Source organism: Oncorhynchus nerka, linkage group LG8, assembly GCF_034236695.1.
Source record: "Oncorhynchus nerka isolate Pitt River linkage group LG8, Oner_Uvic_2.0, whole genome shotgun sequence".
Lineage (NCBI taxonomy): Eukaryota > Metazoa > Chordata > Actinopteri > Salmoniformes > Salmonidae > Oncorhynchus > Oncorhynchus nerka.
In genome coordinates, this window is record NC_088403.1 from 49,295,887 (window position 1) to 49,436,198 (window position 140,312).

At 44.5% G+C, this 140,312-nt stretch overlaps 6 protein-coding genes and 1 non-coding gene across 14 annotated transcripts; 6 read left to right on the forward strand and 1 right to left on the reverse strand.

The window, feature by feature from the left end:
- The first annotated feature begins 2,828 nt into the window (after positions 1-2,828).
- trnar-ucu (transfer RNA arginine (anticodon UCU)) lies at positions 2,829-2,902 on the forward strand. The gene has a single exon. It is a non-coding gene; the product is annotated as a tRNA-Arg (tRNA).
- Positions 2,903-4,109: 1,207 nt separating this feature from the next.
- Positions 4,110-41,237, forward strand: LOC115133506 (kin of IRRE-like protein 1). The gene is given in 16 exon segments (XM_065021881.1): positions 4,110-4,411; positions 18,988-19,137; positions 24,517-24,666; positions 24,801-24,958; positions 25,118-25,268; positions 25,600-25,705; positions 25,931-26,079; positions 26,982-27,109; positions 31,914-32,040; positions 32,481-32,581; positions 34,529-34,745; positions 35,301-35,408; positions 35,957-36,084; positions 36,489-36,566; positions 38,507-39,045; positions 39,047-41,237. Coding segments are annotated over 16 exon segments (2,460 nt in total). The 5' UTR covers positions 4,110-4,365; the 3' UTR covers positions 39,171-41,237.
- A 9,846-nt stretch (positions 41,238-51,083) lies between these two features.
- On the forward strand, positions 51,084-63,327 carry ndufs2 (NADH:ubiquinone oxidoreductase core subunit S2). The gene is made up of 13 exons (XM_029666775.2): positions 51,084-51,229; positions 52,538-52,641; positions 53,535-53,725; positions 53,946-54,066; positions 56,080-56,192; positions 56,570-56,644; positions 56,866-57,029; positions 57,120-57,239; positions 57,482-57,611; positions 57,913-58,008; positions 61,848-61,931; positions 62,340-62,397; positions 63,112-63,327. The coding sequence occupies exons 1-13, from the start codon at positions 51,123-51,125 to the stop codon at positions 63,147-63,149; spliced, it is 1,401 nt and encodes a 466-aa protein (XP_029522635.1). The 5' UTR covers positions 51,084-51,122; the 3' UTR covers positions 63,150-63,327.
- A 288-nt stretch (positions 63,328-63,615) lies between these two features.
- On the forward strand, positions 63,616-68,085 carry LOC115133509 (high affinity immunoglobulin epsilon receptor subunit gamma-like). Of its 2 annotated transcripts, none has more exons than XM_029666777.2 (5): positions 63,616-63,840; positions 65,395-65,486; positions 66,263-66,295; positions 66,681-66,704; positions 66,808-68,085. In XM_029666777.2, the coding sequence occupies exons 1-5, from the start codon at positions 63,780-63,782 to the stop codon at positions 66,868-66,870; spliced, it is 273 nt and encodes a 90-aa protein (XP_029522637.1). In that variant the 5' UTR covers positions 63,616-63,779; the 3' UTR covers positions 66,871-68,085. The 2 variants fall into 2 exon arrangements, with proteins under 2 accessions (XP_029522637.1, XP_029522636.1); XM_029666776.2 differs by having other exon boundaries at positions 63,626-63,840; positions 66,251-66,295.
- A 1,635-nt stretch (positions 68,086-69,720) lies between these two features.
- LOC115133510 (nectin-4-like) lies at positions 69,721-96,430 on the forward strand. 3 transcript variants are annotated; one of them, XR_003864211.2, is made up of 13 exons: positions 73,049-73,792; positions 80,083-80,195; positions 80,306-80,381; positions 80,782-80,949; positions 81,600-81,878; positions 88,525-88,642; positions 91,959-92,110; positions 92,355-92,514; positions 92,662-92,737; positions 92,927-92,989; positions 93,378-93,557; positions 93,747-94,312; positions 94,591-96,430. XR_003864211.2 is itself a non-coding variant. In XM_029666780.2 (12 exons), exons 1-12 carry the CDS (start codon positions 69,996-69,998, stop codon positions 94,137-94,139), a joined length of 1,788 nt encoding a protein of 595 aa, XP_029522640.1. In that variant the 5' UTR covers positions 69,721-69,995; the 3' UTR covers positions 94,140-96,430. The 3 variants fall into 3 exon arrangements, 2 of the variants coding, with proteins under 2 accessions (XP_029522640.1, XP_029522639.1); XM_029666780.2 differs by lacking the exon at positions 73,049-73,792 and adding an exon at positions 69,721-70,005 and having other exon boundaries at positions 93,747-96,430; XM_029666779.2 differs by having other exon boundaries at positions 93,747-96,430.
- A 396-nt stretch (positions 96,431-96,826) lies between these two features.
- On the reverse strand, positions 96,827-101,855 carry LOC115133511 (oocyte zinc finger protein XlCOF6-like). Its single transcript, XM_029666781.2, has 3 exons — positions 101,574-101,855; positions 99,497-99,757; positions 96,827-98,594 (listed from the first exon to the last, which is right to left on the reverse strand). The coding sequence occupies exons 1-3, from the start codon at positions 101,742-101,744 to the stop codon at positions 97,035-97,037; spliced, it is 1,992 nt and encodes a 663-aa protein (XP_029522641.2). The 5' UTR covers positions 101,745-101,855; the 3' UTR covers positions 96,827-97,034.
- A 4,348-nt stretch (positions 101,856-106,203) lies between these two features.
- LOC115133512 (neuralized-like protein 4) lies at positions 106,204-134,382 on the forward strand. Of its 5 annotated transcripts, none has more exons than XM_029666782.2 (30): positions 106,204-106,387; positions 112,443-112,646; positions 112,933-113,218; positions 113,354-113,419; positions 113,553-113,977; positions 114,507-114,618; positions 114,750-114,838; positions 114,966-115,038; positions 115,406-115,679; positions 116,168-116,367; positions 117,780-117,865; positions 118,057-118,219; positions 118,371-118,581; positions 118,690-118,781; positions 118,879-118,957; positions 119,125-119,300; positions 121,140-121,268; positions 121,410-121,555; positions 122,874-123,092; positions 123,440-123,538; positions 123,735-123,878; positions 124,508-124,678; positions 124,816-124,974; positions 125,129-125,308; positions 125,905-125,998; positions 126,241-126,348; positions 129,472-129,616; positions 129,933-130,045; positions 130,663-130,840; positions 131,805-134,382. In XM_029666782.2, exons 1-30 carry the CDS (start codon positions 106,223-106,225, stop codon positions 132,007-132,009), a joined length of 4,791 nt encoding a protein of 1,596 aa, XP_029522642.1. In that variant the 5' UTR covers positions 106,204-106,222; the 3' UTR covers positions 132,010-134,382. The 5 variants fall into 5 exon arrangements, 4 of the variants coding, with proteins under 4 accessions (XP_029522642.1, XP_029522643.1, XP_029522644.1 ...); XM_029666783.2 differs by having other exon boundaries at positions 118,690-118,766; XM_029666784.2 differs by having other exon boundaries at positions 116,168-116,349.
- The last annotated feature ends 5,930 nt before the right edge of the window (positions 134,383-140,312 follow it).

A 140,312-nucleotide genomic window follows, 5' to 3' on the forward strand; every position in this document is an offset into this window, starting at 1 on the left:
TCTGGTGCAAAACACAGAGACAGGAACAATCACCCACAAACACACAGTGAAACCCAGGCTACCTAAGTATGATTCTCAATCAGAGACAACTAATGACACCTGCCTCTGATTGAGAACCATACTAGGCCGAAACATAGAAATACCCCAAAACATAGAAAAACAAACACCCAATTCACGCCCTGACCATACTAAATAATGACAAAACAAAGGAAATAAAGGTCAGAACGTGACAGCTATACAATGTCAGTCCTCTCATTTCTGATGTTTCAGGTACAATGGTGAATCATTTGAGTACTGTGAGTAAGGTATCAATATGCAGTGAGCACCTGTATAGCGCCAGTCAAAGGACAGGATTCCACCTGAAAAAAATACTTCTGAAAACCACCTTAGTGGTGGGTCCTAAAGACCATAGTAGGAATTGAACTCTGACCAGGAGGAGAGTTATGTTTGAACCCTTGGCCTACAATGGTCGCGCCCTGAGGAAATCTAATTAACATAATACAAACGTTTCATGGGCTGCTTCTCAATTCACCGCCTCCACCGATCTCGCCCTTCCACATCTGCAGTGAAAGGTGGCAGATCTAGAGCGGTGTTTGTCAGACAATGAGACATCCCGAAATCCGGTCTTCTCTCAAAAATGTACGTAGAGTCCAAACAGTTTGGCCTAGCAACTATTACCACTCTATCTTACTACATTTGCACACACTGTATATAGATTTTTCAATTGTGTTATTGACTGTACGTTTGTTTATCCCATGTGTAACTCTGTGTTGTTGTTTGTGTCGCACTGCTTTGCTTTATCTTGGCCAGGTCGCAGTTGTAAATGAGAACTTGTTCTCAACTGGCCTACCTGGTTAAATAAAGGTGAAATAAAAAAATAAAAAATATTGAAAGCTGAGATTCTCACATAAACGATGAGACTCTCATGAACACAAGCCTCACAAGACTCTTCTAAAGGTCCCCAGTACCAGTTGTAAAAAATGATGGAAGTATATATAGAGATAGTTTAGTGCCTGAAAGGGGTGCGTCACTTGAGTGGGTTGAGTCTCTGACGTGATCTTCCTGTCTGGGATGGCGCCCCCCTCGGGTTTGTGCCGTGGGGGAAATCTTTGTGGGCTATACTCTGCCTTGTCTCAGGGTAGTAAGTTGGTGGTTGAAGATATCCCTCTAGTGGTGTGGGGCTGTGCTTTGGCAAAGTGGGTGGGGTTATATCCTGCCTGGTTGGCCCTGTCCGGGGGTATAGTCGGACAGGGCCACAGTGTCTCCCGACCCCTCCTGTCTCAGCCTCCAGTAATTATGCTGCAATAGTTTGTGTCGGGGGGCTAGGGTCAGTCTGTTATATCTGGAGTATTTCTCCTGTCTTATCCGGTGTCCTGTGTGAATTTAAGTATGCCTCTAATTCTCTCTCTCTCTTTCTCTCGTTCTCTTTTTAATGATCTTCTCTCGGAGGACCTGAGCCCTAGGGTCAGTCTGTAATATCTAGAGTATTTCTCCCGTCTTATCTGGTGTCCTGTGTGAATATGCTCCCTCTAATTCTCTCTTTCTCTTTCTCTTCTCTTGGAGGACTTGATCTCTAGGACCATGCCTCAGGACTACCTGGCCTGATGACTCCTTCCTGTCCCCAGTCCACCTGGTTGTGCAGCTGCTCCAGTTTCAACTGTTCTGCCTGTGACTATGGAACCCTGACCTGTTCACCGGACCTGCTGTTTTCGACTCTCTCTCTCTACCGCACCTGCGGTCTCTAACTCTGAATGATTGTCTATGAAAAGCCAATTTACATTTACTCCTAAGGTGCTGACCTGTTGCACCCTCTACAACCACTATGATTATTATTATTTGACTCTGCTCGTCATCTATGAACATTTGAACATCTTGTCCATGTACTGTTATAATCTCCACCTGGTACAGCCAGAAGAGGACTGGCCACCCCTCATAGCCTGGTTCCTCTCTAGGTTTCTTCCTAGGTTCCTGGCTTTCTAGGGAGTTTTTCCTAGCCACCATGCTTCTACATCTGCATTGCTTGCTGTTTGGGGTTTTAGGCTGGGTTTCTGTATGGAACTTTGTGACATCAGCTGATGTAAAAAGGGCTTTGTAAATACATTTGATTGATTAAAATAAAGGGATAACTACATGTAAAAAAATAAAATAAAAAAGATCTTCAGAAGAAACTTCCTTTAATTTTTTTGGTTTTACTATCTGTTGTTCCATGTAGTGTAGTGAATCTGTTTTTCAATGCATGGGGATGTTATGATGCAACCGCGGTGCAATGTAGCTGGGGCTACTTAAGATTCTGGTACAGACGCTGAGTGCTGTCGATGCTGTCTGTCCACTTGTGCATTCATTTCCACCCATCCGTGCATGGTGTGATGGTTGATAAAAATTTGAACAAATTACGCTAAAATAATGAGAAAGTAACAGTAGCTTAAAGACAGTTTACTTGATTGAGCGTGTTTTATTCTGTGCGGATTCACCAAAATAATAAAATCCCTCAGTTAGTATACAGAAAAGGATGATGATGTAACGACGCAAGCTATATCTACTATTCCACACAATTATTTGGCTATTGTCTTTCAAGCTCCTTATTGCACAACGCTTTGTATTAAAGCCTAAATTAAATACATGTTCACCACATCGCCATTTTGGCTCTGGAGAGAGGCTCGAGCGTGCGAATTGCATTGAAGAGACGGCGTACAGCGCCCTCTACCGGCCTTTTTCTTAGAGCCAAAATGTCCAAGAAGAGTGGTCCTGATGCTGCAGGAATGCTGAAAGCGTCGACATTAGAAGGATGTGAGTATCTAAACCGTGCCGGAATCATGTTTATTGGCGCAGTCTCTGTGGCGCAATGGAATAGCGCGCTGGACTTCTAATCCAGAGGCTCCGGGTTCGAGTCCCGGCAGAGATGGGTCACCTCTGGGTGCCACATGGCAGACCTGCGGATTTTTTATTACAGAAAATGTATGATGTCCGATAATAAACTGCAGGCACCTTTTCATTCAATGTATCCTTCTAAATGTTCTAAATATAATACTGCTCTTCACTACATCTCTACACCCCAATATGTAGGCTATACTTGTATTTATCACATAGCCTAACCATAATAATAATTGATATCAAATAAACAATGATACATTTAAAAATATATATATTTACCTGATAGAATAGCATATTCGACCACTTATTGAGCATTGCAATATCAAGGTATTTATAAAACAGAAATTCTTGCTAGACCTTAATTATAACAACAATTCAGGCTAGGCTACTATAGACAGATTTATTTCACCGCACAAACAATCCATTCCAATATAGTTTTTCTCAAGTAGATCCTCTGAGTAATGGTAGAAAATGAATCACTTATTTAGTCAAAAATACATCAATGCCAGTCCAGTGAATTAGCTATACATGCAATAACGGTCCAACAGCAGAACAATTTAATGATGACAATACCTGGAATCCTAATTAGAGTGGCTATATGTTTCAGTGAATACATTTGTGTAACTTAATGTGTTGTTTCTACGAGGTGCATCCGTGTGTAGGCATTTTAATAGTGTTTCCAGTTGTTTGGGAGTAATTATTGAGTCAGTGCACTTGAGGGCGCTCCAACACCGCGTTGTAGCCTAGGCTGACGCAAAGCCGAGAGAGATGGATATGAGAGCCCACTACAGCCCACTATACAGGCGCAATGGGGACATTGAAAACGACATGTATGTATAGCCTATGTAGCTGGCTATAATAGGCTATATAGCCTCTACTTCATCATTACTTTGAGAGAAAGGAGGAGACAGACGCTGCCACTTCTGGGGCAGAACTTGGTTTTGCCATGCAGAATGTTTGCAGAAGGATTTGCTGGCAGAATGATTCAACTAAATCAGCACTCCATTACCATGACATGTCATTAGATCTGTGACCTATTACTCAATCTCTCTTAAATAGACAAACACAGAGATAATGGCAAAAAACAAAACAAATTCGTGTAGTTTTTCTCTGGTGACAAAGACATGAAAATATAATAGAGGTATCACTACCATCTACTGCGAGATTCAGACTAGAAACAGGAGGGGTGTGTGCTGTGGTGCTGACGTACGTGAGAGGAGAGAGCGAGAGAGAAAGGACTGCGCCGCTAATGAGAAAACGGACCGTCGCCGAGCACGCAAGAGCAGACAGCAAAAAGGAGAGAGGAGGAAAAAACGGAGAAATGATCTAAACCGTAAAAAAAAGAGTAGAAAGGGGAGGTGGATAACGACGAATCGTCACATATATTCACTGGAAGGATTACAATTGCCCGATAGTGGTGAATAAAATCCAACGTTTTTTTTGATGCTGTCCTCACGGAGAATTGAGCTAACGGGCTTGCTGGTCTTCTGAACGATGCATAGGCTTCTGCTCCTGAGTTTGGCGTTGAGTTTTCACCGTGGTAAGATAAGGGTTACCTTCCTTAATAAACGAGACACTGTTTCATGTTGTCGAACAATACCGAGGCTTGTTAAACTTGATGAGGGGGAAAGTTGCTCTAGATTCGTTTCAGTTATGTGCTTGTGTGTGGGCGCGCGCGTGTGTGTGTATGTGAGAGAGCGATAGAAGTAGATGCTCCTCTTTTCTGCGTATATGGCCTCGAGTTTGTCATATGCGGGGCAGTGTGAATGGTAGGCTATTCCACAGTGTGTGTGTGTGTGTGTCTAACATGATCATGGCCTGATTGGTGCGAAAATCTAGTATCTACCATATGACCTTAGTCCTGTGCATACAGTAGCCTATTGCCTTTTTCAAATATGATGTTAGGCAGAAATGACGTGATTCGAATGACAGTGCGCGTCTAAAATGATTGACCAATGGTGCTTGATATTGTAATTTGGGAACGGCTTGTGTCAATCATTCAAACGTTGCTTGCCATTTTTTATTGGTGCCTGAGATAGAAATATAGCCTAATAACACGCACGCACGCACACATACACACACACCAAGGCCATTGTAGACGGTCTCCAGCTTGCCATGCGTAGCTGCCGCTGTATCCTGCTCTGCTCGTGCGCGCGACACAAAGATTGGAATGGGGACTTTTTTTCGCCATGTATTTCATTTCGAATCGAGGTATGGCCAGCATAGCTTCACGTATAATACCCCTAATGTCATTTAGATGACATATCTTTAATACATGCGCATTGACAGGTATAACAGCTATTGTTATAACGTAGTTGCTAGGAGACATGTGCTCAAGGTGGACGTGATTTCTTAGACTACCTGTTCGATTACAGCATCTTCCTTGTGCTCGCGCACGGCACAAGGCAACCCTCCCTTTTCATTGTCTACCTTGTTGTGCGTGACAGTCAGAGAGTGCGTGTACTGTGAATGTGCGGGCACGCGCAGGTACTGACCAGCCTAGCACTTTATCGTAGGTAAGGGGCGTGTTTGAAAGGTCTATATAGGATGATGTCATCCATGTAGCCTGTGTCTCTTTTTAGATCACTATAGGCTAGCGCAACTCTTTTGTCCTTCACTCAACATCCATACACAATATTAGTATACTAGTATAACTATACACGGAATGCTAAATGTTAGTATTGTATCACCTTTTCACTGCCTAATCCTGTAAAACAACTGACAGATGGCCTATAGTGTGGCAGCTATAAACAGTAATCGTTATGAATAGTCATTACACACTACAAAACATACTAATACATCTTATTCACATGGATCGAGGCTGAAGCATGCATGCACTCACACACACACACACACACACACACACACACACACACACACGTGTTAGTTACGTGGCTGTAAACTATGTGTCACACACTGCGCTCCTTATGGCAATGGTACAATGTCACAATTTTATCATTCATGTGTAGGCTATACTCTTCCAACTGCCTGTCCAAAACACTGCTCTCAAAACACTTGAAGATCAACAAGATCTTAACAGGCATTTCATATGGTATGAAATGTAAATGTATGTCCTGCAAAGACTCTTTATAATCCATGAAATTGCAATTGTTGTTAGTAGCCTACACCTGGTAAATTTGCGACATTGCAACTTGGTGTTGCTAATGTACCTACCTAGACTGCTATAACAAAGGCCTCAGTGCAGGTGCAACATTTGTCAGCCTCTGTCCTTAATGAACAATGTCACAACTACTTCATGTATACACCAGACTGGCATTGTTTTTGTCGTTTCTGAATTTCAGATATTTAAGTATCACCAACTGCTGTCCACACATAGGAAACCCGAGATGAATACCGCATTGAATGGATAAGATAGTAAAGGTGAATATGGATAATATGGCCTGAAAGGGAATGATGAGGTTATGTACCCCAATTAACTGGATAGGTGGAGGGAGGATGAGGTCATGATTAACGTTTTGCAGAAAATGGGTGTATCAGAAACAAGGGAGGGTTTTATCAGACACACACACACATTCATATATTCACACACACACACACACACACTACCGACCAAACAACCCAACCCAGTCTCATGAGCTACATATTCTATTTCAACGTTTTTGTGTGTAAATATTGCTAAAAAACATTGAAATGGAACATGTAGCTCATGAGACTGTGTAGTTTAAGTCACATGTGGGTCTATTCATAATGTGGATGTAACAATGAGATCTACTTACAATTCCATCATGTAATCAAGCAATAGTCAGCATTTTCTTCACATTAGTTATGGCTATGCTACAGTGTGACGTTCAATGTCAACACAATGTGACTTGACGCTTTAAAACTCATTTTGACACATAATGTAATGAACACGAGGGGAGACAGAGAGCTGGATTCAAGCGCAGGGTGCAGCAGGTGCTTATTGCAAAGGACCACAGGAGGAGGCAGGTAGCTGGGTCCAGGGGCAGGCAGAAGGTCATACACAGGGGGTCAAAAAGGGCAACAGTACAGGCAGGGAGAAGGCTAGTAACGTAGTCCGGGAGATCAGGCAATAGGTAGGTAACAGGAAATCCGATAGGGAATAGGCAAAAGGCGTCATTAGTGATGGGGTGCAAAGAACTGAACTAAATAGTGTGTGATAATGACCTCCAGGTGTGTGAACAGGTGATTAGAATTCAGGTGATTAGGATCTGGAGAGTGAGCTGCGTTAAGGGGATCTAGGTGTTTGAGAGTGTGAGCTGGAACGTGGGGTGGAAAGTGAGCTGCGTTCAGGGGATTTATGTGTTTGAGGGTGTGAGTTGGAAGCAGACATACTACTACCTAGTAGTAGGGCTGTCCTATTGTTTATTGTAAAGGTACAAAAACAGACAATGAAACTTGCTAGAAAACTACTAATTAGATTACGCCTATTGACGCTCATTGTTTATCATGTATAGGATACTAATCTATAAAATAATCTAAATTTATGTGTGTAATAAATTAAACATATTAAATTATAGCATTATGTAGCAACTCAAAATGACAGCAAGCCGTCCGGGCCTATAGTAGTAGACGTTAAAGACCCTACTAAAGCTGTTTGACTGGCCTAACCAATGGAGTTTTTAAAACCACAAAGCGAGAGAGAAAGGGAAAGAGAGAGGGAGTGAAAGAGGGCGAGAGAAAGAGAGAGAGAGGAATAGAAGAGAGAAAGAGACACATTTGACTGTGCCTCTTTGCCATGTTTTCTAACTGTGTGTGTCTACATTTTGCTGAGAGACAATTTGGGGGTCGGGGGAGGGGTGGTAAAAAGTTGTGTTTGGGGGAGGTTCTGGTGTGGCGATAGTGGGGAGGGTGGTCTGGTGGGCAGGTGGGTGAAGTCGAGGGGGCCCAGATCAAGACCGATTAGAGTTTTTATTCGGAGGGTGGTTGTAGTGGGGGATGAAAAGAAAGAAAGCGGGGGAGAGAGAGAGAGAGAGAGAGAGAGGCAGGAATAGGGAGGGGTTGGGGGCCAGGGGGAGAGAAAGGGACGATTACTCAAGCCTGACTGGCTGCTCTGTAGGGACAGTTGGCCACACACACACACACACACACACACACACACACACACACACACACACACACACACACACACACACACACACACACACCTCATTGACATAGAATATGGAAGAGAGAGTTCAAAGTGCTACTCTCAAATCAGAATTCTTTAACCCACATCTGAGGCCTCTCTCTCCTTCCCTGAGCTCTGAGCCTTAGAAGATGCCTCTGCACATGCCTGGGCTTAGACTAGAATTAATTGGCATTAATCACTGTTGAAACTTCTCTTCTTCTCCCTCTTTTTTTCAGTTTGATTTTTTACCCTCCCTCAGTTTTTCTCTTTCCCTTCTCTCTGTCCTTCCATTTATCCTCCTTCTTTCTGCTAGCTAAGCTCAATTCTCCCCCCTCTCTCTCTAATAAGTTCCAGATGTGGTTATTGCATTCCTTTCGTCAGTGGAAAGGAGAGGAGAAAAAAGGAGAGGGGGAGGGGTCAGAAGAAGAAGCACATAAATTAAAAGAGCACATGATGAAGGAAGAGTGCAGCCACCCTGTACACACAAACACACAGACCTGCAACCACATACATATATATACACACACACACACACACACACACACACGAGATGGGATTCACTGCTGTCGTTGGGCTGTGTTTTTCTCCCTCAAAAGTTTTGGGACATTCCCCCTCCCCCTCTTCGCCCACTGTCCCCTTCTCCTCCACCATCCTTCCCTCCATCCCCTATCCCTCTATTCCACCCTCCTCCCCCTGTAGGAATGTGGCCGCCGGGTGATGATGTCATTTGATTTCTCGCTCTCGGAGTTTCTTCTCGAGAAGGGTAGGGAGATTTGTGTCGCTCCATCCGTCTCTCTCTCTCTCTCTCTCTCTCTCTACGATAACAACATTACAGCTAGCCATCTAACTAATAAGCCTACAGTTATGTGCCTGGTCTACACTGCTAGCCATACAGCCATTTAGCCCGCAGTAAAAATGGGAACATATTTAGTTAACGGTTCAACTGTTGTTGTTTTTATAATCCTAATCGTTAAAAAAAAGAAAATGTTGGTTGGAAGGATATGGCTACATGCAGCTCATTCACATCAATTCCATAAGGAGAGAGTTGTTTAAGTTGAGTCCTTTTTATTTTACATTCAGCATTACTCCGTCAAGGGAAACACCGTATTCTTTCTAACAAAGACATCTGCATATATTTCAGGATGTTGTGTGTTCCTGTAAATAATCAGTATTCACGTGAACATTACAGCTTTGAAAATATAGCTTGTCCCCCCCAAAAAAGTGGTCTCTTGGTACGTTGAGCCGGCGGGACAGGGTAAATTAAGCGGCCGACGATTTGTTTTCCTGTACTGACTGAAATATTACCACCACCTTTTTAAAACCATGTTTATCTTTACTTCCCAAACACAGTTCAAAACAGTCACAGTCGCTTATTTGGAAATCACTCTGGTGAATTATCGATTCATAACGATATTGATTTTGCTAGCTAATTCAGAGTACGAAACAAAATATCCCTTGACCGAGGACCTATGTTACCACAAAACTCCACTTTGATAATTCTGTATAGCGTAGCCCTTGATCAGGGTTCGAAGCGGCCTGACATTGTTAGTCCGTGGTGGTCACCCTTGGTTACCCTTCAAGTATTCTTTGTCGTTCATTTGCATGCTTGTTTCAGAAAGGACGGGCTGGGTTATCTTGAAGAGAGGAGTTGTGAAAAGCCCAGCATATTCATGTCGTCTCATAACGTGTCAGACACTTTGACCAGGAATTATCATATCACCCTGCACTGCTCCAAGGGGTTGTCATGGCCACTGTGTGTCTATCATTGTGTCAGTGGTCCTCACTGGCTGTAGCCATGGTAACGATGTCTGTAAAGGTGGTTCAATACAAATAAAGCACTTGAGATGTGAAATATGGGAGATTAGCCCGAGAGAAGAGGACAAAGAGGAAACGACACATACACACAGAGCGACAAACGGACAGACAGACAGAGAGAGAGAGAGAGAGAGAGAGAGTAGAAATTATTCTCTTCCCTTCATTTCCAAATAAATATGTTTCTATAGCAACCCTTTTACCAGGGGCTTTAATGATAGAGGGAGTGAGAAATAAAGAGCGGGAACAAGGAAAATAAATAAGAGCGGAGAGGTGGAGAGGCAGAGACGGAACATGTAAAGAGATAGAGGTGGAGCAATGGGAGGGAGGGCATGATTATTTCTGAGTATGTGCCACGGACAGACAAAGGAAAAAAAGGAATGGAACCGGGGGGTACATGGGGACAAAGAGAAAGAGAGAGGGAAGGAACCGGGGGTACATGGGGACAAAGAGAAAGAGAGAGGGAAGGAACTGGGGGTACATGGTGACAAAGAGAAAGAGAGGGAAGGAACCGGGGGTACATGGTGACAAAGAGAAAGAGAAAGCGAGGGAAGGAACCGGGGGTACATGGTGACAAAGAGAAAGAGAGGGAAGGAACCGGGGGTACATGGTGACAAAGAGAAAGAGAGGGAAGGAACCGGTGGTACATGGGGACAAAGAGAAAGAGAAAGAGAGGGAAGGAACCGGGGGTACATGGTGACAAAGAGAAAGAGAAAGTGAGGGAAGGAACCGGGGGTACATGGTGACAAAGAGAAAGAGAGGGAAGGAACCAGGGGTACATGGTGACAAAGAGAAAGAGAGGGAAGGAACCGGGGGTACATGGTGACAAAGAGAAAGAGAGGGAAGGAACCGGGGGTACATGGGGACAAAGAGAAAGAGAAAGAAAGGGAAGGAACCGGGGGTACATGGTGACAAAGAGAAAGAGAGGGAAGGAACCGGGGGTACATGGTGACAAAGAGAAAGAGAGGGAAGGAACCGGGGGTACATGGTGACAAAGAGAAAGAGAGGGAAGGAACCAGGGGTACATGGGGACAAAGAGAAAGAGAAAGAGAGGGAAGGAACCGGGGGTACATGGGGACAAAGAGAAAGAGAAAGAGAGGGAAGGAACCGGGGGTACATGGTGACAAAGAGAAAGAGAAAGAGAGGGAAGGAACCGGGGGTACATGGTGACAAAGAGAAAGAGAAAGAGAGGGAAGGAACCGGGGGTACATGGTGACAAAGAGAAAGAGAGAGGGAAGGAACCGGGGGTACATGATGACAAAGAGAAAGAGAAAGAGAGGGAAGGAACCGGGGGTACATGGTGACAAAGAGAAAGAGAGGGAAGGAACCGGGGGTACATGGTGACAAAGAGAAAGAGAGGGAAGGAACCGGGTGTACATGGTGACAAAGAGAAAGAGAGAGGGAAGGAACCGGGGGTACATGGTGACAAAGAGAAAGAGAGAGGGAAGGAACCGGGGGTACATGGTGACAAAGAGAAAGAGAGGGAAGGAACCGGGGGTACATGGTGACAAAGAGAAATAGAAAGGGAAGGAACCGGGGGTACATGGGGACAAAGAGAAAGAGAAAGAGAGGGAAGGAACCGGGGGTACATGGCGACAAAGAGAAAGAGAGAGGGAAGGAACCGGGGGTACATGGTGACAAAGAGAAAGAGAGGGAAGGAACCGGGGGTACATGGTGACAAAGAGAAAGAGAAAGGGAAGGAACCGGGGGTACATGGGGACAAAGAGAAAGAGAAAGAGAGGGAAGGAACCGGGGGTACAAGGTGACAAAGAGAAAGAGAGGGAAGGAACCGGGGGTACATGGTGACAAAGAGAAAGAGAGAGGGAAGGAACCGAGGGTACATGGTGACAAAGAGAAAGAGAGGGAAGGAACCGGGGGTACATGATGACAAAGAGAAAGAGAGAGGGAAGGAACCGAGGGTACATGGGGACAAAGAGAAAGAGAGGGAAGGAACCGGGGGTACATGGTGACAAAGAGAAAGAGAGGGAAGGAACCGGGGGTACATGGTGACAAAGAGAAAGAGAGGGAAGGAACCGGGGGTACATGGTGACAAAGAGAAAGAGAGGGAAGGAACCGGGGGTACATGGTGACAAAGAGAAAGAGAGAGGGAAGGAACCGAGGGTACATGGTGACAAAGAGAAAGAGATGGAAGGAACCGGGGGTACATGGTGACAAAGAGAAAGAGAAAGAAGGAACCAGGGGTACATGGTGACAAAGAGAAAGAGAGGGAAGGAACCGGGGGTACATGGTGACAAAGAGAAAGAGAAAGAGAGGGAAGGAACCAGGGGTACATGGTGACAAAGAGAAAGAGAAAGAGAGGGAAGGAACCGAGGGTACATGGTGACAAAGAGAAAGAGAGGGAAGGAACCGGGGGTACATGGTGACAAAGAGAAAGAGAGGGAAGGAACCGGGGGTACATGGTGACAAAGAGAAAGAGAGGGAAGGAACCGGGGGTACATGGTGACAAAGAGAAAGAGAGAGGGAAGGAACCGGGGGTACATGGTGACAAAGAGAAAGAGAGGGGTCTAGGAGTATTGTCAAGGGGAGGATAGAGAGGGAAGATGACAGAGGAGGGGAAAAATGTGCACTGCACCAGACAAAGAAAGGAGTCTCCCCTCTTTCTCTTTCTCCTTTTCTTCCCCCTGTTCCTTCTCCACCTCTAGCCAGTCACCTTCATTTGTTGACTGACATGATGGCAACATGGTCCCTTTTTCTCTCCCTCTATCTTTATGCCATATAACAGTATTGCCATGGTGAGGTAGGTTATACCCAGTCTAGTCTACCATACCGCCATGCGGTTATTGTCAGTTAGACTCAGGTGGTGTCGGGCAGCAACAGTGGCACTCCTGACTTTGTCATTGTGCCCTTACCCGTAAACCGATCCTCATCATCATCCTCATCGTCATCACAGTTTTGTCATCCGTCCATCTCCTTGTTTTGCCATTTCGGTATTTCAGATATTTAAGTATCACCAACCGCCGCCCACACATAGGAAACAGAGACGACATACCATATTGAATGGATAAGATAGTAAAAGTGAATATGGATAATATGGTCTGAAAGGGAATAGAGAGAGCGGTGCGCTGGACAATTAACTGGATAGGTGGAGGGAGGATGAGGTCATGATTAACGTTTTGCAGAAAATGGTTGTATCAGAAACAAGGGAGGTTTTCGACAGACACACACACACACCCTCATGCATGCACACACACATACACACACACACACACACACACATACACAAAAACACTTTTTTGGGGGGGCAGTTACTTTAGACGTCAGCTGTTGCCATGGTGACGCAAGTCTGTGATCCAACGACAGAGCAGGATTGGCTAAACTGGAGAGAGGCAGAGGGACTGAGAGGGAGAGAGGGACTGGGAGGGAGAGAGGAACTGAGAGGGAGAGCAGGACTGAGAGGGAGAGCGGGACTGAGAGGGAGAGCGGGACTGAGAGGGAGAGCGGGACTGAGAGGGAGAGCGGGACTGAGAGGGAGAGTGGGACTGAGAGGGAGAGCGGGACTGGGAGGGAGAGTGGGACTGAGAGGGAGAGAGGGACTGGGAGGGAGAGCGGGACTGGGAGGGAGAGAGGGACTGGGAGGGAGAGAGGAACTGAGAGGGAGAGCGGGACTGAGAGGGAGAGCGGGACTGAGAGGAGCGGGACTGAGAGGGAGAGCGGGACTGGGAGGGAGAGCGGGACTGGGAGGGAGAGCGGGACTGGGAGGGAGAGAGGGACTGGGAGGGAGAGAGGGACTGGGAGGGAGAGCGGGACTGAGAGGGAGAGTGGGACTGAGAGGGAGAGCGGGACTGGGAGGGAGAGCGGGACTGAGAGGGAGAGAGGGACTGGGAGGGAGAGAGGGACTGGGAGGGAGAGCGGGACTGAGAGGGAGAGCGACTGGGAGGGAGAGCGGGACTGGGAGGGAGAGTGGGACTGAGAGGGAGAGCGGGACTGAGAGGGTGAGAGGGACTGGGAGGGAGAGCGGGACTGAGAGGGAGAGAGGGACTGGGAGGGAGAGCGGGACTGAGAGGGAGAGAGGGACTGGGAGGGAGAGCGGGACTGAGAGGGAGAGAGGGACTGAGAGGGAGAGAGGGACTGAGAGGGAGAGAGGGACTGAGAGGGAGAGAGGGACTGAGAGGGAGAGAGGGACTGGGAGGGAGAGAGGGAGGAATACAGGGATAGATAGGCAGATAGAGATCATTAGATTGATTGACAGATCCATACAAATGTGATTTTATCAAACGTTATTGCTTGAACAGGATTAATAGCATGCACTCAATTCATTCAGGCACATCAGACAAAGCCCTGACGTCATGGCATCATGTTGTAGCCTTTTGTTTGCTTGGGAGACAGGAAAACTTTGAATTCAAAAATTGATTTTTAGGTTGATCGCGTACGCGTGGGGAGATAGGTAGGGGCAGAACATCCTATCTAGGAATTAAAGGCGCATGTATTCTGTCTTTATGGCGTTCTTATTAGCACGGGGGCTGGGATTAGGCCTATTGTGATAGAAGACAAAGCATCACATTTCACACAGAGCGAAAGCAAATCTGTAGCATGTTATGTTGTTGTTAAGATTATGGGATTGTGAGACACAAAAGGTGTTAATTGTAGGTCTCCGTGACTGTGTGGTCAGGCTTTGGTGTGTCAAGTGTGGCTATGTTGACAACAGGGCTTGCTTTACCTCAGTGTCTGTGTGGATAAGAGTTTGGTGACCTCGATGTCTCTATCCGGCCACATCATCACCAGCCAATGTGGTCAATGTTTGGTTTGACCGTGTTTGTGTTGATGGGTGTGTCCTATTTCTATGTGGTCACCGGTCAGGGTTTGACTGTGTGTGTGTGTGTGTCTGGGAAGACATGGTGTAGGATGTTGTCATATGTCTGTGTGGCAAAGGTTTAGTCATGTATGTATGTGCGCGTGTGTGCGTTTGTGCGTGCGTCTTTGTGTGTGTGTTTCATTAGGGCTCTGTGTGTGTGTGTGTGTGTGTGTGTGTGTGTGTGTGTGTGTGTGTGTGTGTGTGGGTCAGGGTACTTTGTGACCATGTCTTTGTGCGGTCAGGGTACTCGGAGTCTCTCGATGGCATCTGGGGATCACTGACTCAAGGAAATCAGGACACTCTAAATTTGTCACTGCAGCATAACCCACATAATAAAAGAATACATGAGCTTCCTCTCTCTCTCTCTCTCTCTCTCTCTCTCTCTCTCTCTCTCTCTCTCTCTCTCTCTCTCTCCTGTCTTTTCTTTCTTCCCATCTGCCTCTCTCTCTACTCTCTTTGTATAGCTTTTTCACGTGTTCTCTCCTGCTCAGACACTCACATATTGAAGAATGATATGAGCAAGTAGTATGGAAATACACAGAGAAGAGGCCTACAAAAAGACCATACAGATTTGGGCGAGGATCTGTATTTTTTTTGTGTACCCCTAATGTAAGCATTACCTGGGAAGCTGCTGAGTGCTCTCCTTGTCAAGCTATTGAAAAAGCCTGACAAATTTGTAAGTCGCTCTGGATAAGAGCGTCTGCTAAATGACTTAAATGTAAATGTAATCCCCGTTGTCCCAGTGTGTAGTCTGCATTCCCACTGTGGATCTTGTTTGTGGTTTTAAATTACCGTGAGAAATGACCGGGAGTGATGCCTTGCCTGCTCTGATGCTGTTTAGTCCATAGTTGTTGTTGGAGCATAGCATTACGGCCTCATCTCAGTGGTCAGAGGAGGCTAACAGATTAGATAGCGTATCTAGCGAGCTACGTTGATTTAATCTGACTGGGTAGGAGTCCAAATTTAGAAGTTTTCATGGTCATCGCACAGCTTATATTTGGACTAATGGTGGATCACGTTGATATTGTCACTTTGGGAGCGGCCTTTTCTTTATCGTGGTGTGCCACAAGGCTCAATTCTAGTACCACTGATTTTTTCTATTTTCTGTGATTGACTTGTAGTAGGCCTATGCTAGATATACAAATGCAGATAATATCTATCTACATTATGTTTTACTCTCTCTTTGGAAAAATGTACGTTCTGTTTCTGTCTGAAGGCTTTTTTTATTTTTATTGACTGGGACATTATTTATACATGGCTGTGTTTTTCATGATATCAGGCATATTGTAGGCTACCTCCTTAAATCACACAAATTCAATCAGGTTGGGGGGGTTATAGTAAAAAAAGAGCGATATGGAGGGAGTTAGAGAGAGAGACTTTGGGTCATGGGGGGGGGGGGGGTGAGCAAGCATATGCCAGTTGTTAAGAAAGTGAGAGAGATGGGGACCTACAGAGGAACGCTGGAGGGTTCAGAGAGAGAGAGAGGGAGGAGAAGTAAGAGAGAGAGGGAACGGGGGGAGAGAGAGAGAGAGAGAGCGAGAGAAATAGCCAAGCTAGAGGGCTGATATTTAATATGATAAATGGGTTGTGACAGCGTGGCTCTAAACCCCCTCCAACCACTAGAGAAGGAGGACGACCACGGAAATAGAAAACAATATGGCCTGGCCTACCGAGTGGCGCAGCATCCTAATAAGCACTGCATCGCAGACCCAGGTTCACTACAGACCCAGGTTCGATCCCAGGCTGTGTCACAACCGGCTATGCCCACGAGTCCCATAGGGCGGCGCACAATTGGCCCAGCGTTAGGTGAGGGTTTGGCCGGGAGGGGCTTTACTTGGCTCATCGCGAATCCTTGTGGCGGGCCGGGCACCTTCAGGCTCACTTCGGTTGTCAGTTGAACAGTTTCCTCCGACACATTGGGTTAAGTGGGCAGGTGTTTAAGAGCGAGGTTTGGCGGGTCATGTTTCGGGTGACGCATGACTCGACCTTCGCCTCTCCCGAGCCCGTTGGGGAGTTGCAGTGATGAGACAAGATCGTAATTGGATTGCATTTGGATATCATAAAATTGGGGAGAAAAAGGGGGTCAAATACAAAAAATGTAATTAAATTGAAAGCAGTATGGGAAAGGAACATATACAACGTGTGTATACAGAGAGAGAGAGAGAGAGAGAGAGAGAGAGAGAGAGAGGGTGGGTGAGAAGGGGAGAGAAACAACACCAAAAAGTGAGACAGAAGTGGGACCTTGATTGTCATTATTTCATTGTTTATGAGGAAAGCGGTATGAAGAAATGACATGTACAACATATGTATACATTTATAACAGCTATCCACGTTCAGAGAGAGGGAGAGAGAGAAACGGCACAAATAAATGGGAGAAATGCGACTTTGATTGCCATTCTTTCATTGTTTACGAGGACATGTAGCAACAACATTATAGTGCAGACAAGAGAAAGAAAACAACACAACCGCAATCCAACTTGGATTCTCTCATTGTTTAACGGCCTTCGTCTTGATGAGCGGCGTATTTACTGTGTGTTGTGTACTGTGGAACAAAACCTTTTTCATATTGGACAAGCAGTCACAACACTTCATCAGATGAATACGGCACGGTTTTATACTGCAGAAAGAACTGTGGTGGCTCTCAACCGAGAGCTGGAACAGCCCTGTAGAGTAGAGACAATGACATGTACTGTAGTTAGACGCGAGATAGAGAGAGAGATGGAAGAGAAGAGAAAGAGAGAGAGAGAGAGAGAGAGAGAGAGAGAGACAAAGATAGAGAGCTTTAAGAAAAGGGAACCTCCCTTTCCCCTCTCTTCTCCTCCCTTCTCCTCTCTTTCCCCTCTCTTTCCCCTCTCTTCTCCTCCCTTCTCCTCTCTTTCCCCTTTCTTCTCCTCCCTTCTCCTATCTTTCCCCTATCTTTCCCCTCTCTTCTCCTCTCTTTCCCCTCTCTTTCCCCACTCTTCTCCTCTCTTCTCCTCCCTTCTCCTCTCTTTCCCCTCTCTTCTCCTCCCTTCTCCTCTCTTTCCCCTCTCTTTCCCCTCTCTTCTTCTCCCTTCTCCTCTCTTTCCCCTCTCTTTCCCCTCTCTTCTTCTCCCTTCTCCTCTCTTTCCCCTCTCTTTCCCCTCTCTTCTCCTCTCTTTCCCCTCTCTTCTCCTCTCTTTCCCCTCTCTTTCCCCACTCTTCTCCTCTCTTCTCCTCCCTTCTCCTCTCTTTCCCCTCTCTTCTCCTCCCTTCTCCTCTCTTTCCCCTCTCTTCTCCTCCCTTCCCCTCTCTTTCCCCTCTCTTCTCCCTTCCCCTCTCTTTCCCCTCTCTTCTCCTCCCTTCCCCTCTCTTTCCCCACTCTTCTCCTCTCTTTCCCCACTCTTCTCCTCTCTTCTCCTCCCTTCTCCCCTCTTTCCCCTCTCTTTCCCCTCTCTTCTCCTCCCTTCTCCTCTCTTTCCCCTCTCTTTCCCCTCTCTTCTCCTCCCTTCTCCTCTCTTTCCCCTCTCTTCTCCTCCCTTCTCCTCTCTTTCCCCTCTCTTTCCCCTCTCTTCTCCTCTCTTTCCCCTCTCTTCTCCTCTCTTTCCCCTCCCTTCTCCTCTCTTCTCCTCTCTTTCCCCTCTCTTTTCCCCTCTTTCCCCTCTCCTCTCTTCTCCTCCCTTCTCCTCTCTTTCCCCTCTCTTCTCCTCCCTTCTCCTCTCTTTCCCCTCTCTTTCCCCTCTCTTCTCCTCTCTTTCCCCTCTCTTCTCCTCTCTTTCCCCTCTCGTCTCCTCCCTTCTCCTCTCTTCTCCTCTCTTTCCCCTCTCTTTCCCCTCTTTTCTCCTCTCTTCTCCTCCCTTCTCCTCTCTTCTCCTCTCTTCTCCTCCCTTCTCCTCTCTTCTCCTCTCTTTCCCCTCTCTTTTCTTTCCTCCTGACTCAGCTCAAGTCTCACAACCTATCTCTCTCTCCCTCGATTGTTCAATTATTTTTCTCACTTTTCCCTCAATCCCTTTCCATCTTTCTTTATCTTAATGCACTCCCTCTACATCTCCAACTTGTTATCTCTGTCTTCTGTTGAAGGAGAAAGAGAGACGATATCAAACACACCATCTGAAATTGTAGATCATTGTAGATTAAGAAGAATTTAGCTTGTAGGCTGTCTCATATTACCACAAAAACTCCAATGAGTGAAATGCTCCTCTTTGGCTTCTACAATTTATATATTAATTCTCAGTTTGTGTATAATGACGCTGTATGTATATACTGTAACAACAACACAGCTGTGTATGTAACATTAACACATGATGTTTGTAACCATGTTTATGCACTCTTCTCTTTTTGTCTCTCTTCCTCCCTCTCTCTCTCTCTCTCTCTCGCTCTCTCTCTCACTCTCTCTCTGCCTCTCTCTGCCTCTCTCTCCCCCTCCCTCCTTCTCCTACCCCAGTGTGGACAGCGCGTTTCTCCCAGGAGCCAGCGGACCAGTCGGTTGTGCGGGGCCAGAGGGTGATTCTGTCCTGTGTTGTGTTTAACTACTCAGGCATTGTGCAGTGGACCAAGGATGGACTGGCCCTGGGCATCGGAGAGGACCTCAGGGGTGAGACTAGTACAACTCTAACACCTCCCAAGTCAAAACAACACCCGAAACCCAACACCCGAAACCCAGTCTAGTTGCCTTCCTGAAAAAGCCTCTATTTTTGTCTCTCTGTGTTTGTCTCTCTGTGTCTGTCTCTCTTTGTCTGTCTCCCTGTGTCTGTCTCTCTGTGTCTGTATCTCTGTGTCTGTCTCTCTGTGTCTGTCTCTCTGTGTTTGTCTCTCTGTGTATGTCTCTGTGTCTGTCTCTTTGTGTATGTCTCTGTGTCTGTCTCTGTGTTTTTCTCTGTGTCTGTCTCTGTGTTTTTCTCTGTGTTTGTCTCTCTGTGTTTGTCTCTCTGTGTATGTCTCTGTGTCTGTCTCTTTGTGTATGTCTCTGTGTCTGTCTCTGTGTTTTTCTCTGTGTTTGTCTCTCTGTGTCTGTCTCTCTTTGTCTGTCTCTCTGTGTTTGTCTCTCTGTGTATGTCTCTGTGTCTGTCTCTTTGTGTATGTCTCTGTGTCTGTCTCTGTGTTTTTCTCTGTGTCTGTCTCTCTGTGTCTGTCTCTGTGTTTTTCTCTGTGTCTGTCTCTCTGTGTCTGTCTCTCTGTGTATGTCTCTGTGTCTGTCTCTGTGTTTTTCTCTGTGTCTGTCTCTCTGTGTCTGTGTCTTTCGGTCTCTCTATGTCTTTCAATATCAGGCTCTCAATTCAATTCCAAGGGCTTTATTGGCATCAGAAACATATGTACAGTGTTGTAACGATGTGCAAATAGTTCAAGGGAAAATAAATTAATATAAATATGGGTTGTATTTACAATGGTGTTTGTTCTTCACTGGTTTCCCTTTTCTTGTGGCAACAGGTCACAAATATTGCTGCTGTGATTGCACACTGTGGTGTTTCACCAAATATATATGGGAGTTTATCAAAAGTGGATTTGTTTTTGAAATCTTTGTGGGTCTGTGTAATCTGAGGGAAATATGTGTCTCTAATATGGTCATACATTTGGCAGGAGGTTAGGAAGTGCAGCTCAGTTTCCACCTCATTTTGTGGGCAGTGTGCACATAGCCTGTCTTCTCTTGAGAGCCAGGTCTGCCTATGGTGGCCTTTCTCAATAGCAAGGCTATGCTCACTGAGTCTGTACATTGTCTAAGCTTTCCTTAATTTTGGGACAGTCACGGTGGTCAGGTATTCGGACACTGTGTACTCTCTGTTTAGGGCCAAATAGCATTCCAGTTTGCTCAGTTTTTTGGTTAATTCTTTCCGATGTGTCAAGTAATTATCTTTTTGTTTTCTGGTGATTTGGTTGGGTCTAATCGTGTTGCTATCCTGGGGCTCTGTGGGGTCTGTTTGTGTTTGTGAACAGAGCCCCAGGACCAGCTTGCTTAGGGTTCATCTCTTAGGTTTATCTCTATGTATAGTAGGTGATGACTTTGTTATGGAAGGTTTTGGAATCTCTTCCTTTTTGGTGGTTGTAGAATTTAATGACTCTTTTCTGGATTTTGATAATTAGCGGGTGTCGACCTAATTCTGCTCTGCATGCATTCTTTGATGTGCACAGAGGATGTTTTTGCAGAATTCTGCATGCTGATTTAAAATGTTGTGTTTGTCCCATTTTGTGGATTCTTGGCTGGTGAGCGGACCCCAGACCTCACAACCATAAAGGGCAATGGGTTCTATAACTGATTCAAGTATTTCTTGCCAGATCCTAATTGGGATGTCGAATTTTATGTTCCTTTTGATGGCAAAGAAGGCCCTTCTTGCTGTCACGACTCCGACCGAAGGACACTCCCCTTCCCGGTCGGGTGGCGCTCGGCGGTCGTCGTCGCCGGCCTACTAGCTGCTACTGATTATTTCCTCCCCCTCCTTATGTGTTTATTGAGTGCACCTGTTTTGAGTTAGGTAGTTAGTAGTCAGGCTTTATTAGTCAGCCGGCCCGCCTGGTTCCTTGTGCGGGATTAATTATTGTGATCGTCTGTTTGGTGTACTTGTGTGCACGTCTATGGGTTTTGTGTTTTCCCATTTTGTGGGTTTTTTCTGGACAGTTTAAGTCCCCCTGTTTGGGGCATTTGTTTGTTCATTACGCCCTGTGTATTCGTGGGGTTGGCTTATGTTCGCCGTTTCTCTGTGCATTAAAATAGCACTCCCCTGAACTCTCTGCTTCCTGCGCCTGACTCCTCACCCACTACACTCAGACCGGTACACTTGCCTTGTCTCTCAGATCGTTCACAGCTTTGTGGAATTACCTGTGGTGCTGATGTTTAGGCCGAGGTATGTATAGTTTTTTGTGTGCTCTCGGGCAACAGTGTCTAGATGGAATTTGTATGTGTGGTCCTGGCGCTCTCTCTATCTATCCATCTCTCTCTATACCTGTATATCTGTATTATACACATGAACTACTCATGGTGTGATTTTGGTAATGTACAGGAACTCAAGTCCTTTTGTTCACATAACCTAGAACTACCTCACAAACAAATGTCGACCCCATTACCTCCCTAGAGAATTTTCTTTGGTTAGCGTCACAGCCGTGTATATTCCACCTCAAGACGATACCCCGATGGCTCTCAGGGAACTACACTGGACCTTGTGCAAATTGGAAATGGCCAATATGAGGCTGTATTTATTATAGCTTGGGACTAAAGCAGATCTAAGGAAAACACTACCGAAGTTCTATCAACACATTGCCTGCAGTACTCACACTTCAAAAACTCTCAACCATTGTTACTCTCCCTTCTGAGATAGCTACAAGGCCCTCTCCCACCCTTCCTTTGGCAAATCAGAGCACGACTCCATTTTTGCTTCTCCCTTCCTATGAACAGGAAGTATCCATGCTAAGGTCTATTCAGCGCTGGTCTGACCAATCAGAATCCATGCTTCAAGACTGTTTTGATCACGCGGACTAGGATATGTTTCGGGTTGCCTCTGAGAATAACATTGACGTATGCACTGACACAGTGACTGAGTTCATCAGGAAGTGTATAGGGGATGTTGTTCCCACTGTGACGATTAAAACCTATCCAAACCCCAAAATGTGGATAGATGGCAGCATTCGTTCAAAACTGAAAGCGCAAACCACCACATTTAACCACGGCAACGTGACTGGGAATGTGATCGAATACAAACAGTCTAGTTATGCCCTCTATAAGGCAATCAAACAGGCAAAACATCAGTACAGAGACAAAGTCATTCAAAGGCTCAGTCAAGGGACTCCAGACTATCACGGATTATAAAGGGAAAACCAGCCACGTCCCGGACACAGAAGTCTGGCTTCCGGACAAGCTTAACATCTTCTTCGCCCGCTTTGAGGATATTACAGTGCCTCCAACAAGGGCCTCTCCCAAGGACTGTGAGCTCTCATTCTCCGACGTGAGTCAGACATTTAAGCGTGTTAACCCTCGCAATGCTGCCGGCCAGGACTGCATCTCTAGCCGCGTACTCAGAGCATGCGCAGACCAGCCGGCTGGAGTGTTTACGGACGTATTCAATCTCTCCCTATCCCAGTCCGCTGTCCCCATCTTGCTTCAAGATGTCCACCATTGTCCCTGTACCCAAGAAAGCAAAGGTAACTGAATTAAATGACTATAAATGACACTTCTGTCATGAAGAACTTTGAGAGACTAGTTAAGGATTATATCACCTCCACCTTACTCGACATCCTAGACCCACTTCGATATGCATACCTCCCCAATAGATCCACGGATGATGCAATCGCCATCACACTGCCCTATCCCATCTTGACAAGATGAATACCTATGTAAGAACGCTGTTCATTGACTAAAGCTCAGCCTTCAACACCATAATACCCTCCTGGCTCCCCAGTGGGTGGACCTGGCTCCCAAGCGGGTGGGCCTATGCCCTCCCAGGCCCACCCATGGCTGCGCCCCTGCCCAGTCATGTGAAATCTAATGAATTGATTTTAATTGACTGATTTTCTTAAATGAACTGTAACTCAGTAAAATTGTTGAAATTGTTGCATTTATACTTTGTTCAGTATATATATACTGTATATTTATAATCTGGACCCCGACATTGCTTGTCTTAATATTTCTATATTTCGTAATTCCATTTAGATTTTACTTTTAGATTTGTGTGCATTGTTGTGAATGTGATACTACTGCACTGTTGGAGCTAGGAACACGAGTATTTCACAAGCACATCTGCTAAATATGTGTATGCGACCAATAACATTTTATTTTATTTCATATTCTCTCTCTCCTACTTGTACAATAAAGGCTTGTTATTCTATCTTTCATGCCACACTTCTGCCCTCTTTCCTCTCTCTTTCTTTGCAGCCTTCTCTCCCTGCTTGATTGCCTGTTCCTCCCTCTCTCCTCTGTTCATGGTCAACCCCTCTATCATTCTCCCTCCCTCTCTCCCCCCTCTGCCGCTCTCTTCCTCTCCTTCACACTCTCCTCTCTCTTTGCCTCTGCTCTCTCTCAAACCCTCTCTCATTCTTTCTCTCCCTCCCTCCTTTCCTCTGCTGCTTTCTCCCCTCGTCCTGTTCGTCTGTCCCCTCACCATTCCCCTCTCTCTCTCTCTCTCTCTCTCTCCGTCTCTTTTAATCACATTGTTACTGTAATGGTTCAGTGCTTCAAGCCAAAGCTTTTAAATAGAAACATGTGAATGAACACTGGTTCCCTTATACACACGCTCCCTCTCCCTCGCTCTCTCGCCCTCTCCCTGCCTCTCTCCCTCGCTCTCTCGCCCTCTCCCTGCCTCTCTCCCTCGCTCCCTCTCGCCCGCACCCTGCCTCTCTCCCTCGCTCCCTCTCTCGCTCTCTCCCTGCTTCGCTCCCTCGCTCCTTCTCCATTTTAGTCATTTAGCAGACCCTCTTACCCTTGCTCTCTCTCCCTCTCCCTTTCATACGCTTTCGCTCGTTTGACATTTCACATGCTAATACACCCATAGACAACGCACAGACACACATGCAATGCCACGTACAAGGACACACAAGGTTAGGGAGGGCAAGCTAATTTGAAGCCTACAGTACATGCTACAGTGACAGAGAGATTCAGATGGAATTTATGTATAGGAGAGAGGACATGAAATCTGCACCAGCATTTCTGTCCGTTTGGAGTCCTCTAAAATGTCATTGTCATAAATGCATGCATTTCTTCCCTGGCTGGAGAAAGAGAGCATGGCTGCCATCTACTGGGGAGAATGTATGGCACCACTGGAACTGTGAAAGACAGCGAGAGAGAGCGAGTGAGAAAGCGACAGACAGAGAGAGATGTAAATATGTGCATGGTTGTGTGCATTTGCATTAGGGATTATGCACAGGTGTTTTTGGTTAGCTATTATTACATCCAATACATTCCAAACAAGCATTTCCCTCCCATTTATCATTCAACCAGCCTCCACTGGTTGTCCCTACATGTCTGACTCTCTCTCCCTCCCCCCCCCCCCAGCCTGGCCGAGGTACCGTGTGATGCGGGTGCAGGAGCTGGGCCAGTATAACCTGGAGATTATCTCAGCTGAGCTGTCTGATGACTCCCTGTACGAGTGTCAGGCCCCAGACGCTGCGCTACGTTCTAGAAGAGCCAAACTCACTGTCCTCAGTAAGATACAGCAAATGTGTGTGTGTGTATGTACCTCCATGTATGCGTGTGTGTGTGTGTGTGTGTGTGCGTGCGTGCGTGCGTGCGTGCGTGCGTGCGTGCATGCGCGCGTAACCCCCCTGCCCGGTGTCCAGTCCCTCCAGATGACCCAGTGATCGACGGGGCCCCTGAGGTGCTGTTGAATGCAGGCGACCACTATAACCTGAGTTGTGTGTCCCGTGGGGCCAAGCCCCCTGCCATGATAGAGTGGCAAAAAGACGGGCTCCCCGTAGACGGAGCGGTCAGCACCACCGTGAGTCGATTAAAAATGCATCTACACACACATGCACCTTGTATTACAACACAAACACAGACACACACTCAATCATGTTTCACCTATACTCTTTCTCATCCTTCTATTGGCTGTCTTGTCTTCCTTCTTCTTCTCTCTTCTCTCTTCTCTCTCCATCAGGAGGTGCTCCCAGACAGGAAGAGGGTGACGACCCACAGCTTCCTGCCCATCCACCCAGTGGACACAGACACAGGGAGGAACTACAGCTGTGTGGCCAGCAACCTGGCTATCCCCACTGGGAAACACACCACCGTCACCCTCAACGTACACCGTAAGTCACCCTCAACGTACACCGTAAGTCACCCTCAACGTACACCATAAGTCACCCTCACTGTACACCGCAGCGACTTGTTCACAACCATCCCTTTAGCTTGACACATATTCACTATTTACTGTACGACTGACTATCTGAGCTTATTTAAGGACAACAGTGTCTAGTGGCAACCAGGAAGTACACTTAGATCACTGCCCAGGAACCTTGAGGGGGTTCTCTCTTTTTCCGTCGGCTCTCTCTACTCCCCACCACTCCCTCCTTCTCTTTATAATTTGCTTATTCGCTGATGTATCGGAGTGACTTAGAGATTCCCTGCCCTCTCCCCCAGACCCCCCCGTGGTGACCCTGTCCATCGAGCCCCGCTCCGTCTTAGAGGGGGACAGAGTCACCTTCACCTGCGCCGCCTCCGCCAACCCTCCTATCATGGGATACATGTATGTACTGTATACCTCCGTCGACTTCTATAGATCTGTTGATCTTTCTGTCTATCTATATGTCCACCTGTCTCTCTAGCCGTGCATGAATCTATCTGGATCGTTGTGTTTATCTGGGTTTCGTGTGTTTTTCCATGTGAGCAAAGTGTTTGGCCAATGCGGGGATCGAACCCACAGCTCTGGCAGTGCATGTTTATTCATACATTCATGTGTGTTCTTTCTCAGGTGGGCTAAGGGTGGAGTGATCCTGCAGGGGGCCAGAGAGAGTGTGTTCACCACCAAGGCGGACCACTCCTTCTTCACGGAGCCTGTGTCCTGCTCAGTGTTCAATGCTGTGGGTAAAACCAACGTCAGCATCCTGGTCGATGTGCACTGTGAGTCTCTGAACCGCCATGGCTGGCAAATACTCTGTCAGGGGTGAAAGTAATGTGGTGCGGTACGGCGTCCCGGTAAAATAAATAGTGGGGGTACGCCGTATCGGTAACATTTCAAGGAAACTGTAGGCTATTACACCATTATTTATCTTTAGGCTACCGCATGTCAGAGGCATGAAAAATGAGAGAATGGACTTGAAAACGAGTGGTATAGCCTACGCTCCTAAATGCGATGTGTTTCGACGAGAACACTGACGTTTTGCCAAGGCAGAGATGAATGGCCGACACCGAGACGGCGGGCGGACAGCAGTGGATGCATCAATTCTGGATTCATGACAATTGCCAAAATGTCTTTACTCTTTGTGGTGTTTTACGTTAAAAAAATATGTCTCTTTCCATTCACCACTGTTTGAAGACTGGAAATATGTTGCGAGTGGGTGAACTTGCGCAGGTAGACTAGTAAAGGAGCCCACTAAAGGAGCCCACTAAAGGAGCCCTTTGAAGTGATCGTTTGACAATCAGATGAAAACATCATGACTGGTTGTGTTTATGCCACAACAAAAGGTAATACATTTTGAAAGTTACATGACAAACCTTTACGACTCGGCACACAGAGATCCTGTTGAATTAATAGGGATTCTATATGTAATTCCATGATTAAGCGCGTGCACACACAGGATGTCCTTACCGTTAAGAAATTACATCTACTTTCACCCCTGACTCGATCTCAATCTCCCCTCATACTGTACCCCTATCTCCTAAACCTAATCATCTATACCCTCTCTCTCTTGATCTCTCGCTTTCTCCCTGTAGCAAGTCGGTTTTGTATTGTATTTGAATTTGTTATCTTAGCCGACTTGGTTAAGTAAAGGCGAATGTTCTCTCTCTCTCTCTCTTTCCAGTTGGTCCTATCCTGGTAGTGGAGCCTAGGCCAGTGACCGTGGACATAGACTCTGATGTCACTCTGAACTGCAAATGGGCTGGCAACCCTCCTCTCACCCTCACCTGGACGAAGAAGGGCTCCAACATGGTGAGAACCAGCTCGCTCTCTAACTCCTCCGCTCTCCTCCTTTTTCTCCCCAATTTTGTCATATTAAATTGCGATTTTGTCTCATCGCTGCAACTCTCCAATGGGCTTGGGAGATGCGCAAAGGTCGAGTCGCGCGTCCTCTGAAACATGACCCTCCAAACCGTGCTCCTAACACCTGCCCGCTTAACCCAGAAGCCAGCCGTAACAATGTGTCGGAGAAAACACTGTTCAACTGCTGATTGAGGTCAGCCTGCAGGTGCCTGGCCCCCCACAAGGAGTCGCTATAGCACGATGAGCCAAGTAAAGCCACCCCCCTGCCTCATTATGGGACTCGCGGTCATACAGTGCCTTGGGCCGCTGCGCCACTCAGGAGGCCCCACTTTCCACCTTTCTTTTGCTGTATCTGTATCTTCTTTTGCTGTCTGTATCTTTATCGTCTCCCTCTCTTCTATCCTTTGTCTCTCTATTATTTATGTTCTGTTCATCTCTCTCTTTCTCTTGGCTTTTTCCTGATTCCCCCGCTTCTCTCCTCCATCTGTCTCTCTCTCTCTCACTTCTTCACTTTTCTGTCTCTATTTGATTCTATTTTTCATTCCTTCAGTGTCCATTTCTCTCTCCCATCCTAATCTCTTTCTATCTTTTTATAGTCCCCCTCTCTATTTTATCCCGTCCTTCTTCACCTTTTTCGCGCAGGTTGACGTTTATTGTCATGAATCTTGCCTTGGAGGCAGAACTGAGCAATTTCCGCAAGATGGGCCAGCTGCAAAGTAAAAAATGTCTATATCGTAAAATTCATGGGGGGAAAATGCGCTTTTTGGTTTTGCTTTAAAGTTAAGGTTAGGCTAGCCTCGTCCCGAAACAGGCTTCCCTTAAATAGGGAGCCTGGGCGGGAAGCCTGGGGAAGTTCCATGGAGGAAATCAGCTAACGCGCAACACGCTATACCAATCAAATGCCTTGTTTGGGCGGAGCTCCAAAGGTGCCCCCTAGATTAGTGCCGTAGGGGCAACAGTGCGTGAGGACAAAACATTTTAGAATGTTTGCAGCACTCTGGTTTTCACAGCATTTCAATGTTATTTTGAGATGAGCTAAAGCTGCAGCAAAAGGGGAGAAATTGTCTACAACACTGACCATAACCATGTTTTCAATTTTTAAGTTTCTGAAGTGATATGTGTCTGTAAAGGATAGCATCAATGGACAAGACGTAGCTAGCCACAATGTTTGTTTTTTGGAAAAGTCAGCTAACCTTGTAAGCTACCTAGATATAACTAACTTCTCTGACGATTATAAAGCCAGCAAAATGTTCATAAAAACAGCATATTGTTGACCTAAAAAGTTAGCCCAGTCGCTAGCTTATGCAGGGTCAGTGATACATAGAGCCACCATGTACTGTCTATCCATGGGGGAAAACTGCAATCAATTTGCAAACAACATTGCTAAAATGAAATAAATAAAAGAACATCCTACTGTAGGTCTATGTTGGTGATGCCTGCCATGTGATAAGCTGCCAAGTGGATTCACACAGCTGATATACTGAGAGAGTGACAATCAAATAAAACAGATTGGATAGCTTTCGACTAGACAAAAAGGAAATGTTCATTTGAGTATACAACACAGAAACAGAGACACATTAGAGAAAGAACCCCTCTTTATAGCAGGATTTTGATAATATGATGAACCTTTTATTGCAGTGGGCTAAATCAGGGTCACACAGAGGGATGATTCTTGGTAGTCTTAAACAAATCTACGTTGAAACAAAAGTATACACCTCACACAGATGGTTATGGGCTTTTAAAAAAGGAGACACCTGTATCATGTCAGATATAGAGTTGAAGTGTATTCAATTTTGAGTTTGCATACCAATATTCCACTTGAGATACTGTACAACACAGAAGACTGAAATGTAACAAAACTGTTTGACAATAATTGTGAAATTATTTAAAATATTAATATCATTCCACTCATGAGGTCAAAGAGGACACTTTTGGTAATTGACTGCAGGAAAGGGCAACTTAACATTGACACTAGTTAATTTAGAAAATGTTGTTTAACAATTTAAACAAGTTTAAACACTTCACTTCAAAGAATCAACACTTCAACATGTACAAATAAGATAACTTTTATTTAAAGATTAGGCACCTTAGTCTAAACAACAATAGATAATTGAGTAGTAACAAGTATTTTATAATTACTAAAGCATCATTTCAGGTGAACACAAAAAACACCATACCAGCTATGGACACCTTGCCCCACTGATCCTTGATCTACTGGGTGAGAAGACTTCTATTCCAGCCCAGAATCAGGTGGGTTATTGCTGGGCTGTAACAGAACCCTGCTCACCCAGCAGACCTCCAGCAGGGTTGGCGAGCTCCAATTCGAATAGGTTTATACATTGTGTGTGATGTTTAACTGTATTTTTGGATACAACATTTTCCAACATAGGTAGGCCTACACATACAGTGCCTTTGGAAAGTATTCAGACCCCTTGACTTTTTCCACATGTTCTTACATTACAGCCTTATTGTAAAATATATATTTTTAAACTCAGCAATCTACACACAATACCCCATGACAAAGAAAAAACAGGTTTTTCGACATTTTTGCAAAAATTCATAAACAGAAATACCTTATTTGCATAATTATTCAGACCCTTTGCTGTGAGATTGACATTTAACTCGGGTACATCCTGTTTCCATTGATCATCCTTGAGATGTTTCTACAACTTGACTGGAGTCCACCTGTGGTAAATTCAATTGATTGGACATTATTTGGAAAAGCACACACCCATCTATATAATGTCCCACAGTTGACAGTGCACGTCAGAGCAAAGACCAAGCAATGAGGTCGAAGGAATTGTCCGTAGAGTCACAGATCTGAGAAAGGGTACCAAAAAATGTCTACACATTGAAGGTCCCCAAGAATACAGTGGCCTCCATCATTCTTAAATGGAAGAAGTTTGAAACCACAAAGACTCTTCCTAGAGCTGGCCGCAGAGCCAAACATGAACCCGATGGTCACTCTGACATAGCTCTAGAGTTCCTCTGTGGAGATGGGAGTACCTTCCAGAAGGACAACCATCTCTGCAGCACTTTATGGTAGAATGGCCAGACAGAAGCCACTCATTAGTAAAATGCATATGACAGCCTGCTTGGAGTTTGCCAAAAGGCACCTGAAGGACACCAGACCATGAGAAACAAGATTCTCTGGTCTGATGAAACCAAGATCGAACTATTTGGCCTGAATGCCAAGCGTCACCGTCTAGAGGAAACCTGGCACCATCCCTACGGTGAAGCATGGTGGTGACAGCATCATGCTGTGGGGATGTTTTTCAGCAGCAAGGACTACTTATGTAAATGTGATATTTTGTTTTTTTAAAAATTATTAGCAAAAATCCCAACCTGTTTTTCCTTTGTCATTACAGGGTATTGTGTGTAGATTGATGAGGTAAAACATTTTTTAAATTAATTTTAGAATAAGGCTGCAACAAAATGTTGAACAAGTCAAGGGGTCTGAATACTATCCGAAGGCACTGTATAATCCATGGCATATAGGATATACCCATAGTCTCGTGGGAGTTTCATTGGGATCTTTCTCTTCGTCTACAAACAGGCTTTCAAAGCTTCCTGAGGATAGAAAACATCACACAGAAACAGGCTTCGTTATACTCAAATTTGACAGCACTAAATATGATGTTGCTATTATCTCCCTGTCCTCAAAGTTTAACCCTCTGGGGACTGGAACCAGAGAATCTTTTCACAATGTCCTCTCAAAGTTACCTGCACTATCCAGTAGCCTACACTCTCCTTTTACTGACAGCTGGAGCTGCAATTTCACCCTCTTCCGTGGCTGTTATCTACAAATGCATTTGGATTTTTAATTTAAAATAATTACATCAAGATTGCTAGTTATAGGAGGCTAGGTAGCTGATGACATTTAATTGACAAAACTCAACAGTGTGTAACGTTAGCTAGCAAGCAGCTCAGTTGAGTTGGCCTAGTGTAGCTAGCTAGCTAGCTAATATTATGTTGTTTTTCTTTTACATTAAAAAAAAATGTATTTACTTACTTGAAAAGGTTCTGGCACTGCCTCCGTTTCTGGGGTCCTTACAAAAACAATTATATTTTCAGTGGTAGCAAAGCGCAGCCAGCAGCCATGTGGATGAATGGAAAAAATCTGACACCAGAGCGGTTTAGAACGTGCTGTGAGTGACATTTAACTTTACCAGCATAGTCCAATTTCAATACATATAAATCACACACTGTCAGCCGCACTTGATAACTTGAAAACTAGCACTTAAAGCTAGCATGGGCAACCACTACCCGGACGGAACACAGTGACGCACATAACACACAGCACCCCTTCTACGGGCGTGTGGGGGGGAAGATTCTTGAAAAGCAACATCCTTTCAAAAGGTGTTTGCAATACAAAATTCTCCAGACCTCCAAGGGGGGGGGGGGGGGGGTGTGACAACAATGTGATTTTGTAGGTATGGCAACACAAGACTAGGGTTAGGTATTACGGTTAGCAGTGTAGTTAAGATTAGGGTTAGGTTTGACTTTGTGGCTGTGCCAGCTAGTAACCACTCTGCAGAGCTGCCTCCAGTGCGTGAGTCATCCCAATAAATGCCAACCTGCGTTTTTATCTCTCATTTCTTCTTTCTCAAGTCTTCCTCTTTTATCATATTTTGCCCCTGAAGGAAAGTAGAATGATGTCAGGCCACATCATCGCACTCCCCTTTTCTTTTGTTCATCGCTCTCTCTAGACGGTGCTTGTCCCTGATTCCCTCTATCTCTCCATCCCTTACAGGTCCTTAGTAATAACAACCAGCTGTTCCTGAAGTCAGTGAGCCAGGCGGACGCTGGGCAGTACGTGTGTAAGGCCATCGTCCCCAGGATCGGAGTGGGAGAGACAGAGGTCACTCTCACTGTCAACGGTACGTAAACACCAAAGGTCACGCACAACAGTGCCCTTTTCAGAAAAAAGGGTTCCACATGGAACCCAAAAGGGTTCTTCAAAGGGTTCAAAGATAATAAGTACTATTAAGCCGTAAGGCCAGAGAGGGGTGTGGTATATGGCCAATATACCATGGCTAAGGGCTGTTCTTATGCACAGAGCACCTGGACACAGCCCTTAGCTGTGGTATATTTGGCCATATACCACAAACCCCGAGGTGCCTTATTGCTATTATATACTTATTATATACTGGTTACCAATGTAATTAGACCAGTAAAAATAAGTGTTTTGTCATACTTGTGGTCTGATATATCACAGCTGACAGCCAATCAGCATTCAGGACTCGAACCACCCAGTTTCTAATATGGAATATCCATTCCCTCACACTTTCTCACACTTTCTCTCTCTCTTTCTATCCAGGTCCCCCCATGATCTCCAGTGAGCCTGTTCAGTATGCAGTGAGGGGGGAGAGAGGAGAGGTCAAGTGCTACATCGCCAGCACACCTCCACCGGACAAGATAGTAAGTGGACAGTGGATACTGTACAAACTCTACTGAACGCTTCTACATGAACACATTACCACCTGTACATAATCGTTATCGTGGGACTGACATAGTCAACACTCTCGCAGCTTTTATGTCATGTGACGGCCGTCAAAATCCTTCGGAATTGTCCTGAGACCCACCATGTCAACAAACCCAATGTGTCTAGTTGGGGACACTTCTATCGCCTTCACTCCACTTGTCTCTCTGGTCCGGATGCACTCAGACAGATGTCTGTGTCTGAAATGGTACCCTAGTCCCTACATAGTGTACCATATGGTGTACATAGTGTACCACTGTATAGGGAATAGGATGCCATTTTGGATGCAGTCAGTGTGTAGTTGGTCTCGCCCCCCTCTCCTCTCTAAACCTTGTGAGTTTAATTCTCTCTGACGCACCAGGGCGCGTCTCTAATGCAGGGACAGAAAAATAGTTATAAAATATGAAGGACAGGCACAGTTGTCGCTGCAAATTCCTCTGCCCGAGGTTCTCGTTTTTCAGAATGAATGGTAGATTACGGGAACACGTGGCCTTGTGCAATTTCAAATAGTCTCTCATGCTTCAGTGTGAATAATAGCTTTTAGTGGCTTGGAAGTGGAGGAAGTGTGTAAGATTCTTACCAACTCTAAAACCACCGCATGTAACTCTAAAGTCCAGGATTAGAGCGGTATAGCTGCTTGGAACAGTTGCCGCTGGTCGTGTGTGAATCTCATAATGTGGGCGTTGTAAGTGTGTGTGAATGTTTTGGAATGTATGTGCTTGTTTGTTTACTTTAGTGTGTGTGTCTTTGTGTACACGGTACATATGTGTACACAGTGGCAGAACTTGCCTTCGTTTTGTTTAATAATACATTAATATCTCTGTTATCTTGCCTTCTTCTTCTTTGGCTTGAGGTCCTCATCCAATGTGCGCTATTTTAGAGGCTGTGACCATCTCTGGTTGTGACAAACGGAGCGGATTCCTTTTTTCTTCCTCTGAATTTTGCCCTAGCTTTTAAACTGTTAGATCTATAAGCTAGTATGATCCCATTCCTGAAAGCTTCGACTCGTTCTGTTTCCCTCTACGACACTCCCAAGCTGCGCAGGACATGTCGGAAGGGACTGTGACAGAACCGCAATTGCAAAACAACGCGCGTCTTTCCAATATCTTTCTGATCCATTTCACTCACTTTGTGATGCCAATGAAAATGGTTACACCTTTCCCATGTTTGAGTGATTTGACATCTTTTCTTATTAGCTTCATGAACATAGAAACTTGGTTGCAGTTTGTATCTGTGCTTGATTGGTTAAGAAGGCCATACAATAACCAAATGTATTGGTCGATATTCCCGAAGACAATGTCAGATATATATATTGTCCCAGAATTGCCACATCAGTGCATCCCTAACTACCTAAAACCAGATATAAAGTATATAGAGATTATAATGGACCTATGGCCTATATTTATTTTAAAAACGGCCCCTTTTCTGGCTCGCTAATTCCTTTTGATGAACAAATCGTTCAGAAAACAAATCTGTACGGCTCTCCATTTAATTTTGAAACCCCGATGTGGCGCTCAAGACAAAATTATTGCCCACCCCTGTTCTACATGGTGATGCAAAGACCTTTACTATTGAAGGGTATTTCAAGTCTTTTCAGTTAGCCTTTTCATTCGGCTTCGTTCACCTGAAAGAGCCAGCTCCGAACAGCTCCTCGTTCAGTAGCCATGATTTTGTTTAATAGACATGGGGGGGCCTCAGGGGGGAGGGGGCTCTACCTGGGGCCTTCAAATCACTAAGTCCACCCCTGTGTGTATATTCCTCCATATGTGCATATGCACATCTATGCTTATATGTGTTTGTACATAATGCATGTGTGTGTCAGAGCACATGCAGTATGGTATATGGGTGTGTGTTAATGTGCGCCTGCTTGCCTGCCTGTGTTTCAGGTGTGGGCGTGGAAGGAGAACGTGTGGGAGAAGGAGAAGGGGACTCTGTTGGAGAGGTACACGGTGGAGCAGAGTAAACCTCTGTCTGAGGGAGGGGCTGTCCTCTCCACCCTCACCATCAACAACGTCATGGAGGCTGACTTCTTGTCCACCTACAACTGTACCGCCTGGAACTCCTTCGGACCCGGGACCATGATCATCACCCTGGAAGAGACCGGTATGCCCAGAGACAAACAGCAACAACACCATTATATTCAGTAGCCTTATATTGAGGAGGCAGGGTAGCCTAGTGGTTAGAGTGTTCGACTAGTAACCGGAAGGTTGCAAATTCAAATCCCTGAACTGACAAGGTACAAATATGTCGTTCTGCCCCTGAACAGGCAGTTAACCCACTGTTCCTAGGCCGTCATTGAAAATAAGAATTTGTTCTTAACTGACTTGCCTAGTTAAATAAAGCTAAAAAAATAAATATTCATCATCGTAACTTGATGCAACCAGACATCCCTCCTCAAAAACAATAACCAGCATGTATTCATGCGTGCTCTATTATAATGTTTAGCTGAATCGGCATGTTGTATAAACAGCTAACTGAACCCTATTGCATTGACCTCTCTCCCTCTATCCTTCTTCTTCTCTCTCTCTATTTCTCTCTCTCTCTCCATTTCTCTATTTCTCTCTGCCTCTCTCCCTCTCCTCCCTCTCAATCTCTCTCTCTCTCTGTCTCTCTCCTTCTCTATCTCTCTTTCCTCTCTCTCTCTATTCCCCCTCCCAGATGAGGTACCAGTGGGTATAATAGCAGGAGGGACTGTTGGCTGCACCATCCTGCTGTTCCTGTGTTTACTAGTCCTGGTGCTCATCTTCTACCGACAGCGCAAAGGCAGTAAGTGATAACTCCATCTAGGAAATATCAAATGTATACACCTGTAAAATACAGTAGCAATCACATACACCTGTAAAATAAAGTAGCAATCACATACACCTGTAAAATACAGTAGCAATCACATACACCTGTAAAATACAGTAGCAATCACATACATCTGTAAAATACAGTAGAAAACACCTACACCTGTAAATAAGGTAGAAAGCACATACAACACCTGTAGAATACAGTAGCAAACACATACAACACCTGTAAAATACAGTAGAAAACACATCCAACACCTGTAAAATACAGTAGAAAACACATACACCTGTAAAATACAGTAGAAAACCCATACAAATACATATTTCAGATACCGATGCATTGAAAACATCATACAGTATACACCTGAACTTCCTCAGAATGCAATATATTATTCACATGTTTACACTTACATACATACACTTAAACATATAAAGTACATACACATACTGTATCCAAATCAATATACCCTGACATATATCCAGCAGTATTCAACTGTGTGCTGTGCTGTCGTGTTGTGCTTCCAGGTCGTCGTGGGGTCACTCTGGGTAAGCCAGACATCAAGGTAGAGACAATAAACAAGGAGACCCATAGTCTGGAGGAGGACTCCGGCAGCGTTTCCACGGCATCACGCATGGTCAAGGCCATGTACTCGGTGAGTCGCCATCACAATGCTACAGCAGGTTGCCTTGAACTTTGCTTCCTTTGGTTTATGTTACCCAAGTTTCCCATCAGGCGATCACTAAAGTGTTTTTTCAATAATTCCAACGACGCCTCAACTCTGACGCTATTACTTTACAACTAACCACTAACACTAACCACTAACATTTCTGTCATATCAACTTATGCTGTTCTATCTTTTCAAAAGAATTTTTAACACTTAAAGATGACCCTTTTCAACTTAAAATACGATCTGTCACTTTCTCTTCCTTCCCTCTTCTTTTTTTATTTATTATTCGGTCCCTCCTTATGTTGGATTCCTCCCCTCCTTTGTTGTTTTTTCATTGTTTGATGGTTTAGATTCTGCCCTCTTCTGTGTCCTTCTCTCCCTCCTCTCAGCCCTTTAAAGACGATATAGAACTCAAGCAGGACCTGCGTAGCGATACGCTAGACACTCGCCAGGAGTACGACCTGAAGGTGAGATTATTTTACACACATACAGTGCCTTCAGAAAGTATTCATACACCTTGACGTAATCCACATTTTGTTGTGTTAAAGCCTGAATTCAAAATGGATTAAATAAAAAAAAACATTTTTGCAAGTTTCTTGAAAATGAAATGCAACATCCCTGAGTGAATACTTTGTAGAAGCTCAGTCTGTATCAGCTTTGCACATCTGGATTTGGGGATATCTCCCATTCTTCTGTGCAGATTTGATCAAGCTCTGTTAAAGTAGATGGGGAGCAGCGGTGAACCACAATCTTCAAGTTTTTCCCACAGATTTTCAATGGGATTCAAGTCTGGGCTTAGGCTAGGCCACTCAATGACTTTTCAATTCTTGTTCTGAAGCCATTCAAGCGTTGCTTTGGCTGTATGCTTGGGTTATTGTCCTGTTGGAACATAAATCTTCATCCCAGTCTAAGGTCGTTTGCACTCTGAAAAAGGTTCTCATTAAGGATTTGCCTGTATTTGGCTCCATTCATTGTTCCCTCTATGCTTACCAGTCTCTCAGTCCCTGCTGCTGAAAAGCATCCCCATAGCATGATGCTGCCACCACCATGCTTCACAGTAGGGATGGTGTAAGAAGGGTGATGAGCTGTTTTCTCCAGACATAGCACTTTGCATTCAGGTCAAATAGTTACATTTTTGTCTCATCAGACCACATAATCTCATGCCTTGTGCTCTCAAGAGTCTCACGTGCCTTTTTGCAAACTCCAGGCGTGCTGTCATGTGCTTTCTTTTCAGGAGTGGCTTCCGTCTGGCCACTCTCCCATAAAGCCCAGATTGGTGAAATGCTGTAGAGACTGTTGTCCTTCTGGCAGGTTCTCCCATTTCATCCAAGGAACTCTGTAGTTGTGTCAGAGTGGTCATTGGGTTCTTGGTCACCTCCATATTTCTAAATTTTTTCAATTTCCTAATGATGGAGATGACATGCTCGTGGAAACTTTAAACACTCTAGAAATATCATCGCAGTTGCTAGCTGTACTACTTGAGATCCTGGTTCGACTCCAGGCTCTGTCGCAGCCGGCCGTGACCGGGAGACCCATGGGACAGCGCACAATTGGCCCAGCGTCGTCCGAGTTAGGGGAGGGTTTGGCCGGCAGGGATGTCCTTGTCCAATCCCGCTCTAGCGACTCCTGTGGCATGCCGGGCGCATGCACGCTGACAAGGTCGCCAGGTGTACGGTGTTTCCTCCGACACATTGGTGTGGTTGGCTTCCAGGTTAAGTGGGCATTGTGTCATGAAGCAGTGTGGCTTGGTTGGGTGGTGTCTCGGAGGACGCACGGCTCTCGACCTTCTTCTCTCACGAGTCCTTGTGGGAGTTGCAGCTGAGATGCAAGACTGTTAATGCCAATTGGATACCACGAAATTGGGGAGAAAAAGGGGTAAAAAAAAAACTTTAAAAATGACAAATAAATGAAATTGTTTTCTACCCTTCCCCAGATATATGCCTCATCACAGTTCTATCGCAAAGATTTACAGACAGTATAGTTTCTGCTCTGACATGCAATTGTGGTGCCTTATAATTGAATTGGCAACAGGTGGACTCCAATCAAGTTGTAGTGACATCTCAATGATGATCAAAGGAAATTGGATGCACCTAAGCTCAATTTGGAGTACCTTATCATAGCAAAGGGGTGTGAATAATTATGTAAATGAGATATTTCTGTATTTAATTTTCAATACATTTGCAAACATTTCTAAAAATATGATTTCACTTTGTCATTATGGGGTATTGTGTATCATTATGGGGTATTGTGTGTAGACTGTAACACAACAAAATGTGGAAAAAGTCAAGGGATAGGAATACTTTCTGAAGGCACTGTACATACACAGACACACATGTACACACATGTACAGAACATGTACACACACACACACCTTAGTGACTCTGTTTTCTAATCTTGCTCTCTCCAGGACCCCACCAACGGCTACTACAACGTGCGAGCCTCCACCCTTGACGAGGGTCGCCCCGCCTCCCGCTCCATGCACTACTCCGACTACCGGCCCTCCAACACCCCAGGGGGAGCTGCCTCTGTCAGCAGCAGTGCTGGAGGATCAGGGGCCACAGCCAGCGGAGGAGGCCCTCCAGGCCCAGGGACCCTCTCCACCCCCGGTCGCCCCAGTTGCTACGACCCCCGGCCCCCCTCCAGACTCTCCCACAACAGCTACGCCCAGTTCAACACCTTCACCCGGGCTGGGCAGAGCCAGCAGCCCCCTCCCAACCCCCCGCCGCAGACCAGCGACTTCCCTGGGGACTGCAGCCTTTTGGACTCCCCTCAGCTGGCCTATGACAACTACGGCTATCCCTCTCACCCCTATACCCCCTACCGCATGGGCTTTGCCCCGCCCAGTCTGGCTCCATTGGAAACCGGGCCTTCCTATGAGATGTACGGGGTGGGGTCGGGGGTGGGGCCTGTGCCAGGGGTGGGGCCTGGTGTGGGGGTGGGGCCGGGCGACTCCGTCAGGGTCAGAGACTGGACTGGGGAAGTATGGAAGCTCCACCCGCTTCTCCTATACCTCACAGCACTCTGACTACGGCCACAGAGGACACACACAGAGGATGCAGACACATGTGTGAGATGGATAGCTGACATACAGTGCACAGTCACATAGACGGTGAGGGTGCATTCTCATACACACTGTCACTCAGACGAACACAGAGGCCGCACACACGCATTCACATTCTCAAACATACGCACATATACTGTACACGTGAGCATACACACACAGATACACACGCAGACACACACACGCACACACAGAGGAGTTAGAATTTCCCCACGAGACAGGGAGGGTGTGAGAAAGAGAGAGTCCAGATCAGTGGATAACGAGTGAATTCCTGGTAATCTAGAATTCCCACAATCCCAGTGTTCAGATCTTCACTCTGAAAGAGCGGAAAGCAAAAGTCCAATCAAGACCAGAGAAGACGGGACTAGAGAGAACAAAAGATCTTTAGATGTTAATTATCGAAATAAATAGCATGTGTGCTATGAATTTAGATTGTTGTGAATGACGAGAGGGAGCGCTACAGGCAATTTATTCCATATTCGATTGCCAAATATTACAGTAAGGCATATCATGGAGAAATTGACCGTCAAGTATGGTACTCATTCGAAGGGCGGGAGAATACTCAACCAGTGGAGGGCCATGACTGGCCGCCATTTTGTTTTAGCTGGTTGTTGTTTTATACAGTGATTTTAGAGCACATATATATCCCTCATTGCTCCACTTCATTGGCGCCATTGGTGCTGGTTAGTGGGGTCATCGTACGTTTTGCACTGCATTACAAACAGTATTCATTGCTTAGAAATCATCTACATATATCTGTATTATATGAGTCTGTTTTTATTTGCACACCAACAAACTAGAGCTTTCTATTCTATTTTTTAACATTTTACAGAATTATTTTGGTCATATTTCTGTGAAGGAAGTGTCTGTGGACCAAGATGTTCAAACTTGAGAGTGTTTAGTCTTTGTTTGGGTGATATTCACCTCAACAAACAAAGAGAAACACGAAGAAGTATTTGAGTACCTGTTTTTGTCAGCCATGATGACTGGCAAGATTCAGGAAGGGGAGGGTATACAAGAACCTTTTTTCCAAGTGTCCATGTTTGCTCTTTATTTGATGTAAATCTGGGGTTACAAGCATTTAACTGCAGTAGATACCATGCAGGAAGTCCTTCTATGGGAAGGTGTTGTGTTCAGGCTTATGGAACTACAGTATAAGCCTGCTAGCCTGGCATTCAAACTGAATTTTCTACGTTTCACCATTTATACAAACTACATATTTTATATGGTGAAACATAGCGGATTCCGCTTGGATCCAGGCTATAAACTATAGCTTGGTGCCCCCTGCTGAAATAGAGAGAGGTGACGTGGTAGCCTGGTTGCAGATCTGGTTATGCTGTCTTGCCCACTCCTACGGTCATTGTCACGCTTGCGAACAAACAGCACCTGGGACCAGGCTAGTGAGATGCTGTGTATAAGAGTGGCCTTAGGGAACATGCGGTAATGCTTTCATCATTCATTCCTCCTCACACACAATCAGCCATGAGGGTCAGAGGAGAATGTGTGTGGAGAGGTTCAATGAAGGTTTGTCTACACTATTGATATACGGATAGCGGAGTGTGATTGTGCGAATGTTTGTGCGTGAAAGAGAGAGTGTGTGTATGCACATCTATTTGTACAGTGTTTGTATAGGTGTGTGTGTGCGTGTGTGTGTGTGTGTGTGTGTGTGTGTGTGTAATGCATAAACATACAGTTCTCTACCTGCGTGTGAATGTGACTATTGTATGCATGTCAGTGTGTACAGTATGTGTGTGTGCATGTCTGTATGTGTTCATGTGTGTGAGTGCGTTTCAGTAATATGTCCATATCATTTCTCTTCACGATCCTGTTCCAATACTTTTATACCTCTGGTAGGACTGTATCCTGTATTATTGTGTCTTTGAATTTAGAAATACAATGTTTATCTTATTGTACTGTTCTACGTAGCAGAAAAAAAAACTGTTCAAAAGATGTACAACAGAAAGTGATCAAATTTTCATTTTTTAATTTCATTATCTCCAATATTTTTAAAAAATGGTATGTAATTATTTTTCCACAGTATAACAGAAATAAAAAGCACTGTTTTTTATCAAATAAATCATGTCATGTGATGCTTTCGGGGGAATGGGATAACTATCAATTCGGAGAATTCTGTTTATTTTGTGTTTTCCACCACAATCTGTCACGTCTGCCCCAGGGCGCCAGCCTGCCGAGCATTACGCACTTCTGCCACCATCATTACGCACACCTGCTTCCCTAGTCACGCACATCAGCGATTTTTTGGACTCACCTAGACTCAATCCCCTGTGTTAGTACCTCCCCTATATCTGTCTGTTCCCCCGCTCTGTTCGCCGCTTCAGCATTAATTGTCATTTGTCTTTGTATTACCCGGTTCTGCCGCTGTTCCCTGTCTGTGCAAAATTAAATGTTCACTCTCCGTACCTTTTTCTCTACTCCAGCGTTGACTCTTACAGAATGCGAAGCATCGGGGAGTGCAGGCTTTTCGGTTGGTGGTGACGTCGGGTCCGGGGGCCACCGCTGATGGAACAGGGTTGCCTCAGCTTGCTTGTCGAGCTTCTACGCCCTAGCTGGCTCAAAATGTTGCCTTGACCCGGTTGGCTCGGCAGGCGCCCATCCCACGTCAGGCCTCAACCGGATCGTCAGGTTTTTACACCTCAGCCGGATCATCAGGTTCCCACGTCTCAGCCGGCTCGCCAGGCTCCCACGTTCCACAGGGATCATCAGGCTCTGACGCCTCAGTCGGTTCGCCAGGCTCCCACGCCTCTGCCCATTCGTCTGGCTTCTACGCCACTGTCCGGGGGGTCCAGAGCTCGCTCTCCCTCCCTGGCGCTCGAGGTCTCCAGGCTGCCCGGCATTAGGCACACCTGCTTCCCTCGTCACGTGCATCAGAGCTTCATTGGACTCACCTAGACTCAATCACCTGTGTTAGTACCTCCCCTATATCTGTCTGTTCCCCCGCAGTGTTCCCCGCTTCAGCATTAATTGTCGTTTGTCATTGTGTTACCCGGTTCTGATGCTGTTCCTGTCCTGTTCCATGTCTGTGCAAAATGAAATGTTCACTCTCTGTACCTGCTTCTCTACTCCAGCGTCGGTTACACAATCAACATATATTATTACCTACAACCCAACGTAATGTAAAATAAATAAACACATTGAAACATATTTAATTACGGCTAACGATTAAAGAGTGACTGCCCCTCAAAACCAACAAATCCCTTTGAAAACGGCCTATGTGGCATCGATAGCAGTCAGAGAATAGTGTTCATTGACTACAGCTCAGTGTTCCACACCATAGCGCCCACGAAGCTCATCACTAAGCTAAGGACCCTTTGACTAAACACCTCCCTCTGCAACTGGATCCTGGACTTCCTGACGGACCGCCCCTAGGTGGTAACGACACATCTGACATGCTGATCCTCAACACTGGGGCCCCTCAGGGGTGCGAGCTTAGTCCCCTTCTGTATTCCCTGTTCACCCACAACGGCGAGACCAAGCACGACTCAAACACCATCATGAAGTTTGCTGACGACACAAGTGGTAGGCCTGATCACCAACAACGATGAGACAACCTATAGGGAGGAGGTCAGCGACCTGTCAATGTGGTGCCAGGACAACAACCCCTCCCTCAATGTGAGCAAGACAAAGGAGCTGATCGTGGACTACGGGAAAAGGAGGGCCGAACAAGCCCCCATTAACATCGACGGGGCTGTAGTGGAGAGTGGAGAGTTTCAAGTACCTTGGTGTGCACGTCACCAACAAACTATGATGGTCCAAACACACCAAGATAAAGAGGGCACCACAACACCTTTTCCCCCTCAGGAGACTGTAAAGATTTGGCATGGGTCCAAGATTTCTGCCATCCAGGACCTATATACTAGGCTGTGTCAGAGGAAGGCCCAAATAATTGCCAACGACTCCAGTCACCCAAGTCATACGCTTCGAACACACCACAGCGTCATTGCGCAAAATAGTACGCAGCATCATCTGGATATATATGCACAAAAGTTCAACATTCACCTTCTGCTACCATTTCTGTCAAGCCGTCTACTCATACAGTTTGAAGCATGTTTGATAAATCCAACATATGCACCGCACCGAACGCACTGCAACTAACTCTGCAACGCAATGCTGCAAGGCAAACGCAGAGTTTCATTGGAAATTAATGAATTTCTGGTGTACCAAAATGCTATGACGCTTTGGTGTGTTACTCGAGCGGTACTCGAGCGCCAAGTATAGGTCCAAAAGGCTCCTTAACAACTTCTACCCCCAAGTCATAAAACTGCTGAACAATTAATCTAATTGCCATCCGGACTATTTACATTGACACCCCCCCCTCCCTTTGTTTTTACACTGCTGCTACTCACTGTTTATTATCTATGCATAGTCACTTTACCAATACCTGCATATACAAATTACCTCAACTAACCTGTACCACCGCACATTGACTTGGAACAGGTACCCCCTGTATATAGCCTCGTTATTGTTATTTTATTGTGTAGCTTTTTATTACATTTTTTACTTTAGTTTATTTAGTAAATATTTTCTTTGGGACTGGGTGGGGCAGTATTTAGCTTGGATGAATACGGTGCCCAGAGTAAACTGCCTGCTACTCAGGCCCAAAGCTAGAATATGCATATAATTAGTAGATTTGAATAGAAAACACTCTGTCTGTGAGTATAACAGAACTCATATGGCAGGCAAAAACCTGAGAAAAAAATCCAACCAGGAAGTGGGAAATCTGAGGTTTGTAGGTTTTCAAGTCTTTGCCTATCCAATATACAGTGTCTATTGCACTTCCCAAGGCTTCCACTAGATGTCAACAGTCTTTAAAAGTTTGTTTCAGGCTTCTACTGTGAAGGGGGAGCGAATAAGAGCTGTTTGACTAAGGGGTCTGGCAGAATGCCATAAGCTAAATCATGTGAGAGCTAGCTGCATTCCTTTTCATTTCTAAAGACAAAGGAATTGTCCGGTTGAAACATTATTGAAGATTTATGATAAAAACATCCTAAAGATTGATTCTATACATCGTTTGACATGTTTCTACGAACTGTAATGTAACTTTTTTGACTTTTCGTCTGAACTAAGCGCTTGCGCATTATGCTTATGGATTACTGGGCTAAACGCGCGAACAAAAGGAGGTATTTGGACATAAATGATGGACTTTATCGAACAAAACAAACATTTATTGTGGAACTGGGATTCCTGGGAGTGCATTTCGATGAAGATCATCAAAGGTAAGTGAATATTTACAACGCTATTTCTGACTTTTGTGACACCTCTCCTTCTTTGGAAAATGGCTGTATGTTTTTCTGTGGCTAGGCGCTGACCTAACATAATCGCAAGGTGTGCTTTCGCCGTAAAGCATTTTTGAAATCAGACAATGTGGCTAGATTAAGGAGAAGTTTATCTTTAAAATGGTGTATGATACTTGTATGTTTGAGGAATTGAAATTATGAGATTTCTGTTGTTTTGAATTTGGCAGCCTGCAAATTCACTGGCTAGCGTACCACATATCCCAAAGAAGTTTTCTTAACTCTATTTCTTGAAATGCATAGTTGGTTAAGGGCTTGTTCGTAAGCATTTTACAATAAGATCTACACTTCAGCATGCATTCGGTGTATGTGACAAATAAGATTTGATTTGATTTGAAACACTTTTCAAAATTGACTACACAGTGTAAATAGAATAATTTTGCTACTATACCGGAGTTTGGAACCTGAGTGCGTCATGAGTAAATGAAGGTTGAGTTTGGATCACAATTATGTCAACAATTCATGACCCCTTTTTCCAACCTCAACCTGCAAATCTCCTCTCCGGCACTTCGCTTCCCTTCATTGAATGGGCCTCCGTTGTTTCATCATCCCCAATGCGTTCAAAGAATCACGGCCAATTGAGACCCGAAAATCCCTATATGGATTGACCATGCCTCCGGCTCTGGTTCGACAATGAATGCTTCCAGCAAGATGCACAGCCAGCTATGATTTGCGTGCCCTGCTGAAGGACCCACCTGTGCGGAATAGGTGGTTTGGAGTTGATTGATTCCCAATGGTAGTGCGTATAACAGTAGCTAGACCATATACTGCTTATTATTTATCTTGTTATGTACAGTGCATTTGAAAAGTATTCAGACCCCTTGACTTTTATCATATTTTGTTGTTACAGCCTTATTTTAAAATGTATTTAAGAAGAAAATGTTCTAATCGATCTACATAATAATGACAAGGCGAAAACAGGTTTCTAGAAATGTTTGCAAATTTCTTAAAAATTATAAATTTTTAATAAATACCTTATTTACATAAGTATTCAGAACCTTTGCTATCAAATTGAGCTCAGATGCATCCTGATCCCACTGATCATCCTTGAGATGTTTCTACAACTTGATGCGAGTCCACCTGTGTTAAATGTAATTGAGTCGACATGATTTGGAAAGGCACACACCTGTCTATATAAGGTCCCACAGTTGACAGTGCATGTCAGAGCAAAAACAAAGCCATGAGGACGAAGGAATTGTCATCTGCAGCATTGAAGGTCCCCAAGAATACAGTGGTCTCCATCATTCTTAAATGGAAGATGTTTGAAACCACCAAGACTCTTCCTAGAGCTGGACGCCCAGCCAAACTGCGCAATCGGGGGAGAAGGGCCTTGGTCAGGGAGGTAACCAAGAACCTGATGATCACATTGACAGAGCTCTAGAGTTCCTCTGTGAACAACCCTTTCTGCAGCACTCCACCAATCAAGCATTGATGGTAGAGTGACCAGCAGATGCCAGTCCTCAGTAAAAGGCACATGACAGCCCGCATGGAGTTTACCAAAATGCACCTAAAGACTCTCAGACCATGAGAAACAAGATTCTCTGGTCTGATGAAACCAAGATTGAACTCTTTGACCTGAATGTCAAGCGTCATGTCTGGAGGATACCTGGCACCATCCCTACGGTGAAGCATGGTGGTGGCAGCATCATGCTGTGGGGATGTTTTTCAGCGGCAGGGACTGGGAGACTAGTCAGGATCGAGGAAATGTTTAACGGAGCAAAGTACAGAGAGATCCTTGATGAAAACCTGCTCCAGAGCGTTCAGGACCTCAGACTGGGGCGAAGGTTCACCTAAGCACACAGCCAGGACAACACAGGAGTGGCTTCGGGACAACTCCTTGAGTGGCCTAGCCAGAGCCTGGACTTATACCCGATCAAACATCTCTGGAGAGACCTGAAAACAGCTATAAAGCAACGCTCCCCTTCCAACCTGACAGAGCTTGAGAGGATCTGCAGAGAAGAATGGGAGAAACTCCCCAAATACAGGTGAGCCCAGGTTTTAGCTTCATACCCAAGAAAAATCTACGCTGTAATCGCTGTCAAAGGTGCTTCAACAAAGTACTGAGTAAAGGGTCTGAATACTTATATAAATGTGATATTTCCGTAAAAAAAAAAAAAAACATTTTCACAAATTTCAAAATAACTGTTTTTACTTTGTCATTATGGGGCATTGCGTGTAGATTGATGAGGGGGAACAAAATATTTAATACATTTTACAATAAGGTTGTAACGTAACAAAATGTGGAAAAAGTCATGGGGTCTGAATACTTTCTGAAGGCACTGTGTGTATTATTCTACACAATGGCTATTATTTTAATGATCTCTGCCCCCAAACAAGACCACATTTTGTTGGTCCAGACTGCACCAAATCTAAGCCATCATAGACGTCTATATTTCACAAGTTTGGACATCAAAGTAGAGCACAGTAGAGCTCAGTGGAGTACAGCACAGAACAGTAGAGTAGAGCTCAGTACAGTACAGAGTTCAGTACAGCAGATACAGTAAAGTAGAGCATAGTTCTGTACAGTAGAGTTTAGTTCAGTAGAGTATAGTTCAGTACTGAACTCTACAGGACAGTATTGTACTGAACTATACTCTACTTTTCTTTACTGTACCCCATGTACTGTACTGTGCTGTGCTGTACTGTATTTCACTGAGCTGTCCAAACTGGTGAACCCAACTGTGGTTTGTGAGTACTATGATTTCTCATTGTAGCCAATTCAATTGCAGAAATTCCGTTACAAATTTTTGGGAAATTCCGTTACCAATTTGGTAGTTTTAGTCACTTAATAATTTAAACAACATTTATATCACTAAAAACATTAGAACTAATTGATAGGTCTACCTTTACTTGTTACTTATGTGATTTTTTTTTTATCCTGCCTCCTAATCAGGGAGAAAAATGTGAAAATATCTTAAAGATAAGGTATGTGGAGTTTTGGTAATGGAATTTCAAGGCACAAGGCAATGTTTCTTATTAAACTTACAGAAGGCAATTACAGTTTTCTACAAATGAATAATTGATATGTTGGATTCATGTCTCCATCTCAAACAAAACTCGAGGTTAATGAAAAGGACTAAATCAAATCAAACTTTAAATGCCCTTTAAATAAAGTTTGATTTGATTTAGTCCTATTATTTAACTTCGTTTTTTTGGTTGAGATGGAGACGTGAATCCTTGAAACCCTAGGACCTAGGACCTCGTCTAGTTTTAGGTGAATCCTGGGTTGAATAGAAACAATAGCTGTTGATGACTCTGCAAATGCCATATAGGCCTAAATAGTCTCATTGATTTATATAAGATTCATAAAGTATGGTTACATTTCATTTGCTCTGTTAAACGTACTCTTTGATATGACTTCGATAGCAACAGTGACTCTATTTCATTTTTAAGAGGAGGATTCTCTGATAATTCTCACGATAGCACATTGACAAATATCTAAGAGAAGCAGGCCTGGTTCAGTTATAACCCTGGATGGTAGACCAAAGGAAAGCTGTAGATAGATACATTCTCAACCTACTGTTTTTTTTTCTGATAGTGGCTATAACATTGAAGATCTGACATTGTTTCAAAGGTACAAATTCAACATATTTATACAAGGTTAGTTTATGTCGAAAATTGGTTACCGTGATGACATAATCCTGTGGTTGAAATGTCACCCTCAAACCAACAGTTCTCTCTCACGATTTTGCAAATCCAATGTATTTTAAAAATAGATTCTACGTCAAAATACATTTACAAATTATGTTGAAACAATGTTGATTCAACCAGTTTTTGCCCAGTGGGAAGTACCCTTGTGACACCTCTTCCGTTGTTGCCAGAGTTACCTCGACTCCTATGAAAAGGACACTACCTGTAAACACCACCTCATAAGATTGCCTGCTGCAGTTGTTTGAGAGATGCCCAGTTTGCAGCCGAACATGCAGCTCGAGAAGACCAGCAAGGGGGCCCTCATCAGCATCATGCAGACACGCCCTCACTGTGAGCATTCATATAAATGGAACTGTCAGTCACATGTGGGCAAATATCCGGCCAGCAACCTTAGCCTGTCAGCGGCAACAGCTTTCACAGGCTCATCAGTTGTATAAATACAGAAGGTAACCCACTTCATTACTTTGATATATTTGATAACCCAATTGTGAAAAATAATTGATGTAACCTGACATTATTTGTTGATAAATGTCTAGTTCTTAGATGCATATAATGTCCAGGGCATAACGTGTCTGTGTGTGTGTGACCGACCGACCAGTGTCTTTGATGAGGGGCCAGGAGCTGAGTTACGCTGCTATGCCCATCAATGGGGCTCTGGCAAAGACCTTACCTCCAGCCTGACCTCTTGCCTTCTCACCAACGGTCATTGACGGGGAGAACAGAATTAGGTAGATTTAGTCTGACCTGTTCAAATTTCAACATAATATCAGATATCACATATTCTAACTGCCGTTGCTAATAACAGTGACTATGTGTTGTGACAGCTGGCGGGGAGAGGTGAGGGGAAGTGATGATTGAGGGGAGATATCTGTCAGTCTGTTGGCTCCACCCCCGGCCCTTATATGGACTTCCTGCCCCCAACGAGGCAAGACTGGAACTCGTTAAGCCAGGGAGGGTTTGAGGATAAAAGGGGGAAGCAGCCTGCACAACAGGGCAGAGTAGGAGAGAACCAAGTGTGATATGAAGAGTGGGAGAAGAGAGCACGCTATCGATGAGTTTACATGTTGTGACCTGGACTGTCGGACTAACCCCCTTGTGTACCGGATTGGCTGAGAACCTGAGTGTGAGGACTACCCCTGGGAAAAGGAACGGACAAAGAGAACGAATTGTGGGCTGTGGTGATTGGTTAATTCCCCCTTCTTTCCCTGTGTACAAAAATCCCTAAAAAAAACTTCCCCTAAGCATTCTATTTGTGCTACTAGTGTATATTTTGTTATTAAACTTGGTGATGTGGAAACGTGTATGGAGACAGCAGATGGAGACTTGCAAGATGATGTGACGAAGTCCAGACTGACAGACATCCTTGTTGCTGATGTCTCTGAATGGAGAGAGACCTGGCATTAACATTTTACTAGACACAACTTTTACTTACATTGTCTTTTTATTATTGAATGGTATCAGACAATATGGGGAGGGAGAAGCCCTGTTTGTTCTGCACCAAGATCAAGGAACTCCTATTGTAGATGGGAGACCACACAGGAAGGTATGACCCCTCTGACATGTTTGCCAATGTAGATCCATTACCACCAGACAAAATGCCGATAGGCACAGTATCTGTATCGGCTGGGAAGGACAGTGAAAGGTGCACATTGTTATATTAGCAGAACACTGATTCTATACTTTTATGTGAAGGGTTGTTTTATTTTACATGGACCTACATTTAAAATATCTACATAAATTCAGCACTTGCATTCTCATATTACTCTGTAGGCTACTGACCTATTCAAAGCTTCCTCTGGCATCTCACCATAAATCTGCCTGTAGTTATTGAACTCAATCTGCAGGAATTGTTATGATTGCCTGGGGGGAAATGGCTGTGGGTAAGGTTCTGACAGATGGGTGTGTCTTGGTGGTGGCAAGGACACACACACACATCCAACCACACTCCCAAGTCAACTCCCGTTAGGCTTCGGTCATAGACTGCAGCAATGCTGGAGGAGCAAGCCAAAGAACTATTATATAAGTGTGAAAAAGCACACTATTACTGGGCAACAGTCATGGGTATTTCCACTACCACTTCTACTAGCATTTCAGTAGCATTTCTACTGTTACTATATAGGCTACTATCCCACTACTACAAAGACAATCACTACTTCTACAATGCACTAGCCTACATTTAACACTAACAATTGTTACTTCTTCCACTACCGTACAAATACTTTTGAACAGCAAGTCACACATTTTTTTCCGTATAGCACCAACTCAACGTCCATTATACTTCCGTGTGATAGGTGGCAGTACCATTATTCTGTCAACTTTGCTTCCCAAACCCAAAAAATAAAACATTTTAACAGAAGAGAGTGGCCAAGGTCAAGGAGCAAAGTGTTGTCACTGCGGCGGAGAACACGAGGCCTTGGAATGCCTGATCAGGGTGATAAAAATGGAGGTCACCAGCAGCACAGTCTGTCTCCTATGCGGAGGCAGTTAAAATGGTCTGAACGTCAGATGGTAGTAAATACTGGTAGAATTACACTGCAGCCTGCGTATCAACAGGACCCAGAAATTCTTCAGGTGAAGAAAGTGGACTGTTGCTTTCATAGCAATGGTGGTAAATGACACTGTGCACATTGAAAGGTTGATATCATTGTTTATGCAGTTTAACTATTTCTGGGATTAAAAGACAGCTAACGTCTGAGGAGCTACATAGAGTACTTGTTCGTGCGGTCGCACCCTTTCAGGCCTCTACCTGAGCGGGTTTTTTAGATTTCGAATGAGCTGGAATATATATATATATTATTTATTTATTTTACATTATTTGGTAGTTTTTGTGGATTAATGTAAATGTTCTCTTCCCAGTGGAATTTACTTTTCTTTTATGAATATTTTCACCCCCGTCCAGTTGGTGGCGATAATACACTTTGTAGCATGTAGTTCGCCCTAAACCCCAAAGACGAATACATCATTACGTCACCGGGTGCATAGCAACTTTGACTGCCAAGATGGCGGGGACAATGTTGAGGTCGCTTAGCAAACTTGGACGTCCTTCAACAAAATTGATTATAAATAGTAATTTGGTCAGCCCTGCTTGCACTGTCCTGCAAAACAGGTGAGATTATCGTCGTTCGATAGGCGCAATTATAGTTTAACCGATCAATAATGTCCAAGTAGGTCGTTTAGGGATCAAAAACGGTCACATAACAGCTAGCATTAGCCAGCTAACAAAAGGCACTGCTCATCTACAACACCGACTTGTCGTTCACATACATGACACGACACACATCATGCTTATGTTATGTCAGAAGGAACTGTTGTATAATTGCTGTAACATTAAAACAGCTGTTAGTTGGCAACCTTGCTAACGTTAGTAGCTAGGTTACTTGAATCGAATCAGGTGGATTTTGACAGCACTGCAGCACATCCGATTCATGGCCAGCGTGTCATCTTGCGAACAAGCAGAGTGACGTTAACTTTACCTAGCAATTTCTTGCAATTCAAATGCATGTTTCTTACTTTTGTCTGAAAAAACGTGTGGAATGTTAGCACAAAATAGGTCTGGAATCCAGGCTAGCTAGCCCCCTTATTGTAGTTAACTAGGCTCAATAACAACACGTTTTACATAACGTGTAATGAGTGTTTACACAACCTGATGCCATTTACTGTATTGAGGTTAACAACACCGGTTGTACACCTCTCACACATTCATATGAACCACTTCAGGGTCAAACAACGTGTTAGACAGTAACTTGGAACAGTTCATCCTACCCGATCCATTTGTGCCTTGACAAGACGCTATGGACCATTACCAACAGTTAGATAATGCTTGATATTGAGGCCTGCTTTATACACAAAAAAAATAATTTGGTGAATCTGTTTAATACTACCGTTTTACTTGTGTGAAATGTGATTAGTGACCAAATCGTCAGTCTGTCTTGGCTGACCTAGAGCAGATTAATGCCCTACCCTGGACTCTAGTCTACTTATATTAGGAGTTTACTTGGCACAGGTTGTCAAATAAGGGGTGCTTATGTTTGTCCTGTTTCACACATGTACAAGTGTGTGTGGTGTGAAATGTTTTTTGTTTGTTGCATATCCCACTCCCCCTGAGACACCCTCAGAGTGGGGTCATGGCCAGGGATCATGTATTTTTTGTTATTGCTCTGAGAAAGCATTAGTTAACCTCACAAAACTGTGTAGGTCAAACCAGTGGTTTTCAAACCTCCTAGACGTTTCACAATGTTGTTGTAGTCCTGAACTAGCTCACCTGATTCAGGTAGCTTGAGGATTAGTTCAAAGACATGGAACAGCTGGGGTCCCAGAGTAGCGGTTTGAAACCACCTGGTTTAAACACTTGGTCAACAACATCCACACATTGCCATAATACCATTGATGGTTGCTTGTTATTCTCTCATTCCAGGCAGAAACAGTGGCAGCCAGATGTGGAGTGGACGGAGCACTATGCTGGGGCGGTGATGTACCCCAGCGCCATCACTGAGAAATGGGTCCCCCCACCATGGAATGGTACGCCCCACTGTTATGTACTGTCTTCATCTATAGGCCTACTAGTTATTAATGATGTGCATGAGTAATTGAGTACTCAAATTTTATTCTGTTATATTACATGTTTTTTTACTATAAAATAGGAGTCTTGGCTGTGATAAGGGCTCTGGAAATAAGGGTGTCTTTTCTGCAAAATGAACAAACAAGGCTATGCCATTGCACAGCCATAGGCTTCTACAAGCAAGCGCCACAGTCAGCTTACTTCCTTTTTGATTGTGTTCCACGATAAAATATAACCAGTTGATTTTACAGTTTCAACAAATGTATTTTAAATGGCACTTGTTTTTTTATTGGCTGAATATATGAGGCAACTTAGCAGTTAGGATGTGTTATCTGTAATGGTTATGATAAATTAGGCACTTTTTCTCACTGTTGGCATGTAGATGAATGCACATTTTTTCCCACTGCCGTCCTTGTTCTAAAAATAGCTTTTTTTAATTCGAGTACTCAGTCAAAGGTCAAATCCCTAGTTGTTATTTAGGCCCAAGTCCAAAGTTGTGTATAATGATTGAAATCTGTTAGTTCCATATGTGGGAGTTGCATTTTATTGCCTGCTACTCCATCGAACCTGATTGGCCACAACGTGGTTGTCAGTGGTTTCTAAACTCATTCTGTGACTTTGACTTTATTATAGATTTAGATTCATTCCATATCATACTCTGTGACTTTATCATATCCATTCAGCTTTATCTAAACACTTATGCATGAATTCCGAACCAACTAGCCTGTCCAACCTCTTTCTTTTTTCTATGTTGAACCCTGAGAGTCGAAATGCGTTGGTTTTTACTTTAAACAAGAAAGTAGCTTTTCTTATAAACTTAAACTGCCAAATCTCCTCTCAATCCCTCTCTCAGATAAGGATGCTCCTATGGAGAAGGAGGTGTCTAACCTGACCATTAACTTTGGGCCCCAGCACCCCGCAGCCCATGGCGTGCTGCGTCTGGTGCTGGAGCTCAGCGGGGAGTCAGTGAAGAAGTGTGATCCCCACGTGGGCCTGCTGCACCGCGGCACAGAAAAACTCATTGAGTACAAGACCTACCTGCAGGTACGTAGCACCCCTAGAGACAGTAAGGTATGTAAGAAGACAAAAATCCTGGCAGAATAGTTCAGCCGTCAGCTAGGATAGCAAATTGCCTGAAAGTTACTAGCATAAGTGTCCTGACTAAGATGCTTGTAATGTACAAGCTCATGTTTAGGCTCTTCTACAACGGGCATGTTTTTGTTTGATGAAATGCATTGACCAGTCTTCCCGTGTTTTGCTATAGGCGCTGCCTTATTTTGACAGGTTGGACTACGTGTCCATGATGTGTAACGAGCAGGCCTACTCTCTGGCCGTGGAGAAGCTGCTCAACATCCAGGCCCCACCCCGCGCACAGTGGATCAGAGGTAAGACTAGGTGCTACTAGACGACCTTGCCAGAAAGGACGAACTAACCAATACCTCAAACTGATGAGCAAACCAACTTGCATGAGCTTTTTTCCCCCCGAATTGTCGGTTCAGAGATAAAGGTACAGTTTGGGTTAACAAGTGAAATTTGAGATTAAGGTGGTGCACCTCTCTCCTTTACCAGCACAACAGTAACAAGCGTGAGAATCATAACCTTCTTAGGTCATCTGGCCCCATTTACCCTTTCATACAAGGTCACTAGGGGGCAGTAGTTGGCTACATGGAGTTCAACAGTCAACATGGATATACAGTTGAAGTCGGAAGTTTAGTCATTAAAACTCATTTTTCAGCCACTCCACAAATTTCTTGTCAACAAACTATAGTTTTGGCAAGTCGGTTAGGACATCTACTTTGTGCATGACACAAGACATTTTCCAACAATTGTTTACAGACAGATTATTTCACTTATAATTCACTATCACAATTCCAGTGGGTCAGAAGTTTACATACACTAAATTGACTGTGCCTTTAAACAGCTTGGAAAATCCCAGAAAATGATGTCATGGCTTTGGAAGCTTCTGATAGGCTAATTTACATTATTTGAGTCATTTGGAGGTGTACCTAGGGATGTATTTCAAGGCCTACCTTCAAACTCAGTGCCTCTTTGCTTGACATGGGAAAATCAAAAGAAATCAGCCAAGACCTCAGAAGAAAAAAAAAGTTGTAGACCTCCAGAAGTCTGGTTCATCCTTGAGAGCAATTTCCAAACGCCTGCAGGTACCACGTCAATCTGTACAAACAATAGTACGCAAGTATAAACACCATGGGGCCACTCAGCTGTCATACCGCCCAGGAAGGAGACGCATTCTGTCTCCTAGAGATTAACGTACTTTGGTGCAAAAAGTGCAAATCAATCCCAGAACAACAGCAAAGGACCTTGTAAAGATGCTGGAGGAAACAGGTACAAAAGTATCTATAGCCACAGTAAAACGAGTCCTATATTGACATAATCTGAAAGGCTGCTCAGCAAGGAAGAAGCCACTGCTCCAAAACCGCTGTAAAAAAAGCCAGACTGCGGTTTGCAGCTGCACATGGGGACAAAGATCGTACTTTTTGGAGAAATGTCCACTGGACAAAAATAGAACTCTTTGGCCATAATGACCATCATTATGTTTGGAAGAAAAAGGGGGGAGGTTTGCAAGATGAAGAACACCATCCCAACCGTGAAGCATGGGGGTGGCAGCATCATGTTGTGGGGGTGCTTTGCTGCAGGAGGGAATGGTGCACTTCACAAAATAGATGGCACCATGAGGAAGGAAAGTTGTGGATGTCTTGAGATGTTACTTCAATATATCAGTCAGGAAGTTAAAGCTTGGTCGCAAATGGGTCTTCCAAATGGGGACAATGACCCAAAGCATACTTCCAAAGTTGTGGCAAAATGGCTTAAGGACAACAAAGTCAAGGTATTGGAGTCGCCATCACAAAGCCCTGACCTCAATTCTATAAAAAAATTGTGGGCAGAACTGAAAAGGCGTGTGCAAGCGAGGAGGCCTACAAACCTGACTCAGTTACATCAGCTCTGTCAGGAGGAATGGGCCAAAATTCACCCAACTTATTGTGGAAGGCTACCTGAAACGTTTGACCCAAGTTCAACAATTTAAAGACAATGCTACCAAATACTAATTGAGTGTATGTATACTTCTGACCCACTGGGAATGTGATGAAAGAAATAAAAGCTGAAATCATTCTCTCTCTTATTCTGGCATTTCACATTCTTAAATTGAAGTGGTGATCCTAACTGACCTAAAACAGGACATTTTTACTCAGATAAAATTTCAGGAATTGTGAAATACTGAGTATAAATGTATTTGGCCAAGGTATATATAAACTTCTGACTTCAACTGTACAGAGGAACTGGGGCCTGTTACACAATCTCCACACAGGCAGAAGATGGGCAACAGTGGTTACGTAAGTAAGTATGACTTTTCAGGGTCTACTTCTGTTGTTTTGCAGTTCTTTTCGGAGAGCTGACTCGCATCCTGAACCACATCATGGCCATCACCACCCACGCCCTGGACATCGGAGCCATGACCCCCTTCTTCTGGATGTTCGAGGAGAGAGAGAAGGTGAGAATGGAAACAGAATTTAGGATCTGGGGCCGTATCAAGCTTAACAGAGTAGGAGTGATGATCTAGAATCAGGGTCCTGATCTTCCTTCCTTTTGCTGAAGTAGCAATTTTTGGAAGTCCTTTTTCTTATTGGTATATTAACTAATTTAATGTCACCAGGCCAAAACTCCATCTCTCCCAAACAGGACGAAATTTCAGGCAGTCTTTTCAATCGTCTCTTACACTAAAAGTGTATTTTCATAATTTTCACAATTTCCCAGTATTATTCCAACCTCTGTGTGTAAATATATGTAAAACACTGGAAAACCATTTTTTTTTGTTGATAGCACTGGACCTTTTCATGGTGTGTTGTCGTGTCTCTATCCTTCTCCTAGATGTTTGAGTTCTATGAGCGTGTCTCAGGGGCCAGGATGCATGCAGCCTACGTCAGACCTGGAGGAGTACACCAGGTGAGGGCTGCATGGGAACTAAGTCTTATGGGGTTTCTTCTGGGTAGCGTTTCCCCTAGGTTCAGATCTAGGATCAGCATCCTCTCCCCAATCCTAACCTTCACCATTAGAAGGGGGGTCGCTATACTGACCCAAGATCAGCGTCTAGGGGAAACTTCACCCTACAGCTATGTATGCGATGGAATGGTCGCTATAAAGATTGTGTTATCTGCTTGTCCCAGGACATGCCACTGGGACTAATGGATGATATCTATGAGTGGTGCAAGAACTTCTCCATCAGAATAGACGAGGTGGAGGAGATGTTGACCAACAACCGTATCTGGAAGAACCGCACCGTGGACATCGGGGTTGTGTCTGCAGAGGACGCACTCAACTATGGCTTCAGGTGAGACGCACTCACTCACACACTCTCACTCTCTCAAACTGTTGTGAAGCTAATGAAAGATGTAAATCACCCCCTCTGCTTGTCTGTCAGTGGTGTGATGCTGAGGGGTTCAGGCATCAAGTGGGACCTGAGGAAGTCTCAGCCCTACGACAAGTATGACGAGGTGGAGTTTGACGTCCCCATCGGCAGCAAGGGAGACTGCTACGACAGGTGAGAAGGACGCCTACTGTCCTCTGTCTGCCTCTCTCTCCCTTTTTTAGATGGTATTGCGTTTGTGTAGATGAGTTTTACCTTCATATTTGTTATTGATTGTTTTTGATTGAATCCTGTTTTGGAGTTGTTGGCGGCTGGTCTAGTGGTAGTGCTGCCACACACGGACCACATGCCCCTGGAGGGCAGCGGTTAACCCCCCCCCCCTCCTTCCTCTCCTCTTTGTCCTTGGTGTTGGTCAGGTACCTGTGCAGGGTGGAGGAGATGAGGCAGAGTCTCAGGATCATGATCGAGGCCCTCAACAAGATGCCAGCGGGAGAGATCAAAGTGGACGACGCCAAGGTGGCCCCGCCCAAGAGATCTGAGATGAAGGTGAGAGAATGACTGAATGTTTTTTATTTGAGATCATTGAGGACAGCGGGGTGCACGTTTTTAGCCCTAGCGCTAAACGCACCGGATTCAACTAATCAAACGGCTTGATGAGTTAATTAGTTGAATCAGGTGTCCGAGTGCTCTGGACCAGGACACTGATTCAGGGCATTTAGATCATCCTTAATTTTCTTCTGCCTTACCCTGTAGTTAAACACAAGCCCTTGTTACGGTGGAGTGTTTCACATCGAGTCTAAATAAGCATAAACATCAGTTGTAATGGTGGTTAATGTTCCCATGTTAGATGTCCATGGAGTCTCTGATCCATCACTTTAAGCTGTACACAGAGGGTTACCAGGTGCCCCCCGGATCCACATACACAGCTGTAGAAGCACCCAAGGTAAGCCCTCCCCTTTCCTCAGACCTACATGGATAGAAGGGCTTTGAGCCTCTGTTTTTTTTTTAATTGAACCTCAAATACTTTGAGGATATTCTATATGTGCAATTTACTGCTTGTAATGGTGAGATTCTCCTCCAACTGATCTATTTTGTAGGTCATAGGAGGCCTTTAGATACAACACAATTCCAAAACATTTATTACATTGATTTGACAGACAGAGATAATCTGTAAATGTGCCAGATTTAGCTAGCTGGTTAATTTGAATCTGTAGTCACATCGATGGCCCTGAACAAACTTTATTTGACTCTATGCAAACTGGAAACCACATATCCTGAGGCTACATTCATTGTAGCTGGGGATTTTAACAAGGCTAATCTGAAAACAAGACTCTAAATTCTATCAGCATATCGATTGTGCTACCAGGGCTGGTAAAACCCTGGATCATTGTTATTCTAACTTCCACGACGCATATAAGGCCCTCCCTCGCCCTCCTTTCGGAAAAGCTGACCACGACTCCATTTTGTTGCTTCCAGCCTACAGACAGAAACTAAAACAGGAAGCTCCCGCGCTCAGGTCTGTTCAACGCTGGTCCGACCAATCTGATTCCACGCTTCAAGACTGCTTCGATCACGTGGATTGGGATATGTTTCGCATGTTTCCAACAACATTGACGAATACGCTGATTCTGTGAGCGAGTTCATTAGAAAGTGCATTGGCGATGTCATACCCATAGCAACTATTAAAACATTCCCAAACCAGAAACCGTGGATTGATGGCAACATTCGCACGAAAATGAAAGCACGAACCACTGCTTTTAACCAGGGCAAGGTGACCGGAAACATGACTGAATACAAACAGTGTAGCTTTTCCCTCCGCAAGTCAAACAAGCTAAGCGTCAGTATAGAGACAAAGTAGAGTCGCAATTCAACGGCTCAGACACGAGGTATGTGGCAAGGTCTACAGTCAATCACGGATTACAAAAAGAAAACCAGCCCCGTTGCGGACCAGGATTCCTTGCTCCCAGACAGACTAAATAACTTCTTTGCTCGCTTTGAGGACAATACAGTGCCACTGACATGGCCCGCTACCAAAATCTGCGGACTCTCCTTCACTGCAGCCGACGTGAGTAAAACATTTAAACGTGTTAACCCTCGCAAGGCTGCAGGCCCAGACGGCATCCTCAGAGCATGCACAGACCAGCTGGCTGGTGTGTTGACGGACATATTCAATCAATCCTTATCCCAGTCTGCTGTCCCCTCATGCTTCAAGAGGGCCACCATTGTTCCTGTTCCCAAGAAAGCTAAGGTAACTGAGCTAAACGACTACCGCCCCGTAGCACTCGCTTCCGTCATCGTGCTTTGAAAGACTAGTCAAGGACCATATCACCTCATTTAACATTTACATTTAAGTCATTTAGCAGACGCTCTTATCCAGAGCGACTTACAAATTGGTGCATTCACCTTATGACATCCAGTGGAACAGTAGTGCATCTAAATCTTTTAAGGGGGGAGAGGGATTACTTTATCCTATCCTAGGTATTCCTTAAAGAGGTGGGGTTTCAGGTGTCTCCGGAAGGTGGTGATTGACTCCGCTGTCCTGGCGTCGTGAGGGAGTTTGTTCCACCATTGGGGGGCCAGAGCAGCGAACAGTTTTGACTGGGCTGAGCGGGAACTGTACTTCCTCAGTGGTAGGGAGGCGAGCAGGCCAGAGGTGGATGAACGCAGTGCCCTTGTTTGGGTGTAGGGCCTGATCAGAGCCTGGAGGTACTGAGGTGCCGTTCCCTCACAGCTCCGTGAGGCAAGCACCATGGTCTTGTAGCGGATGCGAGCTTCAACTGGAAGCCAGTGGAGAGAGCGGAGGAGCGGGGTGACGTGAGAGAACTTGGGAAGGTTGAACACCAGACGGGCTGCGGCGTTCTGGATGAGTTGTAGGGGTTTAATGGCACAGGCAGGGAGCCCAGCCAACAGCGAGTTGCAGTAATCCAGACGGGAGATGACAAGTGCCTGGATTAGGACCTGCGCCGCTTCCTGTGTGAGGCAGGGTCGTACTCTGCGGATGTTGTAGAGCATGAACCTACAGGAACGGGCCACCGCCTTGATGTTAGTTGAGAACGACAGGGTGTTGTCCAGGATCACGCCAAGGTTCTTAGCGCTCCTCCACCCTACCTGGCAGCCTAGACCCACTCCAATTTGCTTACTGCCCCAATAGGTCCACAGACTACGCAATCGCAACCACACTGCACGCTGCCCTAACCCATCTGGACAAGAGGAATATCTACGTGAGAATGCTGTTCATCGACTACAGCTCAGCATTTAACACCATAGTACCCTCCAAACTCATCATCAAGCTCGAGACGCTGGGTCTCGACCCCGCCCTGTGCAACTCAGTACTGGACTTCCTGACGGGCCGCCCCCAGGTGGTGAGGGTAGGTAAAAACATCTCCACCCCGCTGATCCTCAACACTGGGGCCCCACAAGGGTGCGTTCTGAGCCCTCTCCTGTACTCCCTGTTCACCCACGACTGCGTGGCCATGCACACCTCCAACTCAATCATCAAGTTTGCGGACGACACTACAGTGGTAGGCTTGATTACCAACAACGACGAGACGGCCTACAGGGAGGTGAGGGCCCTCGGAGTGTGGTGTCAGGAAAATAACCTCTCACTCAACGTCAACAAAACAAAGGAGATGATCGTGGACTTCAGGAAACAGCAGAGGGAGCACCCCCCTATCCACATCGACGGGACAGTAGTGGAGAGGGTAGTAAGTTCCTCGGCGTACACGTCACGGACAAACTGAATTGGTCCACCCACACAGACAGCGTTGTGAAGAAGGAGCAGCAGCCCCTCTTCAACCTCAGGAGGCTGAAGAAATTTGTCTTGTCACCAAAAGCACTCACAAACTTTTACAGATGCACAATCGAGAGCATCCTGTCGGGTTGTATCACCGCCTGGTATGGCAACTGCTCCGCCCACAACCGTAAGGCTCTCCAGAGGGTAGTGAGGTCTGCACAACGCATCACCAGGGGGCAAACTACCTGCCCTCCAGGACACCTACACCACCCGATGTCACAGGAAGGCCATAAAGATCATCAAGGACAACAACCCCCCGAGCCACTGCCTGTTCACTCCGCTATCATCCAGAAGGCGAGGTCAGTACAGGTGCATCAAAGCAGGGACCGAGAGACTGAAAAACAGCTTCTATCTCAAGGCCATCAGACTGTTAAACAGCCACCACTAACATTGAGTGGCTGCTGCCATCATACTGACTCAACTCCAGCCACTTTAATAATGGAAATTATGTAAAAATTGTATCACTAGCCACTTTAAACAATGCCACTTAATATAATGTTTACATACCCTACATTACTCATCTCATATGTATATACTGTACTCTATACCATCTACTGCATTTTGCCATCTTTATGTAATACATGTATCACTAGTCACTTTAAACTATGCCACTTTTATGTTTACATACTGTACTCGATACCATCTACTGCATCTTGCCTATGCCGTTCTGTACCATCACTCATTCATATATCTTTATGTACATATTCATCCCTTTACACTTGTGTGTATAAGGTAGCAGTTGTGGAATTGTTAGGTTAGATTACTCGTTGGTTATTACTGCATTGTCGGAACTAGAAGCACAAGCATTTCGCTACACTCATTAACATCTGCTAACCATCTGTATGTGACAAATAAAATTACACTTATATAGGTAGATTAAAGGTGCTGCTGTTGTGTAATGTGATCTCCTCTCCTGTCTCTTCCAGGGAGAGTTTGGTGTGAATGTGTTGGGTAGGAATATTAATGTGTAATATTGTGTTATTTTGCAGGGAGAGTTTGGTGTGTATCTGGTATCTGACGGCTCCAGCAGGCCCTACCGCTGCAAAATCAAAGCTCCAGGATTCGCTCACTTGGTACGGGGAGCTCATACTACCACAACACAGACAGAATTCACACCCTGAATTATTAAATGCAGTTATTATAAATTATTCAATGTGTAAAACAGCTTTTTCCTCAAGGCTACTTATAATTAATTAAGGACATTTATAAACCAGTATAATAGTGTTTGTAAAAGAAAACAAACCCAACCCTGCCTTCCCCTCTCTGTCTGTGTTGTAACATGTTTGTTCTTGGGACATTAAAACACCAGACCGTCCCACACTGTTTTGGTTTCTGTATCAAATCACCTTAAATAAAGTGCATTGCACAAACGTGTCGCAACACAGATTTTATAAGAAAAAATCTGTTCTTTCAGTTTATAGTTGGATTGGAGTTGGTTGGTTTGGAGTTGATTGATGGTTTTGATGTTTTTTTCCCCCCAGGCTGCCCTGGATATGATGGCTAAAGGACACATGCTGGCTGACGTAGTGGCCATTATTGGTAAGAAATGTTTCTACTGGGTCATATTCAGTAGGACACACTGTAGCAAAATGTTTTGTGACGGTTAACAAAAATCTGTGTTCTAATTGTATTAGTACCTCTGTTTCACAAAAGATTCTTCCTGCTGAACACGACCCTTATGCTATCAGTCAACCATTGATATCAGAATCCTTAGCAATGCAATTCATGTACACTGAACAAAAATATAAACGCAACATTTTCAAAGGTTTTACAAAGGAGTTACAGTTCATAAGGAAGTCAGTTAATTTTAAATACATTTGTTAGGTGCTAATCTATAGATTTCACATGACTGGGAATACAAATAGACATGTTGATCACGGATACCTTAAAAAAATAAAAATATGAGCGTGGATCAGAAGACCAGTCCGTATCTGGTTTGATCACAATTTGCCTCATCTCCTTAACGTTGAGTTGATCAGGCTGTTGATTGTGGCCTGTGGAATGTTGGCTCACTCTTCAATGGTTGTGCAAAGTCGCTGGATATTGGCGGGAACTGGAACACGTTGTCCTGGGCTGGCGTGTTTAGATGTGGTTTGTACATATAGAACATTTCTGGGATATTTTATTTCAGCTCATGAAACATGGGACCAACACTTTATATGTTGCATTTATATTTTTGTTCAGTGTAGTTCCTGTTCAATGTATGGTTGATTTAAAACATTTTTTTTTAAAAATTTAATCTTCTTGTGACAGGCACCCAGGACATTGTGTTTGGCGAAGTTGACCGTTAAGTTAAAACACCTGACTGTTGAAAGATGACACCCATGGTTCCACTCTGAAGAGGATTTCTCAGCGCTGTCTTTACTACCTTGTTTGTCTCTCATTCACTGTACTGGGATTTTGACAGATGGGCCAACTCGTAATCATTGACGTATAATGCTGTAAACCTAATAAATATTTTATCTCTGATCGGTCAAATAGTGTCATTTCCACTCAGTGTCTTTGTAGTTAAGAAACATACAGTAAGAACTTCAGGGAAGTCATAGCTCAATGTTATTTCCGTTTTCAAAACACCCCATGTTGCACAACCAACATGTGGTAAAGATGGAGTAAGTCGACAGAACCCGACGCATTCTAGGTCTTTCAGTCTGTCCTTCCTCCCAGCGCTGTGTGCAGGCCCACAGACGGGGGAGTGGTCTGATCATAGAAAATGGACTGAGCTCGACCACAACTTCCCCCTGCTGCTCTACCCTGGCTTTCTTTGTAACACTGCGTCATCACTACACTTAACCAACGGACTCGTCAGCCCTGCTCAACCGATGTGCTGGTTACTGACTGAGCAGTCTGACGTCCGGTAAAAAGAGCTTGTTGCCGCTGCCTACTGTTGTGGTGTGTCCTGTTGTATCCTTGTTGCTGTGACAATGGGAGGCAGATTCCAGGTTCTTTCAGCTCTTCCTCTGTGGTTGAGCTTTGGCAGCGCTGGTGAGTCTGGAGTTTGATAAGTACAAACCTCTTGATGTTTGGTTGTTGACCTGTGCTATGAAAGTTATTTTTTTTGTGAGATTAACATGAGTTTAACTTTTTGATTAGTATAACTCCCAACTAAATTTGGTCTTCCACTGGAGGAAATATTTTAAAGTCAAGTAAATTTATAAAGTATCATGGTGAGTCCCATGATTGAGATCAGGGCTCATGTCTACAAAGCATTTCAGAGTAGTGCTGATCTAGGATCTGACCATATAATCTTATTCATTATGATCTACAAGGCAAAACGGATCTTAGATCAGCACTCCTACTCTGAGATGCTTTGTCGAAACGGGCCCAGATCTCAGGGAGTCCAGCAATTAACATAGTTTGAGTTACAAATGCCGATACATCACGTTCAAATCTTTTTACTGAAGACTGACTAGTATTTGGAACTCGTCATATTATTTTGGTCATATGAATAATCAACTATTTTGTTGATAGAAACCCTGTAGCGACACGTTTACAATAATTGTTGAAGTGGGCATCATAATTTCTCCTTCCTGAAAGAATTAAGTAAATCATAGCTTTTCCTGTCTGTAAATGGTTTTGCTCATGACTGTTTTAACTTGGTTTTAGAAATAGATTTTTCAGTATAACCAAACGGAGTTTGGCGAAAAAATTATATTGTATATTGGTGTAGTGTAGGTGATTCTGACATTCTCAATATAGAGGGCAAAACGATGTCAGTGGTATGATGAACTATTGGTGTGATGGACCGTGTGTAAGAACTAAAAAAAAGGGGGATAGGGCTCAATTCTTATTGTTTTGGAGCCCTTTCTGGGACCGCAGAAGCAAAGCAGTGGCCACATTGGTCCTCTAACATTAGATACTGAAGAAAGTGATGGCATTACTTTTTCACGCCACTGTATGCACTGACGAAACGTCAGCACTATCTACATGGTCCACACACACGTACACAGAAGCTTACACTATGTCTAAGCATCAGTGTAGGTGTACTGCACCTATATGCATGCATATACAGTACACATTTCAGTGTTCTCCATAGTGTTTTCTTGCACATAGCGTTCTCTATTTAAATCGACAGATGTTTGAGGTTCACAGATATGAGGTAGGGAAACCAAAAGAGATCATAGATAAATCAACCACATCACCCTAGTCCCGCCTTACACAGACACACACACACACCAAACTGATAAAGATAAAATAATCACATTTTCAATTTGAAAACTGAGAGACACTCAATTTGAAGATATGCCTATTTGTCAGAACAGAATGATATTAACCAAGATCATTTTTGACATGTTGTGGATAGGAGTAGGTAGGTACTGTACCAGCCAAACAGGTAAGGAAAGATGACTGAGATCTGCGCGACAGACCGATTACTGGTGGTCACTTGCGATAACTGATAGTCTGGTTGTTTTTACCTACCTTAGTTACTTACATGCACTGTAAGTCGCTCTGGATAAGAGCATCTGCTAAATGACTAAATTGGTGGTCAAACCTCAGAGGACCATCCTGTAAATAGCAGTTCTTCTCCTCTGTCCTCAGCGGCCCTGGTTGAGCCTCAGATCTGCTACATCCTGGACGCCATCTTGTTTCTGTACGGTATCATCCTTACCGTGCTATACTGCAGGATCAAGGTACAGCTGCCTTCTACACTCTAGAAATAGTTTTATACCCTTTCCCCAGATACTGTATATGCCTCATCACAATTATATTGTGGAGATCTACAGACAGTTAATTGGACTTCATTGTATAGTTTCTGATCTGACATGCACTGTCAACTGTGGGACCTTATGTAGACAGGTGTTTCTTTCTGAATCATGTCCAAACAGTTGAATTGGCCAAAAGTGGACTCCAATCAAGTTGTAGTGACACCTCAAGGATGATCCAAGGAAATTGGATACACCTGAGCTCCATTTGGAGTGTCATAGCAAAGGAGTGTGAATACTTATGTAAATGAGATTTCTGTATTTTAATTTTCAATAAATTAGCTAAACAATTCTAAACAAGGTTTCACTGTCATTACGAGGTATTGTGTGTACAGTAGATTGGTGAGAGAAAAACATCTATTGATTCCATTTTGAATTCAGGCTGTAACAACAAAATGTGGAATAAGTCCAACGGTATGAACACCTTCTGAAGGCACTGTAGATCTGAAAGACATGGATAGGTATAAACACTGATCTAAAAAACAATGTTCTCTGCAGTATGACTATGGGTATATAAACTATGGTAGTAGCTCCACCTTGTCCTCTGGAAGGTTAGGTGAAATTTTTCACCATATTGCTTATACCTATCCAAACCCATCCAGTCGTTTCAGATCTGCACAAATGCCTAGAACAGCTTGGGGTTGATTCAGTTTCATCTGTCTGTCTTCTTACCTCTGTCTTTCAACACTCAGTATTTCCCACAGATGGCTCCGGTGACTGGGACAGCAAAGCCAGTGGTGAGAAAGCCACAGTAACATGATCTACACTGTTAAACCCCATTAAACAAGCCCTTATGGCACCCAGATACATGAAAACGAGCCCCTGCAGTTGGCCGGGGATCAAATCAGTGTAATGTGAGATATGCTCCAAACCATTTTCTAGTCCTGTACAACGCAGACAAACACAACTACAGCTTTACAGTCGTTTGGGGGCAGGGAGGGATTTCCTGACAAACATTAAACCTAATAGCTTATTTTTCACACACTTTCTACACAAAAAAAATGCCCCACCTGTACTCACACACAAGCGCACCTTGTTTCAAGATGTTGCATGAATAGTGATTTAGTCATTTTCCTCCGTGTTTGTGTTTTGTAATGGTGTTTCTCTTTCACTCTGACACAGAATGCAGAGGAGAGCATCTATATGGTGAGTTGGTGATGGTGATCTTAGTTGTGTGGAATTTCAATTGTAGGTCCTTGCTTAATTATATTTTTTCTCTCTCTATCTCTCTCTCTCTCAAATATCTCAGGGATTATCTCCTCATTCTGCAGACACCTACCAGACCATTGGTCAGAAGAAAGGATTGCACTAGTCGAGGATGAGTTGAAGAAAGAGAACGTTTGACTCTTTCCATTTGTTAAATCACTTTTGTCTTTCCATGCATTTCCATTGCATCTTATGTATTTTATTTAACAGCTTTTGGGCGAAAATGTAACGTTTTTTTTATTTATTTTTTATTTGCAATTCATATGTGAAAGCCTCCTTTGTATGTTGTGGCATGTGTCTCGAAAGAGAGAGAAACGTGAGAAGAGCAAAAGAGGGAAGAAGTTGAGCAGTGGGTAAAAATGTATTTACGATTGGTTTGACAGTAGCTAGGTTTGCATCCAATTTTCGACAGATTTTCATGTAAATATGATCAAATCTGCATAAAATAATATGCGCATTTTCCCACCAGAAATGTTTGACTGACTTTATGATACAATCCTGTGCGTGACGACGTAGTGCACGTAAAAATATATTTTACGGTTAAATTCCCATGTACCGAATGAAAAATATAATTTCTATCGCATTTTCAACTCTGCTGATAATTAGTCACAAAAACTGTTGCATTGAATAGCAAATGTACCCGAGTTGGTCTTGGCACATGCGCTCTAGCCAACACCTAGCAGATACAGTGCGGGTAGGCTACCTATTATGAGATTATTATGAATAAGAGCGATATTATTTGTATTGGTCAAACCTAATCATCGTTCATTATCTCAATAAGACCCTCGATGTTAATTGTATAGGAGCAAGCAAGCCAACACCTTGTACATTCACCACCCTGTGAAGTTCATAATGTATTTAATCTGTAGCCAAATAAACTGCATGCTTTCCCGAGACGTAGTGGGAGAACCACACAACATATAATTTCATGACCCCCAAATTTACTTCGATATGATGGTTATTATATCAATATTTGCGCAGAAAACGTTTCCACCGCCATTTCTCACCGACATAAAAGTATCCCACCATGTCGAACGAACAAACTGTCTTGTCAGTATAAGATTGTACAGGTGTTGTGTCAAAAATCTCCCCCTGCCAGTACCCCCCCCCCTTCTAATTTCCTTCATTTTGTGGCTAGAGTCAAATACTTTCTGTGGCACACATCAGAGTCAAATACTTTCTATAGAACACATCAGAGTCAAATACTTTCTATAGAACAAACTTCACGTCAGACAACTGAAATTAATAATCAATGTATGTGTGTTATAATTAAACAAAGGAGGGAGTAAAATGTTGGCAAGGAATAAACATTTCAGAACAACTATGGCTGAATTATTATCCTTGCACTTTCAAAAATACTATTCGAATGAGACATGGGAGAGATGACGAATTTTGGCAAAGAGATGTATTTATAAACTAATACAAATCAGTAGCGGATTTAGGAACGGGCGGCATCTTGCAGGGGGCGCGGGCGCTGAAGGGGGGGGTTCTCCCAGGGCGCCATACAAGCTAGAACCGCCATATACACTTGAAACAAATAGCCAAATCGAAAACTGAGTGAAGAGCTGAAATCTCAACTAGCAAGCAAGTCGCAGCAATGACGAACGCGATTCCGGCACAACACCGGCATTTCGTGTTTCCATAGCTAGGTCGTGACTTTTTTCATGCGTCAGGTAATTCATCTGCATGAAATGGTTGGATGTTTAACTTGTTTGTGCAGCCTATGTCTTCTTTGTATGATACTTATACTGACGTTTTTTAGATCCAGCTCGAGAATGATATTTTTTTGTATTTTCAAAACGAACGTCTCATATATATATATATATATATTAACCTTTATTTAACTAGGCAAGTCAGTTAAGAACAGATTCTTATTTTCAATGACGGCCTGGGAACAGTGGGTTAACTGCCTGTTCAAGGGCAGAACGACAGATTTGTACCTTGTCAGCTCGGGGATTTGAACTTGCACAACCTTTACTAGTCCAACGCTCTAACCACTAGGCTACCCTGCCGCCCCATATAGCTTCATTCACCGTTTTATCAAATCATGTACAGTTTTTAACTATTGATATTGGTGTTCTGGGTCTATTGTTGGAATTTTCAAAGTTTCTATGGTGCTTTTATAATACATTCTGATAAAATATCAAACTGGTCTGTGGTAGGTTATTTTGATATTTTCTTTCACACAGTTGATGCATCTAGCTCACGCTATTTCAGAGGCTGATTTCCGTTACACCGAAGCCATGGCAACTGATCCTGGCCCCGGCCACACGCTGTCCGACTCACATCCTCTTTGTGGCCACTGCAAAGTTTCTGTCATGTGTGTGTCTGTGTGCGCGCGGTCTTGTGCGTTCTACCGCCCTAGGTGAGACAAATGTCTTTGCCAATACCCCCTGCGAAACTAGAACAATCACAAGCAAAATTACATTGAAAATAAGTCTAAAATATGTATTTTTCCAGACTTTGAAGTTAGGTTAATTTTAGGTTCCTAATGAAAGTTGAACATACGTATTTTCTGGATGTTGAAATCAGGTTCATTTTCGGTACTGAAAAAAACATGCAAAGAAATCTTAATGAAGAGTAAAGTAGGGTACAATGCAGTACATTATACTGTACTGAACTATACTTTCCTTTACTGTACTCTGCTGTCATCTACTGTGCTGTCCAAACTTGTGAAACAGATGTCGATGATTGGTTCAGATTTGTCCCGGTTCATGGATGTTGAAATCAAGGCCGGTCTGGAATTGAAGGATACAAAACTTGAAACTACTGATTATCATAACAATTTAGCCTACTGGGTGAAATTCCTAGACAGCAGTTGTGAGGAGCCTGATTTTCCATTCCATACTGTCATTTTTTTTCCTGTCTTTTTTTAAAAGGATATCACGTTTGTTAATTTGCCATATTCACATCAAAGCGCATTTTTTTTATGCCATTTAGGTTAGGCTGTTTGATCAAAGAAACGTGCATAATGTCAAACGTGTCTCGTGACATTGTCAAATTTTCACATCCACTCCAGTCTGTAGGCTACAGAAAATGCCATATACTCTTTCTAACGTAAGCTATATGGTTTATGTTAGACCATTTTTTAAAACCGAAAGTTGGTTGAGCGCCACAGCTGGTCACCTCCAACAGCAACCTGGAGAGGTGCGCTCTGCTTGGACAAGCAAAATATTAATAAGTGGGCACTGCTTATCACGGGCGGCATCAGCGCTCACCTAAATAGCTCACATGCCACTGGGTAAGAGACATTTACATGATTTGGGGGCAGAATTATGCAAGGCATTATCTGTTGTTGGAGGTACGCCTTGGTCAGTTTAGCTCGGAAAATGCCGCCATCGTCAATCTGCAGTTGTATGCGGTCGCTTGACCAGAGCCTCTTGACAACGCTTCGCTCCAATGCTTAGCTTCGTTGGAAATTTGCAGAGCTCAACGTTTTCTCCAGCTCAGTTAGCAGGGTTCTCGCTGCTCACCTTAATTGAGAGCACCTTGACTGCCTGCGTCACTGCTTGGTAAGGAAACTGCTTGGAATCTGACCATAAGGTGCTACAGAGGGTAAGTGCATAAGGACCAGCTCCATGCAACCCAGGACCTCTTGTTTTAAATACACTTAAGTATCAAAAGTTAATGGAATTGCTCAAATGAAAAGCACCATCAATGTTTTATTGAGGATAGCCAGGGGCACACTACAACACTCAGACATAATTTACGAACAAAGCATTTGTGTTTAGTGAGTCTGCCAGATCAGGGGCAGTAAGGAAGACCAGGGATGTTCTCCTGATAAGTGTGTAAATTGGATAATTGTCCCTGTCAACAGGTAACTAGTACTTTGGGTGTCAGGGAAAATGTATTGAGTAAAAAGTACATTATTTTCTTTAGGAATGTAGTGAAGTAAAAGTTGGCAAAAATACTAAAGTACAGATACTCCAAAAAATGACTTAACTTTACATCACTGTGCACCGCAAGCAGTACAGGAGCGCCAAGTCTGGGACCAAAAGGCTCCTGAACAGCTTCAAGCCATAAGGCTGTTGAACAGTTAAATGGCTACCTGGATTATTTGCATTAACCCCCTTTTTTATGCACTGACCCTCTTGCAGCAGCTCTATGCACACAACACACACACGCTCACACACACACACACACACACACACTCATACACTCACGCTCACACACACACATACACGCTCACACACACACATACACGCTCACACACACACATACACACACACAACACACACACACATACATACACGCTCACACACACACATACACGCTCACACACACACATACACTCACACACGCTCACACACACACACACATACACGCTCACACACACACATACACGCTCACACACACACACAAGCTCACACACACAAATGCTCACACACACACACATACATGCTCACACACACATACACGCTCACACACACACACACGCTCACACACACACACACACATACACGCTCACACACACACACATACATGCTCACACACACCCACATACACGCTCACACACATACACGCTCACACACACACATACACGCTCACACACACACACACACACACACACACACACACACACACACACACACACACACTCGCACATAGACACATTTTCACAATCTTCACATATGCTGCTACTCTGTTTATTATCTATCCTGATTGCCTAGTTACTTTTACCCCTACCTACATGTACGTATTATCTCAACTACCTTGTACTCCTTCACATTGACTCTGTACTGGTACTCCTCCTCCTCGTTATTGTCATTTTATGGTTACCTTTTCCTTTAAAAACATTTTTTTTGCAAATGTTTCGTACTTTTTGACATTGTTGGGAAAGGGCTCGTAAAGTAAGCATTTCCCGGAAAAGTCTACACCTGTTGGAGGAGTTAAGATGGAGCGTTACCTTATTAAAATACAAAAGCGGTAGTCATGTCACAGGCTCTCTTTCCATTTCCCCTGAAAACCGGAACATCCGGTTGTTGGCCTGAGGATTCGGTAGAGGCTAATGGCTAAGCCAGCATTTCCTAAACTCGTTCCTGGGGACCCCAAAGGGTGCACATTTTGTTTTTTTGCCCAAGCACTACACAGCTAATTCAAATAATCAAAGCTTGATGATTAGTTCATTATTTGAATCAGCTGTGTAGTGCTATGGCAAAAACCAAAAAGTGCGTGGTCCCCAGGACCCGGTTTGGGAAACGCTGGGCTAAGCCTAACACAATGTCTGATGTAGTTGACATGTAATGCTGAGTGTATACCACAGGATGGCGACGATGATGTAACAGCTACATGGCCACTGTCAATGGAAAGGAGGAAACGGTGAAGAGGGAGTATGTAAAGGGTAGTCCATTTACCCTACTGAAAATGCCTGAGGGCTCCTAACTGTTTTAGAGGTTGACATCCTTCTTGAACCCCTTCAGTAGAGATGTCATTCTGCCGGAGCTAAAATGGGAAACATTTCCCTTACCTTTCAACTCTTTTTCATCCACAGCTCCTGAAATTACCCCACTTATGTAGATGTCAAGCAATGAAACTATTATTTTGTTTCTGGTGCCTAAAGGGATAGATGGAGATCATGGTATATAGGATACACAGAGATCATGGTATATAGGATACACAGAGATCATGGTATATAGGATACACAGAGATCATGGTATATTGTATATAGGATACACGTAGATCATGGTATATTGTAGATAGGATACACCTTGATCATGGTATATTGTAGATAGGATACACCTAGATCATGGTATATTGTAGATAGGATACACCTAGATCATGGTATATTGTAGATAGGATACACCTAGATCATGGTATATTGTAGATAGGATACACCTTGATCATGGTATATTGTAGATAGGATACACCTAGATCATGGTATATTGTAGATAGGATACACCTTGATCATGGTATATTGTAGATAGGATACACCTAGATCATGGTATATTGTAGATAGGATACACCTAGATCATGGTATATTGTAGATAGGATACACCTAGATCATGGTATATTGTAGATAGGATACACCTAGATCATGGTATATTGTAGATAGGATACACCTTGATCATGGTATATTGTAGATAGGATACACCTAGATCATGGTATATTGTAGATAGGATACACCTTGATCATGGTATATTGTAGATAGGATACACCTAGATCATGGTATATTGTAGATAGGATACACCTAGATCATGGTATATTGTAGATAGGATACACCTAGATCATGGTATATTGTAGATAGGATACACATAGATCATGGTATACACCTACACCTAGATCATGGTATATTGTAGATAGGATACACCTAGATCATGGTATATTGTAGATAGGATACACCTAGATCATGGTATATTGTAGATAGGATACACCTAGATCATGGTATATTGTAGATAGCTGTATCCTATCTTGGAAGTTTTTTCTTCTTCTCCATGTACAGGTATGAAAAGAACAGTTTGTTGCTTTAACTAAACTGGAAAGGTGACTTCCCAGGTGTGTGTGTGTGTGTGTGAGAGAGAGAGAGCGCTTGCAACAGGTGTATCCAAGAAAACAGGTAGGCTGAACCACTCCTACTTTTGTGAAGTCAGAATATGGTGTGAAAGAAACATACGCTGTTTATTTCATTAGCCGTCAATTATTATTTTGCCAAAACGCAAAAAGGAATAGGCAACAAGTTTCGCACAGAGAGCAACTTTCCAAAGGATTTATTGGAGTAAGATGGACCAACCGCAGCACACAACATATTATTGAATTATAAACTTTGGTTATACCTAAGATCTATACTGCTTTTACACTTCTTTACACTTGTCTTCAATTTGGAATTGGATGAAAGAAAGTTGACTGTCTGAGGTGGAGCGGGACTTCTTGGACCAATGTCCTGACTGATTCCAGCATTGTAATAGACCACACACCTTTAGCCATATTCAGGACTATAAAGGAGCATCGGGCGGACCACTCCACCGAACCGGGGAGAATGACATCACTCCTGGGCGGACTGACACCGCTGCTGTGGATCCTTGGGAGTTTCAGTAAGTCATTTATTAATGGTTTAATGTTTAGACCATGAGGAAGAGTAACACTGCAATAGGACTAAGTAAGGCAATATCATTTGCTAAGAAAGTTTCACATAATAATGACAAATATATTGAAAGTTAACTAAAGCTCTGCGTTTTTATTTTGGTTTACCTGTTGTGCTATTTATTTGAGTAATTTACCTACCAAGTAGTTTTTTAAATGTATTTCTAAAGGTAGGCTACTGCCAACTTTGGCTCTTGTCCAGCTTCTTGGGTTCGTCTTTTCTGGATTAGATGAACAACACTTGAGGAGTTGTCTGATATTTCTGGAAAAACAGGTTGAGGTTAATCAATTTCCCTCCCTCATGTTTACTATTCAGTCTGACTCCTTTCCTTTTCTCTCTATCTCTCTTTCTCCCCCCCCCACACACACACACACACACACACACACACACACAAGTATGTCTGTATGGGGATCAGAGAAGGATTGCAGCCGGCGTCTATCGTTCTCTACTGTATTTATAGATGCTGATGTATAATGACTGTTATGCATTAAGAATACAGAGACATTGTTTGTGTGAGGCTGAGACATAGAGGCCGACAGTGTGTGTGTGTGTGTGTGTGTGTCCAATGTGACAATGTGTATCTATTCATGCACAGAGAGGATGAGAGGCAGTCAGATGGCAATCAGGACTTCATTCCTTGAGGATCAACAATGTTGTGACTTGGCAGAACAGTGTGACATTATAGATGATGTAGCATTACTGGTTATGTCTACATCAAATAGGTTAGTGAGTTTACAGTTCTACCTGAAAACCCACAGGTTGTGCGTGCATGCGTACGCACGTGTGTGTGTATATATATATGTAAACTCAGCAAAAAAAGAAACATCCATTTTTCAGGACCATGTCTTTCAAAGATAATTTGTGAAAATCCAACTAACTTCACAGATCTAAATTGTAAAGGGTTTAAAAACTGTTTCCCATGCTTGTTCTATGAACCATAAACAATTAATGAACATGCACCTATGGAACGGTCGTTAAGACACTAACAGCTTACAGACGGTAGGCAATTAAGGTCACAGTTTTGAAAACGTAGGACACTAAAGAGGCCTTTCTACTGATTCTGAAAAACACCAAAAGAAAGATGCCCAGGGTCCCTGCTCATCTGCATGAACGTGCCTTAGGCATGCTGCAAGAAGGCATGAGGACTGCAGATGTGGCTAGGGCAATAAATTGCAATGCCCATACTGTGAGACGCCTAAGACAGGACGGACAGCTGATCGTCCTCGCAGTGGCAGACCACGTGTAACAACACCTGCACAGGATGGGTACATCCGAACATCACACCTGCGGGACAGGTACAGGATGGCAACAACAACTGCCCGAGTTACACCAAGAACACACAATCCCTCCATCAGTGCTCAGACTGTCCGCAATAGGCTGAGAGAGGCTGGACTGAGGGCTTGTAGACCTGTTGTAAGGCAAGTCCTCACCAGACATCTCCGGCAACAACATCGCCTATGGGCACAAACCCACCATCGCTGGAGCAGACAGGACTGGCAAAAAGTGCTCTTCACTGACGAGCCGTGGTTTTGTCTCACCAGGGGTGATGGTCGGATTCGCATTTATCGTCGAAGGAATAAGCATTACACAGAGGCCTGTACTCTGGAGCGGGATCGATTTGGAGGTGGAGGGTGTGTCACAGCATCATCGGACTGAGCTTGTTGTCATTGCAGGCAATCTCAACACTGTGCGTTACAGGGAAGACATCCTCCTCCCTTATGTGGTACCCTTCCTGCAGGCTCATCCTGACATGACTCTCCAGCATGACAATGCCACCAGCCATACGGCTCGTTCTGTGCGTGATTTCCTGCAAGACAGGAATGTCCGTGTTCTACCATGGCCAGCGAAGAGCCTGGATCTCAATCCTATTGAGTATGCCTGGGACCCGTTGGATCGGAGGGTGAGGACTAGGGCCATTTCCCCCGCCAGAAATGTCCGGGAACTTGCAGGTGCCTTGGTTGAAGAGTGAAGCAAGACCTGGCAAATCTGGTGCAGTCCATGAGAAGATGCACTGCAGTACTTATTGCAGCTGGTGGCCACACCAGATACTAGACTGTTACTTTTGTTCAGGGACACATTATTCCATTTCTGTTAGTCACATCTATGGAACTTGTTCAGTTTATGTCTCATTTGCTGAATCTTGTTATGTTCATACAAATATTTACACATGTTAAGTTTGCTGAAAATAAACGCAGTTGACAGTGAGAGGACGTTTCTTCTTTTTTTAAAGTTTATATGCGTGTATATGTGTGTGTGTGTGTACACGCATACGTGTGTGTGAGGTGTGTGTTTCTCTGGACACTAAAGGGTTCACTATGAATTGGTATGGACAGTTAACTAGTGCAACAAGTCAAGCAACATGTCTTCTCACCTAATCACTTGCTTTCATACACCTGTTTCTCTCCGTCCTCCCTCTGACTGCCTCCTTTTCTTTGTGGTGCTCTCTTAAATCCCCCCCCCCCCATCTCTTGGCCTCTCTATCTTCTTTGCAAACAAACTTTCCACATCTCTCTGTTCTCTACACCTCTTCTCTTCTCATACTTTCTGTCGTTCATCCCCTAAAGTATACGGAAGGATACTGAGAAGAGGGTCAGGGTACTAATCCTCAGTCATGGTTCAGTGTACAGTCTCCCTAATGTCTTTCAACCTCTCATTCTCTCTCTCTCAACCTCAACCCTTCTGCCCCCCTCTTTCAACCTCTATCTCTCTGCTATTTCTACACCCCCTCTCTCTCTCAACGTCTATCTCTGCTCTCCCCCTCTCTCAACGTCTATCTCTGCTCTTTCTCCACCCCCCCTCTCAACCTCTATCTCTCTGCTCTTTCTCCCCCCTCTCTCAACCTCTATCTCTCTGCTCTTTCTCCACCCCCCTCTCAATCTCTCTCTGTTCAAATCAAATCAAATGTATTTATATAGCCCTTCGTACATCAGCTGATATCTCAAAGTGCTGTACACAAACCCAGCCTAAAACCCCAAACAGCAAGCAATGCAGGTGTAGAAGCACGGTGGCTAGGAAAAACTCCCTAGAAAGGCCAAAACCTAGGAAGAAACCTAGAGAGGAACCAGGCTATGTGGGGTGGCCAGTCCTCTTCTGGCTGTGCCGGGTGGAGATTATAACAGAACATGGCCAAGATGTTCAAATGTTCATAAATGACCAGCATGGTCGAATAATAATAAGGCAGAACAGTTGAAACTGGAGCAGCAGCACGGTCAGGTGGACTGGGGACAGCAATTAGTCATCATGTCAGGTAGTCCTGGGGCATGGTCCTAGGGCTCAGGTCAGTTGAAACTGGAGCAGCAGCACGGCCAGGTGGACTGGGGACATCAAGGAGTCATCATGTCAGGTAGTCTTGGGGCATGGTCCTAGGGCTCAGGTCCTCCGAGAGAGAGAAAGAAAGAGAGAAGGAGAGAATTAGAGAATGCACACTTAGATTCACACAGGACACCGAATAGGACAGGAGAAGTACTCCAGATATAACAAACTGACCCTAGCCCCCCGACACAAACTACTGCAGCATAAATACTGGAGGCTGAGACAGGAGGGGTCAGGAGACACTGTGGCCCCATCCGAGGACACCCCCGGACAGGGCCAAACAGGAAGGATATAACCCCACCCACTTTGCCAAAGCACAGCCCCCACACCACTAGAGGGATATCTTCAACCAACAACTTACCATCCTGAGACAAGGCTGAGTATAGCCCACAAAGATCTCCGCCATGGCACAACCCAAGGGGGGGCGCCAACCCAGACAGGATGACCACATCAGTGAATCAACCCACTCAGGTGACGCACCCCTTCCAGGGACGGCATGAGAGAGCCCCAGTAAGCCAGCGACTCAGCCCCTGTAATAGGGTTAGAGGCAGAGAATCCCAGTGGAAAGAGGGGAACCGGCCAGGCAGAGACAGCAAGGGCGGTTCGTTGCTCCAGAGCCTTTCCGTTCACCTTCCCACTCCTGGGCCAGACTACACTCAATCATATGACCCACTGAAGAGATGAGTCTTCAGTAAAGACTTAAAGGTTGAGACCGAGTTTGCGTCTCTGACATGGGTAGGCAGACCGTTCCATAAAAATGGAGCTCTATAGGAAAAAGCCCTGCCTCCAGCTGTTTGCTTAGAAATTCTAGGGACAATTAGGAGGCCTGCGTCTTGTGACCGTAGCGTACGTGTAGGTATGTACGGCAGGACCAAATCAGAGAGATAGGTAGGAGCAAGCCCATGTAATGCTTTGTAGGTTAGCAGTAAAACCTTGAAATCAGCCCTTGCTTTGACAGGAAGCCAGTGTAGAGAGGCTAGCACTGGAGTAATATGATCAAATCTTTTGGTTCTAGTCAGGATTCTAGCAGCCGTATTTAGCACTAACTGAAGTTTATTTAGTGCTTTATCCGGGTAGCCGGAAAGTAGAGCATTGCAGTAGTCTAACCTAGAAGTGACAAAAGCATGGATTAATTTTTCTGCATCATTTTTGGACAGAAAGTTTCTGATTTTTGCAATGTTACGTAGATGGAAAAAAACTGTCCTTGAAATGGTCTTGATATGTTCTTCAAAAGAGAGATCAGGGTCCAGAGTAACGCCGAGGTCCTTCACAGTTTTATTTGAGACGACTGTACAACCATTAAGATTAATTTTCAGATTCAACAGAAGATCTCTTTGTTTCTTGGGACCTAGAACAAGCATCTCTGTTTTGTCCGAGTTTAAAAGTAGAAAGTTTGCAGCCATCCACTTCCTTATGTCTGAAACACATGCTTCTAGCAAGGGCAATTTTGGGGCTTCACCATGTTTCATTGAAATGTACAGCTGTGTATCATCCGCATAGCAGTGAAAGTTAACATTATGTTTTCGAATAACATCCCCAAGAGGTAAAATATATAGTGAAAACAATAGTGGTCCTAAAACGGAACCTTGAGGAACACCGAAATTTACAGTTGATTTGTCAGAGGACAAACCATTCACAGAGACAAACTGATATATTTCCGACAGATAAGATCTAAACCAGGCCAGAACTTGTCCGTGTAGACCAATTTGGGTTTCCAATCTCTCCAAAAGAATGTGGTGATCGATGGTATCAAAAGCAGCACTAAGGTCTAGGAGCACGAGGACAGATGCAGAGCCTCGGTCCGATGCCATTAAAATGTCATTTACCACCTCCACAAGTGCCGTCTCAGTGCTATAATGGGGTCTAAAACCAGACTGAAGCATTTCGTATACATTGTTTGTCTTCAGGAAGGCAGTGAGTTGCTGCGCAACAGCCTTTTCTAAAAATTTTGAGAGGAATGGAAGATTCGATATAGGCCGATAGTTTTTTATATTTTCTGGGTCAAGGTTTGGCTTTTTCAAGAGAGGCTTTATTACTGCCACTTTTAGTGAGTTTGGTACACATCCGGTGGATAGAGAGCCGTTTATTATGTTCAACATAGGAGGGCCAAGCACAGGAAGCAGCTCTTTCAGTAGTTTAGTTGGAATAGGGTCCAGTATGCAGCTTGAAGGTTTAGAGGCCATGATTATTTTCATCATTGTGTCAAGAGATATAGTACTAAAACACTTGAGCGTCTCTCTTGATCCTAGGTCCTGGCAGAGTTGTGCAGACTCAGGACAACTGAGCTTTGAAGGAATACGCAGATTTAAAGAGGAGTCCGTAATTTGCTTTCTAATAATCACAATCTTTTCCTCAAAGAAGTTCATGAATTTATCACTGCTAAAGTGAAAGTCATCCTCTCTTGGGGAATGCTGCTTTTTAGTTAGCTTTGCGACAGTATCAAAAAGGAATTTCGGATTGTTCTTATTTTCCTCAATTAAGTTAGAAAAATAGGATGATCGAGCAGCAGTAAGGGCTCTTCGGTACTGCACGGTACTGTCTTTCCAAGCTAGTCGGAAGACTTCCAGTTTGGTGTGGCGCCATTTCCGTTCCAATTTTCTGGAAGCTTGCTTCAGAGCTCGGGTATTTTCTGTGTACCAGGGAGCTAGTTTCTTATGAGAAATGTTCTTTCTCCCACCTCTCTCACACCCTCTCTTTCTCTTAACGTCTATCTTTCTGCTCTCTCTCTATACTCTACACTGTGACATTGTATTGTATTTCGCTATATTGTAATTGTCTTTATTTTGTGTTTTCTATAATGATGTTTAAGATGCCACACACATTTACCCCAAGGGGACAATAAAGTCATCAATTAAGTTTCTCTCTCTCTCTCCCCCTCCCTTCTTCCTCCCTTTCTCCTCCTTCCCACCCTTCCTCTTTCTTCCCCAGTTGCTGTGGTGCAGGGGGACTTTGAGCAACAATCTCCCGTGCAGTCCTTGACCGAGGTTGAGACCCGGCTGCCCTGCCGGTTCAAGGTGGAAGTGGGCCAGGTGGTGGTTCAGGTCTGAAGCATAATTCACGACAGTACCCATAAAACCAGATATGTTGTACAGAGCATTATCTTAGAAAAGTTTTCCCTAACATGATGTTGTCTCGCCTCTCCTTGTCACAGGTCACCTGGACCAAGGAGAGAGCAGATGGTACCAAGGACCAGATCATCACAGTACACCACACTGCCGGACAAACAGGTAGGACACGTATACAGTAGGTGTTACAGTAGTCACAACCATCTTTCTCTTTATATTATTGTAGCGAACGCCGCGGCCGGAAAGCGAACCCGGGTCGCTGGTTGAAAGGGAAACAACGTACGCATTGGGCCAATAGGGTTAACCCACTTGGTGGGAATGGTAACCTGGCTCACATAGCGAGGACACTACAATACATTGGTAGTTCACCCTCTTTGCTAACACTCAAAGCCCCAGAAGTTGAATTGAAAGTAGATGACAAAACTACACTTTTAACCTAGCTACTTCTCCATCTCTCTCTTTTTGCCTCCCCCATATCTCACTTCCCCTCTCTCTCTCTCCTCCTCCCCCCTCTCTATCTCTCTCCTCCTCCCCCTCTCTATCTCCCCCCCCCCCCTCTCAGAGTTTGGTCAGTACTCGGGGCGTGTGCGGTTCGGCAGCAGTGAGCCCACAGTGGACTCGTCTCTGATCATCATGAACACTGTGGAGTCAGATGAGGGCACGTACAACTGTCACATCAGCGCCTTCCCCTCGGGGAACTTTGAACAACAGCTGTCACTCACCGTGTGGAGTAAGTTCCTCCCCTTCCTTCCCCTTACTCATTGTGTCTCTTTTTGATTTACAGAGTATAATGTCCTTTTATGGCCTATATCTTTTAATGGAAAGAGTAATGGCTGATTGGTGGGATGATGATGATGGTGATAATTAGGATGAAGTTGATGCTGATGATAATTAGGATGATGATGAGGATGATGTTGTTGATAATGATGATGATGGGAACAGGTGTCAGTTGTAGTATTACTAGCTAAAACATTAGCTTCAGTTATGGTAATAATATTCATATAAGCCACAAGATCAGTAAATGATTAAGAACTGTTCTTGTGACAGTCAGTGTGTCCAGCTGTCTGAGGTTTTTAGGATCAAGTTTCCTCAAAGAGCTGATCTAGGGTTTTTTAAACACCTACCTAATGGAGAAGATTAGATCTCAGCTTGGATCATGTCAAAGCTGATCCTATTGCAGTGCTTGGTGATTACCACCCCCTGAAACATCATGTCACTGAACTAGGAACAGCTTAACCTCCAACTAACAACTAAGACCAGTTCTAAGATTAGTCCTAAAGTCACCTCCACAAACACTAAGACCAGTGATTAGTTGCTTCCTGTCCCTGAAGAAAGTCTGACAAGTGACCGTTCTTGACATTTGACCCTTGACCCCCACAGCCACGCCCATCTCCTCCCTGGACCCTGTAATTCTTGTCGAGGGCCAGTCCTTTCGATTGGCTGCCTCCTGCCGCTCCGTGGCCCGCCCCCCGCCCATCCTCAACTGGGACACAGACCTGACGGGCCTGTCACATAATAGGAGTTCGGTGGGCGGGTCAGTCTCCACCCACTTCTCCCTGCACCCCCTGAGGAGTATGAACGGGATGAGGCTGGACTGTCTGGTGAGGCACCGTGCTCTGAAGGAACCCCGCAGGATCACCAACAACCTGGTGGTGCACTGTGAGTTCAGACTCCACGATAGCTACGATTCTAGATACTTTATGCACAGCTCATTGAGTTTGGTCGCCAATTATTTATTAAACCAGCTAACAAGTCATATATGTTTCATGCTTGACCTCTGACCTCTTATGCTTCATTCCAAATTGCTTTTTGCTTTTTTATTTAGACAGATTATGAAAAAAGGGGGGTTAGATTAGGAGGACACAAAGTGGGAAAGGTGGAGACAGGGATCAAACCCGGGTCTTGGTGTACCTAGACCACCAGAACATGTGGACTTTGAGTCCATAAAAAGGGTGTTTACCAGGGTCAGAGCTTGTGAGGCATAGCCAGGGACCCCTCCTGTGTGTAAAATCTTACGCAGTATGGGCAATCACTACCTGATTTCCCAAGTCAGAGTATATTGCTTTTTACTATAATTAACCAATGATTACGGAAGTTGTGTCTACCATGATGAACACAAACTTGGATAAGGCTAAAGAAACTCGTACCAGCAGTTACAAGAGAAATAGCTACACAACATGACCAAAAGTATGTGGACACCTGCTCGTCAAACAACTCATTCCAAAATCATGGGCATTAATATGGAGTTCGTCCCCCCTGTGCTGCTATGACAGCCTCCACTCTTCTGGGAAGGCTTTTCACTAGATGTTGGAACATTGCTGCGGGGACTTGCTTCCATTCAGCCACGAGCATTAGTGCGGTCAGGCACTGATGTTGGGCGTTTAGGCCTGGCTCACAGTCGGCGTTCCAATTCATCCCAAAGGTGTTCGGTGGGGTTGAGGTCAAGGCTCTGTGCAGGCCAGTCAAGGTCTCCCACACCGATCTAGACAAACCATTTCTGAATGGACCTCGCTTTGTGCACTGGGGAATTGTCATGCTGAAACATGAAAGGGCCTTCACCAAGCTGTTGCCACAAAGTTAGAAGCATAGACTCATCTAGAAAGTCATTGTATGCTGTAGTGTTAAGATCTCCCTTCACTGGAACTAAGGGGCCTATCCTGAACCATGAAAAACAGCCCCAGACCATTATTCCACCTCCACCAAACGTAACAGTTGGCACTATGCATTGGGGCAGGTAGCGTTCTCCTGGCATCTGCCAAACCCAGATTTGTCCATATGACTGCCAGATGGTGAAGCGTGATTCATCACTCCAGAGAACACGTTTCCACTGCTCCAGAGTCCAATGGCGGCAAGCTTTACACCACTCCAGCCGACGCTTGGCATTGGGCATGGTGATCTTGGGTTTGTGTGCGGCTGCTCGGCCATGGAAACCCATTACGTGACGCTCTCGATAGTCAGTTATTGTGTTGATGTTGCGTCCAGAGGCAGTTTGGAGCTCGGTAGTGAGTATTGCAACCGAGGACAGACGATTTTTACACGCTACGTGCTTCAGCACTCGGCGGTCCCATTCTGTGAGCTTGTCGGGCCTACCACTTCGCGGCTGAGCCGTTGTTGCTCCAAGATATTTCCACTTCACAATAACAGCACTTACAGTTGACCGGGGCAGCTCTAGCAGGGCAGAAATTAGACAAACTGACTTGTTGAAAAGGTGGCATCCTATGACAGTGCCACGTTGAAAGTCACTGAGTTCTTCAGTAAGGCCATTCTACTGCCAATGTTGGTCTATGTAGATTGCATGGCTGTGTGCTCAGTTTTATACACCTGTCAGCAACGGGTGTGGCTGAAATAGCCGAATCCACTAATTTGAAGGGGTGTCCACATACTTTAGTGTATATATAGTGTACAGTGCATTCAAAGTATTCAGACCCCTTGACTTTTTCCACATTTTGTTACGTGTCAGCCTCATTCTTACATGGATTAAACTGCATTTTTCCCCTCATCAATCTACACACAATACTCTATAATGACCAAGCAAAAACATGTTTTTACTTATTTACATAAGTATTCAGACCCCTTGCTATGAGACTTAAAATTGAGCTCAGGTGCCACCTGTTTCCATTGATCATCCTTGAGATGTTTCTATAACTTGATTGTAGTCCACCTGTGGTAAATTCAATTGATTGGACATGATTTGGAAAGGCACACACCTGTCTATATAAGGTCCCACAGTTGACAGTGCATGTCCGAACAAAAACCAAGCCATGAGGTCAAAGGAATTGTCCGTATAGCTCCAAGACAGGATTGTGTCGAGGCACATATCTGGGGAACGGTAACATTCAATGTCTGCAGTATTAAAGGTCCCCAAGAACGCAGTGGCCTCAGGTGACCAGCACTGACAGAGCTCCAGATTTCCTCTGTGGAGATGGGAGAACCTTCCAGAAGGACAACCATCTCTGCAGCACTCAACCAATCAAGCCTTTAAAAGGCACATGACAGCCCGCTTGGAGTTTGCCAAAAGGCACCTAAAGACTCTCAGACCATGAGAAATAAGATTATCTGGTCTGATGAAACCAAGATTGAACTCTTTGCCAAGCTTTACATCTGGAGGAAACCTTGCACCATCCCTACGGTGAAGCTTGGTGGTGGCAGCATCATGCTGTGGGGATGTTTTTCAGCGGCAGGGACTGGGAGACTAGTCAGGATCGAGGGGAAAAATTAACGGTGCAAAGTATAGAGAGATCCTTGATGAAAACCTGCTCCAGAGCGCTCAGACCAAAGGTTACCCTTCCAACAGGACAATTACCCTAAGCACACAGACAGTACAGGAGCGGCCTTGGGACAAGTCTCTGAATGTACTTGAGTGGCCCAGCCAGAGCCCGGACTTGAACATCTGGAAAGACCTGAAAATAGCTGTGCAGCAACACTCCCCATCCAACCTGAAAGATCTTGAGAGGATATGCAGAGAAGAATGGGAGAAACTCCCCAAATACAGGTGTGCCAAACTTGTAGCGTCAGACCCACTGCCAAAGGTGCATCAACAAAGTACTGAGTAAAGGGTCTGATTACGTATGTAAATGTGATATTTCAAATGTTATAAATAAGCAAACATTTCTAAAAATCTCTCTTTGCTTTGTCATTATGGTGTATTGTGTGTAGATTGTTGAGGGAAAATAACGATTTAATCAATTTTAGAATAAGGCTATAACGTAACAAGGGGTCTGAGTACTTTGAATGCACTGTATATAGCATAACCATGCCGTAAATATTATGCATGTACAAATTTTTTATTTTATTTTTATTTCACCTTTATTTTACCAGGTAGGCTAGTTGAGAACAAGTTCTCATTTACAACTGCGACCTGGCCAAGATAAAGCATAGCAGTGTGAACAGACAACACAGAGTTACATATGGAGTAAACAATTAACAAGTAAATAACACAGTAGGAAAAAAAGGGGAGTCTATATACATTGTGTGCAAAAGGCATGAGGAGGTAGGCGAATAATTACAATTTTGCAAATTAACACTGGAGTGATAAATGATCAGATGGTCATGTACAGGTAGAGATACTGGTGTGCAAAAGAGCAGAAAAGTAAATAAATATAAACAGTATGGGGATGAGGTAGGTAAATTGGGTGGGTTATTTACCGATAGACTATGTACAGCTGCAGCGATCGGTTAGCTGCTCAGATAGCAGATGTTTGAAATTGGTGAGGGAGAAAAAAGTCTCCAACTTCAGCAATTTTTGCAATTCGTTCCATTCACAGGCAGCAGAGAACTGGAACGAAAGGCGGCCAAATGAGGTGTTGGCTTTAGGGATGATCAGTGAGATACACCTGCTGGAGTGCGTGCTACGGGTGGGTGTTGCCATCGTGACCAGTGAACTGAGATAAGGCGGAGCTTTACCTAGCATGGACTTGTAGATGACCTGGAGCCAGTGGGTCTGTCGACGAATATGTAGCGAGGGCCAGCCGACTAGAGCATACAGGTCGCAGTGGTGGGTGGTATAAGGTGCTTTAGTAACAAAACGGATGGCACTGTGATAAACTGCATCCAGTCTGCTGAGTAGAGTATTGGAAGCTATTTTGTAGATGACATCGCCGAAGTCGAGGATCGGTAGGATAGTCAGTTTTACTAGGGTAAGTTTGGCGGCGTGAGTGAAGGAGGCTTTGTTGCGGAATAGAATGCCGACTCTAGATTTTATTTTAGATTGGAGATGTTTGATATGAGTCTGGAAGGAGAGTTTAGAGTCTAGCCAGACACCTAGGTACTTATAGATGTCCACATATTCTAGGTCGGAACCATCCAGGGTGGTGATGCTAGTCGGGCGTGCGGGTGCAGGCAGCGAACGGTTGAAAAGCATGCATTTGGTTTTACTAGCGTTTAAGAGCAGTTGGAGGCCACGGAAAGAGTGTTGTATGGCGTTGAAGCTCGTTTGGAGGTTAGATAGCACAGTGTCCAAGGAAGGGCCGGAAGTATACAGAATGGTGTCGTCTGCGTAGAGGTGGATCAGGGAATCGCCTGCAGCAAGAGCAACATCATTGATATATACAGAGAAAAGAGTCGGCCTGAGAATTGAACCCTGTGGCACCCCCATAGAGACTGCCAGAGGACCGGACAAAATGGCCTCCGATTTGACACACTGAACTCTGTCTGCAAAGTAGTTGGTGAACCAGGCAAGGCAGTCATTAGAAAAACCGAGGCTATTGAGTCGGCCGATAAGAACATGGTGATTGACAGAGTCGAAAGCCTTGGCCAGGTCGATGAAGACGGCTGCACAGTACTGTCTTTTATCCATGGCGGTTATGATATCGTTTAGTACCTTGAGCGTGGCTGAGGTGCACCCGTGACCGGCTCGGAAACCAGATAGGGTGGGATTCGAGATGGTCAGTGACCTGTTTGTTGACTTGGCTTTCGAAGACCTTAGATAGGCAGGGCAGGATGGATATAGGTCTGTAACAGTTTGGGTCCAGGGTGTCTCCCCCTTTGAAGAGGGGGATGACTGCGGCAGCTTTCCAATCCTTGGGGATCTCAGACGATATGAAAGAGAGGTTGAACAGGCTGGTAATAGGGGTTGCGACAATGGCGGCGGCAAAGGAGAACCTGGCGGCGACAAAGGAGAACCTGGAGAGGCTTGGGCGAGTAGCTGCGGGGGGGGGGCTGTTGGCCGAGGTTGGAGTAGCCAGGAGGAAGGCATGGCCAGCCGTTGAGAAATGCTTGTTGAAGTTTTCGATAATCATGGATTTATCAGTGGTGACCGTGTTACCTAGCCTCAGTGCAGTGGGCAGCTGGGAGGAGGTGCTCTTGTTCTCCATGGACTTTACAGTGTCCCAGAACTTTTTGGAGTTAGAGCTACAGGATGCAAATTTCTGCCTGAAGAAGCTGGCCTTGACTTTGCTGACTGACTGCGTGTATTGGTTTCTGACTTCCCTGAACAGTTGCATATCGCGGGGACTATTCGATGCTATTGCAGTCCGCCACAGGATGTTTTTGTGCTGGTCGAGGGCAGTCAGGTCTGGAGTGAACCAAGGGCTATATCTGTTCTTAGTTCTGCATTTTTTGAACAGAGCATGCTTATCTAAAATTGTGAGGAAGTTACTTTTAAAGAATGACCAGGCATCCTCAACTGACGGGATGAGGTCAATATCCTTCCAGGATACCCGGGCCAGGTCGATTAGAAAGGCCTGCTCGCAGAAGTGTTTTAGGGAGCGTTTGACAGTGATGAGGGGTGGTCGTTTGACTGCGGATCCGTAGCGGTTACAGGCAATGAGGCAGTGATCGCTGAGATCCTGGTTGAAGACAGCGGAGGTGTATTTGGAGGGCCAGTTGGTCAGGATGACGTCTATGAGTGTGCCCTTGTTTACAGATTTAGGGTTGAACCTGGTGGGTTCCTTGATGATTTGTGTGAGATTGAGGGCATCTAGCTTAGATTGTAGGACTGCCGGGGTGTTAAGCATATCCCAGTTTAGGTCACCTAACAGAACAAACTCTGAAGCTAGATGGGGGGCGATCAATTCACAAATGGTGTCCAGGGCACAGCTGGGAGCTGAGGGGGGTCGGTAGCAGGCGGCAACAGTGAGAGACTTATTTCTGGAGAGAGTCATTTTTAAAATTAGTAGTTCAAACTGTTTGGGTATGGAGCTGGAAAGTATGACATTACTTTGCAGGCTATCTCTGCAGTAGACTGCAACTCCTCCCCCTTTGGCATGTTGTGGTGATGTGGTGTAGCCTATAAATGGCATATTTATTAGAATAAAAATTCAATTCATTATGACACTGTCTTTCCTCCCTTCCTCACTTGACGCTGCCATGCAGCTGCTGCTCCTGTCATTGTCACGGTCACCAGATTCAGTGTCAGGGACGTTGTTGTTAGTCTCAATCTTCTCATGTTGCTCAACTTTACTAAATAAATGTGTTATGGGCACATATGACCAAGTCTCTTCATCCCGTTCTTCCTTTTCAGCCCCAGATTTATACCTACTTTCCATTTTAGCCAGAGTTCAGATTTTTTTGCTAGCTAGCCAGCTAGATCTGAAGCTAATCCCCACCAATTTTGTTCAATGAAATGAAAAACGTTCTTGAGGGCCCCTCTCATTGGCTGCCATATCTACTATGAATTAAACCAAGCTTGTATTAGGCTACAGAAATGTGTACCTGCAGTTACAAGGCAAATAGCTATACCATGCTAGTAAATAATATGCACAGACAAATGACCTAGTGAAGCCTACACATGGGATATTATCATGTAGTAGCATTGTCCATGTGTGTTAAAAATCAATTGCTCTCTGATCTTGTTTCTCGATTGAAGATCCTCCTAATGCAGAGATCTCTGGGTTTAATCATAACTGGTATGCTGGTCTGGAGGGAGCTGCCCTCAGCTGTGTCAGTGGAGGAAACCCCAAACCACAGAGTTTCACCTGGACCAGGTAACACATGCCCTCCCTGCCTGTCGGCCTCCGTCTGTCTGACAGACTCAACTGACTCACGCTCTGTCTGTCTGGCATAATCTGTTTTTGTTTTGATTTACTGGTAATTCTATTAGTCAGTTTTCAATGGTGTTACTAAGCCAAACGGGGGGAGGTCAGGAGTTGTTTCTAGTTTTGCTATGAGTTCCACTTGCCAGGTTTTCATTGTCAATAATCATTTGATTGAGTTACATCGTTAAACAAAGGTTAGATACATGGTAATACCGTTTTGGTTCAGGGACAGTTCAAATGGGACATGGGTATCAGATATGTTGTCTTACACGGTGATGATAGCTGTGCTGAAGCAATCCCATAATGGAGGAGCTGACTGAAGTTCTTGTGGTTTCTCTACCTGGCAAATGTTTCTGGTAACCTTTGGAAGACATACCGCATGGTGGAGTAAACCATTCTCGGGGTGTGGTAGAGGGTGGAGGTGGAACAAACCATCTACTTACAACAAACAAAAAATGTCTCATTAATAAAAAGATGACAGTTAGGCCTATGTCTGCTAGTGCGGACGATGTACAGTACCAGTCGAAAGTTTGGACACAGCTACTCATTCAAGGGTTTTCTTTATTTGTACTATTTTCGACATTGTAGAATAATAGTCAAGACATCAAAACGACGTGCAAACTTTTGACTGGTACTGTGTGTGTGTTTAACTGGATCATGGCCAACTGGGCACACACTGGTTGAATCAACGTTGTTTCCACGTCATTTCAAGGAAACTAGTGGGGTGAGACATGTGTCACCAAGTCTTAAGCTGTTAGTCACATGAACACACCTGCAAGGCGTGTTTGTGTGTTAGTAAACGCGCACACACACACACACATACACTAGACACACAGACAGCACGCTCACACACCCACACTGATTCCCTCTCTCACCCTTATATACTTAAGACTTAGATCTCTTGTTACACTCCATCGCTCCTTGCTTTACTTACACTCCTCCTTAAAACACACTCCTCCTTAAAACACACACGATGCCCTCACGCTCCTGATTTAATGATGAGTAAGAAAGTTAAAGAGGCCCAAAGATCATACCCCCAAAACACGCTAACCTCTCACCATTACCAATAACAGGGGAGGCTAGCATTTATTTGTGTAACTACATTGTCCAGCAGACCAATGAAAACTAAGGCGCGTACAGAGCTAGCGGGAAATGCTTTTACAGTTCTCTGCCCCTTCCGATTGGAACACGCTTCAAAAGGTCCTGGAAATACAGGAGCTCGTCCCTTTTCAAATGGGTTTAAAGCTAGGTTAAACACTGTGATGGGCCCTGAAGTGGGGGGCTGTCAATGTTTTCACCCCTAGTGGCACCACACTTTCCCAAACCATGTGTAAAATGTTTTTTAAACTGTAGTGCTTTGTGTTTTACGTTGTAAATGTGTCTGCAACTTTGTGTGCTGCTATATTGGCCAGATCTCCCCCCAACCCCTCTTTTTACGCTGCTGCTACTCTCTATTTATCATGTATGCATAGTCACTTTAACTATACATTCATGTACATACTACCTCATTTGGCCCGACCAACCAGTGCTCCCACACATTGGCTAACCGGGCTATCTGCATTGTGTCCCACCACCCGCCAACCCCTCTTTTACGCTACTGCTACTCTCTGGTCATCATATATGCATAGTCACTTTAACCATATCTACATGTACATACTACCTCAATCAGTCAGACTAACTGGTGTCTGTATGTAGCCTCACTACTTCTAAAGCCTCGCTACTGTATATAGCCTGTCTTTTTACTGTTGTATTATTTCTGTACCTACCCATTGTTCACCTAATACCTTTTTTGCACTATTGGTTAGAGTCTGTAAGTAAGCATTTCACTGTAATGTTCACCTGTTGTGAACCTGTTGTATTCGGCGCACGTGACAAATAAACTTTGATTTGATTTAATCTCAATGAGACTAACCTGGAAAATTAAAGGTAAAATAATTTAAATTGGGCACAACATGATCCAAAAAACAACCAAAAACAAACTGAAAATGCATCCAACATGTTTGTGGAGACACAAGCTTGATATATTCATTGCGTGCCAGGAATATGGGACCAACTTTTGGCTACTTTAATAGACTATAAGTGAATTTGTCCAAATACTTATGGCACCTTTTAAATGGTGGGACTAGATGCATAAAGTGCTTTAATTTCTTAACGGTAAAACATATGTATGAAAATACTCTCAAATAAAAAGTGACATTCTGTACTGTCACCTCCTAAGAAACATTTGATATCAAATCCAAAATGCTGGAGTATAGAGCTAAATTAAACGTTTTAGCTTCACTGACCAAATAAATATGTAGGGTAGTATACTTTCACTCCCCCTTAAAACTCACACGACACCCACCCGCATGCACGCAGCAGGTAAACCAGTTTGCCTCTTTGTACTCCTCAATGCAAAGCAGCGGGAGAAGTAATAACCGTGCTGTCATATTGTCGTGTTGCAGCTTGTGCGGAATGCAAACAGAGGACGCAGTTTCACACGAGGGAGGAAGGGGGGGGGGGGCGGGGCGGGTGAGAGAGGTTAGAGAGGGAAGAGAAAGGAATGAGTGTGGGCTCCGAACAGGAGGGGTCGAAAGACAAGGAATGGGGGAAGTGGGTGGTATCGAGCCAAAGTGGGCATGGGACGGGGGAGGAAGGATACACTGTGGATTTGTTTAGAACATTATCAGGCAGTGTGATCTGTGTCTATGTAAAATGTTACGGTTCCTGTTTCTGTTTTCTTCTGCACATTGAGGCTCATAAAGAGTCTGTTCAAAAGGCCCAAAACAGGACTCAAAAGTATATAGTAGCCTATTGTTCAGATATAAGACATTTCAAATGGGAGTTCTGGGCCCGTATTTACACTGTCTCAGAGTAGGAGTGCTGATCTAGGATCAGGTCCCCCCCCTCTTATTCACGATTTAAAAACCCAGACTGATCCTAGATCCGAACTCCTACTCTGTGATGCTTTGTGAATACGGGTCCTGGTTTGTTGTGGCCTGCTTCATGTCCTTGTGGTGCTCATTTGACCTTTACGGTTAGTGTTGTTTGGTGGTCAGTAGTCAATTGTATGTTGGGATGTGTTGCTGTGATGTTCGGGTTAGTGTTGTTGTTTTGAATGTGGTGTTTTTTACAACACTGTTGGGTGTGTTGAAAGGGTGCGTTCAGGTTCAGTGAGTGGTGTTGGGGCGTTAATAGTCATGAAATTCAGCCCATTATTGTAGGATATACTGTATTCTTCTGTTAAGCCCTACGTTAAGTGCTATAGTATTTCTGTTATGCGCAGGAAGGGTGGAGACTTACCAGAGGGCGTTACGGCAGGGAATGGATCCCTGCTGTTCAATAGGCCCCTCGGTTTGACAGACGCTGGTATCTACCAATGTGTGGCCTATAACGTTGTGGGGACCGGGAAAGCAGAGGTGGAGATCACTGTGACGGGTAGGTTGTGTTGTCACTCTGAGTCATATAAAACAAATCACTTATTTTTTTATAGTAGTCCAGGATGTATGTTTTTTTGTTGTTGCTGTAGGCCTCCATGTTTCTTTCCTAAAAAAATAACTCTATTATATTAATGGTGCCAGTTAAGCATTTGGATTACATGTTCACTCCTGTATTCAATATGATGTGTTTGTTGATTATGTCTGTGAATATGACATCACTTCCTGTTGTCCCTTTCCCACAGAGTTTCCTCAGAAGCCGGTGTTTTTCAACAGTCTCCTGATGATCATAGTTGGCGGGGTGGCTGGAGGACTGCTACTCATCATGGTCATCATAGTAATCTCAGTGACCCGTCACCACAAACGCAAAAACAAGAAACTGGAGAGAGAATTGAATGTGAAGAAGTATGTTTTCAAACCTCACAGTAACTCCCTTGAAATTGTTCTAGAATCTAAATGACAAATGTTACACTGAAAACAGTAAATGCTTTTTGAATTAAGAATATTTTAACAAGGTTTTTCTCTCTCTTTCTCGCATTCTCTCTCTCTCAGTGAGGAGATCAGTACACTCTCCAGGCAGGCCTCTTTCAGGAGAGTCAACTCAGTCAGTACGGATGCTAGAGGACAGGTATATAATATTACCATGTCTTACAATCTGTGGTCTATTCTCAACAGTCTAGGCATGCAGTCATTTTGTAAATAAATACTTGCAATTCCATGAGCATTATCCATTTGCCTCGAGCTAATATGGTCATCTCTCCCTCTCTGTCTCCCTCCCTTTCTCCTCCCCTCCCTCTCTCATCCCTTGTTCTTTCAGATGGAGGAGAATATCCCTCTCAGAGTGGAGGGGACACTGCGGACCAGTCTGTCCTCTCTAGGGGTCAGTCTTAATTTCACTCTTTCTCTGCATGCGGGGAGCCTTTAGATTTAACCTTCATATTCATAGCTTCTGAGTTCTGGGTGGCATGCACATCTTATTTTAGTGTTTAATTAACATTTATGTAGTTAAATGAAATGTAAGGAGCTTATTTTCTCAAAGTAACATTTATATTTGAAAATAAAAGTAGTGCATCTCACATACCCTATATGAATTTATACTTCATATTAATGAACTGTTACGTTATTAAGACTTCATGCTTTCTCTCCATCTTCTGTTCTGGAACTCCCGCTTCGGAAGCCATTTTAAATCAGACTATTCAGTGCAAAATGTGTGATGTGTTTAAAGCTCTCTCTTTTTCTCTCTCCGTCTCTCTTTCCTTCACACCCAGGATCCAGGGCGCATCAGGGACAGTCGCTCTACTCTGGTAGGGGGAGGTGGACTAGACAACCTGGGTCGACCTGTTCTGAACAACTCTTCACGACGAGGGAGGGAGAACAGAGCCATGGACAGAGAGGAGGAGAACAGACTCAGGGTGGAGTCATACGTACGGAATAGCACTATGTCTTTGGTAAGTGTGTGTGGGAGGCATGAGGAATCAAGAATTGCATACTCAGTTTCTTGTAAATTGCTATGAAAATTAGAACCTTTTAAACACATAGGTTTAGTATAGGTTGCTAATAGTGATACTCAAATTAGCCCTAGTTATTTATTTCCTCTCTCTAACCACATGGTTACCCCTTGTCTGTTTGACTCACAGGGAACCCGTCTCCACCTGCCAATCCAACCCTCTCCCTTCCCAATGGAACAGTCCACCAGGCTGCTGAGGTCCCTGAACGGCAGCGTCATCATCCCAACAGAGGGGGGTTTACATGCACGGAACTCCCCTCTCAGCTGCAGCTACCCTCCTGTCACAGACGACGAACAGGAGGAGGGTGAAAGTGTGGAGGGGGAGCGGGGGACAAGCTCCAGGATGAGTCGTTTAGATCAGGGGAGGTCAGAGGACCAGGACAACAGTTCTCAGATCTCAGACGCGGAACGTGGACACAACCATCACTTCCAGCAGAACAACGGAACGCTGAGACCCAAACCCCGGCCCAACGGCATCCCATCCCCACACGCCTCCCTCATCCATAAGGCCCAGATTGTATAGATGGGTCCGGGCAAGAGCAGGTGACGCACTATACGACAAGGATTGGTCGTGACTTTGGGATAGGCGCTCGCCGGTGTGGTGGCATACCCCGGTGGCAGCCAGTTTACCTCCTTTTCACTTCTAGAACATCCCTTGCCTTCGCCTCGAGCTCTCAGACATTTTTGATCCAACAGGTAAAGGTTCTTATTGGTGAACAGATAACGCTTCTGATTGGTGTAGAGATACAAATAAGTAACACATACGTTTCACAGGAGAGGAGCTGGAAAAATTAAAAGCTTATGAATGTCAGGTTGCACATAGACCGAAGTAGTCATAATATTTTACTGTATATAATATCACAGCAATAACGATCACTACAGGAAGCATCAAGAGGACTTTTACATGATTTTGTACCCTAAAAAGACTTATTTTTTTAACATTTATTTTTATTTTTATTAAGACTTGATGACAGGACACTGTAACCGAGAAACAAGATTTGAATATCATCAAATGCAGTGACTCCTAACTGAACTCAGCGAAGAGGCATTCAGCAGAAGCACCAATAGCGCTTCCCCGTTCGAAAGAATCCATGTGTTGGTAAACTTTCACCCTCCTTTCCTCTGGATGAGGGGATACAACACATACTGATCTGTTCACCCTAATATTGAGTCCATCTTTCTAACTTTAAGTGTGGCAGGGGTTTATTTAGATATACTCCTCCTTTCCATGAACCTCGGTGTGCACAAACAACACTTTGAACTCGCTATAGTCTTTGATGCCAAAAGCCAATGAGACTGTATTTTAGCTGTGGAAAAAGTACCCAATTGTCATACTTGAGTAAAGTAAAGATTACTCAAGTGAAATTCATCCAGTAAAATACTATTTGAGTAACAGTATTTGGTTTTAAATATACTTAAGGACATTTTAGCAATTCCATTTATTTTTTATACTTAAGTATCAAAAATAAAAGTATTACTCATTTCAAATTTCTTATATTAAGCAAACCTGACACGATTTGCTTGTTTTTAAAAAATGTACTGATAGACAGGGGCATACTCCAACACTCAGACATAATTTACAAACAAATATTTTTGAGTGAGTTTTCCAGATCAAAGGCAGTAGCGATAACCAGGGATGTTCCCTTGATAAGTGTGTGAATTGGACCATTTTCCTGTCTGGCTAAATGTTCAAAATGTGACGAGTACTTTTGGGTGTCAGGGAAATTGTATGGAGTAAAAAGTACATTATTTTCTTACGGAATGTAGTGAAGTAAAAGTAGTCAAATATAAATAGTAAACTACAGATACCCCAAAAACGTGTACTTTAAAGTATTTTTTACTTAAGTAGTTTACACCACTGCATTTTAGACAAGAGGTTAAAACAGCTTTGATATGAAATGTTTTACACAACAGTGAGATCCTATGTGAAAGTCTACTAAAACTGAGGATGTAAAAGCATTGTTCTATTTTCTTACACCAGACATTTAGACAATCAAACTGTTATATGCCTATGTTTGTATACATACAGTTAAAAGAGCCTTTGCTTTGTAGGCCAATATGAAGTATTATTATGTCTGATTCTACTGTATTATAATTCATTGAGTGCATCCGAAATGGCACCCTATCCCCTACATAGCCCCTGGTCAAAATAAGTGCACCATATCGGCATAGGATGCCATTTCAGCCGCAGAAATGTTATCGACCGACATCTCTATAAGTGGGTTTCTTTCACGCTGTATTCCAGTAAATGGCTTATTGTAGTTCCCTGGTTTGTACTGTATGTATGGGATTCATGTGTGGAACTTTGTTGTTTTAATGCACATGTACTTCTTTAGGAGAGTAGCAATATCGTTCTGTTTTCTATATCAATTTTTCCGTTGTATAATACTGTTAACACTGATCTTTCTGAGTGAACGTAATACCTACATAGAATGTAAGAGGTTGGAAGTAAATACACCGCCCCTTGGTGTGCACCAGTGAATAGTGCAAGAGAGGAAGAAAGTTCAGGGATCTTGCTGTAAGGTCTGCAGACAGAGTTTTTCCTGGCGAGGTCACGTGGTCATGTGAAAACCCCTGACCCAACCACGTGCTCCATTAGCCACAACTGGGGCCTGTTCAGAAGGATGTTGATATAGAACGTTCAGATTCAGAAATGTATCATGTCGAAGCTCTATTCATTCTATTTCTATCTGCAACAACTGTTTCACATCACTAAAACCATCCCTGCATATCTTCTAAACATGGAGATGTGTTCATTCAGGGAGGGTGTATGTCTGCTCAATGTATTATTGTGAAATAAACTTCTTGAGGGTTTGAGTCGTGGTTGAGTAGTGACTGGGTGATAGGCCCTATTATTATTATTATTATTGGTTTGGAGTGACTATCATTAAAAGCCTTATATCTGACATTTATCAAAATAATTTCAAAACCTGTGTGGTACACTGCCCTACCAAGCAAAAAGACAGTAACTGCTCATTTGGTCGAAAATGAGTTAGTCATTTTTGCTACATTAAATACATGCTTAATCACATGGACAAGTATCCTGCCTCTATTGTAATGTGTTTTGGAGAAAATGGGGGTCATGTTAGCTGTAACTGCTTAAAGTTACTGTGAAACCAAGGCAAACAAAAGCCATTTTTCTGCTTCTGTTCTCTATCACATAGAAAGGGTTAATGGTAGTATACCGATTAAAAAAGTAAACATGCATGATTGTAGTATGACAAGAACATATTACAACTTTAATCACAATTCCAAAATAACAATGAATGTCAAAGCATTGTCAGAACGAAAGTTACAAGTTGTGCCTTTAACCTGCGTCCTCCCAGGGGCTTCGTTTAGGAAGGGGTATTAGATTCCCTCCAATATTAGAAAGAGATAAATTGTTTCAAGTCAAAAAAACTAATTCCGCAGCCTCCTCTCAACAACCCTGAACCATATGGCTTCTGAAATGTATGATATCCTTATATTTTTTGCCACATTTCCCACAGGTGTGGAGTTCGGTCACAGAGTGAAATTTTGCTACATGGGTTTTAAGGTAGGACGCCAGAGCAAAGGTTTTACCGCAGTAATCACAGGCGAATGGCTTCTCTCCGGTGTGCAAGGCCACATGGACTTTTAACGATTCGTGTTTATAGAAACCCTTGCCACATTCGTCACAGGTATAAGGGGGTTCTTCGGTGTGTGTGCGTTCGTGTCTCTTGCGCTCACGTTCACCTTTGAAGCCTTTCCCACAGTAGCTGCACGCTAACGGCTTGCTGGTCAGGTGCGAGGCTTGATGCATCTTAAGGTACCTTGACCGAATGAAGGTCATTGGGCATTTGCCGCAAGCATACGGCTTGGAGTCGGTGTGAGTCTTCTTATGGTCGCTAAGCGTATACTTGGTTTTGAAACACATCCGACACTGAGAGCACTGGAATGCTCTCTCTTCTGAATGAACACTTGCGTGAATTTTCAAATTTTCTTTTTTTCCGAAGCACTTCCCACATGTTGGACATTGGAACGGCTTCTCTCCCCTATGGACTGATGCTTGGTGCTGTTTGAGTTCGGAAGGAGACTTGAAACCCTTTCCACACAATTTGCAACGGTGAGCTCCTCCTCCGCTGTGAGTTTGCTGGTGATTCTTGAGGTATTTCAGCTTTACGAAGGTTTTTGGACATTTGTCACAAGCATATGAGTTTGAATTTGAATTGTGCAATATTGTATGTTCCTTGAGGCCATTTTTACTTTTAAAACACTTCTGACACACGAGGCATCGGAACGGTTTCTCTGTTGAATGGACGCTTGCATGTTTGTCCAAATAACTCTTTGTTGCAAAGTACTTCCCACATGTTGGGCACTCAAGCGGCTTCTCTCTCCTGTGGACCACCAATTGGTGATTTCTGAGCTTCCAAGCAGTCGGGAAACATTTCCCACATAATTCACAACAATAAGGTCTCTCTCCTGTGTGAGTCCGTTGATGCTGTTTAAAATTACATAATTTCTTGAAAACCTTACCGCAGTCCGGACAGAGGTACTCTTTCCTGGTGTTGGTAGTCTTATTTTGTTTCCTGTTTGGCCTTGGCTTTCTGTTGTGAAGAGATTCGTCACTCGAGGTTTGTCCGGCATTAGCATTCTCCTCCTCCCATTGGTCATCATCTGCGTTCTCCTTACTTCCGTCTGATTGTGCCACCATGGGTGCTTCTGTTCTCTTCTTTTCCTTCCTGGGTATAGTGGATAGCACAGAATCCACACTGAGACTTTGTGCATCTGTACTTAGGGTCTGAATGTCTGTAGGCCTGCTTTTTGCCTCTCTGTCTGTTGGCCTACTTGCTTCTTGTTTGGCTGTATTTGGCCCCTGTTTGTTAGACTTAGTGAGTGAGGAAGGTAATTTTGCCAGAGATATAAAGCATTGTTTCATCTCTATGGTTTTATCTCTGATCGTGGTCTCCTTGCAATTTGTAGTCTTGTCAGCCTCATCAATGGGAGTTGGCACTTCAACCTGGGAGAAAAAAAAATGGATTGGGATCTCCAACATACACACACAGTCACAGAGCAGCACCCCTGGTTCAGGTTATGGAGTTAAGTGCCTTGCTCAATGGTACAATGGCAGTACATGTCAGTCCAGGTATTCAAGGATAATAACAGTAAAGGGCTCATGCCCACTGATAACGTCAGCCCCCTGGACTGCATAATTCATGCAAATGATGGGGGTCACCTTGGGGTCATGATTGGGGCTGCACCAAATGATTGATGTATTATAATAATTGATTATGCTTATGTTGTATTCATAGAAGGGGAAGGGCTATAAGACCCTCCCCCACTACATTTATAGGGTCCTGGACCACAGATTAGCAATATATGCATTATAAGATTATTTTCTAGTCTCTGCCTCTTATAAGAAACGTTATGAGCAGATGTGAGAGCTATTGTGGTCAAAACAGGGTGTCTGTGAGAAAGCGCCTCAAGGCTAAAAGAGATACATAGACACAGACCCCTGCAGGGGAGAAAATAGATAAGAGATAAGTCAGACATACCACTGTAAGCCACACGGGAATGGAAAATGACTGCTGAGCCTTTAGAAAACACTGGACTATTGTTTTCTCCTGCAAGTTTGTATAACTGTATATGCATGGGCTTGGTCTCATGAGTAGAAGGTGTTGATGTAGGCAGTTACATCACTAGGGGTTGACTGCAAGCATATTAAAGCAACTTTGACCTGTTTTATTTTGCAGAACTTACTCTGAAACGTATGTGCTGTGTTTCCATTGTCAACTTCTGTCTGCAATTGCATTAATAAAGGTTTGATTGATTTACTTAAAGAAGATTTTGTCTGATTGCTGATTTCGCCAATAAGCCAAAGATTGACAAGGAACCTACACCAACTTGTTAAATATAACATACCTCCAAATCCTCTGCAAACTCCGGTGAATATGGTAATCCCGTCCATTCCTGCTCTTCCAATGTCTGTGGGGTTCTTCCCAATGTCTTTTCAGGTATCTCCTTACCATCAGTCATCTCCAATAGCTTAACTTTCAGAGATTTAACCTCACTTTGACTCTGGCATATCTTTGAACACAGAGCTGCAGTACCTTTGGAGATCAAGTGGTTGATTTTGATAATAGTCTTTGTCACGAACTGTTTCATCACACATTTCAACTGGACCTAGAACAAGAAAACATATATAGATATATTTTTCATTCCACAACAACCTGTTTTCAAGCTGTTTAACTATGGATAGAAAACGAATTAGCTCATACGTTAAAGGGATAATCCACCCCAGAAATGAAAGTCCTGTCAATTTGAGGACAGTAACGTAAACTCACTCCATTCCGTACAAATGTGTGCAACCGCAACATTCAAACGAGGCTACAAAGAAAACTAATGGGACTGTAGCGACTGTGTTGACTTCAAAATCGGGGGTGTGAACTAGGTTACATCTAGACGTGTCATGTCGTAACGTACAGCACGCATAAAGCATCTATTTCTGTCTTACAATTTCTCTCCACCAGGTGTAGCACTTCTCTCATCCTTTAAAAACAAGAAATGGACAGTGACCGGGGTAAGGGGGATACCTAGTTATTTTTTGCGTCATCATTGCATGCGATCATCATTTTCAAAGCCGCTGTTTACTTGTAAGATCACTTTAGCACCGCCCTAAAAACCCGATTCAAATTCGACACAAACCTTCAAATAGGTATGTAATGACACATTATGTAAACTCTTTATAGTGTTTTATTTACATTTTAGAGGCGATAAGGTGATAAGTTGGACAGATCGAGTGAAAAAAAGCAATTTTCCCACAGGACATCTCTCCTTCACGCATTAGTTTCGCCTCCCCACCCGCCATTTTTAAAAAGACCCTACGGGGCTCATTGCCTGCTTGAATTATGCAGAAACGGGCAGTGTTAGGTCATGTAATTGATTCTGTTGGAAAGGGGAGAAATTGTGCTTTACAATGGTATTGACATTACAGTTGATCTGGAAGTATTACGTTTTGGGGGAGCTAAAATAAGGGCAATTGTACGGACCAAGGCGATGTACGAGTTTACGTTAGTATATTTTCTATGAGTGAGTAAAATAACTATTTTCCCCATAATTTAACTTCTAAGTGGTCCGTTCTCACCACTGGAGATAAAGGATAACAAACAATCACATTTTATAACTCTTAAATAATTACATGCACTCCAGATCGCCAAACCAGCCAATATATGGTAAGGGCATATACTTGTCTAGAACACACCCATCTATTTATATCGTTAAAACAAATTATATATATTTTGCTTAGGGTGTGTTCGTAAATGTAAGCTGGAGTGGGCTCTGGGCGTTCGTAATTTTACTCGCCCTAGCAGAGCTGGTTAGGCTATTTTCATGTTATCCAGAGCATTGGTGACAATTTAATTACGCTTTTCCGCCGTGGTTTACTAACACTGGCCATATTCAAGCGGTGTCGATCATTCGTAAATTCATCAGTTATTCTGCACTCTGTCACACTCCGATGAGTGCTCTGAAATCAGAGTAGATAGCCAGAGCGAATTTACTAACGGACCATTTGATGTGTTCTATCTAAACAGTGTACCAAATTAGTAACTACCATCATGCAATGCGCCCTTTGTGTCTGTGGGAAAGGGCCGTTGGTGCCATAGCAACGTCTGTACTTTGCGTTGTCTGCCTCAGAGATGAACTGCAAATTGAACATGGTCTGATTGTAGACCCCTAAATTGATAGTGCAGTGTGTTTAGACGATTTTACTACTAGCTAACTACTTCACATGCTGGTAATTGTGTTTGGCTACCTAACTAGCCAGCCCAGATAGAGCATTGCATTGTGGGCTTTGTAGTCGACTTGGGCTGCAACAGATTTCCACAACGATTTGCACGTTGATTGTATTAGTGTAATTTAACACTGCAAATCATAGGAAGTAGTGATGTTGGATGGAATATTAAACATTTTATTTGTAAAAGTAAAGTTAGCCACTTACTTTTACCTCCAACTTGGACTCCCCTGTCTTTCCTGTATCGACAATGCCTGTGCTGTGTTGTGTAGAAAAGACTGAGACCGCCATACATTTGTCAATTTCATCCTCAAACGACATCATTAATTCATCCATAATAGATACCAACTCATTATGGAAAGGATCTGGCTGCCACATCTTGTATTTGGTAGTTAATTATCAACAGCGATTGTTAAATTTTTAACAAAGTACAACAACATACATAGACCGTATGACGACACACCTTCTTCTTCGGTGGGGTTTAACGGCGGTTAGCATCCAATAATGGTGCATTACCCCCACCAACTGGACTGAAGTACAAATCCATTGTTCACTGAGTGCACAAAACATTAGGAACACCTGCTCTTCCATGACACTGACCAGGTGAATCCGGAAAGAAAGTTATGACCCCTAATTGATGTCACTTGTTAAATCCACTTCAATCAGTATAGATGAAGGGGAGAAGACAGGTTAAATAAGGATTTTTAAGCCTTGAGACATGGATCGGGAATGTGTGCTATTCAGAGGGTGAATGAGCAAGACAAAATATTTAAGAGTCTTTGAACACGGTATGGTAGTAGGTGCCAGGCGCACCGGTTTGAGTGTGTCAAGAACTGCAAAGCTGCTGGGTTTTTCACAAACCGTTTCCCGTGTGTATCAAGAATGGTCCACCACCCAAAACTCATCCAGCCAACTTGACACAACTGTGGGAAGCATTGGAGTCAACATGAGCCAGCATCGCTGTGGAACACTTTTGACACCTTGCAGAGTCCATGCCCACCGACGAATTGAGGCTGTTCTGAGGGCAAAAGGGGGTACAACTCAATATTAGGAAGGTGCTCTTAATGTTTTGTACACTCAGTGTACTTTGTGATACGAAAAGAGAAAAATGATCCGTCCAACTAACCGGTAGTCACTAGTTACCACAGCAACAAAGTCATAAACCCCACCTATTTCTACAATTATCTTCTTAAAATGTGATTTGAAACCTAACCTTAATCGCACTGTTAACATTATTAAGACCAAAAGGCTAATGTTTCTTTATACATTTTTACAATATAGCCAATTTTGACTTTGTGGCTCTGGTAACTAGTGGGAACACAACCTACCCCACACATTAAAAACCCACCACCACATTCCACTATTTTGACCCCATCTTATCCTACACCAGGACAACGGCCTGGCAGGAACTACCATTCAACACACCCTGTAACTCTTCTGCAGTAAAATCTCATATTAGTAAGTACTTCTCTGCAGCTGCCACCACACCTATTTTCTGTGACTTGCATTCCATTCCGGTGGTACAGGTGATAACCACATTTAATTTGTAGGCCTATCACTATGTACTGGAAAAAGTATACTACTCACTTTGAGCCTGTTAGGGTCCCTCACGCTTGAACCATCTTCATCTACTTTCTTCACTGGCTCAGCATAGAACACCTTCTGTACAACTCTGACCCTGGCAGCCCCAACCTGCCTCTCTCGCACTTCTGATCCCCAGCAACAAGATAGTGGTTGTCATGGTGCCGTAAGGTAGCCTAGGCAGAGAGCTCTATAAATATTCTACCTATTTATTTTTCATACATTTTAAGTGTTTTTGTAGCTTTTGTTTAAGGTATTTTTTGGGGGGCTTGATAGCTAGGATGTTTGGATTCTAATAAAGTGGCTTTTGGATTCCAAAAATGTGGCTTTCTGTTTCATCTGCTATTACACCAAGGACTGCACACTGTGTAGCAGAGGAAGTACACGGACTGTTCAGGGAACGAACAGTGACTGACCATTCAGAGAAACAGGTGTGGTGGGCTGTTGAAGAGCTCCGGGGCTGTTTTTTAATACTGTCTTTGTTTCTCCTGGTCTGTCTCATCGATGACCTCTCCCACTGAACCGACACTGCCTTTCCAACCCAAATTGTCCTCAACTTCATCCCAAGCTGACTGAGACTTTCAATCTTCATCATTTACATTTAGGGTTTGTTGTTTTACTTTTTATGCACTTTGAGATTCTTTGTAAAGCCCTATATGGGTTAAAAAATGTATTCATTATTATTTGATCTGCAAATCCAAGTATGCTTAGTACGCTAGGTCTACTTTTTAGGCCAGACCTACTATGTTATGTTTGTTAATCTTTTGAGCCATTTATTTATTAAGAGGACCGAAATGGAAATAAATTTTCAAACTTTTTGGTGTCATTCTCAATGATTTTAAATGCATTATCCACATGTGTAGTTGTATAGTGTTTTACATGATCATATATATATATAACATGGGTACCCCTACAGTTGACACATACTGCTTCCTTCACCAATACTACACATTCCTTTGTCCCATGCCCTCCTGCACACTTCTTTACATCTAGGGATCTCCCTCCTACACACTGCTGCAACATGACCATAAGTTTGGCATCTGAAAAACTGTTGTGGATTCGGCACAATAGCTTTTACAGGATAACTGATATATCCTAACATTAATTTCTTGGGTAACGACTCAGCATCAAAATTCAAAAAGGACAGTGTCGTGAGAATTTTGTTCTCGTGTTCATTAACCAATTCAATTAAAATACTCTGTCTGTTACTAAGAATAAGTAAGGTTCTTATTAAAATGAAACAGACAGAGACCAGTCTACTTAGTCAGCAACGTTTATTCTCGAGAGCTCTGCTTATCATTTCCTGTACATTGGTCTATATACCTCACATTTCGTCATAAATGTCCCTTCCTCCTCTCAGATACAATGGCAACATAGTTCACAAGTCTTCTCCTACTCATACATTGTCTGCCACCTGTTAAACAATCTACTACAAGCCTCTCCCCTCCCTGGGTGGGGACAGAATGTCCTGTAAGGAACAGTATTCCAGCTTGTCTGACGATAGCTCCATTTGTTTCTCACTTACACCCTGCTTACATACTAAAAAGGAACAGAAAGTCATTGTTCTAATTTTTGAGTAAAACTACACACATCAGATTTAGGTTTATGATTCTAATAAGTTTCATACAATCATGCAGTGACAGGGTAGTATTCTGTTAGTTATAGTTCTACGTTAAATGTATACATCATTTAGTCATTATTCATAAAATTCATAACAGACAGACAGTGGCCATGTTTGAAAAGGATCAAAACCGTAATGTGTCATGGGTAAATTGTGACTGACTGAACTACAAATAATTATGAGTAGTTATTTATGATGGAAGATGATTTGTAGCTCAGTCAGTCGGCAGTCGCTTGCACTGTCTCCCTCGATGTTGCTAGCTTCATTGGATTCAAACTCGTAACCTACTTCCTTCCATCTCATTGACCCCAAGCCTGGAAATATACTTCCATTAGAATCCTTATCACTTTCACTGTCGGACTCCATGTTCCACGCGTCTCCATTCTTTTCCACTACTACTTTTCATTTATGTCTCTTGACCTCCGTCCGCCATGCTCCCACTGCAAAAACTTGCAGTTGACTGCAGTCAAAGCTCTTCTACCCGCTTGACATAGAGATAAATAGTAATGGTGTATTTTTGAAGGCACTAAGTCCACCATGATTCATTAGACAAAGCTCATGGGGAAAATGAATGCCGTTTTTGGATAAACGTCAAAAATATAGTGTGTGGTAACACAGGCTTAGCAAATCTTATACGTTTTGTTCTGAGATAATCTTCATCAGCTAACGTCACTCTTTGTGAATTGTGAAGAATTTATGTTGTTACATTTTTTTAAAGCACAAAGGCTTCGTAATTCATAAAGGTTGTGTTGACCTACTGTTATTATCTCCTAGAACAACACGTAGAAGATCTCCTAAACCTGTGTGAACGTCAGACCTTATTTTCTGTGTTTATTCCAAAACCCTATTCTTTGCCCATTCTTTTTTCCCCATAGGGATCACTGAACGAACCTGAGGTAACTCATTTCCGGGTTTTAGGACTACAATATTGACATATAGTAAGGAACTACAAGCTGGCGAGCTATATTGCTGTGCATTATCATTACTGCCACCTGCTGTATTGGATGTCAAACTCCGTCCCTCCATTAGCCTCATGCGCCCTCTAGTGTTCCGTCTTGTAGTGTGCATGATCTCTGAAAGGGCCATCGAAATAGCGAAGGAAATAGTTTTTCGGTGTAAAAATGTTTTCTTCATAGCACAATTTTGGTGCAATTATTGCCATAACATAATTCAAATCTTAATGCACAGCAATTAAAAAGGTCCCATTCAGTGAGCAAGGCATCTACTCATAACAACTTGGATTTGCAATAACCAGCTGACTCGCGCACTGCAACAATGTATTTATCTATATTTTAATGTCTATGTATTATTAATGAATAGTAAAATTGAAGCATAATGCATGCTTTATATAGTGTGCTGCTGAATGAACCATGTAGTTATATGAGCTTTTAATGCTTGGTTTCAAAGAGTTGAGGTATATGGCAGATGTATGCATATAAAACACTGCTCATTCTTGTAAATCTGTGATAAATGTTATATTGATTGATTCTGCCTGGACAGAAAGCGGACCACACTGCCATAAAGCAATTTTGCTTACTTGACCTTCTGCCGTTAATCTTAAAAAATGTGGGCGCGTATTTCGATTTGGATTTAAAGTCAGAGCTTTCATATTGTCGCAAACCCATGTGTCGCGAAGCACGCCGCCCCAGTGAAGATGGCGGCTGAGCTGCACCCGCGCAGCGGAAAACTGATCGGACTGTCGAATTCGAACAGAACCGCTCAGCGGAACCAACCAGTCCAAGAATTTAACCACGGGTTGGTTCTAAGCAGAGAGCCACTGAGGGACCGGGATGTATTCACCGTCCGTATTGACAAGAAGGTAAACATAGCTGTCACTTTCAGCTCGGTGGGGGAGAGAGATGGGAATGCGAGGAGAGAGTGCATCCCGTGCCAGTGGGACGGAGTCTCTCTGTTGTCCGCAGTGGTGCTCGTGTCTTATTCAGTCCTCTTTGGGCGTGCGCAGTTTGACAATCAAGCAGTACAGTTTAGGTTTAGGTTTACTAGCGATCGTTTTAGCCATATCCTGTCCAAAATGTACTGCAACACATTTGCATTGGCACATTAACAACAACACTTGTTCAACACAATTAGCTAGCTAGCTAGCTAGCTCTGTGTAGTCCAGTCCATATACAGTGTATACCTTTTTTTACGAAGGCAAAGTCAACTAGCGACATCTTCGCTACCAATTGCAAGGCTAACTTTACAGTAACGTTAGCTAAGCTATAGCTAATGTTAGCCATACTAGAGATCTTTTCGTGTGTGGATCGAACCAGTAAGTGCCTCGCTCTGTCAAAACACGGTAACGTTAGCTTTCAACGGCTAACTAACTAGCTATTGCTAGCCAAATGAATGACCTATTATTACCACGACCAACATTTAGCCTGATAGATTCACTACTGTATAGCAACGTTAGCTCGTTTAGTTAGCCATGAGTTTGCATGTTTGAAATGTAAGGTAGCGAGCTACTGTCGCTAGGTAACGTTAGCTATATCTCTAAGTTAGCTAACTAGCAACAGTCACTTGGTTGACCGCACACAGGCAGCAGCATTTTTCAGTTGTTGACGTCTAGCTAGTCACAGAGGTCTACCTACAGCTAGACGAGAGAAGCCAACTGGTTGAGTCAAGTTAACCTGTCTGTCAGGTAGGCCATATGTCAATACTGTGGTCTTGACCAAAGATCGAGATCTTGATAAGCAAAATAAAGGCAAAGCAGATATCAGTTGTGTCCTAATTGGTGTATGGTCAACTCAAGATCAAAGTTGACAAAACAACTGACCCTGTGTCAGTGGTTAGGGGGAAACCTCACCCTACTCTGAATAGGCTCATTCCTGAAAAGCATAGCTGTAGTTTATCTGGATTATTGGGCCTCTTGGTGATACACATTGGTATCACTGCGTTTACACAGGCAGCCTAATTCTGATATTTTTTTTCTCTAACTGATGTTTTGACCAATCAGATGAGCTCTTTTGCCAATAATTTGGCAAAAACTCAATTGTGCTGCCTGCCTGTGTAAACATAGCCATTGGGCTTGTTCAAAGTGACTGATCTACAAATCACCTTGCATCATTTACCCACAATGTATAATGATTTGATGCTCTCCAACACGGCCAATGTTTTGAGCCAACCGTTAGTTACTGTTTCTGTTAAAAGGTCTGCCTGCCTATGCAACATTTAGACTTCTTATCTCTATGCCGACCGCAGCACCTAGTTTGCCTGTTATCTAATTTTAGCGAAGATAGCCATGATTATCGGTCTTCCGGCCCGTTGGTGACCCTCACACCTGTGGGTTTTTGGCAGAGGGCACTAGCACTGTCTCCTCCAATCCCATTTTAGCCCAACTGGGGTAGCACACAGCTCAGTGAACATGTATAGAGGGTGTATCCTTCAACCACATGCAATGCCACTCTAGAAATCACTAGCTTGTCACATGAATAATAAACTCGCACAACAAGCTTTCACATGAAGAGCATAGCTAACTAGATGGATAACATTAACAACAGATAGGCCTATATCCCTCCCGGCAGTGAGTTACCCGTTTTCTCACTGGCAATAGTTTCATGGCCAGTATCATCTCATGTATCAAAGCTATAATGGACCACTATCCGTAATTGCATGACGGAAATCAATATCTGTGCTGTACAGTCAGTGCAACAAACTTGGCATTGTTGCTACAGTAATGCTATTTATAGACATTGATAGAGCTTGTGTCTTGTCCTGCAATCGGACAACAGGCAAATGCACCAAAACCAAGCTGCTAGATTGATATACGACAGCTTGTTCGGCGTGGAATGTGATTGTGTTTGTTGGTAATAGTGACAGTAGCATATTATGTGGGATGGTCGTTTGGTAAGCACTAGTGTAGTATGTGCCTGCCTCTCCCCCTGGCTGCTAGTCTTTGTAGTGTGTGTGTGTGTCAGAGAGAGATAAGGAGCAGCAGCAGCTTGTATTCACAGATGTGTTTGTCTATGCATTCGTTTGCAGATTTGTGTGTATGTGTGCTGGGTAGAGAGACCGAGAGATGTATGCAGCATTTTAGTGTGTGAGAGAGGGTCTACATCAGATTTAGAATGTGCTTGCAAGGATGAATACCGCAATAACAGATGTGATTTTCAGTATCACCAAATGTGTAGGCCAAAGTCACCACATTTTGTGATACTGAAAATGACAACATCTGGCGTTACGGCATTCAGCTGACCTAAGTTGAAAAATGTAGGCGCACAAAAATACATTTAGGAGCAGTGATGCTCCTTCATGCGCGCGACCGAGAGAGTGCCTTAATTGTTTACCTTTTATATTGACGACGTTATTGTCTGGTTGAAATATTATCGATTATTTAGGCTAAAAACAACCTGAGGATTGAATATAAACATTGTTTGACATGTTTCTATGAACTTTACGGATACAATTTGGATTTTTTTTCTGCCTGTTGTGACTGCATTTGAGCCTGTGGATTACTGAAGAAAACGTGCGAACAAAACAGAGGTTTTTGGAAATAGACTTTATCGAACAAAAGGAACGTCTTCTGAGTGCAAACTTATGAAGATCATCAAAGGTAAGTGATTAATTTAATCTATTTAACTCTTCTACTTGGCTGGTTACTGTTTCTAATGATTTGTCTGCTGGGCTATGTTCTCAAATAATTGTAAGGTATGCTTTTGCCGTAAAGCATTTTTTAAATCTGACACCGTGGTTGGATTCACAAGAAGTTAATCTTTAAACCTATGTAAAATAGTTGTATCTTTTCTGAATTTTTATAATGAGTATTTCTGTATTTGAATTTGGCGCTCTGCAATCTCACTGGATGTTGGCCAGGTGGGACGTACCCGAAAGAGGTTAAACAGCTTGGAAAATGCCAGAAAATGGTGTCATGGCTTTAGAAGCTTCTGATAGGCTAATTGACATGATTTGAGTCAATTGGAGTTGTAGCTGTGTATGTATTTCATACCTTCAAACTTAGTGCCTCTTTGTTTGACATCATGGGAAAATCAAAAGAAATCAGCCAAGACCTCAGAATTTTTTTTGTAGACCTCCACAAGTCTGGTTCATCCTTGGGAGCAATTTCGAAATGCCTGAAGGTACCACATTCATCTGTACAAACAATAGTACGCAAGTATAAACACCATGGGGCCACTCAGCTGTCATACCTTACCACTGAGGAAGTACAGTTCCCGCGCAGCCCAGTCAAAACTGTTCGCTGCACTGGCCCCCCAATGGTGGAACAAACTCCCTCACGACGCCAGGACAGCGGAGTCAATCACCACCTTCCGGAGACACCTGAAACCCCACCTCTTTCAGGAATACCTAGGATAGGATAAAGTAATCCCTCTCACCCCCCCCCCCCTCCTTAAAAGATTTAGATGCACTATTGTAAAGTGGCTGTTCCACTGGATGTCTTAAGGTGAACGCACCAATTTGTAAGTCGCTCTGGATAAGAGCGTCTGCTAAATGACTTAAATGTAAATGTAATACCACTCAGGAGGGAGACGCCTTCTGTCTCCTAGAGATGAACGTACTTTGGTGCCAAAAGTGCAAAACAATCCCAGAACAGCAGCAAAGGACCTCGCTAAGATACTGGAGGAAACGGGTACAAAAGTATCTATATCCACAGTAAAACGAGTCCTATAATGACATCCTGAAAGGCCGCTCAGCAAGGAAGAAGCCATTGCTCCAAAACCGCCATAAAAAAACACTACGGTTTGCAACTGCACGTGGGGACAAAGATCAGACTTTTCAGAGAAATGTCCTCTGGTCTGATGAAACGAAAATAGAACAGTTTGGCCATAATGACCATCGTTATGTTTGGAGTAAAAAGGGGGAGGCGTGCAAGCTGAAGCATCATGTTGTGGGGGGAGCTTTACTGCAGGAGGGACTGGTGCACTTCACACAATAGATGGCATCATGAGGGAGGGAAATAAATTATGTGGATATATTGAAGCAACATCTCAAGACATCAGTCAGGAAGTTAAAGCTTGGTCACAAATGGGTCTTCCAAATGGACAATGACCCCAAGCATACTTCCAAAGTTGTGGCAAAATGGCTTAAGGACAACAAAGTCAAGGTATTGGAGTGGCCATCACAAAGCCCTGACCTCAATCCTATAGAACATTTGTGGGCAGAACTGAAAAGGTGTGTGTGAACAAGGAGGCCTACAAACCTGACTCTGTTACACCAGCTCTGTCAGGAGGAATGGGCCAAAATTCACCCAACTTATTGTGGGAAGCTTGTGGAAGGCTACCAGAAACTTTTGACCCAATTAAAACAATTCAAAGGCAATGCTACCAAATACTAATTGAGTGTATGTAAACTTCTGACCCACTGGGAATGTGATGAAAGAAATAAAAGCTTAAATAAATTATTCTCTCTACTATTATTCTGACATTTCACATTCTTAAAATAAAGTGGTGATCCTAACTGACCTAAGACAGGGAATTTATTACTAGGATTAAATGTCAGGAATTGTGAAATACTGATTAAATGTATTTGGCTAAGGTGTATGTAAAATTCCGACTTCAACTGTACATACATACATACACACACAGTACCTTTCAAAAGTTTGGACACAACTACTCATTCAAGGGTTTTTCTTTATTTTTACTGTTTTCTACTTTGTAGAATAATAGTGAAGACATCAAAACTATGGAATAGCACATATGGAATCATGTAGTCATCCAAAAAAGAGTTAAACAAAATAATATCTTTTATATTCGTCAAAGTTGCCACCCTTTACCTTGATGACAGCTTTGCTCACTCTTGGCATTCTCTCAACCAACTTCACCTGGAATGCTTTTCCAACAGTCTTGAAGAAGTTCCCACATATGCTGAGCACTTGTTGGCTGCTTTTCCTTCACTTTGCGGTGCAACCCATCCCCAAACCATCTCAATTGGGTTGAGGTCGGGTGATTGGGGAGGCCAGGTCTTCTGATGCAGCACCATCACCCTCCTTGGTCAATTAGCCCTTACACAGCCTGGAGGTGTTTTGGGTCATTGTCCTGTTGGAAAAACAAATGACAGTCCCACTATGCGCAAACAGATGGGATGGCGTATCGCTGCAGAATGCTGCGGTAGCCATGCTGGTTATGTGTGCCTTGAATTCTAAATAATCAGACAGTGTCACCAGCAAAGCACCATTACACCACCTCCTCCATGCTTCACGGTGGGAACGACACATGCAGAGATCTGGCTTCTCATTGCTTATTTGAGCTGTTCTTGCCATAATATGAACTTGGTCTTTTACCAAATAGGGCTATCTTCTGTATGCCAACACAACTGATTTGCTCAAACGCATTAAGAAGGAAAGAAATTCCACAAATGAACAACGCACACCTGTTAATTGAAATGTCTTGACTATTATTCTACAATGTAGACAATAGTAAAAATAAAGAAAAACCCTTGAATGACTAGGTGTGTCCAAACTTTTGTATGGTACTGTATATATGCTAATAACAAAGGAATAAGGAAATAAGAATTGCAATATTTTATTTGGAATAACATTGGAAGGCTATACTTAAGCAATATGGCCCAAGGAGGTGTGATATATGGCTAATATACCACGGCTAAGGGCAGTTCTTATGCACGACACAGCGCGGAGTTCCTGGAAACAGCCCCTAGCTGGGGTATATTTGCTATATCACAAACCCCCGAGGTGCCTTATTGCTATTTTAAACTGTTTACCAACGTTATTAGAACAGTAAAAATAACATTTGTCATACCCGTGGTATACGGTCTGATATACTACGACTATCAGCCAATCATCATTCAGGGCTTGTACCACCCAGTTTATGAAATGTATTGTACATTACTGACTAGATCTAAAAAGGGACATAAAAATAAATAGATGAACTAGAAGCCTAAATAAATGTCACTTTCTTCTGCAGGTGAACTCATGGAGCGGCTCCGTAGAGATTGGGGTGACTGCTCTGGACCCGGCTTGTCTCGATTTCCCCAGCAGCGCTACGGGTCTGAAGGGAGGCTCCTGGATCGTCTCTGGCTGCTCAGTCCTACGCGACGGCCGCTCCGTTCTCGAGGAGTACGGCCGTGACCTGGACCAGCTGGCCGAGGGCGACCGCGTGGGCATACAGGTAAGTAGGATAGTGGTTAAGAGAGGCGAACCAGTGGCCGGAAGGTCACCACCGGTTTAAGCCCTGCGCCGGGCACTGAATTGGTAACAGGAGGGGTACTGGTCACTGAGCCTTGCCGTTGTGTCCTTGAGGAAGGCACTCAATCTCTACAATTGCTCTCCATCCAGGGGGGCTGCTCTATGGCTGACCCTGTGCCTCTCAACTCTTGTGTGTGTATTTGGGGAGATTGAGATGTCTTTCTCTAAAAATTGAATATTGCTATTCTTATTTCTGTCCTCCTATTCAGCGGAGCGCCCGTGGCGAGCTCCACCTGTGGGTGAACGGGCATGACTGTGGTGCAGCTGCCACCGGTCTCCCTACGCGCCTCTGGGCGGTGGTGGACCTCTACGGCAAGTGTACGCAAGTGACGGTGGTGAGCTGCGAGCCGCCCTCCTCGATGGAGAGAGATACGGAGAGGGAGACGGTGGAGGGGCATGAGGAGGTGGTGGTGTGCGGGGTCCGGGAGGGAGACACCGAGGATCTGACGTCAGTGGTGAATCTGGCAGCAGCGACAAATGGGACGACAGAGGAAGGTAGGAGTTGTTTTTGTTTGCAATGTTTATGTGTTAAAATATTGGGTTCGTTGTGTCATTGTGTGAAAGGTTGTAGAAGTGTAAATAAGGGAAAGACTGACTCCTGTCTCTCTCACTCTTGTTCCTTTATCTCAGTGCCGGAGCTCCCTCCTATTCACAACCGACCTGACAAGTTCCCCAACAACATAGAGCCTGAAACGGGTACGAAAAGAAAACTCTCTAAGTCTCTACCTGAATATCTATTACATTTGGTCAATGATGCCACATTATTGACCGTCTCTCTTTCTTTCCATTTCTCTCTTTTCTGTCTGTCTTTCTTTCTCTCCCCCTGTAGCTCTGACGGAGCACCAGCTCTTTGACGTGTTCAACAATGCCATCGTGTCCCTCTACCGCTCAGAGGACGAGGGCGGAGGAGGACGAGACCTGGGGGGAGGAACAGGGACAGACTCTGGGACAGGAGGTAGAGGGGACAGGGGGAGCAGCAGCGGCGGGGGAGCTGTCAACAGTAACAGTAGTGACAGCGGGGCCGGGACCGGCAATACCGGAAGCACCAATATCAGCCCCGCAGGAGGGGCGGGACTTGGGGCGGTGACGGGCGGGATGATGACCAATGACGCGCTGCTGTTCCATGAGAAGTGCGGTACGCTGATCAAGCTGAGCAACAACAACAAGACGGCGGAGAGGCGGAGGCCGCTGGATGAGTTCAACAACGGCGTGGTCATGACCAACCGGCCGCTCCGACACAACGAGATGTTTGAGGTGCGGCCAATGACCGGCTCCAATACTGAGATGTGAATGCTTAGAATGACAAAGCGCGGGGTTTAGAGAAAAGAATGAAGAATACACGTGCTGTCATATTAATGATAAAACGCATGTATAGCTGACACCCGCTGTCATACCTGTTTACAAAATGTTTATCTGTTCGGACGGCGGGGTGAAGTGTCACCATTTTGCTATTACATCACAATTTAAGGCTGCTCCTCTTCATATGATAAAGCTGGAGGCTTCAGATTAGCCAATTAATATTCACGATGTTACTGCCACAGGCTGTGAATAGATAATCGCATTTTGAATTAGCTGGATATTGCAGCTTGATATGAATAATATATTGTAAATTGGTGAATGTTTCTATATTCTGGAGGATACAGGGTGAGAGAATTCACTAGACACCAAAAGGACTGAAGCTGAGAGGGACTGCCTAAACTTGTCCAATAACAAACGCTTACTTAGGTTTTCTGTTGTCGCAAAACGCTTCGAGTGAATACGCCCATGGTTTCTGTTGCCACAGATCCGTATAGATAAGCTGGTGGACAAGTGGTCGGGGTCGATTGAGATCGGCGTGACAACACACAACCCCAACAACCTGGACTACCCTGCCACAATGACAAATCTGCGCTCAGGTATGTAACACACACACAGAACGGCAAGATGTATTATTCTGTGTGCAGTTTTTTGTGGAATAAATCACGTTACAGTACGTATTAAGTTCATGCAACGTGTGTGTGTGTGTGTGTGTTTCTTGCCTTCCCAGGTACAATCATGATGAGTGGCTGTGGGATCCTGACTAACGGCAAGGGGACCCGTCGGGAGTACTGTGAATTCAGCCTAGACGAACTGCAGGTCAGTACCACACACACACACACACACACACACACACACACACACACACACACACACACACACACACACACACACACACCCTAACAGAGACACGCAGCCTAATGCCTTATGTGTCACTGTCTTCCAGGAAGGGGATCACATAGGCCTGATGCACAAGGCCAGCGGAGCTCTTCACTTCTACATCAATGGCATCGACCAAGGTGAGAGACACGCCAGGAGCATCCGTCAATGTAACGAGGGATTGAATGGCTGTAGCGTGGCGTTGGAGGGATAGTCACTTAGTGCTCGTCCATTGGTATAGTAGTAACCTTGCGGCGACCTAAGGAGAGACAAACCATGAAGCGAAAATGCATGAAATATTTTATTTCATAACCATTTCAACAATGTGTATTTTTATGTTTTACATACTTGTTGTTATTTGATGTATTGCTTACATAATTGTCATGCAGTGCTGATTTTTGCCTCGTACAATGTAAAAATCATGGTCGTTTCAAGAAATGCATACAATTGCAAATCATTATCATATTTCATCAATGACCTCAATTTGACCTCTGACCCTGCCCCTAGGCGTGGCGGCGGCCCAGACACCTCCCATGGTCTACGGAGTGGTCGACCTCTACGGCATGGCGGTCAAGGTGACCATCGTCCACAATCACAACCACAGCGACCGTCTGCGTCGCAACAACGCCATAATGCGGGCGCTGTCCCCCGACGTGGGCCGCCCCCGGCCCGCCCTCTCCCTCACCGCCGACCCTGACGCCACTGACCGCCTCCTCTTCCACACCAACTGTGGGCAAAAGGCGGCCATCATCAGTGAAGGCAGGACTGCTCTTCGCCCTCAGTACGTAACCATGGCTTTGTTCCAAACAATATTATTACCAACTGTCTGTAAGATTCAAATGGTCAGTTTACGGCCCTTTCTGTATTTGTAGGAAAGGACCAGTCGACTCCGTAGACAGTTTAGGATAAGGATATAATTTTCAACATCAGAAATACAGATATTTGTTTTCTCTAGAAGTAATGGTGCACTCCTATTACACTCTCACAGGTCAAAAATAGGAGCTATTCTTATGTGATGACCTCTGACCCTGCCTCCGAGGCGTGGCAACATTGTTGCAGTCCATTACCAACTCAATGACGACATTGTGCTTGCTCTTTGGGGCCTAGGCCAGGCTACTGTAAAAGTACTTTTTGACTCTAGCTGATGTTAAAGGGCCTTTATCAATAATGATGTGTATGTATGTATGTAGGTGACATGCCTTATACAATATATTGCTAAATAGATAAATGTATAAATTGATTTGATTGTGTGAATATTTCCTCGGGCAGTGCGACGGACGACTTCAACCACGGCGTGGTCCTGAGTGGCCGCCCACTGCGCTCCAACGAGGTGTTCCAGGTGCGCATCGACAAGATGGTGGACAAGTGGGCGGGCTCCATTGAGATTGGCGTGACCACGCACAACCCCGCCTACCTGCAGCTGCCCTCCACCATGACCAACCTGCGCTCAGGTAATACCAACCAATCAGGTAATACCATCCTCTTACCCCTAGACACCCCAGATAATACCGACCTCTTACCCCTAGACACCCCAGATAATACCGACCTCTTACCCCCTAGACACCCCAGATAATACCGACCTCTTACCCCCTAGACACCCCAGATAATACCGACCTCTTACCCCCTAGACACCCCAGATAATACCGACCTCTTACCCCCTAGACACCCCAGATAATACAGACCTCTTACCCCAGATAATACCGACCTCTTACCCCAGATAATACCGACCTCTTACCCCTAGACACCCCAGATAATACAGACCTCTTACCCCTAGATAATACCATCCTCTTACCACTAGACCCCCAGATAATACCGACCTCTTACCCCAGATTTTACCGACCTCGTGCCCCTAGACACTCCAGATAATACTAACCTCTTACCCCAGATAATACCGACCTCTTACCCCTAGACACCCCAGATAATACCGACCTCTTACCCCTAGACACCCCAGATAATACTGACCTCTTACGCTTAGACACCCCAGATAATACCGACCTCTTAGACACCCCAGATAATACAGACCTCTTACCCCTAGACACCCCAGATAATACAGACCTCTTACCCCCTAGACACCCCAGATAATACAGACCTCTTACCCCCTAGACACCCCAGATAATACTGACCTCTTACCCCAGATAATACCGACCTCTTACCCCTAGACACCCCAGATAATACCGACCTCTTACCCCTTAGACACCCCAGATAATACCGACCTCTTACCCCCTAGACACCCCAGATAATACCGACCTCTTACCCCTAGATAATACCATCCTCTTACCACTAGACCCCCAGATAATACCGATCTCTTACCCCAGATTTTACCGACCTCGTGCCCCTAGACACTCCAGATAATGCCAACCTCTTACCCCAGATAATACCGACCTCTTACCCCTAGACACCCCAGATAATACCGACCTCTTACCCCTAAACACCCAAGATAATACCACCTCTTACCCCTAGACACCCCAGATAATACCAACCTCTTACCCCTAGATAATACCGACCTCTTACCCCTAGACACCCCAGATAATACCGACCTCTTACCCCTAGACACCCCAGATAATACCGACCTCTTACCCCTAGACACCCCAGATAATACCGGCCTCTTACCCCTAGACACCCCAGATAATACCGGCCTCTTACCCCCTAGACACCCCAGATAATACCGGCCTCTTACCCCCTAGACACCCCAGATAATACCGGCCTCTTACCCCCTAGACACCACAGATAATACCGACCTCTTCTTTTTGGCTAGGTTGAGTTTCCACCTCATACCCTCTGAGCAGTGTCTATGGATAGGGGCTTTATTCATCTACTTTTTCATACTCCAATGTACAGTATGTTTGGAAAGAGGTATAGATTGACTGATGATGTTTCTCAGGGACGTGGATGATGACCGGGAATGGAGTGATGCACAACGGAACCACCATACTGGACGAGTATGGACACAACCTGGACCGACTCAAAGTGAGTGGGAAATCTACTTTAGAGTCGGCCTTATATTATCAAACTCTACCCCCCCCCCCTTCTCTTCTCTTTTTTACCCCTGTTGCTCTCACTCTTTCCCTCACTATCAACATATGACACTATCATTTTACTACTTACTGCCTCTTGTGTTTCGTAGTTGTCAATTTAACACTACGAGCTCTCTCTCCCAGGCGGGGGACACGGTGGGCGTGGTGCGTAAGGAGGACGGGAGCCTCCACTTCTTTGTGAACGGGGTGGCGCAGGGCCCGGCGGCGTGGAACATCCCGCCTAGTGTCTACGCCGTGGTGGACCTCTACGGCCAGGCCGCACAGGCCACAATCATGGACGACATGGGTGAGAGGGATGGGGGGGGTGTAGAGAGACGGGCGGGAGGAAGGTAGAGAGGTTCACAAGAACATTCTAAAGGCTGCTAGTGTGTCAACTAACTTTTTGTCTCCACAACCATTCATGACTAAACCCATCTCTCTCTCTCCCCCCTCTCCAGCGGACCTCCCCCCTCTCCCAGACGACAGCTCGGAGGGCCCCACCGTCATGTCGCCCGGCAGCCCATGCTCGGTTGCCGGGGGCAACAGTGCCAACGACCTGCGCTTCCACCAGCTGCACGGCACCAACGCCGTGATCACCAACGGGGGGCGCACTGCCCTCAGACAGAACTGTCGCTCTGAGTTCAACGACGCCATCGTCATCTCCAACAGGTCAGTGTGACACACACACACACAATCGTCATTTCCAATAGGTCAAAAGGTACACACACACACACACACCACTTGTGTGTGTCAAGACTGTGTGTTGTCCATTGCTAGGTGCCTTCGAGACGGAGAGCTCTTTGAGATAGTCATTCAGAAGATGGTGGACCGTTGGTCGGGGTCAATAGAAGCAGGTAAGATAATGGCAGGTAAGGCGTCTCTATTTTACCCCTCTCAAACTTCACACAGCCCTATCCACACCCACAGCAGAGGGGTGATGTGTTTGTCTGTGTGTGTTCTGTCCAGGTGTGACTTCCATCAGGCCAGAAGAGCTGGAGTTTCCGAACACCATGACGGATATAGACTACGACACCTGGATGCTTAGGTAAGGGTTTATGTTTGTTTGTGTTCAAACCCAGGTGTCCTGCTGCGCGCCTGGGAGCTAATGAAACGTTTTCAGGTCTCTTTGGACATGCGTGGTTCACCTAGCTGTCTTTGTTACGCCTGAAGAAACAGTAATTCAAACGTTTTATCTCCCCCCTCGCACTCCAGTGGCACGGCCATCATGCAGGACGGCAACACCATGCGTAACAACTACGGCTGTGACCTGGACTCCCTGACCACGGGCAGTAGGATCGGCATGATGCGCTCGGCCACCGGCGACCTCCACTACTACATCAATGGGGTGGACCAGGGTGTGGCCTGCACCGGACTGCCGCCAGATAAAGGTGAGTGGAACCAGTTGTCATGTACATCTTATCACAACCCCATGTACAGTGCCCTCAAGTATTCAGACCCCTTGACTTTTTCCACATTTTGTTACCTTACGGCCTTATTCTAAAATGGATTCAATTGTTTTGTCCCCCTCATCAGCCTACACACAATACTCCATCATGACCAAGCAAAAATGGGTTTAGAAATGTTTGCTAACTTGTTACAAATAAAAAAACTGACAGCATTTACATGCGTATTCAGACCTTCTACTCAGTACTTTGTTGAAGCACCTTTGGCAGCGATTACAGCATTGAGTCTTCTTGGGTATGACGCTACAAGCTTGGCAGACCTGTATTTGGTGAGTTTCTCCCATTCTTCTCTGTAGATCCTCTCAAGCTCTGTCATGTTGGATGTGGAGCGTCGCTGGACAGCTATTTTTAGGTCTCTCCAGAGATGTTTGATCGGGTTTATGACCGGGCTCTGTCTGGGCTACTCAAGGACATTCAGAGACTTGTCCCGAAGCCACTCCTGCATTGTCTTGGCTGTGTGGCTTAGGGTTGTTGTCCTGTTGGAAGCTGAACCTTCGCCCCAGTCTGAGGTCCTGAGCAGGTTTTCATCAATGATCTCTCTGTACATTGCTCTGTTCGTCTTTGCCTCAATCCTGACTAGTCTCTCAGTCTCTGCCGCTGAACAACATCCCGACACTGTCACCACCATGCTTCACCGTACAGATGGTGCCAGGTGTCCTCCAGACTTGATGCGTGGCATTCAGGCCTACGAGTTCAGTCTTGGTTTCATCAGACCAGAGAATCTTGTTTCTCTGGTCTGAGAGTCTTTAGGTGCCTTTTGGCAAACTCCAGGCGGGCTGTCGTGTCTTTTACTGAGGAGTGGCTGGTGGAGTGCTTCAGAGATGGTTGTCCTTCTGGAAGGTTCTCCCATCTCCACAGAGGAACTCTAGAGCTCTGTCAGAGTGACCATCGGGTTCTTGGTCACTTCCCTGACCAAGGCCCTTCTCTCTGATTTGAATCCGTTTAGCTGGGCGGCCAGTTCTAGGAAGAGTCTTGGTAGTTCCAAACTTCTTCCATGTAAGAATGATGGAGGCCACTGTGTTCTTGGACTTTCAATGCTGCAGACATTTTTTTGGTACCTTTCCCCAGATCTGTGCCTCGACACAATCCTGTCTCGGAGCTCTACGGACAATTCCTTCGACCTCATGGCTTGGTTTTTGCTCTGACATGCACCGTCAACTGTGGGACATTTTATATAGACCAAATCATGTCCAATCAATTTAATTTACCACAGGTGGACTCCAAGTTGTAGAAACATCTCAAGAATGATCAATGGAAACAGGATGCAGCTGAGTTCAATTTCAAGTCTCATAGCAAAGGGTCTGAATACTTATGTAAATAAGGTATTTCTATTTTTTTATTTGCGAAAATGTCTAAACCTGCTTTTGCTTTGTCATTATAGGGTATTGTGTGTCGATTGCTGAGGATTATATTTATTTTCATCCATTTTAGAATAAGGCTGTAACGAAATGTGGAAAAAGTCAAGGGGTCTCAATACTTTTCCGACGGCACTGTATGTGCTAGGGGTCTCATGAATTGATTAAAATGGAATTGATAGTGTCCTGAAGCCATTCCTGCGCTTTCTTGGCTGTTTGCTAAGGGTCTTTTTAGTTAGCTGCCACAAGCATCTCTGAATAAATACACTTAGCAGCTCTTTTATGCTAAAATATCACTGCTATTTAGTTATTTTACTTTTTATTTATCAATATTTGTCTCATTAAGATTAATTGTCTTTGTCAAGGGAGACTTTCCAAAACACTCTCCTTCCCTCCCTCCCTCCATTAGAGGTGTATGCGGTGATAGACCTGTACGGTCAGTGTGTCCAGGTGTCCATCACCAGTTCCTCTGGCCCTCTGGACAACAGTCTGTGTACCAGCAACATAACAGAGAAGAGCTTCCCCATACACTCACCAGGTACGCACCACGGACGTGTGTGTTTTCTCTCAGGTTCCGGATTGACGTAAATTGTTAAACAACAGACCGCAAATGAACTGGCTCACATCTCCTTTTCCCCTGTGCGTGTGTGTGTGTGTGTGTGTGTGTGTGTGTGTGTAGTGGCAGGTGTGGCCCACCGGCTTCACAGTAAACATGGTAAGAACGTGGTTCTGCTGGGAGAGGGTTGCCAGGCCGTCCGGGTAGGAGGATACGCTCATGGCATCGTCTTCAGTGCCAAGGAACTCAAAACAGACGAATTGTTCGAGGTGAGCCAAGGCAGGGGGAATACCATGGAGATATGTATTCAAGGTGTGAAAGTAGAGTTGCTGGGGTGGAGTTTAGCATCGTTTTTTTTTTTTTGTGAAGGTCTTATACAGTGCCTTCGGAAAGTATTCAGACCCCTTGACTTTTTCCACATTTTGTTAAGTTACAGCCATATTCTAAAATGTATTCATTAAATGTTTTCCTCGTCAATCTACACAATACCCCATAATGACAAAGGGAAAAAAGTTTATTTTGACATTTTTGCAAATTTATTTAAAAAACAAGAACCGATACCTTTGCCATGAGACTTGAAATTGAGCTCAGGTGAATTCTGTTTCCATTGATCATCCTTCAGATGTTTCTACAACTTGATTGGAGTCCACATGTGGTAAATTCAATTGATCGGACATAATTTGGAAAGGCACACACCTGTCTATATAAGGTCCCACAGTTGACAGTGTATGTCAGAGCAAAAACCAAGCCATGAGGTCAAAGGAATTGTCCGTAGAGCTCCGAGACAGGATTGTGTCGAGGCACAGATCTGGGGAAGGGTACCAAAAAATGTCTGCAGCATTGAAAGTCCAAGAACACAGTGGCCTCCATCATTCTTAAATGGAAGAAGTTTGGAACCACAAAGACTCTTCCTAGAACTAGCCGCCCAGCCAAACGGATTCAAATCAGAGAAGGGCCTTGGTCAGGGAAGTGACCAAGAACCCGATGGTCACTCTGACAGAGCTCTAGAGTTCCTCTGTGGAGATGGGAGAACCGTGTTCTTGGGGGCCTTCAATGCTGCAGACATTTTTTGGTACCCTTCCCCAGATCTGTGCCTCGACACAATCCTGTCTCGGAGCTCTATGGACAATACCTTCGACCTCATGTCTTGGTTTTTGCTCTGACATACACTGTCAACTGTGGGACCTTATATATAGACAGGTGTGTGCCTTTCCAAATTATGTCCGATCAATTGAATTTACCACAGGTGGACTCCAAGGTATCGGTTCTTGTTTTTTAAATAAATTTGCAAAAATGTCAAAAGAAACTTGTTTTTCCTTTGTCATTATGGGGTATTGTGTAGATTGACGAGGATAACATTTAATGAATACATTTTAGAATATGGCTGTAACTTAACAAAATGTGGAAAAAGTCAAGGGGTCTGAATACTTTCTGAATGCACTGTAGGTGATTGTAATTGAGGAATCGTAAATGACATTTTTTTCCATCCAGAAAAACAAGTTAATTCTTTCACTCCATTTTTGCCATCCCTAGTACTCGTCATCTTCTTCCTCTCTCTTCTTCCTTTCCCACCATCCCAACCCCCAGGTGAAGATAGACGAGGTAGATAACCAGTGGTCTGGTTCCCTCCACATGGGTCTGACTAGCCTGGCCCCCCCAGAGTTGCCCTCCTGCCCCATGTCGGGCCTGTCCCCCTCCCTCACACAGCTCCGCGCCAAGGTCACCTGGCTGCTGGCAGGGTCAGAGGTCAGACGCAATGGGGTCCTCCAAAGACAGAACTACGGGGCATCCCTGGACAGATTGACGGTGAGAGAAGGAGAGGGGAGGGAGTGGAGAAGGAACGTGTCAGAGAGAACTTGGATGTAAAGATGGTGACTAGAGTGTTGTGAAAAACTATCCAAAAAGTAGGCAGAGACTATTGGAGTATAATAATGAACCTATAATCAAGCAGCTTCAGGGGAGATCCATCTCTGAGCATAGTCAGAGAAAGAACTCCCCTGCAGCTACTTGATTTAAAGGTTCATTATTATACTCCCAATAGTCTCTAAAAAATGTGTGCATTTGGAACGGATAGAAGGATCGCGATGAGTACAGAAATTGGCAAGTGTGTACTGGTAATAGGATGGGTACTGAGATGAATTCTCTGTGTCTAGGTGGGGAACCGCGTGGGCGTGAAGAGATGCAGTGATGACACAATGCACGTCCTCATCGACGGAGAGGACATGGGAACAGCTGCTACCGCTGTGGCCAAGGTACACACACACACACACACACACACACACACACACACACACACACGTGTGAGTATGTTCAATTAACACGCACACAAACACTTCATGAACGTACAAACTGTTCTCTCATCCACACACGTCATATGTGTTCAATTCTCACACACACACACCACACCACCAACCCACTAACCCCCACCTCTTTCTCCCCTCCCTGTAGAATGTCTATGCGGTGCTGGACCTGTATGGTCGAGTGACGGCTGTGTCCATTGTCAGTTCCTCAGTGCTGGAGGATGCAGAAAGCATCAAGGCCCCCTCCCTCTCCTCAGACAGCTGCAGTGACGGCGAGGAGGACAGCACGCCGGTGAGAGACACAAAGGGATGTAGTGGGATGGGAGACTGAGGGATGGGAGACTGAGGGATGTAGTGGGATGGGAGACTGTGGGATGGGAGACTGAGGGATGGGAGACTGGGAGACTGATGGTGGGATGGGAGACTGCGGGATGTGGGATGGGAGACTGATGGGATGTATGTGGGGATGAGACTGGGGATGACTGATGGGGGATGGGAGACTGAGGGATGTAGTGGGATGGGAGACTGTGGGATGGGAGACTGAGGGATGTAGTGGGATGGGAGACTGTGGGATGGGAGACTGAGGGATGTAGTGGGATGGGAGACTGAGGGATGTAGTGGGATGGGAGACTGAGGGATGTAGTGGGATGGGAGACTGAGGGATGTAGTGGGATGGGAGACTGAGGGATGTAGTGGGATGGGAGACTGAGGGATGTAGTGGGATGGGAGACTGCGGGATGTAGTGGGATGGGAAGGCGAGACAGTTGGACAGCATGTTTTTGCCTGGACCAAATATCTCCAAGTACAGTAGGAAGCCAGCATTTGCTCCACAGGTGGTTTAAGATAAGCACGAATTGAGCAACTGAAGTAAACATTAGCTTGTTGATTTATCTCTCACTTGCCCCCCCATCTATCCATCAGGTTGGGAGCAGTAAGCTAGCCCTGGTGCCCAACACTGTCATGGCCTTCCTGGAGAACCATGGGAAGAACATCCAGCTGTCCAATCAGAACCTGACGGCCGCCCGTGTCTCCAGCTACAACCAGGGCCTTCTGGTCACAGCACAACCCCTGCCCAGACAACAACTGTTCCAGGTAGCTACACTGTTGTGTGTGTGTTTCTGGATTTTTTTGATTGGGGCAGCGTCGTTGTTTAGGGACACATTATATATTATAGTGCTTTCTGCCGCTATTGTTTGTGACTGACAGTCCGAATGTCTCTGTTGCCATAGTTTCAGATCGACCGCCTGAACCCGTCGTGGACGTCGTCCTTGTCACTAGGGGTGATAGGTCACTCCCCCGACCGCCTCAACTTTCCCTCCACGGCGTGCTGTCTGAAACGCTCTGCCTGGCTGCTGCAGAGAGACTCTGTCTTCCACAACTCACTGAAGGTACTGGAGTCGCTGTCTCTCACTCAGCTCCCTTCACAACTCACTTTCTACTTTTGAGAACATTTTGTCATTTCAAATGAACAACCTGATTGATTGTTTGATTAGTCCTCTTTCCCTTCCCTCCATCACTTCACCCCCCCTTCCTCCATCCCAGATCTGTGAGAACTATGGTCCTAACCTGGACACATGTCCAGAGGGTACAGTATTGGGTCTACTAGTGGATGGGAACAGCTGTCTGCACCTCCATGTGAACGGGATGGACCAGGGGGTAGCAGCCCAGGACATCCCCACCCCCTGCTACCCCCTCATAGACCTCTATGGGCAGTGTGAACAGGTACGTCTGTCACCCTCCCACCCAAAACCGTCTGAATCTGAAGAGGATGAGGAAGGTAATTTCTACCTGCTTAGTGTAGCCACTGATATAACCCCCGGTAATGCATTTGAATGATAATTAACAGTCCCAGTGGAAAACCAAACTGCCACCCAAGCATCCCTCTGCGTTAGAAAAAATAAATAAATAATAACTTCTACACAAACACAGGGTGTTTCCCAAATGGTTCCCTATATGGTACACTACCTTTGACCCGAGCCCTATAGCCCCTGGTAGTAGTGCACTATAAAGGGAGTAGGGTGCCATTTTAGACAAGTCCTACTCAGATCCACTTTTAGATCAGTAGCTAGGAACTAATCTGCTAGTATGTTGCTCTATGTTCTCTAATCCTGAAATACTTCCACCTGGCCGAAGTCATAATCCCAATCTCATTTAGACACTCCATCCCTCAGTAGGTCTGTAACTCTAATCCCAGCCCCCCTGCCAGGCTGGGTTTAATAATCTGTCGCCCGGCCTGGCCCTTACAACGTAATCTGTTGTCACACTTCCCGAGGGCCGACCGAAGTCAAGTCAGTGACACGCTCTGATGTCGTTGGCAGGTTACAATCGTGACTGACAACGTGCCAACCGTGGGAGGGGAGAGCGGCGAGGCGCGTTGCCAAGGCGACATGGAGAAGGCGGACATGGTTGACGGTGAGAAGACGATGATGTCAACTCATTGCAGGCCTTTTACAGTTGATGTTCAAAATGTCTTTCATATTAAAAGTTACTTTCATGTGTTCTGTAGATGCAAAGTTGACCAAGTTATTGTCCTTGTTGGCATCACGTTCTTTGACAGTAAAACGTTTTAACTTCTAAGTAATATCAAGCTCTGTATACATCTCTTATTGGCCTCAACCGGTGCTACCCTTTGACCTTTGCTATCTGACCTCCAGGGATCAAAGAGAGTGTGTGCTGGACGCCCCCTCCAGAGGTCAACCCCAACAAGACCTGTGAATATCAGGCCCTGTGCTCGCGCTTCAAGGACCTGCTCACGCTGCCAGGTGAGTACCCCACACACTTTTTACATTTATTTTTTTAAAGCTAAACTTTCTTTTTGCCTGATTAACCTCTGGTGGCAGAACATTCCATGATGACATGGCTCGATACATAACTGAACGACGCATTAAATCTGTTTTTTGTTTTGGGTACAGTAAAGAACCCATAGTGGCCTGTCTGGTGGAGTATGTATGTCTGTTTTGAAGTGTATGCAATAGATTAGACAAGCGGTTAGCCATTTTCAACACACAAATGTTTATTTAAAAAGACTGGAAGAGAAGTAGTCAATTTCTCCTCAACCATGAAAGACTATGATGCATGTGGTTGTTAGTTCTGTGTGCGCAGTTAAGGGCAAGGCATTCTGCTCGGTTGTGAGCCATCTAGGTATTTCTTTGCTGTGCCTGACCATATTAGTGGACAGTAATCAACATGGGACAAGACCAGAGCCTTAACAACTTGTACAGTTGATCTTTGTGCCAAAAATGCAGAACATCTAATTCCGAAATCATGGGCATTAATATGGAGTTGGTCCTCCCTTTGCTGCTATAACTGCCTCCAATCTTCTGGGAAGGCTTTCCACTAGATGTTGGAATGTTGCTGCGGGGACTTGTTTCCATTCAGCCGCAAGAGCATTAGTGAGGTCGGGCACTGATGTTGGGCGATTTAGGCCTGGCTCGCAGTCAGCGTTCCAATTCAGGTCAGGGCTCTGTGCAGGCCAGTCAAGTTCTTCCACGCCGATCTCAACAAACCATTTCTGTATGGACCTCGCTTTGTGCACAGGGGCATTGTTATTCTAAAACAGGGAAGGGCCTTCCCCAAATCCTTGTGCCACAAAGTTGGAAGCACAGAATTGTCTAGAATGTCATTGAATGCTGTAGCATTAAGATTTCCCTGCACTGGGAAAAAAAGGGGCCTAGCCCGAACCATGAAAGCAAGCCCAGACCATTATTCCTCCTCCACCAAACTTTACAGTTGGCACTATGCATTGGAGCAGGCAGCGTTCTCCTGGCATCCACCAAACCCGGATAGGCCATCGTACTATCAGATTGTGAAGCGTGGTTCATCACTCCAGAGAAGATGTTTCCACTGCTCCAGACGCAAGCTTTACACCACTGCAGCCGACACCTTGGCATTGCGCATGGTGATCTTGGACTTGGGTGGCTGCTCGGCCATGGAAACCCATTTCGTGAATCTCCCATGAACAGTTCTTGTGCTGAAGTTGCTTACAGAGGCAGTTTGGAACTCTGTTGCAACCGAGGACAGAAGTTCTGTTCTGTGAGCTTGTGTGGCCTACTACTTTGCGGCCGAGCCGTTGTTGCTCCTAGACGTTTCAACTTCACAATAACAGCCCTTACACTTGACCAGGGCAGAAATTTAACGAACTGACTTGTTGGAAAGGTGGCATCCTATGACTGTGCCACGCTGAAAGTCACTGAGCTCGTCAGTAAGGCCATTCTACTGCCAATGTTTGTCTATGGAGATTTCATGGCTGTATACTTGATTTTATACACCTGTCAGCAACGGGTGTGGCTGACGTAGCCGAATCCACTACTTTGAAGGGGTGTCCACATACTTGTGTGTGTGTGTGTGTGTATATATAAAAACAATCCCCAAAAATATTATTTAACGAGGCAAGTCAGTTAAGAACAAATTCTTATTTACAATGACGGCCTACCCTGACCAAAACCGGACGACGCTGGACCAATTGTGCACCGCCTTATGGAACTCCCAATCACGGCCGACTGTGATACAGCCTGGAATCGAACCAGGGACTGTTGTGACTCCTCTTGCACTGAGATGCAGTGCCTTAGACCACTGCCTACCTCTCCCCATCTTCACAACTATGTCAATATGACTTGACCATAATAACTGACCATCTAATGTTGCTTGAATTTTAGAAGAGCTTAAAATATGGGCAGTGTTTCTTGTAGCCTTACCCTAGTGTGACGTTTTGATAACCATGTCTGTCGGACAAGGTGACTTTTTATCAATGTATTCGGCTCTATTCGAAAATGATGATTAGCATCAAAGTAGACGTCATACAAGACTACAAATCCCTGCAAGCTCCTGCACGATGTCTCTAGCTGACACCTTTGCTAACAGGTATTGTTTCAATTTAAAACTTGCACAAGACAGTTCACAGAATTGACCATTTTAAAGCCATTTAGCCAATTTATTATTTACTAAATTTAGCTAACATTAGATAGGATCTCTGGATTAACTAACTTTTGATTCGGCGGTCTCGTCCAGATCATGGCATTTTGTAGTTCTTTATGATAGCCACATTAGCAGCTAATTCGCATTTAACTTTTGGGTAATAAATACATGCGAATATATATATATATATATATTGATAAGTCACCTTGTCCTAGAGAGATTTACACTTATCAAAATGTCGCGCCAGGGTAAGCCTACACTAAACACCACCCTTATTTTAAGTGTTTCTAAAATCCCCTATGGAGAAAAATGTATTTTTTGACTGAGTCTTATGACTCATGCTGTGGTACTCTATACCAGGTGGCTTATCCTTCTTGGCACAAACTTGACCAAATTCAAAACGGCAATCCTCTTAAATGATTAGATCTTCAATACACAAATATGATGGTTCAATGTTGTCATTTCCCTTCTGTTTGTCCACTTTAGCATAACTAGAGCGCACTCTCTGGGTTCTATTGGATACGTAACTCTCCAATCGTGTGATGGCAGGTGATGTAAAGCCATAAGTTCGTTTTTTTTGTTTTTCAGTAACGAATGATCTATAACTTCAAAGGCTGCACTGAAATCTAACAATACAGCTCCAACTATCATCTTGTTATCCATTTAATCATTGGATAATTCTATTTCGGATAATAACAAAGAAGGAATGAATGGTTTTTGAGCAGGTTGTTTTCAGCAGATGCCTCGTCTGGTTTAGCTCGGCTGCAGCCGGGGGTGCTCTGTTCTTCGTGCCTCTTCTGCGTACTCCAGCTGTCTTGTTGGTCTCAATGGTGGAGGGGGGTGCTTTTCTGTTGGTGTGGGGGGTTATGCTATCCAGTTGAGTATCCTTGGCTGAGTCATAACTCCGTCTTTGTTGTTCTCTCTCTCTCGCTCTCTCTCTCTCGCTCTCTCCGCCTATCCATCTCTCTCAGATGGTTACTTCAACGAGGATGCCAAGTATAACCTGTGTTACTGTGAGTCTTGCCACAAGCTGCGCGGAGACGAGTCCTACTACAAGAGAGGGGAGCCCCCCCGGGACTACGCCCTGCCCTTCGGCTGGTGCCGCTTCGCACTGAGGTCAGAGGTCGCAAACAGCCAGTCAAGTGGACTGCGAGAACTGTCTTCAACCAATTACTTTAGATCAGTTCCAGTGCTATTCATGTCCACTGAATGAGTATAATCTAGTTCAATTAACAAATGGATTACTAGATCTGACCTATTCCCACCTTGGCGAAAGATACGGGGAGAATGTGAATAAAAATAGTATACAGTTTAAACTTTGAGTACTGGCTTTGAGTCTCAATGTCCTAGGACACAAGATACAGGTGGAGATGGAGAGGGGTTATCTAACAATTTTGTGTGTGATTGTGTGCGTGTACTACCTCCCCTATAGGATCAAGGCCCACTGTGAGGTGTCTAGTGCATTTAAGAAGTGGCACATAGCCTACCACGGCACCAGTGTAGGGGCTCTGAGACGCACTCTAGACCATGCTCAGCTGCTCTCTGGTACGACGCAGCATTTGTTTCCTTATCCACTTTTGTTTTTAAAAATAAATTGTACCCCTTTTATCCCCAATTTCGTGGTTTCCAATTGTTAGTAGTTTCTTGTCTCATCGCTACAACTCCCGTACGGGCTCGGGAGAGACTAAGGTCGAGAGTCATGCGTCCTCCGATACACAACCCAACCAAGCCGCACTGCTTCTTAACACAGCGCGCATCCAACCCGGAAGCCAGCCGCACCAATGTGTCGGAGGAAACACCGTGCCCCTAGCGACCTGGTTAGCGTGCACTGCGCCCGGCCTGCCACAGGAGTCGCTAGTGTGCGATGAGACAAGGATATCCCTCCCGGGCAAACCCTCCCTAACCCGGACGACGCTAGGCCAATTGTTTAGGGGTCCACTTTTTTGGACCCCTAAAAATAGTGAATTGAACACGGGTCACCTTTATTTTGTGCATATCACCTCAAGGGGTTGTTTCTCTCCCAAAGCACTAATCAGATGTCTATCCTTTTGAAACGTATGGTTGATTTCCAGAACCATTTCCATCACAAACATTTTCCCGAATGATTAAAGAATCATGACTGTGATGTAAATGAACAAACCCATGTTGTCTTGGTGTTTCAGGGACTTCGTCCATCTTCTCTGTGTCTCCGGCAAAGATGGAGGGTCCTAACGGCTACAGTGAGCCAGAGGAGAACAGCAACAGCCTCCCTGACAGGGAAAGGGACAAGGAGGTTCCCCGGGTACAGCTGTCCCCCACCATGCGCTATTCCGGCCTGGAGATGTTCGCCCCTAAAGTGCAGTACGTGTCAAATCTCTATCGTTGTCTCTCTCATGCCCTTGCTTTTTATCTGCCTATTGAAGTTTATACTCAGTTTATTAGGTACACCACCCCGTTCACAAAAATGGTTCACTCCTACAGACCGTGAGTCACGTGGCCGTGGCTTGTTATATAAAGCAGGCAGACAGGCATTGAGGCATTCCGTTACTGTTTTTGATTGAAAGTTAGAATGGGCAAAACGAGTAACCGAAGCGTCTTTGAGTGTGGTATGATCATCAGTGCCAGGCGCACCGGTTCCAGTATTTCAGAAACAGCCAGCCTCCTGGGATTCTAACTCACGGCACTCTGATGATTCCCGAGAATGGTGCGAAAACAGCTCGTTGATGAGAGGTCGAAGGAGAATGGCAAGAATCGTGCAAGCGAACAGGCGGGCCACAAACGGCGCAGTACAACAGTGGTGTGCAGAACGGCGTCTCGGAACGCACAACTCGTCGCTCCTTGTCACAGATGGGATATTGCAGCAGACGACCACACCGGGTTCCACTCCTATCAGCTAAAAACAAGAAGTAATGACAAGAAGTGGGCGTGATCACCAACACTGGACAATTGCGGAGTGGAAAAACAGCGGCTGGTCTGACGAATCCTGTTTCCTGTTGCGTCACGGTGATGGCAGAGTCAGGAGTATATGGCCCCATCATGCCTGGTGTCAACTGTGCAGGCTGGTGATGTAATGGTGCACACGCTAGGTCCCTTGATACCAATTGAGCAATGTTTCCATGCCCTGAAGAATTCCGGCCGTCCTGGAGGCAAAGGGGGGGGGGGGGGGGTGGTCTGACCCGGTACTAGATGGGTGTACCTGATAAACTGGCCACTGAGTATACTGTATACCATGAAATTGTTATGCTGTCTTGGTCTCCTCTGCCTTACGCTGCTTTTGTTGTTTCATTCTTATTCCCATGACTCCTGCTCACCTCTCTCCCTCCAGATTCCGGGACCCTCGTTCTCACTGTTGTCACCAGGCCCAGGTGGGTTTCCAGGTGTGCGTGCGGCCGGGCTCTTATAAGGTGGGGCCCCAGAACCTTGGAGCCAGCGAGCCCCTTGACCCCCGCTTTAGCAACACAGAAATCGAGTGGATTACCAAGGAGCAGGGGGGCACCCTCCTCTACGGCCTACTCATACGGGTGGAGTGAGGGAGGGATGAACAGCGGGATGGATAGAGTGGAGATAAGGGAGCTTCTCTATCCCAGCGGTGCCTCCAAAACCTCTACTCCATCAACCAAATTCCAGACTTTGAGACTCTTTGGAATTTGGGTAATTTCCCTCCTGTTCCTGGGGGGGGGATTGTTGACATTGACAGTTCAGCATTATTTTAGTTTATTTTGGACAAAGTACATTTTTGTTTGTTTTGGAATCATTTTAACAGGGTGGGGCTTTGGTGGATTCAGAGAAGAACAACAAGACTGACACTGCCTGCACTTTATGTTTTGAACACTTTGTGGGCTATTTAAAAAAATATATATATAAAAAAACCAAGTAAAACAATCTACTTATCATTCACAATACAACACTCGTTTTTGGTCACCGCAGTTTTTCTTTTAGCACTGTTGTCCTCTCTAGCTCTTGTTTTTATCACCTTTTATCCTAGCCTGATCACTCTCCTCACTCTCTTTTTGGTTCTCAAGTACAGGGGGGGGGATGGTTCTCCTCAGTTCTCAAGGCTGAGTGCACAACCGGAACCGGTCACGTTCCAAGGCTTGGACCGTTCCTTAAACCTCCTCGCAATGGTGACCCCCCCCATCGCCTGCTGCTCAGAACGGTCACTGACTATTGGACTTTATAAACTAAGGACTTAACCGCGTGTCAATGGAGGAGGAGAGTGCAAAATCAATGATGAGGAGAAAGACTGGAAATATCCCTGAACAGGAGAAGGACCTGAGAGCACCTTTTTTAGAGGGAGGAACAAAAAAAAACCTGGAAGAAAATGTTTACAGGTGTAACGCTAACCACTGTCTGTCTACATGTATGAGTAAGACTCGTCCTCCATCTCCCTCCCCTCTACTCACACCTGTCCTAGATTTTTTTTTAAAATTCTTCGTTAGTGGAAAGCGCTTCCCTAAGACAAGGGTACTTTCTCGTTCCCACGTTGCAGAGGTATAGATATATACACTGTTTCTTGTGTGGGGGTCTATTCAATTTCAGTCTGTTTCACCGACAAAGCTATCTGCATTTTGAATAGTGTGAAGTGGCTTCCTCTCCTTAGTCCTCATCTCCTTTCCTTCACCTGCACTGATCTGAAGGAAAGGAGCAGATAGACATGTAATGAATAGAGCCGACATGATTCTGTACCAGATAGGCATGTTTGTTCTTCATAACATAGTACTATCTGAACTTTACACAATGTTGTGGCCTGCTGAACGTGCCTGTCTTCACACGTGGTCGTTTACACTAGAGATGCGTTCAAGTCTTTAAAGATTGTAAACGTATCTGTCCCATTATGGCGTCGGTGAGCGTACGGGCAGTGTCAGTGAGGCCATCTCCATTTTTAAACTAGTACATGTTCTTCTACTTCTGAGTTGGTAAACAAACTGAAAGGGTGTGCACTGCCACCTAGAGTGTGTTGTTTGAACCGGTATAAAGCCAAGGTTGGCTATTTACAGCCACTTGAAGTCGTGGAATGTTTGCTTACGAGTATAATTCATTGGCTGATCCCTGGATGGAATTTTATGACGCTTCCTTAACCCATAGGAAGGCCCACCCAGTTGACTACTTAATAATTGTGAAGTCCCTAATGGCACTGCCCATGCTCAAACTAGCTTCTGGACCCTGGAGTCCTCTATAGAACTCTATGGTCATTGTTTTAACAGGGAGAAATGTTCAGAGCCAATCCTTATTGGGGTGTGCCCTCACATTGGTGTGTCCGTGCAAATACTCTTGGGAAATGCAGTATTTAACGAAATGCAGGCCCTGATGCTGGTGTTTACATTGTGAATGTAATTCATTAGGGTTTTTGTCATTTAGTTTTTTGTGGTCCGTTTACGTTGAAACTAACACCCTTTATTTGACATATTACATTAAAAAAAAGATTAACACTGGTTCATTCATTCCTTCCCCAAATATTTGATTGTATGTGGACGACTCTAAAGCATATCTTCTTTTAACCATGTATTTTGTTGCCAATCTGATATATACTTGCGTATGACTTACATTCATACATAGCCGCGCCATCTTGCCAAGTCATTATTTTGACAGAGGAGAAAAACAGGTTGAGTCAAGATCCAAGGTTCAGTTGACTTTCCTCACACACAACTGTGTATAACCTAATTTATTGCAACAAAAAAAGTGGGCTTTGAAGAAGGAAAAAGAAAAAAAGAACTTGCTTGCAACGTCCAATCCAAATGTGAAAAATTATATGGGGTTATTTAAAGGCCCAGTGCTGCTTTTTATGATAATACTTTTTTTTCTTCTGTATGTTGCATTTGTACAGGCTGTTACATAACATGAAATCATATCTTCCTGATTTGTAAAAATAAATGGACAGAGTATGCACATGACTCTGGACTGGCTTTGTGTGCGTCTTCCTTTTTAAAGTGGCAATCAGCAGGAGAAGCAAAGCATTTTCCCCACCTGTTTTTGGTAAAAGCCTGAGGAATTGGGCTGGAGGAGTGTAAACACATTCATAAACAGAGCTATGGATGCAAGGACTGACCATCCATGATATTATAGTTTTATCCATGTTTTGAGGCTATATAGTGTTTGTTCAAACATTGAGAAAAACAAGCTTACATCTAAGATTCTGATGACAGTTGAACTAAGCTCATGAGTCATTTAAATTATATTCAAGAATCATTGATTGGGTACATATAATTTAAGTCAAAATGGATGTAGCAACTGCTGAGTAGCCCCTTAATCCAAGAAGAGAAAAGCCGTAAATACAATATACTTAATTTATACCAATCAAAAAGACAAGATAGAGGCTGTTTTTTTAGTTTTAACATTTTATTCAGAGTAGGAAAAAAAATCCAGTCACTGACATACTGCAGTGTTGCATATTTACTCACACTTTCTTTCTAAATTATTCCTAAGAATGATTTCTTAAGGCCAATAAATTCAGCCCCCCCCCCCCCCCCTAACAAAAAAAAAACGCAGGCAGACTCCGGCTTCATTGCCTTGCCGACGGGTAGTGACACACCTACCCACATCTGTAATGTCAATATAAAATGTCTGACCTCAGCGATCCAGTGAAAGTTCAAAGGTTAAACACAAAGGAGTGTTTAACAAATAAAAAGTAGTGCAACAGAAATGAGTTGCTTTCCCACAAAGCTTAAACTGGTGACACATTTACAGTACATACTTGCAGTGTACAAAACATGAGGAACACCTCTTCCCATGACAGACTGACCAGGTGAAAGCTATGATCCCTTATTGATGTCACTTGTTAAATCCACTTCAATCAGTGTAGATGAAGGGGAGGAGACAGGCCCAAAAATGATTTTTAAGCTTTGAGATAGACATTGTGTGTGTGCCATTCGGAGGGTGAATGGGCAAGACAAAAGATTTAAGTGCCTTTGAACGGGGTATGGCAGTAGGTGACAGGCGCACCAGTTTGAGTGTGTCAAGAACTGCAACACTGTTGGGTTTTTCACACTCAACAGTTTCCTGTGTGTATCAAGAAATGGCCCACCACCCAAAGGTCAACGAGCCAACTTGACAGAACTGTGGGAAGCAATGGAGTCAACATGGGCCAGCATCCCTGTGGAACGCTTTCGGCACCTTGTAGAGTCCATATCCCAACGAATTGAGGCTGTTCTGAGGGCAAAAGTGGGTGCAACTCAATATTAGGGAGGTGTTCCTAATGGTTTTGTACACCTCCGTGTACACGTAAAAACAATCTATTCTTCCAGTTGGGTTGAATTGTCTGTCGTTTGTTAACTAGTCCATCCTCGGAGGGAAATAAAACAAATCTACAGGCTGTTCTGCATCAGTCCTCCTGTCCTTCACATCAGCATACAGGAGACGACCACAGAAATACAATAACTAGAACGGTAATTCCCATTCAAGCCAACATGGTCTGAGGGGCATTCCCCCCCATCCTAGTCAATCTATTTGTACGGCGACAACAGGCACATGGAAGTTAAAACCGGCTCACTTCTGGAACTACAAGTTCTCATTCCAAGTAGGTACAATGGGCGAGTTTGTTATGCATGGATATCTAACTACAGTAGAGCAAAAGGGGCCTCAATGGAACGAAAGTCATCCTGATCACCACCACCCCGACTCGGTCGCGGAATGAGGGAAGGGCCACTGGGTGGTCAAATAAATAGACAAGTAAAAACAGTTTGTGCTACAAATGATATAAATAAGTGCAACGTTTTGATTCAGCAGAGCTTTGGAGTCCTATTCTCCCAGCAATACACAACACAGGAGGTTGGTGGCACCTTAATTGGGGAGGACGGGCTCGTGGTGATGGCTGAAGCAGAATGGTATCAAATACATCAAACACATTCCCATGCGTTTGGTACCATTCCATGTGCGCCGTTCCAGCCGTTATGATGAGTCGTCGTCCTCCCCTCAGCAGCCTCCACTGATACACAAGTTGAGCTACTACTTGCGAGTGCACAAGTATTTGGGGGAGTTGAAATATAATGTTCTTTTTCAAATGGATGGAGTCAAACTACACAAGGTGGCTGAACGGAGGGGTCGGGCGTAGAAAGGGAAAGGAGAGCGACGGAGCTGGAATTAAGACAAATACAAAGAAAGTTACTGATAAGAGGGAGTAAAAGATTGGTCAAGCTTCGTTGGAATGTACACCTTACGCACACACATACAGTCTTTCAAACGAAGTGAGGAAGAAAAATAAATAGAAACAACTTCATAACAACATACTAGTACAACAACATACTAGTACATAACCAAATGGGCCCCCTCCCTCCCCCATACACACATTCCACTTCTGCTATGTGCTTTATGAAAACGCCAGACCACAGAAATGTCAATAAATAAAACGGGTTATAAATAAAACAAAAACATAAATAACAAGAATTATAAACTGGGTGGTTTGAGCCCTGAATGCTGATTGGCTGACAGCCGTGGTATATCTGACCGTATACCATGGGTATGACAAAACATTTATTGTTACTGCTCTAAGTATGTTGGTAACCAGTTTATAATAGCAGTAAGGCAACTCAGGAGTTTGTGGTATATGGCCAATATACCACGGCTAAGGGCTTTAAATTCAGGCACTCCACGTTGCGTCGTGCCTAAGAACAGCACTTAGCCGCGGTATACTGGCCATATACCACACCGCCTTGTTGCTTAAATAAACAACCTGCGGTACACAGACCTCACAGGACTCATACGGTTAAGACTCAAAAGATGACTCACCATGAAAAAAACAATGGAAGCTAACTCTGATGAGTTTCAGTAATAACGGACGTGGATCAGCTAGTAACAGACTCAGGTTTTTTTTTTTTTTTTTTTAAACACTGTAAAACATCGTAGGAGTACGTCGTTTAAAAACTCTGCTCGCACGGTAGAACATTAAAATCTCCTTTCATCACCAAAACCGCAAAAATGAAGCAGTGTTCGCTTTACAACTCGTGGTTGAGTTCTGCCACCCTGTGAACCTAAAATCCTCCACATCCCTCTTGTCTTGTAAAGAGGGCTGTTGGTTGGCTGGTGCTCTCCAGTTTCACTACTTGCTGGGTTAAGTTGGTTCAAAGGACCGTTACAAGATGCCTGGGCTGTCGGTTTGGGGTTTGGCAGTGAGGTCCACTGACTAAAACAAGTCCTTTAAAATGCAACGACAACTCCAGCGATGTTGAAGTGACGTGGAGAGGCAAGACAAAGCAAGAAAACAAGAGAGGGAAAGTCTTTCCTCCAATGGAGGCGAGGGGGATGGAAGAGAGATGGAGAGAAGGGGATAGAGGAGAGATGGAGAGAAGGGGATAGAGGAGAGAAGGGGATAGAGGAGAGAAGGGGATAGAGGAGAGATGGAGGAGAGATGGAGAGAAGGGGATAGAGGAGATGGAGAGAAGGGGATAGAGGAGAGATGGAGAGAAGGGGATAGAGGAGAGATGGAAGAGAGATGGAGAGAAGGGGATAGAGGGGAGAGATGGAGAGAAGGGGATAGAGGAGAGATGGAGAGAAGGGGATAGAGGAGAGATGGAGAGAAGGGGATAGAGGAGAGATGGAGAGAAGGGGATAGAGGGGAGAGATGGAGAGAAGGGGATAGAGGAGAGATGGAGGAGAGATGGAGAGAAGGGGATAGAGGAGAGATGGAGAGAAGGGGATAGCGGAGAGATGGAGAGAACGGGATAGCGGAGAGATGGAGAGAAGAGGATAGAGGAGAGATGGAGAGAAGGGGATAGAGGAATGAAGGGGATAGAGGAGAGATGGGGATAGAGGAGAGATGGGGATAGAGGAGAGATGGGGATAGAGGAGAGATGGAAAGAAGGGGATAGAGGAGAGAAGGGGATAGAGGAGAGATGGAGAGAAGGGGATAGAGGAGAGATGGAGGAGAGATGGAGAGAAGGGGATAGAGGAGAGATGGAGAGAAGGGGATAGAGGAGAGATGGAAGAGAGATGGAGAGAAGGGGATAGAGGAGAGATGGAGAGAAGGGGATAGAGGAGAGATGGAGAGAAGGGGATAGAGGAGAGATGGAGAGAAGGGGATAGAGGATAGATGGAGAGAAGGGGAGGGGATGGAGAGAAGGGGATAGAGGAGAGATGGTGAGAAGGGGATAGAGGAGAGATGGAGAGAAGGGGATAGAGGAGAGATGGGGGAGAGATGGGGAGAAGGGGATAGAGGAGAGATGGAAGAGAGATTGAGAGAATGGGATAGAAGAGAGATGGAGAGAAGGGGATAGAGGAGATGGAGAGAAGGGGATAGAGGAGAGATGGAGAGAAGGGGATAGCGGAGAGATGGAGAGAAGGGGATAGAGGAGAGATGGAGGAGAGATGGAGAGAAGGGGATAGAGGAGAGATGGAGAGAAGGGGATAGAGGAGAGATGGAGAGAAGGGGATAGCGGAGAGATGGAGAGAAGGGGATAGCGGAGAGATGGAGAGAAGGGGATAGCGGAGAGAAGGGGATAGAGGAGAGATGGAGAGAAGGGGATAGAGGAGAGAAGGGGATAGAGGAGAGAAGGGGATAGAGGAGAGAAGGGGATAGAGGAGAGATGGGGATAGAGGAGAGATGGGGATAGAGGAGAGATGGGGATAGAGGAGAGATGGGGATAGAGGAGAGATTGAGAGAAGGGGATAGAGGAGAGATGGAGAGAAGGGGATAGAGGAGAGATGGAGGAGAGATGGAGAGAAGGGGATAGAGGAGAGATGGAGAGAAGGGGATAGAGGAGAGATGGAGAGAAGGGGATAGAGGAGAGATGGAAGAGAGATGGAGAGAAGGGATAGGGAGAGATGGAGAGAAGGGGATAGAGAGAGATGGAGAGAAGGGGATAGAGGAGAGATGGAGAGAAGGGGATAGAGGAGAGATGGAGAGAAGGGGATAGAGGAGAGATGGAGAGAAGGGGATAGAGGAGAGATGGAGGAGAGATGGAGAGAAGGGGATAGAGGAGAGATGGAAGAGAGATTGAGAGAAGGGGATAGAAGAGAGATGGAGAGAAGGGGATAGAGGAGATGGAGAGAAGGGGATAGAGGAGAGATGGAGAGAAGGGGATAGCGGAAAGATGGAGAGAAGGGGATAGAGGAGAGATGGAGGAGAGATGGAGAGAAGGGGATAGAGGAGAGATGGAGAGAAGGGGATAGAGGAGAGATGGAGAGAAGGGGATAGCGAGAGATGGAGAGAAGGGGATAGCGGAGAGATGGAGAGAAGGGGATAGAGGAGAGATGGAGAGAAGGGGATAGAGGAGAGAAGGGGATAGAGGAGAGAAGGGGATGGAGGAGAGATGGAGAGAAGGTGATGGAGGAGAGATGGAGAGAAGGGGATAGAGGAGAGATGGAGAGAAGGGGATGGAAGAGAGATGGAGAGAAGGGGATAGAGGAGAGATGGAAGAGAGATGGAGAGAAGGGGATAGAGGAGAGATGGAGAGAAGGGGATAGAGGAGAGATGGAGAGAAGGGGATAGAGGAGAGATGGAAGAGAGATGGAGAGAAGGGAATAGAGGAGAGATGGAGAGAAGGGGATAGAGGAGAGATGGAGAGAAGGGGATAGAGGAGAGATGGAGGAGAGATGGAGAGAAGGGGATAGAGGAGAGATGGAAGAGAGATGGAGAGAAGGGGATAGAAGAGAGATGGAGAGAAGGGGATAGAGGAGAGATGGAGAGAAGGGGATAGAGGAGAGATGGAGAGAAGGGGATAGCGGAGAGATGGAGAGAAGGGGATGGAAGAGAGATGGAGAGAAGGGGATAGAGGAGAGATGGAGAGAAGGGGATAGAGGAGAGATGGAGAAGAGATGGGGAGAGGGAGATGGAAGAGAGATGGAGAGAAGGGGATGGAGGAGAGATGGAGAGAAGGGGATAGAGGAGAGATGGAGAGAAGGG

What these genes read in the sequence shown, in the direction of transcription:
- ndufs2 (XM_029666775.2), top strand. Translation starts at nt 51,123, where the DNA reads ATGGCGGGGACAATGTTGAGGTCGCTTAGCAAACTTGGACGTCCTTCA. An exon ending in TGTTCGAGGAGAGAGAGAAG is followed by an intron (nt 56,193 to 56,569) that starts GTGAGAATGGAA and finishes TCCTTCTCCTAG; the next exon opens with ATGTTTGAGTTCTATGAGCG. An exon ending in GCACTCAACTATGGCTTCAG is followed by an intron (nt 57,030 to 57,119) that starts GTGAGACGCACT and finishes CTTGTCTGTCAG; the next exon opens with TGGTGTGATGCTGAGGGGTT.
- LOC115133509 (XM_029666776.2), top strand. Translation starts at nt 63,780, where the DNA reads ATGGGAGGCAGATTCCAGGTTCTTTCAGCTCTTCCTCTGTGGTTGAGC. An exon ending in CTGGGACAGCAAAGCCAGTG is followed by an intron (nt 66,296 to 66,680) that starts GTGAGAAAGCCA and finishes ACTCTGACACAG; the next exon opens with AATGCAGAGGAGAGCATCTA. An exon ending in CAGAGGAGAGCATCTATATG is followed by an intron (nt 66,705 to 66,807) that starts GTGAGTTGGTGA and finishes CAAATATCTCAG; the next exon opens with GGATTATCTCCTCATTCTGC.
- LOC115133510 (XM_029666779.2), top strand. Translation starts at nt 73,738, where the DNA reads ATGACATCACTCCTGGGCGGACTGACACCGCTGCTGTGGATCCTTGGG. An exon ending in GTACGGATGCTAGAGGACAG is followed by an intron (nt 92,738 to 92,926) that starts GTATATAATATT and finishes TTGTTCTTTCAG; the next exon opens with ATGGAGGAGAATATCCCTCT. An exon ending in GGAATAGCACTATGTCTTTG is followed by an intron (nt 93,558 to 93,746) that starts GTAAGTGTGTGT and finishes TTTGACTCACAG; the next exon opens with GGAACCCGTCTCCACCTGCC.
- LOC115133511 (XM_029666781.2), bottom strand. Translation starts at nt 101,744, where the DNA reads ATGTGGCAGCCAGATCCTTTCCATAATGAGTTGGTATCTATTATGGAT. An exon ending in AGTCCAAGTTGGAGGTAAAA is followed by an intron (nt 99,758 to 101,573) that starts GTAAGTGGCTAA and finishes TTCTTGTTCTAG; the next exon opens with GTCCAGTTGAAATGTGTGAT. An exon ending in AGTTTGCAGAGGATTTGGAG is followed by an intron (nt 98,595 to 99,496) that starts GTATGTTATATT and finishes TTTTTCTCCCAG; the next exon opens with GTTGAAGTGCCAACTCCCAT.
- LOC115133512 (XM_029666782.2), top strand. Translation starts at nt 106,223, where the DNA reads ATGGCGGCTGAGCTGCACCCGCGCAGCGGAAAACTGATCGGACTGTCG. An exon ending in CATCAATGGCATCGACCAAG is followed by an intron (nt 115,039 to 115,405) that starts GTGAGAGACACG and finishes CCCTGCCCCTAG; the next exon opens with GCGTGGCGGCGGCCCAGACA. An exon ending in AGGACTGCTCTTCGCCCTCA is followed by an intron (nt 115,680 to 116,167) that starts GTACGTAACCAT and finishes TTCCTCGGGCAG; the next exon opens with TGCGACGGACGACTTCAACC.